The following is a 130,612-nucleotide window of genomic DNA, read 5'->3' as shown; positions in this document are numbered from 1 at the left end:
ATTCAGTGCTAGGACTGTTATACAGGTACACATTACCCTATGTACGGCTCTGCAGACCACTTGTGGCGCCCTATAAAATGAAATATTAATAATAAACTGAGCTTAAAAGGAACATCACAGACCTCCTAGTGTCTTTAAAATAGCTAAAGCCCTGCGTTTCCTGACTGATTTGCAACATACTACAGATATCATCATACAGTATGAATCTAATAATATAGGGGATGTCTATACCAGTACTCTCAACAACCAGCACTTGATTATCACTTAATATAAGCATTGTGGTGATTCAAATAACCTATGATTTTTAGCTACATTGTGTATCATTGTATCACTGATCAGCATCGATTGGTTATTTTTTATTATATATTGTATTTTTTATGTGTTTCATTGGCCAATGATGTTTGATATATTGTATTTCATGTATTTTTACAATTAAATAGATTTAGTGTCCACTGACATAGCTCATTCCATTAGTTTCATTTTCTATTAAACTTATTCTTTCATTATTGATAATTTTACATAGTCTTCAGGTATATCTCAGCGCTGTTCTCACCAGTGGCGTAACTTCATCCCAGGTGCCCGGAGGCAAGATAAATGTTGGTGCCCCCCCCAAACTAAAATGTACCACCCCCCAGCACCTATGCCAGCCCCAGCTGCCGCCGCCCCCCTTATGCAGTTCCTTTTATATAATGCCCCCAGTAGTGGTCCGCCTATGTAGTGCTCCCCAGTAATGGTCCCCCTATGCAGTACATCCAGTAGTGAGCCTCCGGTAGTTGTCCCCAGTAGTGAGGCCCCTTGTAGTTGCCCCCAGTAGTGAGCCCCCGGTAGTTGCCCCTAGTAGTGAGGCCCCATGTAGTTGCCCCCAGTAGTGAGGCCCCTGCAGTTGCCCCCAGTAGTGAGGCCCCAGTAGTTGCCCCCAGTAGTGAGGCCCCTGTAGTTGCCCAAGTAGTGAGCACCCTGTAGTTGCCCCCAGTAGTGAGGCTCCTGTAGTGAGGCCCCTGTAGTTGCCCCCAGTAGTGAGGCCCCTGAAGTGAGGCCCCTGTAGTTGTCCAAGTAGTGAGCACCCTGTAGTTACCCCCAGTAGTGAGGCCTCTGTAGTTACCCCCAGTAGTGAGGCCCCTGTAGTTGGCCCCAGTAGTGAGCCCTGTAGTTGCCCCCAGTAGTAGGCCCCTGTAGTTGCCCCCAGTAGTGAGCCCCTGTAGTTGCCCCCAGTAGTGAGCCCCTGTAGTTACCCCCAGGAGTGAGGCCCCTGTAGTTGCCCCCAGTAGTGAGCCCCTGTAGTTGCCCCCAGTAGTGAGCCCCTGTAGTTACCCCCAGTAGTGAGGCCCCTTTAGTTGCCCCCAGTAGTGAGCTCCTGTAGTTGCCCCCAGTAGTGAGCCCCTGTAGTTGCCCCCAGTAGTGATGGACCCCACCGCGCACGCGCACACACAAAAAAAACAAATACTTACCTTTATCCCCGCTCCATTGCTGCTGCCTTCCATCCCTGGTGTCTGCTCCTCGGCACTATGGGAGTGACGTCATTACGTCACTCCCATAGTGCACTGCGGGACCCGGAAGACGGAGCTCACTCCTGAGCTCCGTCTCCGGCGTCCGCTCCTCTGCACTATGGGAGTGACGTTATGACGTCAGTCCCATAGTACACTGCGGGACCCGGAAGACGGAGGGAGCTCCGTCCTTCGGCTAAAGCCAGGAGGATAGGAGCCGGGCGCCCGCTGGTAACACTCAGCGGGCGCCCGGCAAATGGAGGGTGCAGGGGTGCGACCACACCCCTTGCACCCTCCGTAGTTATGCCAATGGAGGTGGAGCGCCGATCAGCGGCGCTCCTTCTCCATGCAGCTCCCGGGGACAATGGAGCCAGGTGCCCTCTTCAGGGCTGACGCCCGGTGGCAAATGACTCCATTGTCTCCGGGAGTTCCGCCACTGGTTCTCACTCTTTCTCTTGTTTCTCTATGGTCAGCAGCCAAAACAGCAGCTTGATATACCTGACAAAACACTAAATTAGTACATTCGTATCTTGTGGTCCTCTTTTGCAGCGCCATTTGGCATTGATCAGCGTTACCCTGAAATACTAGAGATTTCCATGGACTCTTTAGCATTTGGCAAAATGAAGTACTGAAGGATTGTAGGTATTTAGAGTAGAATAAAATTCAGGTCTAATTGTGACAAATGATTCTTGTAATGACATGTAACTTGAATGAACGACCCTGGGGCAGCTCTTCCTGTTTATACTGTACAGAGAAAATGTTGGTAGCGAAAGGTGCAATTTAGGCTCATTAATAGTTTAGATTTTTATTTTATCCCCATTCCCAACCTACCCTCAATGACTATAATTAAAAAGAGCATTACCAACTATAGATAACCATTGTTTTACTGCTCTGTTTAGCACTTAATGCATTTATAGCTTAGCAAAAGAGAAGACAGGTCTTTACCAATCATTTTAGTTTTGGTTTTGACTTTTCCCTAAGATTTGTCAATCTGTAAACTACATAACTTCCCATAAGAAAAATAAAATAAAGGCCAAAATACACAGCTAAAAGATATATGTAGAAGGACACAAAATAAGCAGACTAGAAGGTGTAAAGAACGGAAGTACAGGAAGTGACGCCAAAACTGCACTCATGATAACTGATGGGCAAGTTACACATGCTAGTTTCTTCATGTTTTCAGTAACAGGTCCTTTCATTATTAGAGGCCTGACTGGGCCGCCTATTATTCAGTAAACTCTGAAAAATGAAAGTTTTTGGAGTTTGCCTGCGGGAACCTATGTAATCTTCAGATGGATTGGTTCCTGGAGCCCCGCTCCTTCCTATGGAAAGGAGGTCCTTGTTGCTATCGGATTCCTCTGCTTCCTCTGACCTTGCATCCCCTACTGCAGTGCGCAAATGTGAACCCAGGTCACTGCCCAGTCAGTCCCGCCAGTGTAAAAGTCAGTCGCTACTAATTAGCGGTAGAATCATCTGTGATAAGTATTGTGGGAGGGCTGCTTTTCGAAATTGAATTGCACCCGTATTTCAGTATTCATGCCACAACTTGCGGTGAGTTGGAATACGTATACATGTGTAGAATGTCGACAGATTGCATGGCTACATCACAGTGTTGACATTGACATAATGCTGACATTTTCTGAATGTCGACAGTACTATTTTAGTCTAAATCTAGCCTTAACCCTAATTGTAGCCTAACCCTAACTGAAAGCTAACACTAACCCTAATTGTAGCCTAACCCTAACTGCAGCCTAACGCTAACTGTAACTGTAGCCTAATTATAAATCTAATTGTAGCCTAATACTAACTGCAACCTAACCCTAACTGTAACTGTAGCCGAGCCCTAACTCTCACTGTAGTCTAACACTATCTGCGGCCTAACCCTAACTGTAACTGTAGCCTAATCCTAAATCTAATTGTAGCCTAATACTAACTGCAACCTAACGCTAACTGTAACTGTAGCCTAATCCTAAATCTAATTGTAGCCTAACACTAACTGCAACCTAACGCTAACTGTAACTGTAGCCGAGCCCTAACTCTCACTGTAGTCTAACACTAACTGCGGCTTAACCCTAACTGTAACTGTAGCCAAACCCTAACTCTCACGGTAGTCTAACACTAACTGCGGCCTAACCCTAACTGTAGCCTAATCTAAATCTAATTGTAGTCTAACACTAACTGCAGCCTAACCCTAACTGTAACTATAGCCGAGCCCTGACTCTCACTGTAGTCTAACACTAACTGCAGCCTATCCCTAACTCTAATTGCAGCCTAACCCTAACTCTAATTGTAGCCTAACCCTAACTCTAATTGTAGCCTAACCCTAAATCTAAACCTAATTGCAGCCTAACCCTAACCCTAATGGTAGCCTAATAGTAACCCTAAACCTAATCCTAATTGCATGTGTGGACATTGTTACTGTTGACCTTCAGAATGCTGACATTTTAAACCTGTTGACATCCCGATTGTTGACATTCATAACATGTCGACATTTTGATTGTTGACATTCTTCAAATATTGTCTGGAACCCCGAATGAACACTACGGTATCCATCATTAGACATCACTGCATATCATAGTGATACCTAATGATGTACTTTTGCAATTTAATGCCATAGCAGGAGGATATTATCTAGTGGCAAAAAAACCCATTGCTTTGGGGGCAGTGGTATGGGCCGGTAAATGGGTTAGGGCTGGAGAAATAAAATCACTGCAGTAAAGAAGCCTTTTACCTGGAAAATTGGACCTACGCTTCTTCATAAATAGAACCCTATATATGTAGGGAAGACTATAGGCACTCAGACACTCCTATACATTTATCCTTCAGTAAAAAGAAAACCTGGTTGGCCATTGATCACAGAGTCTGGAGTTATCACTTAACCACAATGATTAAAGTTGTTTGTTGGGAGGACGTTCTGCCACACAACCAAATGGCCAGATCTGTGCAACCTTTACCTTCCTATGTTTTGCTGAGTTAACAGGATCCCCTCCAATCCTGTCCTGCGTGTATCATTGCTCTGCATGGGGCCACATAGATGGTACTGACACAGAGTTAAAATGATCTCTAACTGCGCTCTCTGTCTTGAGATTTTCTTGTATTGCGTTGCAGTTTGTGTTAAGTTATGCACAAAACATGTGTAAGCATTTATAAATACAAGGTAGAGAATGTAATTAATTTTTAACAACTTAATTTTTCTCTCTGATTCACTATTAATGAGAAAGCACTCGCCCATGACACCCACTTTCTGAACCACCTTTAATGTTTTACAATCCAAATGATGTTTAACAGCATTCTGTGATTAAGGCTAAACAGTCACCCAATGATCAGCACCAGCAGAGCTGGAAAAAAAACTTGGCCGAGCTTTGCTCATAGAGAAGTGTATTAACCTGTGATACACCTGACTGTTGTGTCCTTTTGATAGGAATTTATTATACATTATATTAATAAAATTGTTACATATAACAGAGTTGCAATGGTTATCATATAAAGTGGAACTATTGCTATATATTGTGTACAATTCTGGCAATTCTCATTCTTAAAAAGAAAACAAATACTGTTTATTTTACATATTAAATATTTAATGCTCAAATAAAACAAACAAATATAATGGGATAAAGCACTTATTACTGTAATATGTCAGGACATTAATATGAGGCCACAGGCTTATATCCAGGTCACATAACTACTTCGGTACTACTAATATGTTTTCCATATTGTATTAGAGACTTATATTACCCATTGTCTTATTTATTTATTATTTATTAACAGTTATATAGTGCAGCAAATTCCGTTGTGCTTTACAATTTTAATTAACATTAACATTTTACTGGGTTGTAAAAGACATACATACATCCATAAAAGACATACGTAAAAGACATACATAAAGGTAAGAGGGCCCTGCTTACAATCTATAGGGCAAGCTTACAATCTACAGGTCTTATACATGTTTCAATTTGAAGTATTATTATTATTATTATTATTATTATTATTATTATTATTTCTTCCTGTTTCCGAAACTAATTATTAAGAATTAAAAACGATACCAAAAAAAGTGCCAATAATGCATCTTGTTAAGTTCTATCAGAAAAAATCGCTAATTATTATTTTATTATTCTCCTTTATATACAGGACATCAGAAAGTATCGACAGCGCCTTACAAAATGCATATAAATGTAAAGTATGAATATAAGTGATGATGAATGCACCTCATAGTGCACACAAAAGTACAGTGCAAACATAACAGGACAAAAACATAACATACATGGCAACAATAACCTATTCACAAATATAGTCACTATAAATAGAATAGAGGCACTGGTTTAACCTGAATCACTGATTGTACATTCTATAGAAATAAATCACGATCACCATGTAGGAGGTGATCGTCATGTCCAGGTGTATTGACACAAGTGACATCACAATTCTCTTAACACAATTATACATTTTACATATATTCATGCCACTTGTGTAATGTACCCTTTTTATAGTAAGTGCACAAAACATGTCAAAATAAAAATATCAAATCTAAAATGTTAAGAACTTGTAATAAGGATAATTTACTTTGTTTAACAGAAAATTCACCAGTCGCTAGTGATATATGTAATAAATTCTTAATTACCATAAAGTGCATTTCTTACAAATGTCTTTAGATCGTAAATTCTTACAAGTAGGGCCATATTCCCTCATATGCTTTTCCCTCCTTCATTTATACCATCATCTCCTCCCCATTACTAACAAAGGCACCAAACACTTGGGTTCAGTCAGCGCCGTAACATGGCTGATTAGCGCCCTGTGCTGGCCATACCCCCTGAGCACATAACATCATGCGGCCAGCACCGGTAAGAACAGCACTACCTGGAGCATCCTCAGGATGCTCCGGAGGCTCTCTATGCTACAGTCTGCATTTCTGGAGCATCCAAAGCACACTCTGGGAGGGACTGCAGCAGTAATTCTGGCTGCTGGGTGCCATTCTAGGCACCCTGTTAGGCAGATGAAGGTGCAATGGGGCAGCGATGGTGACCCCCACAGGGCTCTGTTCTCTGTACGGCGGCACCATGTCGGAAGTCAAAGTACTGACAGCAGCATCCCAACAGTCAGTATCCCGACCCAACTAGGTAAGTACCCTAACCCTCCCCCTCCCGCAGCCTAACTCTAACCCTCACCCCTGCAGCCTAACCCTCCCCCTGCAGCCCAACCCTAACCCAGTATTCTGACTGCCAGCATCCCGACTGCCGGGATGCAACCTACATCCCGCTCACACGCCCCTGGGTTCAAGCAGTGCTACTTTTGTGGGTATTATCACTGCATGGAAATAAAGGATATTATTATTATTATTATTATTATTATTAATAATAATAATAATAATAATAATCATTATAATTATAAGTCTTATAAGGAACTTGAAATCCTTATTTTTGTATCCAAAATAAAAGAGGTGAAACATTTGTCACTAGGTGGCACTCTTGCTTCATCGGGAACAACTCAATCCTTTGTGGAAAGTCCCAGGACACTGTTTAAATCATTGTTCAGCTTGCAGCTCGCCACATGAAAGTAGGAAGGACTTTAAATTGCCACTTTCTGCACCGCAAACACTGTTAACAACCAAATTCATTAACAGAGCCATCCATTTTTCACTGACAATTGCACTGTGCTTGCAGAGCTGCCTGGAGTCATGCATATTGGTTCTTTCATGGAGATTATTCCTTAAATACTTCCAGCACATTGTACTAGGGAAATAATCACACTGCAACATTTTTACATTTTAATCTAAATGAAGCAATAGCTCTTCCCCGGAAATTCTGCATTACAGTATGCAAACAGGGCAATGGGTTATAGATTTCAGCAGCAATATTGGCTAAATAATCAGCCAATGACCCTCTGGTCAATACCAGCTTTGGTATTGCTCATTAATATTGCCTATATTGCATGTTAATACAGCAGCACTCTCTAAAGACCTACTGGAAGTGACTGAGAATGTAAAATCACTCTCTACACTACATGTAAATCTGTCATATTGTAATAGTCTCTGCAAATTATATAGACAGGTTCCCATTTATTTTATGGTCCTGAAAGATACATTTACATGAACAGGCACAAAATGATCTTCAAAACGTCATTTCCACACACTTGTTATTGTCTTAGACCATGATTGATTATAGATGTAGTACAAGTTCCAGCATTTCCTGTCAGATTTTGATAGGCAGGTTATACTGGGACTTGTAGTTCAACATTTTTGAGGGTGTTGCAGACTATCACTATGCTATATGGAGATAATGAGATTGCCAATTCCTATATATGCCAGTACCCCAGCCCACATGGTACTGCTCTGCAAATCGTCAGCGTTTTCTGCATTGCCTTCCTGTAGCTTGTACAGATGCAGGGAAAGTTATTTATTACAGAAGTCTGTTCACCGATAGAAAAATACATTGTATGTGGACCCAGTATCACACCTCAGCCAGCAGCTTCTGTACAGCCATGGATCCAAAAGGCAAATCCAAATTTAAATAACAAGTTAATTAAATGTGTGTTTATTAGGTAGGTTATAGCTTTATCATACTTTTAACAATAAAATAATTACATGTACTTTACACAAACAGATGTGAATCATCCCTCTTTTTGTTTTTATAGGCATTTAATTTAAATTACCTTAATTACTTCATCCACTTTTGCAATTTTAATAAGAGAGGTGAACTGTTTTCCTGTTTCCACAGAATCCTAATTATAGTGCTGCAAACTGGGCATCTCCTAGTCCAATGGTGACGAGACTGACCGAAACTTTTTGAATGATTATTGGATGCAGAAATGCCCTTATTCCAGACTAGACTACCTATAATATATCCCTAGTGAAGGTGGAGTTTGTGATTCAGACAGATCTATAATAATAATAATAATAATAATAATAATAATAATAATAATAATAATAATAATAATATTCTTCTTTCACTCTCCTAACAGGAAGATCTGGCCTTTAAAACATTTTTATTCTCACAAGCAGGTAGTTGTATAACTGTTGCTTGTAGTAGTTGTTTATGGTAGTAGTTGTATTATAATATTTTTACTTAAATTGTGCTTTTCACTAAAGGCACTTGTAGACCTGTTTTCTTCTTCAGCTGTGAGCAGAATTTGTTTGAAAACAAACCAAAAACAAGCGCCCCTCTAATAGGAAATAAAGGCAGCTATATATCTGTCCTCCGTATGGCACCGATTTCTGGGATTTGCAAGAGAAATGACAGTGAAGAGTTAACGTTCTCGATGGTGCATTGCATTCTCCTTCCTAGATGACACAGACTGAGATCCGAGGGGGATTATAATTTAATAGCAAAATGATTGCTCTCAGCAATGGCAGATCTGATGCCACAGAGGAGGGAAGGCAGGGGCAGGAACCCAGAGGTCAGCAGCAGCAGGCTGAGTGATAATATAGATTGGGGAGTGGGGGGCAGAATGAAGCAGCAGGCTGAGTAATAGAACAGATTGGTGGGTACAGTGCAGCAGCAGGCTGAGTAATAGTACAGATTGGGTGGTAGAATGCAGAAGCAGGCTGAGTCATAGGGATTGGGTGGTAGAATGCAGTAGAAGGCTGAGTAATAGTAGAGATTGGGTGGTAGAATGCAGTAGCAGGCTGAGTAATAGTACAGATTGGGTGGTAGAATGCAGTAGAAGGCTGAGTAATAGTAGAGATTGGGTGGTAGAATGCAGTAGCAGGCTGAGTAATAGTACAGATTGGGTGGTAGAATGCAGCAGCAGGCTGAGTAATAGAGATTGGGTGGTAGAATGCAGTAGCAGGCTGAGTAATAGAGGTTGTATGGTAGAATGCAATACTTGGCTGAGTAATAGTACAGATTGGGCGGTAGAATGTGGTATGATCAGCTGATTAGACAAGGTAAATTATGCATGTTTATGCAGAGAAGGAGAAATTACAGTACTTGTGTAATATGCTTATGGCAAACCATGGAGAAGGATATATATATATATATATATATATATATCTATATCTATATATATATATCTATATTTATATATATATATATATATATATATCTATATCTATATATATATATATAGATATATATATATAGAGAGATATATATATATATATATATATATATCTATATATCTATATCTATATCTATATCTATCTATCTATATATATATATATATATATATATATATATATATATATATATATATATATATATATATATATATATATCAGTACTGGGAACTTTCTACAGCGTGATGCAAATACTATTTATCTAACATGGCCCTGTTCCGGGTTTCTACACAGTAACAAAAAACTGATGCTGATTGCACTGTAACAATATTCCAATATGCACTGAGTCCTGCAATGGTCACACAGTTATATATCCAGAGGTCTCTGGGTTAAGGAGAAACAGAGCTGTCACACAGTCACACGTCTCTTTGAGCAGATCTCTCTCTCTCGGGCCAGTCCAGGTAAGTGGGGCGTGGCGTCGTCACCACTCCCACAAACCCCGCCTCCGTCGCCCTGTGATTGGTGTGTGGGTGGCTGAGTGACGGGGAGAAGGAGCGCTGAGGCTCCGCCTCCCTGGCAATGTCTTGCAGCTGCACTGAAACTTCAGGCATTGATTCCACTGGGATAGTGACTAGTGCGGGGACCCGGAGCCGGCATAGTGCGGGCAGCAGTCACCATCCTCATCCTAACACCGCTACCCCCTACAGCGGCCGCCATGGCCGGGATTGTACATTGCATTGTGTCCTCTCTGCTCTTTGGGGTCTGTGCAGCAGTCACAGGATCCAGGATTTACCCGGCCAGCGAAGGTAAGGCTCGGACCCTGCTGCTCCAGTCCTGCTTGGAATCTCATGGCTGTGGGTTGTTTAGCTCCTCTGGTCCGGGGGCTGGATAGGTGACCCCGGCTTCTGACATGCACCAAAGGTGGATCTATGGATGGTTTTACAGGATTGAGCTACGAAAGTTTCTTCCTGGACCCGTCCCTCTGCAGAGGACGCTTTATTGCTGGCTACCTGGGGATGGAAACGAAGTTGGATGTCGCTCCGGATACTTCTGCATGTAGTCACGACGGTGCCCTGGCAGCGCTGCCCGGTGTATAGGATAGTGCCCGGTGCACTGGCAGCGCTGCCCGGAGTGTAGTATGGAGCCTGGTGCTCTGGCAGCGCTGCCCAGTGTATAGAATGGAGCTCAAGTTGCCCTGGCAGTGCTGCCTGGAGTGTAGGATAGTGCCCGGTGTATAGGATGGTGCCCTGGCAGCGCTGCCTGGTGTATATGATGACCCTGGATAGTGCTATGTGTATGGGGAGTGCAGGCAGGTAACAGGCTGTGTTTATACACCGGGGAGCACTGCTGAGCCCTTCTACATACTGTGGCAACTTTGACCCATGGCTCTCATTTCTATTTCATCTTCCTTATTAGCCTATACAACAACTGCGCTGGAACATTAACAGCAGTCACTGCGTGATGCGACTCTGCGCCTGTATGAGAGACAGAGATCTATACAGCGCTGTGTACACGTATCTGCGCCTGTATGAGAGACAGAGATCTATATAGAGCTGTGTACACGGTATCTGCGCCTGTCTCTCTGCCGGGAGCGGCGCTCACTGCTGCCCTGGTACCTCTTACCTATATGGCTATAGCCGTCTGTGCCATCTTCACTGGAGAGACATTTTTGTATTCTATCTATCTATCTATCTATCTATCTATCTATCTATCTATCTATGGCGTGTGTATGTGATTCTAATATATTATAAGGATGCATAGTCTTATTGCAGACTTTTTATGCACCCACTACACTATGTACCCGGTATATCTGCATTTGTGTATGTAATGGATGCAGTGAGTGTAGATGCTGAGCTGTTACTGCCTCTCTGTGCGTTGATTCAGATGTGTACATTTATGTCTCTGACATAAAGTTCCCCTAGACGCTCAGTATTACACACACAGAGAAGGAGTTATGCGGTTTGGATGCTGATCACGTCCTTCTCCCTCTCTCCCCTTATTCCGTTTTGTATAATTTGAACCCTATTGTTCTCTTTGTATCTCCAGTCTACCTTATAAGAACCTAGATGGATGTAGATTGTGGCGCTATAGTCTGGGTTCTGGGAAGGTTTTCCTTGGAATAAAGAGAAATTGGGAATTGGTACAATATTCAGTATAGTGGAATAATGTCACCCAGGAGTTTCATCGTTATCCTCCAGAAGTCAGTGAGGTCACTTATCACATATAAAAGACCCACATTCTGCAAACACAGATTTGTTAACTAGTATAAAATATAAATAAAATAAATGTGTGTTATTTAAAAGTATTCAAAAAAGAACAATAATACCTTTATCTATCTATTTATCTATCTAATCTATCTATCTCAATGATGAATATTAAATAAAAGGAACAGGCATGGTACAATATTGGATGTAGCAGTGTATTACTGCAGCCGTAGGGATGACTGATGGAATGTGAATATATTCTATGTACTACCATATGGTAAATTGCAATTGAGTTTTCCTGCAATGTTCTATTACAAGTGAGATTGTTAACCAGGAGAGTTAGTTAAGCTCCCTTTACTTGATGGTTAGCGAGGCTCCCTGCTGTTACTGCAGGGGTGTGCATACAAGTGACATAACATGATGGATTCAAAAGAGTGCACAAATGCATTGTGTATGGTGTACAGATCAACACCAGTAGTTGGCTAACATGTCTGCATATATTTGTATACTAATGTTTGACAATGTTCGGAATTCATAACACTGTCGAATAGGACAGTATATGTGATTTAGACTTGTATGTTGATTTGAGCAATGCATATTATAGCATGAGTGATACAGGATTTGCTATATACAGTTCTATCTAGCATTCCAAGATGGGGCACATAGACTATGGTGTAGCATTCCCCATACATGTCACTCACAGGTATACACGCTCTTCTCTTTTCAGTTACCCTCTTGGATTCCAGGTCTGTACAAGGAGAACTTGGCTGGATAGCCAGTCCTTTAGAAGGAGGGGTAAGTTCTTGATTTTGCACAATTAGGAGACTGTAATGGGATGATTGGCTCTTTATGCCGATTCAGAGAGGCTCATTTTTGGTTGATTGTGCGGAGTGGCTTATTACCTCTACAGTTCCCCCTATCAGTTACCTTTTGTGGGGCTGAAACTCTATATTTTAGCGAGGTAACCATCACTGACTGACTAATGACTAGAAAGGAAAAAAAAATTAGTTTTTGTCCTTTTGTAAAAATAAGGTAGTATTTAAATGCTTACCTGAAATCCGAAACATTATACAGTGGCTAGGGGATGGTAATTTGTAAGGTATTTAGAATAGAACTGTGGGAAATAAGTGAATATTTGATGTCACCATATTTTTGGGGTGGATTAGGGAGCGCTAATAATCTGTTGTTGCTGAATTCTTCATTTTAAATTCAGCAATATAACTCTCTAAATACATAAAGGATCTAATACTTTGTTAGGCGCAATTTGCAGAATTATCTGGTGAAAGATATCTCTTCAAATCTAAGCCCGGTATTTAATCTTTGTATCATTGAACAGGACAAAATGTAATAATGATAAGTAACTACAGTAACGTGGTATTTTAAGAGCTCCTACACTGTGTAAAGGACACAAGAAGACTGGGACGTACTCTTTTCTTTCATATATATGTCATAACAATGGGATATATTTATTATGTACAAATATTGTCATTGTTTGATGTTAGAATTACACATGAGCATTGCCAAAATATGACAGAGAAGAATGAATTACTCTATATGTAAATACCGATATAAGGATTTCGCTGCAATAACAGGAAAGACTTTAGGTAGATCAGAATTGCATTATTGTAAAGTAACAATTTGCTTATGAACAATAGGAGACACTAAAGTACCTCATCTCACTCCGAACGTGCATTGTTCTTCCCAGTGGTGCATACATTACCTGGCACAGGCGAGAATGGAAAACAGACTCATAAAGGACTCGGTGGTGCATATCACTGCAATAGGCCTATTGCATATTAGAAAACATCTTACAGAACTAAGGGACAAAACAATAACAGACTTCAGTGTCAGAACTGCTCACCCATTGATTCTGAGCTCATCTGTAGGCTAGTGGATGTATATATTGTAGGCTTCTAGCAGATATCAGCAGCATATAATTCAGATGGCTGTCAGGAAAGCTGACAGTATATATTCTGTAGCTTATATTTGCCCCTTGATTGTAGCTATAGAATGATAGTGTACATCACATTTTTGTGGCTTATGGGGTGTTTTATGCAGACACAGCTTGCCCTACAGCCTGTCCTACCCGAATGCACAAGAGACAACACATTAGGGAGAAGGTAAATGTCCAATTGGAGGTAGCTCAGTGTGACCTTCAGGAACATGATATGATACATGGCAAAATTGGTTCACGTATGATGCAGTATGAATATAATGGTGATGATTTTTGCAGAAGCAAATATGTGCAGTAAACCATAGCAACCAATCGGTAAAAAGCTTTAAATGGCCCAGTGCACGGTGGAATAACGATAGCAAATGTCTTTATAGGTTGCTATGGGCTACAGCAGTTTTTAATTACTTTAGTACATTTTATTATATTTCTTTTTGTATGAATAAAGTGACCATCATTTTATAGAAACAAAAAAATCTCCAGATCTATTTTGTATTTAAATTCTATGTTTATTTGCTTCATGGGAAAAACTGTGTTTTATGCATTTTTCCATACATTGTTTTTTAATTCTATGCAGGTATTAGTCCAATTTAAATGACTTATAACAGCATTTTTTAGGCGAGCGTTTGTATGTCCCAAATGTCTGTTACCTAAGATATATATATATATATATATATATATATATATATATATATATATAACCGTCCAAGAGTTGGAGAATTTATTGCTGTAAAGCTGTTTGCAATAGACATATAAGTTTGACATTGAATTATAAGTTGACATAATATTAATGTCTTGTGTTATTGGTAATATCTAGACTGTCAGGGCTGCAGTCATACTTAAGTGATGCTGATTTCTGTTGCCACTTTGCTGTCTCCCTGCGGACGTGACAGTTTTCTGCAAACCCTACATACGTGTGCAGGCTATTTTTATACTTCTAGTGAAAAATTTAATAGTACACAGTCAGTCAGAAAAATCCTCAGTTGGTAGCACTGGCTTGTGTTCATCAGGTTCTCCTATTAGAGATGCAAAGTGATTTTTGCTGAAGTTATGCTGCTGTGAATAAAATATATTTTAGCTAATAGAAGGGTGGACAGCCTGCAATGATATTTCATTGATTTGGTGTCTGCAAATTTTAGGATGCATAGTTTAATTCTCCTGTACTAGTATTGCAGGTTGGGTGTTAATAGAAGACTCTGAGTTGGTTAATATGAACATATGACATTTATAGAATTTAGTCGATTACCTTTGGCATGTCTCATCCACTTGGTGGCCAACAGGAGGCGCTAGAAAATAATTTTATTAGATGAGTTAATATCTGTTTTTGTCGTGAGTTATTATGCTTAGGGAATATAACAGAGGTAGTTGTTCAATTGTGCTCGGACAGTGCCTTGTTTTATGACAATTGCTAAGGGACTGGTGTGAATGGCCAAATATTCTCTCTGTAAAGCGCTGCGGAATATGTGTGCGCTATATAAATAACTGGTAATAATAACTGGTAAAATGCTGCTCTGTAACTGAATGCTAGTCTTCATTTATTTCAGTAGCACCGAATTTCCCATTTCAGCCTAACACTGATTATTGCTACTTAATGGTTATTCTGACAAGCCCAGGCCTTCTTAAGAAAACACCATTCTGAAGCCTGTCCCGTGCACTATAGGCATTATGTGACCTGTATAGGACTGTGTTGAGTCAAGTATAGGATTTTAGTGATACTAATATGGCTAAAATGTTAATGATTCATTTCATTGCAGTGGGAAGAGGTAAGCATTATGGATGAAAAGAACACTCCTATTAGAACCTATCAAGTCTGCAATGTAATGGAATCAAGCCAGAACAACTGGTTAAGGACTGACTGGATCCCACGAAGTGGGGCGCAAAGGGTATATGTTGAGATTAAATTCACTCTAAGGGACTGTAACAGCTTGCCCGGAGTGATGGGCACATGCAAGGAGACATTCAATCTGTACTACTATGAATCCAACAATGACAAAGAACGTTACATACGTGAAACCCAGTTTGTTAAAATTGACACAATCGCAGCTGATGAGAGTTTCACACAGGTAGACATTGGAGACCGAATTATGAAGCTCAACACTGAGGTCAGAGATGTAGGGCCACTCAGCAAGAAGGGTTTCTACTTGGCGTTTCAGGATGTGGGCGCTTGTATTGCTCTTGTGTCTGTTCGGGTTTTCTATAAGAAGTGTCCACTGACTGTCCGAAACCTGGCTCAGTTCCCTGACACCATTACAGGATCTGATACCTCTTCGTTGGTGGAAGTTCGAGGTTCTTGCGTCAATAACTCAGAGGAGAAAGATGTGCCTAAGATGTACTGCGGAGCTGATGGCGAGTGGTTGGTTCCGATCGGGAACTGTCTGTGTAATGCTGGATACGAAGAGCGCAATGGGGGGTGTCAAGGTAAGAATACCAAGTATATGTTTCCATATGGTATGAAGTTGTGTAATTGAATCTGCCATAAGATGAATACAACAAGCCATTAATTACCAGATCCCTTGAGAGGGCTGTTGACAGAAGGGTTGCACACATAAGGCCAAGAGGTCCAGGTGGCAGGGCTGGCACAGGGGGTAACTTGAACAAATGGCATGGCAGAAGGCAGGGAGACATATTCAAATACTGGCTCTGTACAGATGACTATGAATTAACCATACTCATATGCACTAAGGAAAAAACAAAGCAAGATGCTCTAGGTCCTATTTATCACTTTGGACACATCATTATAATGACTATGATACCCCTCTCTTAGGAACAGGCACAGTATTACACTTATTATCCAATGCATTAAACAATTCTGTTTCTCGTACCCATGACACTGATGGCTTTACTGATTAATGACAATGATTTTAAGTATCTGATCTAGAACATCACCATAGACCACTAGCTCCGCAATAATTGAGATTATGTGATCAGTATTTGATTTACTGATTTCCATACTAATGTAGGCAACCTGCACATATGTGTAGAAAAATGACAAACACATACAACTAAAAAGAAGAGTGGTACATACTGACTTTGACATCAACATGAGCGTGCAAGTATTTGACGTTTTGTGTTGAGCACAGTAGCAGCCTGTGTGTGAGACACCTGAAAGAGGCCTTGTCTTCTGTTCAATGTAATATGTATCTTGGCTCCAGGGTTACCGTAGACCAGAGTCTAGACTCTTACACAAGGGCTTATTTTATGGCAACGTATTGGACCTGGGAGAGAACAATCTATTTTCTTCTTGTTCCCTGTAGGAAAGGAGGATGCAGTCTGTGGCACACTAATTGGCAGAGATCACTGGTAGTGGTAGTTGTCACTAGAGACAGACCTAACTATGGCTTGTGGTGTTAGGGAAAAAAAAAGTCTAACACAGAGATAAATCCTACTTTTGGCAAATATAATGTCTGGCTAATACTATGGTGCTTTCTAAGAAGCAACAGGTTGCCCGTGATCCGTTTAATTGAAAGGACTGTGCTTTGCTTTTATGTCTTGCCACTCTTTTGTGGCCCAGAGCACCATAATCCCTGGACAGGTCTTTCAGCAAATTACTTAGGGTTCAGCTCCTCTGTGAAGCATTTATGGCACCATTCTCAAATTGATCTGTGCTGCAAAACCCTTTGTTAGATGATGTTCTGTAGAATCTGCTGATTAAGAAGAGCTAATTAGTAGCCTTATGAATAAAATAGACCAGACACACATCTCTAGATGGAGAGAGTAATTTCACACTTACGCTCCTTGGTAGCAACCAATGTAGAAAAATAAAGATGATTATGTCAGGAGGGACTGCTTATAACAGCAATTGTGTTAGTTTCTTTCTCTTTTTTTTGGTTGGCCTCTAGTATTAGTCTTTTTTTTTATTAATAAAGTGCCTACAAGTGCGCTGAGTTCCTAATGATTTATTCACTTTTTTTTTTTTTTACTAGAGATTTGTTGTTGAAATGTTGTCTCAAGGGACCAGCATCTGGCTCACCATTTGGTTGGCCATGCTTTATGTTTCTCCTAACTTGTACACTCCTTCTTGTCAGGGCCACTCTGCTTGATATTAAATTATTTGCATTCATGGAATCTCTTGGGATTCCATCTTCAGTGTCCAGGTTGGTCTTAGATCTTATAAAGATAAAGGCCATGGGCAAAGATTTGGTGAAAATGAATTGTCCCAGTGAAAGGATAAGAAAGATACACCAGTCTAGAGGTTGTGACCCCTGCTAGCAGGTTGTTCCTCGATTGTCCACAGGAGGTTGGACCCAAGCAGACTGAACACAAGGAGGAGGTCCTGGGGTCATTTAATCCCTCATCTATCTTCCTCCTGTCATTCCATAGACACAGCCAAAGATTGATTAAGATCTTCAGTTTGACAAAGGCCTGCTGGGTCTCAGTGGACAAGGGTCAGGGCCAGGGAATCTCAAACCTGAAGGCCTTTGAAAGTCACTCTGTTGGCATAGGGGCTCAAGCAATACATAAGCAAGCTACCTTGGCCACAATGATCTAATTGGAAAGCTATCCTTTTGTGTTGTGTATTACCACAAGCCATACATATTAATAATATGAACAAAATGCATATAGAATACATAACTGACATTAACGTGCAGAAATTCATGTGTATGTATGTACGTGTGTGTGTGTATATATATATATATATTTGATGATAAGTGATGTCTTCATTTATGATTGGTGCTTAGTAGGGATGAGCGGGTTCGGTTCCCTGAGAACCGAACCCACCCGAACTTCGGGGATCCGGGGCGATCCGAGCCCAAGCTCGGATCTCCCTGTCTGCCCCGGATCCCTCTCCCGAGGCAAAACCTCGAGATCTGCTGTCGGATCTCGAGGTTTTGCCTCGAGCGGCCATTTAAAAAAAAATGCATTTGCCTTTAATGGGCAAAGTGCTGATTGGCTGACAGAGCCGTCTGTCACGGCTCTCAGCCAATCAGCATTATGGTGCTCATTTGCATGTAGCACGGACTCGTGAGATCCGTGCTACATGCATCTGTGTGATTGACAGTGACACAGAGCACAGATGGGTCAGTGAGACCCGTCTGTGCTGCTGTGTATTTCAATGACACAGATGCACGCACGGACCAGGAGATCCGTGCTACTTGCATCTGTGTCATTGACACAGAGCACTAACGGGTCCGTGAGACCCGTCTGTGCTGCTGTGGTAAATAAAAAAAAAAAAACCTGTGTAAAAAGAGAAAAAAATGGCGTGCCCCCCCCCCAAAAAAAGAGCAACCAGCCCCGGGCATTAGTGACCCAGTGCTGGGTGTGCTTAAATACAGGGGACAAACGACATAGGGGTCCCCTGTACTTAAACACAACCAGCACCGGGCTAGTCAGAACCAGAGCTGGTTGCCAAAATACGGGGGACAAACGACGTAGGGGTCCCCCGTATTCTGCGCAACCAGCTCTGGGCTCTGATCCGGTCCTGGTTCTGGAAATACAGGGGAAAAAAATGAGTAGGGTTCCCCTGTATGTTCCAGAACCAGCACTGGACTTTTTCTAGCGGGGGGCTGATGCCACAGCCAGGGGAGCCCTTTCACCGGGCCCCCCAGCCGCAGCATCAGCCCTGACCGCTAGTCAGCCCAGGCCGGGGATCCCTGGAGAGCTGGGGACCCCCCCAATAAAGGGGTCACCCTCTCCAGGGCACCCCAGGCCCAGGCTGATAGCCCGGGGCTATCCCCGCCACCCCTGGTGGCGGTGGGTGGCGGGTTGATTGTGTGGTGTGGTGTAAATAAAGAATATCAAACATTGTCTTTACAAGTAGAACTGCAAGTCCCAGCAAGCCTGCCCCGCATGCTGGTACTTGGAGAACCACAAGTACCAGCATGCAGGGCATTAAGGGCCCACTAGTACCTGTAGTTCACCTGTAAAAAAATGTTTAAAAAAAACACAGGACACACACACCGTGACAGTATAAGTTTATTAAACATACATACACACACACACACACACACACATGTACACATACTCACCTATGTAACCCTGTAGCATCGGTCCACTTGTCCGGTAAAGTATCCATAGGGGACCTGTGAAAAAAAACATACTCACCATCTCCTATGCGAGGTTCTGTCCTCTTCGTTCCAAAGTAGGCATCCCCGGACTTGGCAAAAAAAAAAAAACGAAAACGCGATCCACGAACTTAGTACCGTTCTATAGAACGGTACTTCCCGAATGAGAGCTTAGCGGCGGGGTATCACCATGGAAACCCCGCTGCTAAGCGTTCATTGGCTGAGAGAGGCCATCTCCCGTCTCTCTCAGCCAATGAACGGCTCCCTCCATTGTAGTCAATGCTGGGAGCCGCAAGGTTATTAAAGTTTACCCTGCGGTTCCCACCATTGACTACAATGGAGGGAGCCGTTCATTGGCTGAGAGACGGGAGATGACCTCTCTCAGCCAATGAACGCTTAGCAGCGGGGTTTCCATGGTGATACCCCGCCGCTAAGCTCTCATTCGGGAAGTACCGTTCTATAGAACGGTACTAAGTTCGTGGATCGCGTTTTCGTTTTTTTTTTTTGCCAAGTCCGGGGATGCCTACTTTGGAACGAAGAGGACAGAACCTCGCATAGGAGATGGTGAGTATGTTTTTTTTCACAGGTCCCCTATGGATACTTTACCGGACAAGTGGACCGATGCTACAGGTTACATAGGTGAGTATGTGTACATGTGTGTGTGTGTATGTATGTTTAATAAACTTATACTGTCACGGTGTGTGTGTCCTGTGTTTTTTTAAACATTTTTTTTACAGGTGAACTACAGGTACTAGTGGGCCCTTAATGCCCTGCATGCTGGTACTTGTGGTTCTCCAAGTACCAGCATGCGGGGCAGGCTAGCTGGGACTTGCAGTTCTACTTGTAAAGACAATGTTTGATATTCTTTATTTACACCACACCACACAATCAACCCGCCACCCACCGCCACCAGGGGTGGCGGGGATAGCCCCGGGCTATCAGCCTGGGCCTGGGGTGCCCTGGAGAGGGTGACCCCTTTATTGGGGGGGTCCCCAGCTCTCCAGGGATCCCCGGCCTGGGCTGACTAGCGGTCAGGGTTGATGCTGCGGCTGGGGGGCCCGGTGAAAGGGCTCCCCTGGCTGTGGCATCAGCCCCCCGCTAGAAAAAGTCCAGTGCTGGTTCTGGAACATACAGGGGAACCCTACTCATTTTTTGTCCCCTATATTTCCAGAACCAGGACCGGATCAGAGCCCAGAGCTGGTTGCGCAGAATACAGGGGACCCCTACGTCGTTTGTCCCCCGTATTTTGGCAACCAGCGCTGGTTCTGACTAGCCCGGTGCTGGTTGTGCTTAAGTACAGGGGACCCCTACGTCATTTGTCCCCTGTATTTAAGCACACCCAGCACTGGGTTACTAATGCCCGGGGCTGGTTGCTCTTTTTTGGGGGGGTGCACGCCATTTTTTTCTTTTTTTACACAGGTTTTTTTTTTTTTTTTTACCACAGCAGCACAGACGGGTCTCACGGACCTGTCATTGCTCTGTGCCAATCACACAGATGCATGTAGCACGGATCTCCCGGGTTCGTGCTACATGCAAATGGGCACCATAACGCTGATTGGCTTCCTGTCTGCCACTGCAGTGCCACTCCTAGATGGGCCACGTGTTTGTGCCGCCCCCTTGTGTCGCTTAGCATAGTCATCCAGCTTCCTCGGTACAACCTTTTGGCCTAAAAACAATATTGTGAGGTGTGAGGTGTTCAGAATAGAGTGGAAATGAGTGGAAATTAATGTTATTGGGGTTATTAATAGCGTAGGAACAAAAAAAGGCCCATTTATGTGATTTTAGCGTTTTTTTTTTATTTTTTAAGAAAAAATCCAGATCCAAAACACAAAACCCAGAACCCAAAACACGGAAGGGTGGTTTTGGCAAAACCAATCCAGATCCAAAACACGAAGAAAGATCCAGATCCAAAACCAAAACACAAAACACGAAAAGTGTCCGGTGCACACCCCTAGTGCTTAGTGATGTCATGTATAAATGTCAAGTGAAGTCAGAGTATTACTTGATGTAAGGATCACTTAATAGAAGCATATTGTTTTATTCTAAACTGGAACTTAATGTACCTCCAGTTGTAAAATAGATTTTAGAGGCTACAGGGGGTTTGCGAATGAAATACTCTAACTTTGTGGTTATTGAAGTCCTCATTTCACTTCTAATATACTTTTACTTTAAGGAAGCGTGTCCACTAATTAATGTGTTTAAAATAGTTATTAGAAAAATAAACTATGCTGTCTGAGTACTTTATAACTGGGATTCCTGTTTTTCAGTGTTTACTTTGGGTGGAACTCGGCATTTAGTATTGCACATTTCAGGGTTATTTTAAAATTCCAGAGCTAATGACCTAAATGTTACATAATAAAATGAAAGTCCATATACTTAGATGCCAATATTTATTTTTTTATTTTCAGGAAAGACAGGAGAGGGCACCAGGGATAAAATCCCAGGAGGGGGAACAGTGTGCAAGACGAGATAATAAATGTTCTCAGGGTAGAGGGAACCAGATAAGGGGTGAATGTGTCATGAGAAAGGGGGCATAGAGCCAGGAGAAAGAGACCAGATGATGGGACAATGTGACAGGGTAAGAGGGCAGGGTGCCAGGAGAGGGGACATAGTGCTAGGGAAGACAAGACGGGTCCCAGAAGAGAAGAAGCCAGATGATAGGACAAGATGTCAGGGTAAAGGGCAGGGTGCCAGGAGAGGCAACACAGTGCCAGGGAAGGCAGGAAGAGACCCTGGAGAGAAGGAAGCAGATGATGGTTTAGTGTGTCAGGGTAAAGGGGGCAGAGTTCCTGGAGAGGGGACGTAGTACCAGAGAAGAGAGGAAGGGAGAAAGGGAATCAGTGAGAGAGTGTTTGGGGAGAGAGTGTGCCAGTGGAGAGGGGACTGGGTTCCAGGAGAGGGGATGTAGTGTTAAAGAAGAGAGGGGAGGCTCCATGGAGAGATGGAAACAGATGAAGGAAGAGTATGTCAGGGGAAAGGGGACAGATCCTAAAAGAAGGGATATAGTGTTAGGGAAGATAGCAAAGGAGAGAGGGAATTAATGTGCCAGGAAAGCAGGGGTCACCTCGAATAGACAAGACACTCAGTGTCATGAAGGTTCTGTAGAAACTTTAGCATCATAATGAAATTGATTACTATTCAATGAATAGACCCTAATGAAATTACTCCTGGTTATGTATGCTCTTAAATAACAAAATGTAGTCTACAGTATATGAGTAGCCAACTGACCCCTGCCTTGTACACAACTTCAAATGAGCAGCAGGTAAACAATATTCAAATTTCCAAACAGTAATTTGCATAACTACATACACACACCATGAATATTCACGAATGTCATCTCCCCACGCTCTATGCTGCCTGGGAAACCGTGTCTGCTCATTGCTAGGATGTATCTCCACACGCTTCCCACTCTCCCACTCTCTGCGGCCTAGAGAATGAAGATTCTCAGCTGTCTATGGCGCTACTCCTATTCTTCCATTGCATGACATGGACTTACCATTTGCATATTATGTATGATTCTTTGTGCATAATACACATTACCCCCTCCTACCACACCACTGCTTAACACAAACATTTCACAAAGGCGTTTCGGCCCAAACCTCTTTCTGTACTTTATTGAAGGCCTATCAGTTTGTGATCAAATGCAAATATATTCCATTCAGCCATATCTTTTATTGTTTTGCAAGTTCAAGACGATGTAGAGTGAGGAAGCGAAGGTTTGTCTTTATCTCCATCTTCCACCTCCTGAGATTTATTTCAATGGAGCCTCCCCAGTGGTGCCCTCTTTATAAATATAAATATATATATATATATTTTACAGATCAGCTAGCCTTTGGTAGGGAGGATTGTGTGCTGGAAAGAGGGAGGTTTGTGGGGGTTTTATTTATTCACTTTTTAATAAGAGGCTAACTGCAGGATAAACAGTAATTAGGACGCCAAACAGACTCACTAAGCTGATCTAAGTTTTTTATTCCTACCAGCATGAAGTCCTGGCTGTTAGTTGCAGAGCAGTTCATTGGTAGAAGTATGGGCAGAAAAAGGGTTGATGCATCTGTGCCACAAGGGGACTCTATGTTCTGTAACTTTAAATTGTTTGATAGTGCAGTCATGGTCTAAATAACAGCATGATAATGCTCCATCAAGATCTAACTTTTTAATTTTGCTTACATAACTTTCACAACTGTTAAGCTTATAGTCAAAGTATTTTATTAGGTATTTATTAACACATATACATATTTTGTAGAGTTATTAGCACAAGGGCCTCATAGGCCTTGAATATGTATGTGTGATCATTGTAGTGAGGGATAGCAGAACCCCTGGGCTATGTTTCTCATATCAACATAGCCTGTTTAACAAAAGCTAATGCAGCAACATAAATCATCTGAGTTTATGTACACACTAACATTAAAATTCTGCATAAGATGTGCTAATGAAAGCTAGTCGCATACAAACGGATGTGAAAGTAAAAGTCATTGTATCACTTGAGACAGTAATATATGTAATTGCATGATTCAGTCTGTCATTGAGCTAGAAAATGGACATTAATTGCAATGAAAAAGCATTGTAAACTAATTGAGATGCGATTAACAAGCACTATCACGTCACATGACTTGAACCAGGTAACAATTTAGGACCTGGTGTAGAGTTATGGGGAGATCGGGCATATGCGCTCCTGCATTGCGTGCACAGAATAAAACGCTGAGGTCTATGCCTCTTTCTGTACGCCCGGCCCCTATCGGGGGAGGGGTGGGTGGAGGCGGGGATCAGGACGATTGCTCCTGTAACACGCACTCCTTCATATTCAGGCAGGCGTGTCCTTATTGCTCTCCTCCCTGGGACTGAGCTCTCAGTGTCAATCGCCCCCAATCGCCCCTTGCATTCGCCACTGGAATTGTGACAAGGAGGCGCCCGGACAGCCCACTTCACTTTGTAGTGGGCGGCTGTGAGGGGGTTTTGGGAGACTTTTCTGGGCATCCAGGAGAGACACTCAAGACAAGGGAGTTTCCCGAACGTTCTGGGAAATAAAGACAAGTATGATGCACCAGCCCTATACTAATTATAAAAGGTAAGTCTGGAAACAGGTGTATATATAATTACGTCTAGCTCTGAACAGCCTGACGTTCCGTTGACACATCCTCACTTTGCCTATGATAGAACACCCAGCTACAGCCTAAAATGCTTCACAAACTCAGTGTTATTAATATTTGTGTTTTAACATGCAACAAAAAAACACATTGCAAACAAGTGTAAGTAGCATTATAGATTTGAATTTTTATATAGTGCATCATTCTTCTAGTGAGTAAATCATGAGTACCCTTAGCAATAGAAGTACCACCATTATATTTATCTTCATTTCCACAGTTCCACTGCTCGTGGAAACAAATATCATCTATTACCAGCTGCTATTCAACTTTAGAAATAAAATGGGCATTTTTTACGTTTTTGGGAAAAATAATAATGATATTTAGTGTATACAAACGTGATTTAGTCATATGTACCCTAACTAGATAGTATATAGTACAGTAGACACAAAACTGCGATTTTCCTGCAATCTACTCTACTAACTTGGTGGCTTTGTTTCCACTTGCATCATAAGCAGCGTATACCTGATTATAGCAAGGCGGACACACATTATCAGAACAGTGTTACAGCGCTGTAGATTGGGTGGTGCTGCTAGCCTAATGATTATACCAAGGCTGACACACATTATCAGAACAGTGTTACTGCGCTGCGGATTGGGTGGTGCTGCTAGCCTAATGATTATACCAAGGCGGACACACATTATCAGAACAGTGTTACTGCGCTGTAGATTGGGTGGTGCTGCTAGCCTAATGATTATACCAAGGCAGACACACGTTATTAGAACAGTGTTACTGCTGTGTAGATTGGGTGGTGCTGCTAGCCTAATGATTATACCAAGGCGGACACACGTTATTAGAACAGTGTTACTGCGCTGTGGATTAGGTGGTGCTGCTAGCCTAATGATTATACCAAGGCGGACACACGTTATTAGAACAGTGTTACTGCGCTGTGGATTGGGTGGTGCTGCTAGCCTAATGATTATACCAAGGCGGACACACATTATCAGAACAGTGTTACTGCGCTGTAGATTGGGTGGTGCTGCTAGCCTAATGATTATACCAAGGCTGACACACATTATCAGAACAGTGTTACTGCGCTGTAGATTGGGTGGTGCTGCTAGCCTAATGATTATACCAAGGCGGACACACATTATCAGAACAGTGTTACTGCGCTGTAGATTGGGTGGTGCTGCTAGCCTAATGATTATACCAAGGCTGACACACATTATCAGAACAGTGTTACTGCGCTGTGGATTAGGTGCTGCTGCTAGCCTAATGATTATACCAAGGCTGACACACATTATCAGAACAATGTTACTGCGCTGTAGATTGGGTGGTGCTGCTAGCCTAATGAATTTTCCAACAGGTTAAAAAAATCTAGACTAGCGTAATGTCCAGAAATCATAAAAGAGGAATTATGTTACCAGCTTTCAGCAGTTTTGCTTTGTGGCTGCTTTAGAAGGGATTTTCCAGTTTCCCGTGGGTGCCCCCCAGACTAGTCCGCCCCTCCTCATACAATTTGCTTCCCGTTGAAGTCTACCCCGAGCCCAAGTGGAGTAGGAAAAAAAAATATATAAACAAAATAACAGACTTTATGGACTATTGAAACCCCTTCTCCTTTTTGGAGAGTGCCAGCAACGGACCAAAACAAGAGCAGAACCATTGCAAATAAATTAGCATGTCAATGCTTCCCCTGAATCAATACTCTGACTGTTTTCCTCTGCCTATTTTTTTAATCATCCCATCTGCTTTCTGTTTCTTGGCTCTCTCGTCTCTTTGCCGTGCCACCTTCACCCCTTCTGCAGATTTTTGGCATTGGATCCTGGAAGAAATGGTCCAGATGATCCATTCGCTTGGAAAGAGGATGTTTTTTTTTATTCCCCTCCAAGTTTCCCAAGAAGCAAAGACCTAGTGAGTAACCAAGGGGCATTTCAGCATAAATATTTTCTGCCCTTGTGTATACAACTTGGAAATGTAAGTATCTGGCGATGAAAGGGTTATGTGTTATCCCCAGTATGGTTTGCTGCATTTCTGTGAATCGCTTTTAGGAACCGATAGGGTTGTAATTTATGTCTTACTAGACCCCAAGGGGCTGATTCCGAGTCAGGCTGCTCTCTGTGCATGAATGTCAACGGCGAGTTTTGATTACAGCGCATGCGCAGATGCAAATGTACGCATATTGGCATATGTCTGTCTGACGGAAATCAGCCGGATCTTTTCGTGAAAGTGGCCGTCTTGGGGTTGGTAACAATGCAAAAGCACAGATGCCCTGACTTGTGGGCATGTCAGGGCTGTGTGTCAGAAGCTCTGTGCGAGTCGTGTGTACGATGTGGGGAACCCTGTTTCTGGCAGAGCTCTTGCACCTAGAATGGGGCTGGTGTAAGTGCAGGTGCTAATGGTGGCGGTTGCAGCAGCTGGGATACAATCACTGGGCAGCACAGGTTTCCGCTTGCAGATGCACCAACCCCTACGGATTCTCACATCGGATGAGCAAGAAAATTGGTCTTCCATGCCTGCCCCCTGGTTGGGTATGGGATACCACGCTCGGGATCCCGGCAGTCAGAATCCTGATGCTGGCATCCTGACAGGCTTAAAGTACCGACAACGGCCGGTAAATACCCTAACCGTCCCTCCATGCACCCTAAACTTACCCCCCCCCTCCGATGCCCAAATCTAACCCTCCCTCCCTAGTGCCAAAACCTCCCCCCCCCAGTACCTAACCCTAGCCCTTCCCCTAGCCCCACTTCTTGTCAGGGTGCGAGCGGTTGGGATGCTGGCAGCGGGATTCTGACTGGTGTTGGGATTCCGGTGCTGGCATTATGAGTGCCGGTAGCCCGACAGCCGGCATTTCAACTACTTCCCTTGCCCACAACTACAGCCACTTTGTGAGCAACTCATCAGTCCCAAAATAATCTATTTAAGGGTGACAATTTTAAGTGCTAGTAAAGCTTATAATCTCATTTGTAGCCTTATTTTTTCCAGCATTAAGTTGAGAGCAATAAAACACATCCGGTTGTGTACCTCCAGTTTCCTTCTGAGGAATGTTCTGTATAGTCAGGAGCCATAGCCACTCTATCTAGTATTATGTGGGGTGTCCGGTGATTCACAGCCTAGAATCCTGGGTGGAGGGCAGAACAGAAGGGTGGACCTGTGCTGCGCCACCTTTGATGCTGAACTAAGCTTGTTTTGTTGAACCTTTCTGTGCTCTCATTCTGTAAGCTAAGTACGTGGTTTGTGTTGTAGAAAAAACAAAAGCTACTCCCTTCCTCTGTGTTTGTGTTGCTCTTCCTATTACTGCTACTTGCTGATAAGCGTTCCTTGCTGTTTTCCACCTTTCAACTCCCCAAGGTAGCGCTAGTCATTTCTTGCATATCTGCTTGCATGTTAAAGATGATCATGGGAACAAAATGCTAGGTTAGAAAGAATGCAGCATTTGTTCTGCAATGATTAGTATCAGTATCGGCCATGCACAAACAGACTCCTATGAATTTGCACAGTGTGAATGCTAAAAACAGCACGCATACAACATGCGTGTGAGCTAACAGTACTGCAAACAGACTGTTATGGCATTTCGGAATTAAATATACAGATTTTTTTCACTTTTCTTCTACCCAAATGTACATGCCTTTGTGCTTTTCTCTTTGGTGTCTGGTTGCAGTAAACAAAATCCCCCCCCCCCCCCATCCCAAGTGCAAAGTGTCTGATTCTCAGCTGTTGATGTGTTTTATAAACAGAACACCACAACATTCTAACTCCTCCCACTTCCCCACTCTGCCTGCCACTGCACAGGTGGGGGCAATTACAGCGTAGAATAGGCAATTTCCTGTTCATTGCTGTCTGATTGATAGATTCTTTTGTTTCTGCTGAATCTAAATAACTTAAAATAAATTTTACATAATAGGTAACATTTTCATCTACATAAGAAATTATATACTATGTTAATTCAGGGGTGTAGGCGATATTCTTTAGGATACACAGAAGTACAAATGTTTATTGTGATTGAAATGAGTGAGATGCATTCTGGTGTCACACTGCAGGACAGCCACAGCTCTTAGGAAGGAAGCTATATGAGCTTCAGCATGGACATGCCTGATGTCCAGTTTGCATTGGAATACCTGAATATTTGAGCTCTGACACAGATCTGATCTCTAGGAATGGGAGTGTTAGTGACAAATATATTGGGCAGTGAAATAGTTGCTTATTTAAAACAATAAATCAATAAGAAAAGACAAATTGCTAGAAAGAAATACATTATGGAGCCAATGGGAAGGCCAAGCCTTCATAATAATACGCAGAAAACCTGTTTTCCAATCTCAGTCCCCCATCATTGTTTCTTTCGCATTTGTGGTAGTTTTTGATGCCCATTAATCATATCACGTATAGGTAGGGAACCTTACCCGGCTGTTGTGTAGAGGACATGTCACCAGGCCGGTGAATGGTATTTACTTTGTTGTGATAGACAGTGTTAAGCGGTGCTGTTGGATGTTCCGGGTTTGCGTTGATCTCTGAATTGTGTTGTAGTTCATTGCACCTCATACTGGGGCAGCACAGATGGTGTAATGGTAGCATTACTGCCTCACAGCACTGAGGTCATGGGTTCAATTGCCACCATGGCCCTACCTGTGTGGAGTTTGTATATTCTCCCTGTGCTTGCGTGGGTTTCCTCCGGGTACTCCGGTTTCCTCCCACACTCCAAAAATATATTGGTAGGTTAATTATTTCCCAACACAAATTAACCCTAGTGTGTATGTGTGTGTGCATGTGATAGGGAATATAGATTGTAAGCTCCACTGAGGCAGGGACTGATGTGAGTGGCCAAAATATTCTCTGTAAAGCGCTGCGGAATATGTGTGCGCTATATAAATAACTGGTAATAAATAATCTTAGGACCCCCACGGGAGATCTGGGAGGGGACGTCTAAGGGGCAAGTGCTGTGATTGCCAGCATCACACCTAGGGGGAGCAGGGTCCACTTATCGGTGATGATTTGATTTGCAGTGAATTATATCATCGCCAGGGAGTTGGCTGGATTCAGGAGGCTGGTCTGCTCTCCCAGGAGTCTTGGTGGAGATTCTGCCTAAATGTATGAGTCTGCCTGAGTTCCGGGACAGTAGGTAAGTACACAGCACATAGTGCTTTGATATTAGACAGCTTTCCTTTACTAGAATAAAATTTGTAGATACAATGGGCGAGATGTATCATGCATTGAATATTGTATGTGATACATCCCACCACTCATCGCATGCATAACGGCATTTATTACGCCATGTGAATAAATACGAATAAAAATGCAAAGGACAGCTCTTCCGATAAACTGTCCTTTTTGTTTTAAGGACTTCCAGGTATTTCACCTGGGAGTCCTACTGCACATATGCCGGCTGTGCATGTGCAAGCTACTGGGAGGTCAGAAGGGAGAGGAATCTTTCAGATCCCTCTCAAGGGAATTGTGTGGAAAGGTGACTGTAGGCTTCTATAGGCAACACCATCTATAGGAGTGTGTTGCCTCGTGGGCACAGCCTCCAGAAAGTTTTGCATTCTGGAGCTTGGTGCATACTGGCACATTGCAGCCCCATAGAATCCTATGGGGACTGCAGTGATGGTGAGTCGCAGCGGAGATCGGAGACATCCACTGCACACCACTTTAATGCATGTGGGGATTGCGACAAACCTCCAATAGAAGCAGTTTTCGGAGGTTTGACTGTATTTTTAGGGTTAATACATCCTGCGCAAAGACAGAAAGCTATTGAGATTCACAGAAGCGCTTACGAAAAGAAATAAAATGTAAAAAAAATAAAAACATTTCTTGGGCAAATATTTGTTTTATCACATATTATTTTAAAGATGGAATTATCCTTCAAGAGGGGATTGTGAAGACATCACATGCGTTTAACTATTCATTGGCCTCATTGTGTAATATGGCATCTGATGCCGAGGATTGGAGCTGGTCGCTGATGTCCTTGGAGAGATTGCAACATGAAATCCTCCCAGGGTTCGCTGGCCCCTTGTAACACGCCTGAGAAACTGCTGCCTCATTATCTGCTTGGCTGTGCAAAGGTTGATTTATAAGACACCCAACACTGAAGGGGACACTGAGGTCGTTAATAACGCAGTGAATGGAGCGATAACATCTCCTAGCCTCTCTGCACATAAGAGATGAGCTTGCAAGGATTCAGCCATTCACCTACTGTATGTGCTGTCCTGGCAGGAGAGGAAATCCCTTTCCAAGCACCACTATATACTGCACTGACAGGAGAGCAATCCATGCTGATGCTGGAGTCCCTCATATCTTAATGTACTATGAGATGTATAATCAATACTTAGCAGTGTCAGCTAAAATGACTGCGTGTTCAGATGTACAGTGCAGCACCAGATGAGTTTTCACAGTGTCTAATTTTTTTTATGCTGAATATGATCCACATTCATTTAGGGAAGTCGCATTAAACATAAGGGGCCTCATTCATAGTTGCCCACAGGGTTGGCCACAGTTGCGGTTGCAGTGCGTGCCCATAAATGATTGAGGACTCACAGTTGGATACCTCTATATATCCGCTGGCAAAAGTAGCCCTCATCATTTGCATTTGCACCAGCCGTATACCTGGTGCAAGAGATGCGTCTGATAGCAGACAAACCTCAGCATACGCACAACTCTACATATTGCGCCTAAAGGCCCATGACTTGCCATCAGAACATTTATTCCATGTTGGATTGCCCAGTTGCTTACTGGTTACACCAACCACAAGTGGAGATGCGGCTGAAGTATGTACAACTCTAAATTGCCCGTAAATGTGCAAAGTTGTGGATGCTTGGCTACGAGCATATGCAGTGCGATAATATAAAGATCATCCGCAAAATGGATTTGTGTGCTGCACCAAGATCAGGGACGGACTTGGACTGTAGAACAGCCTCTGCACGGAAAAGGGGCGTGGCCACACATCATGCGGGCATGGCCACACATCATGGGGGCATGGCACGAGTCATGGGGGCGTGGCCTTGCAGCACATCGCCGTCTCTCTGCCTGCTGCGAGCAGAGTGTCGGAAGGCGGAGCTGCTCAGCCAGGCTTTCGGGGATTTGCCAGATGGCCAGTCCGCACCTGACCAAGATAATTTCAGATTCACAGAATATTTTTTTCAATGAAATATGTGGATCAAGTGACTCAATGAAAGTAGAACGTCCGTGGATACAGCATCATACAATATATCACGTGTTAACTGTGCGTTAGTACTTTTCCTGTCCACTATATCTAGGAAATATTGAACCAGTCATATGTCTCTTAGATGACATTAGTCATGTTGTATGACCTAACTTTAATAAGTGGTTTTGGTGCATTAATCCAGTGCTTCTCAAATCCAGTCCTCAGGTTAGACTAAGCGCAGGTACACATCATGCAATATTTTGGATAATAAATTGTTCTGACATGGATCGGAATGATATATCGTCCATATTGCTCTGTGTGTACCCTCATGTACTTCGTAAGAGACGTTATCCATCTGATGTGCTGCACATCAGATGGGACAACGTCGCTGACGATAACATGCAGGTGAATGCAGGATGGAATGCTATATCGCTCTGCCATCCCCCGGATTGTGCAGTGTGTACAGCCGCCCGATATGCCCTTCCATTGGGTGGCGGCTTGGCTGGGATACACGTCGTTCTGATCTGTACACGGCCCAACAGTGCATGTTTTCCATATCTCCTGAAGCACAGTGACTGACACATTTTAAAAGATCCACAGGTGGTCTTAAGTTTTTCCACTTGTGATTCTGTGGGGAGACCATGCACTGTTAGTGTGTCCCGAGTACTGGATATGAGAAGCACTGCATAAACCTGATGGGATAATGGAAGTCAATTAGAGGAATAATAAATAATCCATCTATAGGGAAACATATACTTCTCATCAGTTTATCTGCATGTTTCTAATTTGTATATGTGATTGCAAAATGAACTGTCTGCACTGAAAGCCCTGCTCTGATCTCCATGGTACAGGCCACTGCAGGCAGCATTCCCATTAGTATGCTTCTGCACCATTGAATGATGTTAAGGTTACTAAGGGTAGATTTTTGTAATGGACTTTAATTTGTGGCCACTCTTTTGATTGAAAAAAAGTAATTTCATTGTCAAGAGTCAAACATTATTTATTGCATTTTCCCGAGTTTCCCGAGCAAAAGACATATAACCTGCATAGGGCTTTCTGTAGTATGTTTTAGATCTGCTCCATAAACATAGATGGCCTGTAGTAAAACACTTTGATAATTTGTAAGAACCGACTTTTATTGAAAACCTATACAACACCACATACTATTCAAGAGTAGATTTGTCCTCTACACAAAGTGCATCTGTAAGGAAATATACTTACAGACTTCAACAAGAATATTAAAAAGTAAAAGGTCAGGCAGCCATTTGTAGACTGTGTCTAAATTTCTGGAATCAGATCACTGGGTACTAGTAGCATTACGGCGGCATCTTATTAGTGTCGGGTTCTAGTCAGTTGATAGATCTAATTCTCATAATTGTTGGTTCAATCCACAAAGTGTCTGTCTCCGATGAATTGAAGCACCAGATGCTCCTTAACCTTAACAATAAATATTTTGTATCATTAAGAAAAACTTTTAGAAATACATATTTTTGATGGTTGCTAAGGTAGCTGGTGTTTTATTGGCAGATCCTTGCAGACAACATGTGAGTTACTGTGGAATCGCAGCAGCCTGGATGGAGTTTTTCATCTAGCAAAGCTGTGAATTTTAGTTTTCTATGTAATGTCTGATTTTGTGTCATTGTTTTGTCAGGTCTTTATGTTTTTGCCTATTCTTTTGTACATTGTGACTGTCACTTTTGGCAAATGACTTGTAGGGCCTTGTAGTTTAACGCCAGCTAAGGAGCCACAGGTTCCAGTCACCCTCTAAGGCATTTCACTGTGTGCCTTACAAACAGAAGAGGATAGAAGGAGGTTATATAGAGGCTGCAGTTCCAGGAGTAAAGCCCTGCTAGAACAAATGGTTGAGGTATTTCACGGTCTCCATAAAAATGTCAGCAGGAGTCACAACCCCTTGAAATTGCCCTGAATTTTTTATTCTTTTCTTATTGTGAGAGACCACCCATTTGGGCCAGTCCAAGCATTGGGTGTGCAGGGTACGTTCTAATCCATCATGGCTACCATGTCTCTCTATGTAAAGCATAAAGCATAGAGAAAAATACTGAGGGAACTATGGGTAGTAAGGGATGAAGAGGTCAGTGCTCTAACATGGACACAAAACATCATATTGGACCACAGGGAACGTTAACTACCTCTCCTAAATAAAATATACAATGCTCATAACAAAAGTGTCACAGCTTCCCTTTCGATTTTTTTTTTTCCCCATAGAGGTCTATTGGAGGCTGGAGGGAACATGTAACTTTTTAGTTATGATAAAGTTTATCAAGCAACCTTACAGTGGAGTTAGTACAAGTCTTATTTGTGCTTATAAAGTCTTAAGTTGGGTACACACTATGCGATCTGTCTTACGATATACTGTATCATTCTGACGCGGATCGGAATTATATATCGTGTAGATCGTATAGGGTATAGAACCCGATTGCGTGTGCACGGTGGTCGTTCATCGCATTGTCCCATCTACTGTGCTGCACTGCAGATGGGACGATGTAATGAACGACTCCATGCTGCTAAATGCAGCATGGAATGATATATCGCGAGGTCGTACACAGAATCGTGTAGTGTGTACGGCCGGCGAGATATATATTGTTCCATCGCATAGTGCCATCGCTGGGTACACACATCGTATAGTGCAGAAGTTCCTAAAGTCGGTCCTCAAGGCGCCCTAACAGTCCAGGTTTTAAGGATATTCATGCTTGACCACAGATGATTTGATTAGTACCTCAGTCAATTTGATTGTTCAACCATGGTTATCTCTAAAACCTGAACTGTTGGGGTGCCTTGAGGACTGCGTCTGGGAACCTCTGGTATATTATGTGCCCAGCTTTAGAAAGCTACTCAAGCCGATTCATTGAATTGGTTAAAAAAATTACACTTTTGATTAGGTAAGATAATTAAATTCAATTTCAGAAGGTTTAGCAGGTTTGACCATGTCTGTATATCACGGGTGATCCAGTTTTCACATATGAACACATTTGAGCTTAAACTGATACATGTTAATGGCTTCTCAATGTATATTTTGAATACCGTAGAGTTTGCAGTTTTTCTCTAAAAACATATATATATATATATATATATATATATATATATATATATATAAAATGTTATTTCAATAGTGTTTAGAAACAAATATATGTAGAGACACAAATTTTAGCACAAATAGTGAACATTGAATTGAAAGTTAGTAAACCTCATCCGTTATGCATAAATGATTAGTACAGGCCAAATAATCATGGGGGATCTTTTTAAGCAGTATAGAAACCGTACAACTCCCAGTGTGTTCTATTGGCTTCATCACCTGCAAGTAGTTTAGCTATTTTCACTAATAAATATCTCTTATATAAACACAAGAGAACTGAGATGGAGAATTCAGAGGTACTGAACCTGGAGAGGTTATCCAGGTTTGATCTGCCAACGCTTCACTAACAATAGGTCATATGCACAGCATTTCGTCAACAGATTGCTAAACGATGGACATTCACTTTGTTGCTTCTAAACTGTGCAGATCTGAAGTAACATCTTTACTGAAGGACTACATTGTGCACAGGATAGAACTACTTAAACAAATCACTATACAGAATGAATGTTGATAGCTAACTAATAGCCTGCAGGGCAGGTTTTCTGGTTCCCATTTTAATGCTAAAATGATGTACCATGTTTACATACTGTTTTTCCATCAATAGTATAGGTAAACTTTTGTTTCAGATAGTCATTGCTTCTTTTATGATACAGCACACCTTGTATTCTTCAAGGATGAGGTACAGCCAGTTATAGGAAAATCATAGGATACATATAAATCATATTATGTACTGATCAGACAAGACAGACATCTTGTACCTCTCCCCAGGGGTGGAAATATATGGGAAGGGCTGTAGATAACAGGATTAGCACTTGTCACTCAGCAGTTAACCAATTAATTAGCTTGAAGCACGGGCAACCAGGCGACTGGCACTGTTATATTTTTTCTTTTTGCAAACAGGACCCCCTTAAACACTTCATAATGAGCTCTTCAACCTTCTTACTAAACAAATACCATTCTAGCAGTTACTCGGTTTGTCATTTCCAATTTCTCAGTCATGGTGATAATTTTTTTTTCTTGGTGGTTTGGTAAAATATTGTCACAAACCAGTTCCGTGACTTTCCATGACTCCAGCTTATTAAACATGTGTATTTTAAATGTATGCTTTTAACTTCTAGAAATCAAAGCGTGCAAAAAACATAGGTTCTATATTGCGGTATTATAAGTTTCCATGTTTCTTGAGTCATTAATATATAATATTTGTCATTGTAGTGATGGAAGCATCATCCTCGTCTGTGTTGTATCATTTGGTACAATAGTGGGAAATACTAAGATAACCGATTTAAAAGGCAACACTTGGGAGACTCTCTGGTTATGAGAAAATTCATGTTCACACTCCAAAACATGCTGGGACTTGTAGTTGCAGTAGTGATTCTTAGTTCTCCAAATTTGTGTGTTATTATTAATAATATGAGATTTTAGCACGCTAACTTTAAGCACCAGGTAAATATGTGACTTTTCAAAAACCTGAATCTGTCTTTGTCAGTTGTTAAGTATACATCAGCTGTTGTAAATGACAAAACAATTATACACATATATATATAATGCAAGGACTTGTTATAGTTCCTATGGGGATTGAAAAGTAATTTTATGTTGGTGGAGGTGTGCATGTGCATTTCGATTAGGCTGATCTATAGGGACAGGACTGTGTGTTCTAGAATCCTTCTGTTGTGTTTAAAGTTCTTTTTCTCACCAGTCTTGATCCTAGACCTTAACCCGCTGGTGTTGCTATGTCATCTCGGTTGTGGATCTGCTTTTGTTAGGTGATGAAAAAGAGGGGATGAAAACTCATCAAAGCCATGCCACAGATATTGAATTTGGGGCTTGTATTGAACATGTGAACTAAGCTGGGGACAAAGAGGATGGACCTAAAGCTCTGCAATAACCTTTTTCCTCCTCCTCATTCCCCCACAATCTTACCCAGCAAATCCTCAGCAGAAAAGCCAAGGGACAAAACAGGACAGCATTAAGCACGCACCAAAGACTTTAATTTGGGGCACAGAGAATAGGGATTTTGTGTGAGAATGTATTAACAGGACACAATGAGGCAGACAATAGCATCGCACACATAGTTAATGAGTGTCCCTGTCACACAGGCTCATAGCAAGCAAGTTCCGTAGGGATGGGTTTGCATAGATTGGGAATAGCCTTCACAAGTTACGAAAATACATTCAGAAAAGTCTGTCTGGGCTTCCGTAGATAATGCAAAATGAAGCCCATGCCATGAGTCTTCTAACCAGGTGACCAGATCGCTAAATGTGTATTTGTTTCCAAGCGACTCTGCCACCAAGGGGGATTTATTTAGGCTGTCGCAGTGTAAGTGAAATAAAGTTTGATTAATTTGATGCCAGTTTCTTGACCTTTGTTTACACATATTTGACCGACTCTGAGGGCATTGAGGGTAATGTCATTATTCTCTGCACTGTACAGAAAAGTAAAGGACAATTGTGTGATTGCATAGCAATAATATTGTTGGGAGTCCGTTGTAGGCTCTATGGACCTAGGATATGTCACGAAGTCTCCCTGCATTCCAGGCACCTAAAGCTAGAATATAACTCACTGTAATATTGTATGCCCTACAGTAATATGTTAAATAAGTTGATATATATAATTTTCATTCTACCTAGACATCACATGGAGTTTTTTAAATGCTACATTTTTTTCTTCAATAGACTTAAAAGAACATAATTTACTATAAGCTGCTACTTTACCTTTTATTACCTTCACAAGGCCCAATTTCTCTGGAAGGAGGCGGTGCTGAGCCGTGCTCTAAAATCCAGCATATTCATTTTACGGGGAGCATTTTGTTTCTCCTGAACATGCAACACAGCGGTACATGCACAGAGGCTGACTGTGTTCATTCAGCCGTATTTAAAATGTTGTCAAGTCCAAAGGAGAAAAGTGAGGCCTTCTTGCATACAGTCACTGGCTGTACACAAGCTGTCTTTGTTTATCTGTGACGGCTGAGTGACAGGTAGTTTCCAGTGGGTTTGCATTCTGTGCGCAGGGGGATGAGGCTGGGTTTGATGTGGGGATAGGGCCCTGACCTGAGCATATCTGTCTGCCAAGCTGTGGTTAGTGATTCTTATCAATTTCTCCCCGGAGCCTGTTTTCCACTGAAGCTAATCAAACACCTAGCTAGCAAGTCCTCAGCTCATTGCGAGGCACTAAGCAAAGTTCAGTAACTGTTCTGGGATAAATAATAGATGCTGCCAATAAGCAGTCACTTGTTACAGAGTCCGAATTCACCCTAAATGACCAATAGATCAATATTCTGTGATGCTGCTGTAACCAGAGACAGAATGAGGTAGACCCATCACCTAAGCACAATAGAGGCTGCCATTTAGAGCCTCCACATGGCTGCGTCCACTCAGGGCAAGTGACAGGTCTATTTGAACAAACTTTCGTGATAAGTTTACCTGAGATCAGTGTCGTTATGTATCATTGGTTTCGATTTGTGACACGTGCTGCATAATCTCATTGTTTTGCAATATTCTCTCTTCCGCAGCCTGCAAAGTTGGATATTACAAGGCGGTCTCGTCAGATCTCGTGTGCTCCAAGTGTCCTCCTCACAGCTTTGCACTTCGAGAAGGCTCAACAGCCTGCACCTGCGATCGCGGATATTTCCGAGCGGACACTGACCCGGCCTCCATGCCCTGCACACGTAAGTCTCTGACTGATTCCTTCTTATGTATGTACTGGTAAAATGGGCACAAATCCATGAAAACTAACATGTGCCTTAGCTGCATTGCAGTCACGTGGTTTTAATGCTCTTTCCGCATGTTGCACTTTTTGGCAAATACCATTAGTGTAACGTATGATTGCACCGTTCGTTCTTATTTTACCTCGTTTTTCATGAGCTTTTCCTGCGTTTATTTAATAAGCTCGAAAGCCAAATATTTGTGAATGAGCCCTCGGTGACAGTGAGGATAAAATTGTTCATCTGACATCACCCTGTACATCATTATCTTTGTCCTTTTGCTATGTGTCTCTTGTCTCCTGTTGTACTGTACGATCATCATACACACCAAAGGAAAATATAGCAGATACTTGACAGCAGCTGTCACCGGTAAAGGGGCATGGAGGTGCCACCCATTGTGCTGCTTGGGTTATGTTGCACTAAAATGAGCACAGCTCAATGGTTCCCACAGTCCTGTGACCTCTCTGCCAGGGCTCGCTATAAGGAGACTCATTGTCAACTAGAATTATATGTGATCACACATCAGCTGTTTCACAGTCTCCTGTAGCAAATGCCATTGATTTATCCATATATTAGCTTGATTCCTAGGAGGTATTTTGTACTCAGCAAATATGATCATGCCTGAAGCTCGCAGCTGATTTGTATCATAGTCCAAACCTTGTCTTCCTGGTGTCTGGGAATGCCTAGCACTGGCCTGATATAACATGCAACGTTTACATCTTCTTGTCTTTTTAACTGTATATACATTGGATGTACCATTCTCCATATGTAACATGTGTCCCAAGGGAAGGTTTCCTATGTTTAGACACAGAAATCTGGAGTCTGCCATAGTGACCTCATGCCGAGAGCCAAACAGTTGTATAATAATATAAAAGTATTTAGCTTTATTTATTTTTTTTCAAGACTGTTGTTTAAACAAGTAAAGGATGTAGAAATTGGTTGCAGAATGAATTGTTGGTAGTAGATCATTTTATTTATTGATGTGGGATAGATGTTGGCAGCAATATAGCAGTGTGCACTGAGCAACTTGTGAACTTCCTCTCTCTAACTTTTCTCTTTCGCTTGTCACTTTTTACTGTGCTGTAACCAGTAAGTAATTTGGATTATCACTATCTGACAGATAGTGCTCTCTATGGCCTAGGTAGCCCCTATGCTAAATACATGACTAGGGACAAGTCCTGACTGCAGTGCAGAAATATTGGAAAGACAAAGTGTACAAAGCATAGAGCTAAAACAGCTTTAGTCTTGCAGTACGGCCCAGCACACAGTTTTTGGCACAGAGGACGGAACTGGGTAGAAGCAGAGATTTGCACAGGCTGAGTGTATTAATTGTGCAGTAACTTACTAAGGATGCGGGCATATTTTGGGAGCAGTACAAAAATTAGATTCCTTTTGTCATGCCACATTATTGAAACAGCATAAAGTGGTGGAACGTGCCCATTTTTAGGGATGTTTTTCGCTGTGTGCGGGAAGAATAGTCACTTTTCAAATATACCTGAATGTTGCATCAGACTTGGGCTGCTTGTCTTTGGGTATTGCCCGATGTGTTTAATGGGAAACCTAATGCACAGAGAAATAAATGTTCTAATAACTAGTGCTATAAAAAAAGCAATGTTTATAAAAAGATTCACATACACATATAGTTAGTATGTATCCCTAGTCTCATCCTTAATTTCAGCTGTTTTTAGGGTAAACTGAGCAGTGGTTACATTGTATTTTGATCTGACGTTTATATTTCTGCACAGTACACCTTCTATCATCTACCTCTCTGCACACCTAAGCCCCATTCTAGGCTTCACCTTAGAACAGAGAGAGTAGGCACTCATCTGGGGGTACCCTTAGGCAGGGTCGGACTGGTCCTCAAAGGGTACAGGGGAAACCTCTGGTGGGCCCCTCTGCCTGAGGGCCCACTCCCTCTTCAAGGATACAGGTTCCAGACTGTGCACTTGAATTATATATTATGCATTATATTATACATTATACATATGTTACATTATACTGCACAGGACTATGGTGTATTTTCTACAATGCATTGCTGTTATTAATCTGGTACACTATCATGCATGCACTAGCAGTATTTACTATATATATTTTTTTAGAGGGGCCACAACCATGCACTCTCTAATGTTTATGGCTAGCCACACCCCTAAATATGGGCCCCTATCACTGCTTTCCCCCGGTGGGCCCTTCATGCCCCAGTCCGATACTGCCCTTAGGCACTCATCTGGAGGTACACTGTCTGGACCACCAAGTGTTCCAGTGCGTTTTGTAAATTATTCAACCTCTCTTTGTTGGTTTCAAATCAACAAAGCAGAGACGCTGATTACAGAACACTTACATTCAAATGTACAAAACACCCAAAACATTTTTGACTCTTTCCCTTTAATTTGCACAGTAAAAGCCATGTGCTTACAGGCAATAGATTCTTTGTTTTGTATTGAAGACTTGGTCAGGAAATTCCTACCCTCCAGGCTTCCACCAGCACACAATTTTTTTTTATTTTTTATTTTTTTTAAATAATCAGCTTTGCTGCTTTGGCTGGTAAGTCCTCAAGAAGCTATATTGTTTTTAAATGGCCATTGCAGCCCTATTAATCTTGGATGCTTCCTCTAATGCATCTTGACAGTTATCTGCGTAATGAACCCTAATGAAATGACTGGTGGAACCTGCCTGTGAATTCTATTTCTGCCGCCGGGATCTGGCTTGTTGAAATGTAAGGGCAGATTGAGAAGCATCGGCCAACCTTCACTTGTTCCCAAGGTCAAGGATAAAAACGTAGCATATCTTCACTGGATTGTGCATAGTGAACATCTCTCAGTGGGGTTTATTCATGCAGAGTATGTATTCTTCACTGCTGGAAGTATCTGCAGTGCAGGATTTTGGTTTCCCAGTGTTATCCTAAACTGTTGTTCCCTCCTATTCCTGCCGGGTTTAACCTTCATCTGAATTTCTCTTTAACTGTCTTCTAAGCATGTACAGAACTGCAGAAAAGCAATTATCAGTGAATCTGCAGTGCCTAGGAATTTCTCCAGGGGTGCTGGCATAACTGATTCCGAGAACGCTGCAGCAAAATCCTAGGCAAGGATGATGGTTAGCTGTGAGAGATTACTGAGTGTTGTGCTGTATGGGAATCAGGCAGCAGTGTGTAATTACATGTGAAGCATTATGTTTGTGCATTATTATATATGTCTTTACACAGCATAACGAGACAAAAGGGAGCCCTTAAAAGAAGAGAAACTATGTACTAGAAATGATAAATGAAAGAGTGATTATTGAAACAATATATCTGTATTTGATAGGGATGTGTTAACGGCATCTATCCCTTTATTAACTGTGTTCAGTGACGTTTCTTATTTTTTTGTGGTTTAATTGTAGCTGTGAGCGTTTGTAACACGCGGGTACAGAGGCACGAGGCTGCCTGTCTGTCTGTCTGTCTGTCTCGACGTGATTATTAGTAGAAATCCACCACAGTAGCGATTTATCCATCATCACCATGAGTACACCCCATCAGCACTTGAGCGGATGGACACAATTAATTAGCCTGGCAGAGTACTGGTGGCACATCTGTCGTAAGTTCCCTGCTTTCCCAAGACACAAGCAATACAGCGTAATTTAAGCCAAAAGAACCAGCTGCTTCTTTGTGAGCCATTCTGACCTTAAGGGAGTTTATAGTGTCATTGGTTAAATAGGAATCCCCTTTGTAAAAGTTTAGACTCAAGCAATTGTATTGGGAATGGCACTTCAGTGTTCTAGAGAACTCGGCTAGCCTCTAGGGAGTAGCGGATTAATTACAGGTTGAAATGTCTTCCACCACATACCAATGCTTCATAAATTATCGGTACAGGGTCTCGGAAGCCTTCACAAAATCTACTCCATTTTCTGTTATTCATGTGGACTCTATACTACTCCCTGTATTCTGTATTGTGTTCATTATGTTTTGTTGCGCAGTCATTGTTCTCTAGAGAAAAATAAAATAATAAGGAAAATACATAGATTTCTTTCTGGTTCCAAAGCATACTCTCATATGTAAATGAAGGGGGCAGTAGAAATGAAGTAATGTACTTTCTTTCCACTCGCTGGAGGTAAATAGGGGAGATGAGGAACCATTCATTGTATGTTAGAATTTATTAACCGTTATTTATATAGTGCGCTCATTTTACACATCGCTTTACAGAGCACTTTCAGTCAGTCGCAGCAGTCCCTGCCCCAGTGGAGCTTACAATCCATGGGGGAGATTTAATAAAGCTTGGAGAGAGATAAATTGGAGATAAATAGCAGCAACCAATCAGCTCCTAACTGTCATGTTACAGGCTGTGTTTGAAAAGTGACAGTTAGGAGCTGATTGGTTGGTGCTATCTATCTCCAATTTTATCTCTCTCCAAGCTTTATTAAATCTCCCCCATATTCCCTATCACATGGACACACATACTAGAGTTCATTCTTTTCTGAATCCAATTAATCAACTAGTGTGTTTTTGGATAATGGGAGCAAAGAAAAACAGTGTATCAGGAGAAACCCATACAATCATAGGGAGAACATACAAACTCCACACTGATAAAGCCCTAGTTGGAACAGGGTCAGATTAACAATGAGGCAGATGGGACTACAGCCCCAAACCTCTGCATAAAAATAAGACCATCGTCATGGATGAATGTTGATGACCAGCCACCCACCATGATCTGTCATAAATATATTAAAACTTTTCTATTTTCCTCACAAAATTATTAAATTTTTCAATTTTACATAATTAGGCAAACATTGAGGTTTATAGTGTAGAGGGTGTCCACGGCCACATAGCACTGGCCACGGCACCCAGCACTGGTGACAACTCCTCTACTTCTCACAATGGGCGCCACTTATCAGGTTTATATCGGTGGTAATAATGGCGGTATGTACCTAGATATGCAATTACATATACAAAAGAAAAGCTGTTCCGAATAGAGCTGTCCTTTGCGAAGAGGGGACTTCCGGGTTTATGACCCAGAAGTCCCTCTGTGCTTGCATTGTATGTTGCATGCGCCGAGGGAGATGCTGCGAGGGATCTGATTGGATCTTTCTCACAGCACAATGTGAAAAGAAGCCTATAGGCTCCTATTAGGCAATGCCATCTGCACATGGCGTGGCCCACTGGGTCCAAGCTCCAGATTGTATCACATTCCTGGAGCTCGATACGTATGAGAAATGTGGTCAGAACTCAGAAAATGGGGGTTTTCTGAGTTTTGAACGCATTTCAGCCTGGCTTAGTACATCCGCTCAATATGCACTTGGCCCAGAGGCCACAACGCTATCCATTGTGCCACTGTGCTTCCCCAAGCTACTTATTAAAATGTCTTGATCTGCCTGTCATGTTTATGAAGCAATCATATATCTGTTTAGAGCCTGGATTGGTCCTGGATTGGTCCAGCCCTATAGAAAGAGTTTGTAAACAGCATTTGTACATGAATAAACCTTGTGTTAGATAACTGAAGCTGTAGGTTGCACCTTGATGTCTTCTGTATTTACAACAGGCAGCCATTCTCCACAGTCTACCATGTAGGGTCATCATTCACTCCCTATGCTTGGGACATTCCGGCTGGGGTTATTATCTGAAGACGAAGGAGAGCAGGGATCTTGTTTTTACAACTGTCACAGGCTGCTACTTTATTTATCAATCGCCAACTACTTTCCTGACTGTCTTGGCAAGCTTTGAAACCAAAGACAGAAAGTTGTCTCAACACTGCTCATTGCTGGCTACACTGAGCTATGACTCCTTCCCAGTCACCCATGTCGAAATGTTAATTTACCAGCTTGTAAATCTTACTTGGATAATTTAAAGTGTTTTATCCACACCCCAGGTTGTCCTGAGACTCATAAACAATTTCCATTCAGTGCACATTACTATTGACATTATCTGGGCTAGTGAGACTGCTGCCCTATAGTACAGTAATACCCTTTGCACTTCAGAATACCTTCTAAGTTGTATTGTTTTTTTTTTTTTTTTTTTATGTTCGTGCTTTCCTGTAAGCAAGCTAGCTGATAATGTCTTTTTATAATGACCTTACATAATTATACATAGCCCAGCTCATCCTTTTTCCATAGGCTGCAAATGCAAATCGCTGTAATCTTCAAACCCTAAAGAGCTTGTTCTGTTTTGTACTCATTACACGTTATTTTGAACAAGAAAATAATTATTTTGCTCAGGGCATCTCCTAGCTGCTGAATGACAAACCTTTGCAATCAAAGGAGAGAACAAAATAATAATAATAATAATAATAATAATACACAACTCCATGCTAAGCTTCACTTGCGACTAATCCGAGCCCACGACACACACCCTCTCCAGTCTTAACTTGCCCAGCCATGTAACAGAAAACCGTCATTTAAACGGCCGCCACAGAGACTTCTGAGCAAAGTTTCCCAGCTAAATGAAAACAATATTTGAAATTAGGATTGACTGTAAACAATGTTTGGCTACAAATGCAGTGGATCATATAGATAAATTCAGGACGCTCAGGCACTACCCATGTGATGCTGAAATTCTCATTGAACAATAACTAAGCATTCAAGGTTACTGGATGAAAAATGAGAAGGTCAGTGGAGGTCTTGGTGTGATTAGTGTGAGAATAGAAATCTAAGGGGTCTGGAAAGCCACGGACCTGGGGTCTGTTTTAATGAGCCTCGGCAACGTTTTGGATGGTCTTTAGCATTAAATAGGTTGATTTCAACTAATGTATTTTTTTTTTTTTTTAAAAACACTAAGGGGTATGTTTACTAAATTGAGAGTTTTTGGAAGTGGAGATGTTGCCCATAGCAACCAATCAGATTCTACTTAGTATTTATCTAGCTAATTCTAGAAGATAATAGCTAGAATCTGATTGGTTGCTATGGCCAACATCTCCACTTCTAAAAACCGTACTATAGTAAATATACCCCTACTACTAGCTGGGTGCAACCTAACTATAGTAAATATGGGCAAGGCTAATACATGTGGTAAATACAGATACAGGTTGAGTCTCCCATATCCAAATATTCCGAAATACGGAATATTTTTAGCATGACTGAGAAAGTGAAACCTTCACTTTCTGATGGTTCAATGTACACAAACTTTGTTTAGAAGCACAAAATTATTAAAATACGGTATAAAATAACCTTCAGGCTGTGTGTTAAGGGTGTATATGAAACAAATGAATTTCATGTATGTGCACAAACTTTTTTTGATGCACAAAATTATTAAAAATATTGTATAAAATTACCTGCAGGCTGTCTGTATAAGGTGTATATACAGGTTGAGTCTCCCATATCCAAAATGCTTGGGTCCAGGGGTATTTTGGATATCGGAATATTCCGTATTTTGGAATATTTGCATACTATAATGAAATATCTTGGGTATAGGACCCAAAACTAAACACAGAATGCATTTATGTTCTATATACCCCTTATACACACAGCCTGCAGGTCATTTTATACAATATTTTTAATAATTTTGAGCATCAAAAAAAGTTTGTGCACATACATGAAATTCATTTATGTTTCATATACACCTTATACACACAGCCTGAAGGTTATTGTATACTGTATTTTAATGATTTTGTGCTTTAAAAAAAGTTTGTGTACATTGAACCCTCAGAAAGCAAAGGTTTCACATTCTCAGTCATACTAGAAATATTCCGTAATTCGGAATATTCCGTATTTCGGAATATTTGGATATGGGAGACTCAACCTGTAGAACATAAATGCATTCTGTGTTTAGATTTGGGTCCCATTCTCAAGGCATTTCATTATGGTATGCAATTATTCCAAAATACGGAATATTCCGTTATCCAAAATACCCTGGTCCCAAGCATTTTGGATATGGGAGACTCAACCTGTACTATTACAGACAAATAGTAGCTTGGCCACAGAGTTCTATTGCTCATTCTAGTTTTCTGAATATAGCTGCAAAGGATTCTGGGAGTAAGCATTTAAAAAAAATGAATTGTGCACATCTTAATACTCATTACCATGATCAGTGAAATGAATATCGAAACCCAACCGGTTTATATGTGGACAGTAAGATTTCCGTCTTCTGCTTCCTGACTCTATTAAGTGAGGTTTAGAAATGACTTTGCTTGAAAAACACACAAATGTGGAAAAGATCTCATCTCCGCAGATTGATTGAAACCCACCTGCCACCTGTACATCCGCTCATTCTCACTGATAACGTCAGCAGACATTTGCCTGTCTCCTCCAAGATGTGCTGTTCAACTGTCACCCCCTCCTCTCCATATACTGTCTCTATTCCTATTAGGAGGGGGATCTTCCTGACCCATCGCTCTCCTCAGACCTGCCAGCATCTGCGTGCCTAGTTTTCTGCTTGACTGCCCCAGTGTTCAGAAGCTGCCTGGGCTTCGTCCCACATACCAATTACTGACTTCTTGCTTTCTGCGGATCTTGATTCAATGTGGCACATTTTCCCACGTGAAAGTGGACATAACAGTTTGGAAAGGTGCCCTCCCGAGCACTGTGTTGTGGAGAATGGGAAGCAGCACAATGGTGTTAGAAACCACACGTTACTGAGTTTTAACCCTACCCAGACTATTCCATGCACAACTCTGTATACATATTGCTCCAGGACTCTTTGTCCCTCACCCTGCTGTGTGTAGATCTCATTGTTCCTTACTACTTAGATGATCTTCCTCTAGAGAAAATGATCTGCTTTAGACTTTGCTTCTCTGTTAAACATCTACACTTTTGTTCAACAGGACCCCCATCAGCACCTCAAAACCTGATATCCAATGTCAATGAGACATCAGTGAATTTGGAGTGGACTGCGCCCCAGAATACAGGAGGAAGGTCTGATGTCTCCTACAATGTGGTCTGCAAGAGGTGTGGGGCTGATCTGACTCGCTGCCGGCCGTGCGGGAGTGGAGTTCATTACACACCCCTGCAGAATGGCCTGAAGACAAACAGAGTCTCCATCACTGACCTGCAGGCTCACACCAACTACACGTTCGAGATCTGGGCTGTGAATGGAGTGTCCAAACAGAACCCTGGCCAAGACCAAGCCGTGTCAGTTACCGTGACCACTAACCAAGCTGGTAAGAGATGCTGCTCTTTAAATAAATATAAACTATATAATTAGCATTTTCCCAGAGCTGACTGTTAATGGCAGAGGTGTGGTAACACTTATCCAGCACAAGTGTAATGGCCTGGGCCACATACTCTCCCTGTGTCAGTGAATGTCTTGCTGCTGGGAAGCTGGACCATCTAGCATTCAGCAGCTTGAGCTGTGTGAAAACCTCCTGCCACGTATTATATTAATAAGCAAGAGGAGCGGGCTCATTTGAATATGCAAATTTTATCATTCATCGTTTTGTTTATTATCCATGGGTAGCTCCTTTACCCATCAGCAGAGTTATTTTTCTTGCTCAAATTATGACAGAGTTTCAAAGTCTGAATGGTGCCGCACTGTGACAGGCGCTCCACGGGGAAGGGGCAACACAGGGAGATAGCAGAGCCCCTCAAACACCCCCTCAGTACAGTTACTGAAAAGCCAATTTATCTACAGCATGGGAACTCTTATTACAGTTCAGCAATGAAAGATGTTTCAAAAGAGAAGTTTATTCTGCTCACATTTATTCCAATATATTATAAACCAGTGTGAATCCGTGGGGCTGAAAGTAACATATGCCTTTTATTGTATATATGTAGTTTTTTATAATTGAATCCATCATCACTGAGACCTGGAAAATGATTATCCCAATATAGAAAGTTGATTTAATAACCAATTATATTGTATTTGCATATTTAGACTCTGTACTGTGTTATAACTGTGCAGCATGTGGTCATTATTCACATGTGCGGAAACTGCTGTGTGTATATAGAATAATTGTGCATAATGATTGTTTATATAGTTTTATGTTGAACATAAATACCGCGACATAAGGTGCAAACGCTGCATGGGCTTTAAAACGCACATTGAATGGGCAGAAGTGCTTTCATAGGTGTCAAAGATATATGTATGATGTTCTATCTGTGGTTTAAACTTGGTTCATGAGAATGAGGAGGACAGTTTAGCGCTAGTGTTTGGCAGGAGCCCTCTACCACATATGAGAGAAAGCCTAGCATGTTTAATAATATTACAATTACAAGTTAAGCTATCCATTTCCAAAAAGTTGATTTGTATGTTTAGAGAGGGCTGGGGAGCATATGTGCACTAATAGTGGAGTGAAATAGTGGATTGTAATCACAATCCATCACCCATGAAATGTAAAAAAGTAAACTAGCTGAGGGCTGGAAAGAAAGACTCTCTGTTGGTCCTCTGGTTCCCCTCCGTTTACATGGGGGAGGCCTCTCTACTCTTCCCCACACATTTAGGGTCTTTTTTTAATTTTTTTTTTTTAAGGACTCTACAGTCTTGGTTTTGCCAACAGACATAAACAAAACACGTTTGGGATCAGTTACCCAAACGAGTCCCCTCTTGGTCTTGCCCTCCATCACATCACAGCTTGCTGGACACAGGATACACCAATTAGCACTGAAAGTGTGTAAATAAATTGAACAAGCCTTTTCCCTAAGAGAGGCGACGGATAGTTTTAAACAGCTGTTGGCTGTTCAAAGTGAGGCCTCTTTAGAAATAAGCCAAGCACACTGATCATAGCATTGTGTCCTTTGGTGCCTGATGAAAATATAAAACTGCATACAGACAATTGCCTCCCTAATTACCTGCCCTTTACACATTGCACCCACTGGTGTGTTTTGATTGGTGCATGACCCCATACAGCTATTGCAGTGATGACGTAATATCCTCCTACAGGTTTTAGAAGTAGATGAGTTTATTATAGACCAAGTTTTGCAGTATCCTCGCTGCTACATTTTCTTACTGTTAATTACACTTGAAATGTTGGTTCTTTTATAGGGAGTTCAGTTGGTTTATTTACATTAATTTCCCTTATTTGTTAGACTGGTTTTATCTGGTTAATGTTGCTGTTTAATCTCTGCCAGGATGAAAAAAGCAGCTTGATAATAGTCTGGGTGGAGTTATTTGCCCGGAAGGCTGAACTGTCTGTCCATGCTCATTGTTTACCAACAGTGCAGTGTTGTGGGTCCTGTACTAAAAATGGGATCATTGGATGCTGCTTCTCCAGCTCTGGCTCATCCTGATCTCTACAGTTTGCAAGTAGTGAAGTTTGTATTTGCAGGTTTGAGAGCCAGATAATGCTTCAGTTAATTATAACCTCTGCCTGTATCATCTTACTTTTGTAGTCAACACCAGTCACTAGTGGAATTTGTAGATTGTTTTGTAGACTTCATGGTCATTCTCAGAGCGAAGCTTTAATTGCATTGTTTCAGTTTTTTGATCTGTGACTCATATATACTCTATGAAGAGCTATGGATAGCACTGTACCCTTACATCTAAAGCTGGGCAGATAAAATGCCCGTCAGACCGACAGACATTTTATCTGGCAGCCTGCCAGTCGCAGATGTCCGCGGCATACACTGTGAGATTTCTCACAGTGTATCAGCCCGACATCTGCGCTCCACCCCCTGGGGAGGAGACATTTCCCTGTTCCTTCAATGGGAATGAAACACAGGAAATGTCTGTCTGTCTGTCTGTAGGCCACGGCTGGGCATACACTGCCCGATGCGGCCGACAGTTTACCCGCTAAATATCGCATCGGATGGGCATGCTGGACAATCCGACATGCTTGACCAAGCAATATTTAACACTCGGTCACCCGCACACACGCTACAATTATCGGGGCGATCCGCGGATATCGGGCGGATCGCCCCGATAATTGTAGCGTGTATGGTCAGCTTAAGTAATCAAATGGATGTTCTTTAACCAGGCTACCATTGTGTGATTGAGAAAGTAATATTATCACCTGCTCCTTTCAAAGAAAAGAGAGTTTTGTTAGGCAGGACAGATAGCCCTGACCCCTTGCTGTTTGAGAGTCTCTGAAGTGACTACTTCAATATTTTGGGCTACGGAATTGGCAAGTGGCAGCTGTTTCTCCCCATGCGTCCTTGGTGTAACAAGAGGCAGCTTGAGTGTTTGAGGGAACACCAGTGAGTGAGGGGTGGGGGTCTAAAATAATTAGCAGAAAGTTTTGGGATGACCCAGGTTTCAGAATAGACAATTATTAATTAACTCTTCTAGCAGATATTATGGTTCCCAGATCCAATTAACAATAGAAGGCATGGGAGTGAATACACATCATGATTATTATCCCTCATTTATGAAGAATTAGTATAAGAAACAATACAATAAATTGACTGGACATCCTGGAGGATGTATTTCAGATACAGCCCACGTCCCCTGATTCCTGTCACTTAAGAGCCCTTTAACGAGCCCTGTTGCAGTGCTTAACACAGCCTTTAACTCTTGTGGTTTCCCAATGTGCAGTTGTGAACGGCTTCTTTTCACCCTCCAGAAATGTACTTTCTCTTCCCCGGAGACAGATTCCTACTTCTGATGCCACATGATTGATTGGGGAAACAGAAGGGCCACAGAGCTGGTGTTTGAGTAATGTTAAAAAATCAGGAGGACACAAGACTAATCAAACACACAGTCAAGGCTTGTGTTTTAACAAGATGATGGATTGCACTTCTGTGTGTTTTCCTGTCTTGCTCTGAACATCTACTTTAGTTTAATAACTTTTATTTGAAGGGCTAGGCTGCAATGTGTTGCTATTCCCTCGCCATTAATTAATTGCTTCCTCTTGCGCAGCTTAAAAACCAGCACCTCAGATTTATGTGGACATGATACAAAGAGAGGCATTTACAGAGTGTTAAATCTCCATTTACATTATTGAAATCCGCAGCCAGCATTTCATCCTGTGTCATTGTGGTTTTCAATGTGTTATGAGGCGGCTCGAGAGTAAAAGACACTTTAAAGGAAACTTGTTTTGTGGAAATGTTGTTGGAAGTCCAGAAAAACAAAACAGAACTAGCAGTGACTATACAAGCAAACTTTGTGGAATGTGCTTATAGATCTCAGCTATAGCTCCCTGTGAAATAGAGAGTGAAGCTGCTTAGGAAAGGATTACACAATGTGGCTCAGGCATGTACACACATTAGCAAAGACAGCAATACAGACATAGGTGGCTCCTAGTACGTAGGGATGTGTGTTTAGTTACGGATTTCTCCTTTCTATTATAAAATAATGAAAAAACCTAGTCTGGGCAGACTTAAGATTCACCTGAATTGATAAAAAGGAAAGCCTCATTGTTACTGGGAAATTCCATGGCAATTACAGTGTCTAATCACTGTTTTTTTTTTGTTTTATTATTATTATTATTATTATTATTATTATTATTATTATTATTATTATTATTGTTGTTATACATGTTCCCCTTAACATAAGGGACAATAATGTATTACAGTATTGTATTTATGCTGCAGTTCTCTAAAATGTTTAATTTTGTTTGTTTTATCAGATTTTCTCTTGTATGTTAGTTAAGTAGAATGTTTTGTTTAGTTTATTAGATTTTATTTTGAGTGCTGCAGTTATGTTGAATGTGTTGTTTATTTGTTGTCTTAGATTTTGTTTTGCATGTTACAGTTCTGTAAAATGCTGTTTTGTTTGTATATTTTCTTAGATTTTGTTTTGCATGTTACAGTTCTGTAAAATGCTGTTTTGTTTGTTTATTTTCTTAGATTTTGTTTTGTATGTCACAGTTATGTAGAATGTTTTCTTTGTTTGCGCTCTTTGTCGCAGTTGTGCTTGTAGTTAGGACTAGAGGGCAGATAATTATCAGATACCTACTCTGCCAAGTATAGTCAACGTGATAAGCTGGAATTTTGCTTAAGGTTATTGATTGGAGAGGTAATGTATTATTTTACCTGATAATGCCATCGCTGGTTTTGGAATCAGTCACCTGAGGCTGCTGTGCGTGAAAGCCGTTTTGCTGTATAGGAAGCATTTTCTCCACAAAATGAGATAAACCGAATTGGCAAATGCTAACTGATTCTGAGTATTTTGGCATTGTTGATCAAACATGCCACATGTATAAAGTTGTTTGGTTTGAACTCACAGGGAACTTGATGCTTTGCAAGTCCAGGTCAGGTTACAGGTTCTTGTGCACAAAGACTTGTTTCTCTTGTAATTGCCTAGAGCTGGGGAACTTTAATTGCAGCTGTTTATTTCCTCCCTAGCATCTCTTGTCTTCATTTGAGACTTCAGCCCAGGGCCCAGGCCTGTTCTGCTTAACTGCAATCTGTGCTCAGGAAACACGTTTTATAACACCTGGGAGCGAGGGAAGCAGAGCTTTGTAGCTGGCCCTGTATTGCCAGTGGGTATGTTGTCGAGCACATTGATGGTACCAGTAAAACTAGTGGTAGGTGTTTAACAGCCGGGCTGCGGAAGTGAACGTCAGATCTGGACCTGCTCACTCTGAGACACTAACCTCTGAGCTTTGAACTCTTTCATTTATGTTTAGTTCACATCAGACCTGCAGCCCCTAAACATTTACTTCAGGGTAAACTGCTCAACAGCTGAATTGCCCCAATAAAACCAGCAGGCAGGACAATTGCAGGTTCTTCCATCAGTCTGGGATTGTCTCACCTTTAGAAGTTTCTTCTGAAAATTAGTTATCTGAAAATGATCTACAGGATACAATTTGTTTTATCTCAACTTTTTAATGGTGGACATTAAGATTATCATTATAACAAGGTGTTATATTATAGTTAGTGCAATGTAGGTGTTTTATACACCAGAGGAGGGAATGGGAAAGTGCTACATTATAATACTTTATAAATACAAAATCACAGTAACTTTATACAATGAACAATGTAATAGATATAATTTATAATATTAAATATGTTTACATGGTAAATTATGAAATGTTCACTTATGTATGGAGATTACAGAACTACATTAACAGAATGTGCTCTGTTCTCCTGTATTAAAGTAGAGATGAGCGGTTTGGTTTTGGCTCGGTAAAGTTCAGATCTTGAAACCAAATCATATTGGCTATACGGCTTTTGTATGCTTTGGATAGCCAATAAGATAAATCTGAACTGCGATAATTTGACTAAAAGAACCGAGTAGAACCAAACTGCTCATCTCTAATTTAAAGGAATTAAAAGAGTGGCTAGTGAATGGGAGGTGCTGTATAGCTGGTCTTGAAAGTCATTAAGTCTTAATAGTAAAATTGTATGAATGATTAATTGGTCAAACCCAGTCTTATTTCTCTGTCCTCTGTTCTCAAACAAATGGCTCATCACAAATAATAGCCTAATTTGTCATGGACAGTGACCTATTGTTATACTATAAGCAGCGCTGTGTGCTGGGATTGTCATTGCTACATAAGAACGTTATTACAATAACATGCTCTGTCACTAGAAGCTGTCATTACTTTGTGTGAGCACCAAGGCTTATATCTTCTTATTTACTAGCACAGTACTGAAGTCACCTGGGTGTCAGGATTAGCCTCTGATCCAGGAGACATTGTTCCTAATGAGCCAGCGTTAGTGTGATGTACCCGGCCTTGTTCTTCAGTCTTTATTGAAACATGTTGAGTTATTAAAAAAAAAAACCCTCCCCTAATTCCCAAATTAAAGGTGTTTCTCAGATCCCAAAATGGTATTTTACATAGGTGCAAATTAAATTGGAGACTGGACACATCCTTAGTTTCACAAGCCATCAGGGAGGCGCCCTGTGATTGCAGGAGGTGAAAGGTTTTAGCTTTCCTAATTAATTTAATACCTCTATTATTACTATAAATCTGCATTGCTGTTTTCAGCAACAAGGAAGCACAATGATAGTTGTGTTACAGCAACGGGTGAAGTGGTTATGGACTTGTTTGCTGCCTTATAATATATCAGCCTGGTTTAGTCAGTCCATTGTGTTCAATTAAAATTATAAATGCAAATGATAACTTTGATACTTGTTCTCTTCAGCTCCATCTACTGTGACCCAGCTTCAGCCAAAGGAGATCACCAGACACAGCGTCTCTTTAATCTGGCCAGAGCCTGACCGGGCCAATGGCGTCATCTTAGAGTATGAAGTCAAATATTATGAGAAGGTAATATATGCAAATGTATCATTCCCCACAGAACACAGAAACTTCTATCATTCAGATGTCACATGTTACACTTGTTTCCACATCATGCTTTTTATTTACTATAGGGGCTATTCAATGACATGCGAGATTCCCCAGTAGCCTCACAGGTTGTGTTTCCGCATGATGTTTTAGTAAATGATCGTCAGTCATTTTTGCATCACTGTAATCACCGTTCGTGTACACAAACATAATGTATAAGGCTACTATGGAGGCTGATGGCTAATTGTGTCGCTGCCTAGTTGTCTAGTGTTTTGGTTTTAAAATGAATAGGTATATGTGATTGCTGCACTAATATAGAGTAACATTTAAAAAATATATATTTTTTGTTTTTCCACCCACAGGACCAAAATGAGCGTAGTTATCGCATTGTAAAGACTGGCTCGCGCAGTGCTGATATTAAGGGCCTTAATCCCCTCACCGCCTATGTGTTCCATGTCCGTGCCCGGACTGCAGCAGGATACGGCGATTTCAGTGGACCCTTCGAATTCACTACAAATACTGGTGAGATCTTTGTCCTACAGTGTCTCCTATTCGTTCTTTTGAGAAAAAAAAATGTTTCCATTACTCGGAAGTACCCAGGAGGAGTGCAGTTTTCCTTTGCTTGCATTATTACATATATACATAATATAGATTTTCTGTAAGACCAGTATATCTATCTGTACTGCCCTTTTAAAGATAATTGTTGTCCATCTCCGAATGAAGGCTCTGCAAGCCACAGGGTGATTTCGTCTGTGTGACATTAATGTAGGACCTTCTCTCTGCCATGTGTAGTGCCTTCTCCCATGATCGGTGAGGGAGCCAGCCCTACTGTGCTGTTGGTGTCCGTGGCAGGAAGCATTGTCCTCGTGGTCATTCTCATCGCAGCCTTTGTCATAAGCAGAAGGTATGTGGCCCACCTCGCCGATTTCAGCCTTTAAAATGAATAGTAGCGTTTTAAACCACTGCTAAATTATTCACACGTTGCTCTGTTGGGAAAATCTTTCGAGATTGTGATGAAAACAGCAAGTCACAAAACTACAACAAAACCATCTTATGCTGCATTTTTTATTCTGTTTGCTTTCCAAGTGAAAACAACATTATTTTTTAAAATCTTAACTCCCTTCACACATAGATATAGATTAGAATAGATAATAACCTGCACCCCATGAGAGCTGCCGGTAACAAAGAGCAATTAGGCCAACAACTAAAGGAGTATAAATAAGATAATTATGAGCTCCACAACGGCTGCCAATAGACGCTTGGTAATATTATAATCTATTATTATAATTTAGTAGCCAAACTAGTTGGACCGGAATATACATTTTTTACTTTGCTTTAAAAAGGTCTTATTTTTGGAGGGTTAAGAAGTTTTTGAGAAACTATTTTTTTTTTAGGATAGCAAGAATGCTTACTAGAGTTTTCGCCTCTCCCACTATCTTTAGTACCTTCCTCTCTTGGATAAAGTTCAAACCTGAAACAAAGAGAAATTCTCCGATTAGCATCTAAACACAGCATTCACAGTACAAACCCCAACCAAGATCTTTCTTCTCCCCAGCACGAAGGCATCAGTAGAAGCAGACTGCCATTTAACACGATGTCTGCAGCTGGAAACCAGCTTCAGATGGAAAATAAATTCTAATAATCCCTAAGCGTCCTATTTTATGAAATTTCTGCATCCACTCTCTGCAGTGTGTAAAGATAGGGATGTGTATGAGGCACGTTTGAATGGGCTTCGTAAGCAGGACGTCTATTACAGCCAGAAAACATAATATAACACCGCTCTCAAGGTCACTCTTGCTATGTGAGATTGTAACTTCTCATATGTGGATCAACACTTGCCCAATTTATTAATGTAGGACATCGTCAGTACGTCTTGATCTCCAGCTAACAAAGGATTGGGCCTCAGCGAATCACTTTATCTAAAAATAAATCGGCAACCATTTGGGCTTTTCTTCTTTAGTGTCAACCATAAAGCTGGCACAGCGAGCACAGCCAGGGACCGTGTAGATGGCAGACTCGTAGCTCCTAATGCGGATTCAAACGGATCTTCCTCTTCAGATTAATATACAGAGAATATTCCATATTGTGTGTGTTCACTATGTGGAAATGCCTTCCGTTCATTATCTCAAACCGCTTTAGGCAAAGTTAAACCAATTCTCCAGGGCTACAGCATTAAATATATCATCCATATTGTTAAATGTTAGAACATATAAAGAAATGGCAATTCCTGATTCTAATCTGCAGGTCATGTTGTGATTGTCAGGTTACTGGAATGTCTGTCTGAAAGGATGAAACACATTCCAGCAACATTCATGGCACAATGTATGGAGGACATTCCGCTGAGTGTGCAGCCTGCTGGGGTGCATTATAAATCTATACATAGTACCCTTTCTCTCATAGTGAGCTCACAATCTGCTGTAAGACTTTTGCATACCAAATGAAGTATACATAACACTTGTCTGCTTTTCCGAGCATCTGTTTTCTCTTTTATTTGAATTTTTTTGCAATCCTTTTCAAAAACACTGCCCCATAGAATAATATACAGCGACGTCAGTATAAATGGATGTTATATTGGTCAGGGGCCTTGTTATAAGTTAGGTTGGTTTGTTCCAGAATCCAGGTTCCAGTTGCTCGCACTGTGTCATTACCCAGCTGGACATTTCTAAGCATTTATTCCTGTTCACTTTAACGAGGTTATGTAAGCGGCTGACAGAGAAGAAGGCAGATGGCGTCTCGTGGCAGCTTGCGCCATGGTACACGGCTTCCTTCTCTGTATTTCCCAAGCTGCTGTCTTAAGGGCGTTTTTTTGGATGCGGTTTTCGTCAAACAGACTGGCATTAAAGGGTGGAAGTTTCTTGCCTTATATTAACTTTTTGTATGCCAGGCCTGTGCTCACGTACATTGTAGTAAGTGGTGCAGTACTGCGGTAAAAAGAGTTTTTCAAACTAATTACAGTCAAAGTTTGTTTTATTTGAAGAAGCAGTATTGTGACATCGAAGGCTCATTACTCCGCTGGATGCAAAGATGCTCGCATGCTATTTAATGTAAGCAACGGAAATCCTCCTGGGCTGCATATGAAATGTCTCAGTGGGGTGTGGAAATATCTTTTTCTTTTCTTTTTTTTTTTGGTATTGTTTAATTTCCTAATAGACAACACTAGAAGGGAGTAGTTCTGAGTATCAGGTGAGCCCCTGTTCTACACTTTGTCATCTATCAAGCTCACTGCTGGGCTGATCACAGCTGACCTGGCTGATACATGCACCTTCTTTCACCGTGTACATGTATGATGCATGAGGAAGACGTCTCACACAAGGCTGCGATTTCACAATACAGACACATACCAGGCTCTTGTTTATAGAACAGTCCTGTGGGAAAAGTTACCTCTCCTTTGACCCTCTCACCTGTAGACTTTTATGTGGAGGAGGGTGAAGCTCTGCAGCTCTCTTAGCATTTTCTAGTTAAGGCTCTGGCATGCAGAGGCTCCCCAGCAGTTGCTGAACTTGAAATGCTACTATCTCTTTTCACTATAACACATTCAATTGCATGATGGAAGCCGCAGGTTACCTACATCTCAATTCATTTATTCCTATTCCTCAAATCACTTTCGGCCGATGAGCACTGCCATTATGAACCTTAATTATGAGATAAACTGGTCGGATCTCAGTAGCAGTTTTCCCTCTGGATTGCACTAATCCCTAATGAAGAGCCCACAACACTGAGAATGGGCAATGGCAGCTGGCAGTGTCCCTAACACAGCCTATAAAGGGTCACACAGGTGGCTAGATGTGCATTTAGAAGCTATCATTAAATGCTCAGAGCCTTCAATTACTGTTTTATCAGTAACCTTGTGTTCTTCAGACAAAGCCCCTTAGATGCAGTATAATTACCGACTTCAATTCAGTCCAAACCTTGTTCTGTTGAAACTCCTAAATGTTGTTAGACTCTGTACAAGTCGAAACATTCCTTGAAAAAAGAAGATTAAAACGAAAAGCCTATTTGAGAACATTGGGAACACATGTATTTTCTTAACCTACGTTGCTGGTTTCTGTCTTGAAATATTTGTAACATTTGGTATGAGGAAGCAACGGTTACAAAATGTTATTATATTTTACGCTTGTAATCACAACAGCTCCCAGTCACTTTAATGGAAGAAAACAGAGTTTCCTTAATGATGGCTTGTAATTTGCAGCAACAAAGTTATGTATATGGTTCTGAGTGCTTTGTCTTTCCCTCCTTCAGGCGGAGCAAGTACAGCAAAGCAAAACAGGAGGCTGACGAGGAGAAGCATTTAAATCAAGGTAATGATTTTTATATCTCAGCAGTATGAAAACATTCCCGAAAAAATAAGTGACATGATTTTAATCTTATTATACACTCATGAAGGATCCTTTAACCTAGGATGAAAATTGATGTAATTTATAATCTTTAAGTTGAAATATGTAATTACATTTCAAATCCGCCAATGAGTATTGGTATTGGTGACTTATGCCACATTATTTTTTGTCTTATTCTCTTTAGGAGTGAAGACATACGTTGACCCATTTACGTACGAAGATCCTAACCAGGCAGTCCGCGAATTTGCAAAGGAAATTGATGCTTCTTGTATCAAGATTGAGAAAGTAATTGGCGTAGGTAAGTGGCAGAACCAGGAAATGACAAGTTCTGATTCAATTATTGTCACCACTGTGAAGACCATAAAACTCTCTTTCTGGCATCGTAAATTACAATCAACTTTCTGTTTATCAGGTGAGTTTGGAGAAGTGTGCAGTGGGCGTCTCAAGGTTCCTGCAAAAAGGGAGATTTATGTGGCTATCAAGACACTGAAAGCTGGTTACACGGATAAACAAAGGAGGGACTTCCTCAGCGAGGCCAGTATAATGGGCCAGTTTGATCACCCAAATATCATCCATCTGGAAGGCGTTGTCACTAAATGTAAGTATTGTGAACCCTCTTGTGTGTTTGTGTACCTGTAAGTGTTGTTCTTTATCTATGCAGTACATGGATATGTGTGCATGTTTGTTTGTGCAGTCATACATAATTGCCACTTTGCACTTTGCTATTCTCATATGAAGCCATCTGCCACCTGTCTATGGTCTGCAGTGCATGCCGTTAGTTTGTAGCAGTCGGCGGGCTTTTAGACCATCACATGATCCTAGTGAGTGCTGTCTTATTTCCCCAGGTATCACTGCAGAGAACGATGTATTACATCAAACTGACGTGCAGTTCTTTTCTGCAATATTTATAGTTGTCTGTCCTGTAGAGCCTCCTTCGGTTTCCTGTGTATATTCAGAAGCATAATAGATCATCCCGTCACAGATACAAAATCTCTATGTGAAATGATAGATGGAACAGCTACAGTTATACCTAGAGGAGAGGGAGCTTGGCATAGACCAAGCCATCCATCTTGATGTCAGAGGGAAATGGCTTTGGTGACTCTCACTGATACCCTCTTCCTAGGCGAGGGTGTTGCGGGTCTTTGAGAGAAGTGAGCAGAGCAGCCTTTCTGCATGGGGACATATTACAGGGCTGTGTGAGACTGAGCTATAGGCTTGAAACAGATGGCAGCAACTCCTCTCTTTTTTTGGACAGAAGGAAAACATGGTCTGAAGCTTAACCTTCACTGGCACGTTTTTCCGTAGCATGGGACTCACAAGTGGCAACGGATGGCACATATTGGTCGAGGCAGCTTTCATTAAATCTCATTTGCAGTCATCTGCTATGGCAGAAGCTCGTGGAATGGCACAGTACAGCTGACAAATACTTACCGTGCACTATGTTTTCCTTCCCCTTGTTAATTTTCAGTCTTTATGTGAGACACTGCTCTCCAGTTCTCCTTAGCAGCTAATGAATTCCACTTTTTTTATGATTCCATCTGCTTAAATATTTTCAGCATTCCCTTAACCCTCATGTTGGTTGACTGCGGCAGCATGGCAATGAGTTGCGGGTGGGGACATGGATACCGGGCTCCGTGGCTAATTTTAGTACTGTTCATTGGGAGGTGGGAATGATGTGTGCGGTAAAATGCTGGTCCTATTTTTTTTCCTATACGTTCCAAGCTCCTGATTTAGATTCCAGCAGTGTCTTATTACCATCTCGGTGACTTATGAAAGCATAAAATCTGAATAAAGCCCTCACATGCATGGCATTAAAATATGCTGCTGCTCTAATAGCAGCAAAGAGAAGTGGAAAAAGTGTGTTGCATGAAAAATAGAGCTCTAAGACAGAAAAGTGCTTACATTTCCATACACATTTAGATTGTAATTATGCAAAGAAACAGACACCCACTATGAACTAGTCAAGAGATCCATATTTCATATGCTAGGCCAGAAATGCACTAAAATGGTAATTTTAGTATAAGGGGAAAATAAAACAGTTTAAAGGCAATAATTCAAACCCAGGTAGCGTGCAATTTTTAGCATACATAAGATGTTTATTGGTAACTGTTGTATAAACATATTACCTGTTATTAATGGTGGTGCAATCTTGTCTTTAAACAATAGGTAAGCCAGTCATGATTATCACGGAATACATGGAAAATGGCTCCCTGGATGCGTTCCTTCGGGTGAGTTGACTGTCCTGTTGCACATTGCATAGCCTACACAGACAAGGATTCCCTTGGCATGCCTGTATGCCCCTTGTTTTATGCCAACTGCTGACCTAAGTGCAGTCGTTTATACTATGTAGCCATCATGCCACAGGCCATATGCGTTAGTGTGCTGTTACATGACTACATTTAGGATTATGCAGCATCTGTGACTGAACTAAGGCTGCATACTTTATTTAACTATGTTTAGTTAATAGCTACACAAACCAGACAAATTTTATGGCACATTCTGGTAAAAGCAATTATGGTTTATGGTCCTGTGTCCTGACGTGTTACAACCTGCCTACACTTGGCCTAAGCTGACCTACTTGAAAACACCTTGAGAAGGAAGAGACACTGGTTGCAGGTCAGCATTGAATTAATAACAGCGAAGCAACAAGCGTGTGATTAAAGCCCCATTATACAGTCTGCTATACAAATAGTTACTCCTCGTAAAGCTTTTAACACGTGAATTATCTTCAAAGGGAAGCTGTCATGTAGACTAATGGGGTATTCAAAAGAGGTGGCAGCACCATAATGCCTCCTTTGTTCATTTCACTCTGCCACATCATGAGGGTGGTAGTATGGTTGATTTAATAAATTAAATTTAAATAAAATAAAATTTGAAAGTGTGGTTACCCCCCATTACTGGGACAGAACTGAGGTCCTGCCATATAAGCTTTAGTCTACTGAATTAGTGAGAATCTATGTCTCTTCCTGCATATCTGATCTATCAGAGAGCAGTAGCCCCTGGACCCACCCATATGTTACTGTGTTCTACTGTATGTGTCATATGACTAATTACGGGCTTTTCTTTCAGAAGAACGACGGCAGGTTCACCGTGATCCAACTGGTGGGAATGCTGCGTGGTATTGGATCTGGCATGAAATATCTCTCCGACATGAGCTATGTACACCGGGACCTGGCTGCTCGTAATATACTGGTCAATAGCAATCTGGTGTGTAAAGTCTCTGACTTTGGCATGTCCCGTGTTCTGGAGGATGATCCTGAGGCGGCCTATACAACCAGGGTAAGCAGGAACAACTGGTGTAATTACATTGCACAGCATCACCCATGGTTATTGGACTGCAAACCACATAGCTCTCAACTGCGGCCACTGTTGTATGCATAGTGTGATGCTCATATTTTATATCCAGTATATGATATATTATAAAATTTTTAAATCTCCTTTTTGGTCTTAATTAATTTAGTACTCAACATTACTCAGTGTATAAACCTAGAATAGGTTCACATGTAGGTGGCTCGTCCTACACGATCACGAAATTTGGTGGATGCCGGCACTGGTGGTACAATTAGCATTGGCTGAGTTTCGTGCAAATCTGCATCACTTGCCACTAAGGTGGGGGCAAAGATCTGTGCGTATAATCATTGGCAAGGCATCTGGCCTCATATAGCACAATTGCAACGCCTTGTTTCGCTGCCGCATTCCACAGTCTCCACGGCATACAGTTTACATAAACAGCTCTAACCTTGAACAAAAAAAGTACTCAAGAGAGGGAGGGGGAAGGTGCGGGAAGGGAACACACTTTGTGCATTACCACAACAATTAGGTGTATCAGTGGCAGGATCTCAGCCAAGTGAATCGAGCAGAGATACAAATCAAGGAGTTCCTTTACAAAGTTAACCAGGCACTGAGGTCTGCTACGGAAGCCAAGCCCTTGTTGGCTTCTCCAATAATTGAAGGCATACCAGCACGGATCTTGTTGCAGATGATCTGTAACACCTTCACTGCTGGAGTGTAACATAAATCACCGCTACTGTGGTACTTTGTCCCTTCACTTGGCTTAAGTTATATAATATATTCTGTTCATAAATTTGCGAAGTGACAGCTTGACCACAGGCCATATCTGTCACCTTCCTGTAAGATAGACTAGATGAGCAATTGATTAGGACCACAGCTGTCAGTATGTGTTGAGGTGAGAAATACACTGCAGACATGTATATCTTCATTGCATAGACCATGCTGAAAGGAAGAACATTTTTATAGTGTACCAGGGATAGTTCTGTACCAACCGGGTTGGCTTTATACGGGTCTAATATAGATTGACAGGTAGTCTAGGTTTTCTACCAATGAGCTGTGTGTACTGAAATACTGAGAAAGGAACAAGATGTACTTCTTGTTTACCCCAAATCCTGGCTCTTTGCAGCATAACACATCTAAGCCGATTTTCCCTACTTTCTGCATTTATATTTCTGCTTCCAAGACAAGAATCAGAACCAGGGAATCAGGACAGTGATGCTGCATTTACACAGTCTAACATGGGGAACCCATAGATTACATGAAATTATTTTTTCTCTAAACCATGCAATCTGTAATTTACTTCTCCACCATGTATCCAATTTCTGTATGTTGCTTATGCTGCCCATGTCCCATGCAGTGCGCCCAAGATGGCTCCCTCACCCAGTGTGGGTAGGATGATAAATATATGGGACTGATGGTGTCGGTATCTGATGTGTACTCAGTATTTCTACAAGAAGTTGTCATATTTTTACGTATAGCTAATCCCACTACTTGAACCACATAGTGCTCCCAAGATGGCTGCCTTACCTATTGTAGATTGGATGAATGCCGTGGGGAACTGATGATGATCTTGTTTTGTAATTTGTTTTGCTCCTTGTTACCTCTATAATTGTACTGTGTATTTCCTCACTGTAACTATTGTAGTGCTGCCTCAGCTTCATTGTTTTACATGTTATTACACTAAAATGTAAAGCACCATGAGTCCAGAAAAGCGCAACAAATAAAATCATCATTATTATTATTATACAGGATATCTAAATTGCGGAGTAATGGATCATGGCTATGTAGTTAGGTTACAAAAATTTTGCAAAGTGGGATTTGAAAAGGAAGAGGGATGAAGTTAATGTCCATGTGATATAAATGTGTAAGTCAAGTAGGGCCATTGGCAGGCTGATCTCAGATGCCCAATTGTGGTTTCCAATGAGCCTTTTGTGCATTTTGTAGGGAGGTAAGATTCCAATTCGATGGACTGCACCGGAGGCGATCGCATATAGGAAATTCACATCATCCAGTGATGTATGGAGCTACGGAATTGTCATGTGGGAGGTCATGTCATACGGAGAGAGGCCTTACTGGGACATGTCCAATCAAGATGTAAGCATTTGTTTATTTGTCTATGCCAGATTGCAGTACAGTCTAAAAATAAAGATATTCTTTAACATTTACTAATTTTGTAGTTTGTTTAGGAACAAGAGACTTAGGGGGAGATGTATCGAGCCCTGGACAGAGATAAAGTGGAGAAGTTGCCCAAAGCAAGCAATTAGCTTCTAAAGCTGGGTACACACTGACAGATATATCTGTCCAATCTGTCTGGTGGGAAGGAAAATCTGGTAATGTATGGGAGCAAATACCAATAGAAATTTGCTCCAAAACCCTGGAAGACAGACCAGATTTTCCTTTCCACCAGACAGATTGGACAGATATATCTGTCATTTGTATAGCCTAGTCCTTGAAATGACAGACGCTGATTGGTTGCTTGGGCAACTGGTCCACTTGAGCTATCTCCAATAAAATAGCAGCTGTTTTATGTGTGTGAAACGCTGATTGGAGATTTTAGATTTAATTGGATTTTCTGCTGGTGGTGTCACAGCAGGGATCCCGATGACTTGACAATATGACATCATTGCATAAAACCTGAGCTATAGACCAGATAAATAATATTGCGGCATTACGTGTTGTGTCATTAACACACTCACCACTGAGAAAAGCTGCATTGTAAAGCACAGCGAGCTTGGTGTAATTATCTCTTAAGCCAATAAAATGACTGTCCCTAGGGGACATTAAAAAAATAATTCACTAAATGGCCTTCCTTAAATTATGCATATCTTTTTTTTTTTTAAGTGTACCATCTGTATAGCCTCATAAGGGATCACATTCAGACAGCTGTCTCTGGGTGACCCACTGAAACCTAAGAATAGTTGCAAGGGAAATAGCTTGCATTGTGTTTTATACATGCACAATACCAAGGAAAAAGATGCAAGATATTTTTTCTCTCTTGGTTTCCTTGAGTATAACATTCAATGTGGGATCCCATAGTATATCTGGAATCTGTATTGTGTAAAGGTTTCCTCTGTCCTGGAAGGAACATCTGAGATATTTTTACCTCATTCTCTCATACTGAGAAGTCGTCAAGCGAGCAGACCCTATCCAGGTGCGTCTGGAAACACGATGCGTTCATGCCAGCTAAAAGGGGAGATAGCCAAGGATATATAATAAGGGGGTCAGCTGGTCCGGCACATCCTGAAACATAAGACAGAAAGTGATATTCCAGACAATTTGAGCTCTATCACTAGATAAATTAGTAACTGCACCCTTTTATTGCCATTTAAACTGATTATTGTTTTCTTATATAAAACTATAGTACTTCACTGAGCTATTCGTGCCGGGCACATGTAACAAGTTGTTGAATTACTAGTAGTATTTTACTAGAGAGCTTTGTACTCAGCTTTTTATTATATTTATAGCATATTTTATTATAATTTTTACGTTGTGGCCTTGAATTGTGTCTGCAGCACAGAATTTAGAAATGAACTTAAAGCACTGTAATCTGAGAAAATGGGATAATTCCCTACAGAATAGTACAGTAGAAATCTATGTATCTCATTTGCATCTTCCTTTCTCCAACTGCTCCTTCTTCAATATATAATAGAGGTGCACAATTATTTTGAGTATCTTTTGATCAATTTAGGGGGGTATTTATCAAAGCTCTGAGAGAGATAAAATTGTGAGAGATAAAGCATTAACCAATCAGCTCCTAACTGTCATTTTTCAAACACAGGGGTCTATTTACTAAGCAGTGTTAGGAGACAGAGTGAAAAGTGATAAGAAAGTTATAAGGTGCCAGCCAATCAGCTCCCTACTGCCATTTTTCAAACACAGCCTGTGAGATGGCAGTTAGGAGCTGATTGGCTGGTACCTTATAACTTTCTTATCACTTTTCACTCTGTCTCCTAACACTGCTTAGTAAATAGACCCCACAGTCTGTAAAATGTAAATTAGAAGCGGATTGGTTGGTACTGTACTTTTTCTAACAATTTTATCTTCCTCTAAGCTGTGATAAATACTCCCTTTTAATCTTTTGAATCTCGTCAGCGAGCTTGATGGCAAACGGAACACAGCCTGGTCAAAGTGCTGTCTAATCACGCGCTTAGACTTTCCCCATATTATATTGAACTTGCCCCAACATACTGTAGGTGCACAGGAAGGAGAATAAATACAGCTATATTGTAGAGATACAGCAGAACTCTGATTAATAATTGCTACACGTTAGAAAGGGGTTTATTTTCTACAAACCATCCATCATTGCAAAATATATAAATTAGGTAATCTTAACTATAATGCAGCTGCATATGTTATTTATTAATAGATCTGTATCTAGCACATACATATTACACAGCACTTTACAGAAAATATTTATTCATTTACATCAGTCCCTGTCCCAGTGGAGCTTACACTCTATGGGCCTGATTCAGAGCCGTTCGCTATTTGCGGTCGTTCGTTCAAAAACAAGGGGTGGCTATTCAAATGATCCGTTCGCAAATTGCAGTCTGTTCACACCTCTAAGTCTGAACGAGCGAGCAAAACATACGCTCGTTTATTTGATAAAAACGCCCCCTGGCCGCATGCACCATACGTCATGTCCGCTATTTATTAGATTAATCGAGTACATCGTACAGCGTATGAACTGCTCGCTATTCTTGTGGTTGGTGTTTTCAACCGCTATTTTGCGAGCAGTTCTGAGTTAAAAAAAAACCAAATGACGTGGTCAATGACGCTGCTGTATTAATTATGCACTCCCTTAAAACGCCCGTTTTGACCATTAAGCATGCCTGCGTTCGGATCTCCACTCCCCGTTTTCAAGCACCTTCCCCTGTTACCACCCACATACGCCTCATTCTGTCACTCAAAATAGCAGGCCCTCGCTATATTGCTTACCAACGATTTTCAGCCGCACTGACTGGTTCGCGCATGCGTACTAAAAACCGTACGCATGCGCAGATGTGCGAACATCGCTCGGAACGAGCGTACTGCCGCTAGCGAGTGGCTCTGAATGAGGGCCTATATTCCTTACCACTCAGAACCACTACAGCTAACAATGTGTCTTTGGAGTCTGGAAGGAAACCGGACCACTCTGAGGAAACACTTGCAAGCACTGGGAGAACATACAAACTCCACACATATAGTTATTTGTACCAACCTAATATATATTTGTAACTGCAATATATTTCTCAATCTTCTGTTTAAGGTAATCAAAGCCATAGAAGAAGGATATCGTCTTCCCCCTCCCATGGACTGTCCCATTGCCCTCCATCAGCTCATGTTGGATTGCTGGCAGAAGGAGCGCAGTGATAGGCCCAAGTTTGGACAGATTGTTAGCATGCTGGACAAGCTCATTCGAAACCCGAACAGTTTAAAGAAGACGGGATTAGAAGGCTCAAGGTTTGTATACAACAATTCTAGAGCTACCTGAAACTGTACTGTACTCAGAATATCAACAGCGTGGAAACTGGGCATACTAATTAATATGCACCGACCTCTGATGACACATTTTAGATTATAACTCCCAATGGGGAGATACCATCACACAGTCAATCAGCACTTTCGTTTGTTAAATTATTCATGTCGTAGTGAAGTATAACAGAAACTGTTTAATCTCCATTTCTCTTGACCCTGAATCAGTCTCTGATCAGTTTACATTTGTAACCACATTGAAACGACTTTTAAGTATCTGTGTTTATAGATATTGATTAGATACTTTAGGAGCAGGCAGATTCCCCTGGGCAGTCACAGAGGAGGCTCAGAGTGAACAAGTTATTGGGCCTATTCTATATAATGATACTGTCCCAAGCTGATGTGAAAGCTCCAGCTATGTCTGTGGCTCCAGACAAATATACTGCTTAGATAGGGGAAAAAAAAAGAGAACACTTTATATTCAGTAAAAGCATTTCCGAAACTTGATCCTTCGGTTAGATTGAGGTGTAAAACGGCTGATATCAGCGAGGTGTTCTCTGCTGGCCAGTGTGGTAGGACTTATTGATCCGAGATATTGAGAAGTTACTGCTTAAAATATGTACTAAACCTTGGAGAGTGATAAAGTGCAGAGAAATAACCAACCAATCAGCTCCTAACTGCCATGTTACAGGCTGTGTTTGAAAAATTACAGTTAGGAGCTGACTGGTTGGTACTTTATCTCTCTCCACTTTATCACTCTCCAAGGCTTGGCACATCTGCCCCATAGACACATGCACGCGTGACTGTTTCCTTCTTCCAGAATAATATGGGTTCTCCATTCACTGTGTTTCTAGGATGCACTTAAAAGAAAACCTGATTTCTTGCTCTGTATGAGTGAAAGCCCCACAGTAGTTGTCTGGCCTTTTTGCGCATCAACTACAGGATATGTTACTAATCATGGCAGTGAATCTGCTAAAGCAATTACCCCAAAGGTCCAAGCACAGAGGGAACGGAGGAGAATAACATTCCTCAAACCCAGCATCAAAGACCCCCTTATTCTAGCCAATTCCATCATACGGACTGTTCAGGAACATGTTGATTAAAGAGCGGATTATCTCCCCTGCAAGCTGGGCTTTGTCTGCTCTTAGAGAACTTGGCGAGGATCTAGTTGATTGGGCTGTTTCATTGCGAACGAGTTCAGTATAAGCTGTATAAGTGCAGGAAGACTGATTAGAACATAACTCATACACTGCATAATGGGAATGTGCAGAAGGCTCTGTGCGCACATGTCCGCGTAACATTTCTACGTTTGGAGTACATCCTCATGTCCACTCAATATCAATACCTGTATTTTTGAGACAGTATACATTACTCTCTATACATGGAATACAGGAATGCTCTATACAGGATTGCTATCACCTGTGGTGGAATGTTCACAAAACTCAAGCTGGGTACACACTGACAGATATATTGGCCGATCAATTGATCGGCCAATATATCTGCTGCCCATCGGCTACTGTGTACCAGCGATATGTCTGTGAACGACGTCACTCACGGACATATAGCGTCTGCTGTGCTGCAGAGCCGATGGCAGATATATCGTCAGACATATCTGGCCATCAAACAGTGTGTATGGGCGGTCTGCCGACCGCCTGTACACATGCAGCAGAGGCCGCGGGGAGGGGGACGGACACCCCCCCCGTCCTCTGGGACCCATGGCCAGAAGCAGATGATGACCATTCAGTGTGTATGAACGACCATCATCTGCAGATTTATCTGTATAGTGTGTAACCAGCATTAGTTGATAGGATGAAAAAAGTTTGTCAGTGAGGTCAAAGAAAAAGACAAAAAAAATTAGCCACTATGTACCGATGTTATGTTTTAGCACATACTACCCCGCAATTACATTAATTCAAACCGCTCATTTTTCTCACACCTCAAAAATGAATGAAGAACATTATCTATACATCACACGGACAGATAACAAGTGATGCAACTACCGGAACCTCAGGGATAGTTGAATTGGGCACCCTAAAGTTGAAATATTTTAATGTGTGAACCAGACTGAGCATTACAATAGGTAGAGATTTGCAGGTCGCCTGTGGCAGTGAGAGATGGATATAAATGGCAGCCATGTTCTCTGTGGTAGTCATGTGATCTGCGTATTGATAACAGCCGCACATTATGCATGTAATATATTTGCTGTATTTAACAACCATTTTTATGTCTCCTGCAAGAACAAACACTGCTCTTCTGGACCCAAGTTCGCCTGAATGGTCCCAGGTGGTCTCTGTGGTGGACTGGCTGCAGGCCATTAAAATGGAGAGATACCAAGATAACTTCACAGCAGCTGGGTACACCAACTTGGAAGCAGTCGTCCTTGTGAACCAAGAGTGAGTAATCACACTGGACTTTGAGGATAAAATTACAGGATGGACCTCTGGTGGGATATGTTGGGATTCATGCTTTATTATTGGTGGCCTATAATAGCGTGCAGGCCTTTTTCATAACTTTAAAACAAAAGGTTATGTACCCCTGCGCAACATAAGAAACTTTTTAAGATATAATGATATAATATGTAGTCTTTATTACCACTGCAGTACAGCACACTGTCTGGTGTTTTAACCCATAGACACAATAAGAATATCATATTAATTATTACAACAAACAATTTGTATGCATTAGCAGCATATAAATTCAATACACACAAGGTTAGCTGTAGGGTATCACCACAAAGGTGAAAAAGTATTTTTGGACTTTTTAATAACTTGTTCCTTTTTATGCTCTGTTTAGTGACCTAACCCGGATTGGTATCACTTCCCCTGCACATCAGAACAAGATCCTGAGCAACGTCCAGGGAATGAGGACCCAGATGCAACAGATTCAGGGCAGAATGGTTCCTGTTTGAAGTAACAGGACAAAGTTACACACTCAGAACTCTTGAAAAAAAAATTAGTTTACCTCATCCATGCACTTTAATTGATGAACTGCACTTTTTTTTATTAGCCTCACCCCATTGGACAGAGACTTTAATTATCAAAGGAGTGAGGTGAAACCCATTCAACACAGAAATAAATTTAGTCATTTGTGCCACACTTACAGTAGACCATGCATCAGGAGGATACAGGCATCTATTGATAAAGAACTGGGCGATCATGTTGCTGGATTTATATGATGTACAAGACTTCAGTCATCTCATTGTGGATTGTTTTTGCATGTCACATGGACATCTTTTTTGGAATGGATGCAAACATCACTCCATAGGTGCGGGCAAATGAAATAACCATGTCTTCTATTGCTGGAGCTACAGACAATTGTTGTGGGCAGAATGAACCATTGGAAGCTGTATCCTGCGTGTCTTTGGCAGATTTAAGGATCATGTGGTCACATGCTGACTTGGAAAATCATATTAGGAATGCCCTTGGTTCTGATGGATGTGTGTTTCTACTACCCAATGGCATCAATGCAGAAAAGCATATACAGGTGCGTAGTTATTTCTAGCGGTATAACAGCCACAAGCGACATAGCTTTTCTGTGGGGTCAATTGAAAGCAACATCGTGCTCTAGGGTTCAGTATTCAAACAACAAAGCCAGTCCACAGCGTTCGCACAAGTTTTCCATCGTTAGGGAGGACTTTTATTTGATCAGAATAATCAATCAACCCAGTTGATGGTAGATAATATAAATGATTGAATAGTAGTTTGATGATTTTTTTTTTTATAGATTGCTTGGTTAGTCATAGTTGAATTAAGCAGAGAACCCTTTTTGGAATGCAGAAATATTGTATATGTTTTGTGGTGCTGTAAATGATAGATATCTGAAGATTGTCCTTCTTTCCTCCCTCAGAGAGCCACACTCCACTTCCATCACTGATCCACGGTGAGCTCACGGTCCAGAGACACAACTGAACTGAAGCCAAAATTGGGTTTTTATCCCCCGAACTTCAGAGAGGCCTCCACAGACTTCCCATGTCATAGACACAGCTGCTATTTCTCCAGCAAGAAAAAAAGAGTTCCAGCAGATCTCCCTGTGTACTTCATGCCCATCGAGAGCCTGCCTCGTAGGAGGCCAGAGTATGACGACAATGGAAGTCATTTCATGTTTACTATTGATGCCATGTTTTCAGGCCAGGATATTGTATTTGCCTTCAGTAAATGGCGTTACTGAGGCCACGCATTTTCCATTTTATTTTCTTCAATAAAAGGGAATAATGGCACTTCAGATGCTGACCCAAGACGAACGTTTCTTTTGTTACACTGAACACTAAAGATCAACAGGACAATGGGTGGAGCAGTGTTTTGCAGACTAGAGGCAGATCACTAAGGAATTAATGTATGCCAAACTAACCAGGGGGACAATTTGTCTTTATGGTCCATCCATAAGGTAACGAAGGATGATGCACTCCAATCACGGCCTGGTCCTCATCTGTAATGGTCTCTAATGTAATATGACATTCCTTTCAAGATAAAAAAAATGATATATATATATATATATGCAATGTATCCTTTTTCAGCATCTTACTGGTAACAGTGACAACCAGACAGAGCTGCAAATTAAGTTTATATATATATATGGAAGCAAAGATCTATTTTATATATAAACTTATGTTTTTGTGATTTACCCTTTGTGTTTGTCTGACCTCCTTCACCTCTGTGCTGTGCAGACTGACCACAGTGAGGGTATATGAACATTAGGAAGCCTTGTTGCCAGCAAGACCACTTTAGTGAGTTTTATCACCAGAGCCTATTGCCCTCCCTATAGAGAGTCTGTTCCTCCACATGTCAGCTCTTAAAACCAGTGATGCTAAGAATGTTGTCTACAATGATGGTAACAAAGAAATTGCTGCCAGCAGTAATGGATTTTGATGGATGTATATATAGGCAAGGGTAGAGAGCAGATCACAAAATCAGACCAGGTTTCTTCCATTCTGTAACACAGACGAAGAAAAGTCTTGTAACTTATGTCAGATCAGTAGTTGTTCTTTACGCCAGAACATTGAGATAGATTGCAAGCACAATGTGCTCCCTCCAGGTGAATGAGGGCATTATGGATAAAATACTGTAATAGGATTGCAGTCTCTGCAGTAGTCCCTCACATCTTCTAAGATAGTCCAACGTGCTTTAGAAAATTACTTACAAGCTGCAGACAAAGAGTGATGAGCATATTAATCAGTATTGATGTGTTACTGCCAAAAAGTCTTTATAATTGCAAGCATTGTATACCTAGCAATACCCGAATTCCGATTGGATCCAGTCATTTCATGCTTATAACTGAGCCTTAAGATGTCTCGGGCACAGTTATGAGCGGAAATGTTATTGAATGATATAGTTCAGCATTAGCAGTATTTTTCACTTGCTAACTTGTACCTAATCCTACCAAATGTTAGCCAGAGAAATAAAAACAAAAGGGACATTTATATTTTTTTGTGTCACTGCAAATGAGGAATTTTAATTTAGCTTATACTAAAAAAAAAAAAAAAATTAAAACAAAAATCGTTCTAACAGAGCATTTCTTTTCTTGGTTGATACCTTGTTTAGACTTTGTTTTTCTATTTTGTTTTATTTGTAATTTTTTTTTCTCTTTTTGGCATTGGGGAAGAGTAACTGGTTCCTCTTCCCCGGAACTTAGGTACACATAACTTATCTCCTTTATTTATGGTCTTTTTATACCTAGTTTGTAAAATTGTAAAATAGCAAAGGTAATGCAAAATGTTTGCATTCTGGACAAAATAAAACAAACAAACAAAAAAAATTAAAATAAAGTAGTTACTGAATTCGTGAGTGGAGCGTTGTGTTTTTCCTAGTAAATCAGTACATCTATATTTCTTAGTAGCATGTTACATTTTTATAATTATAGCGCAGTAGGGAATGGCCATTTATAGTATATGTCACTAGCTAAGTGGAGCTGTACCTGTCTATGAATAATGTGCCCTAATGAGGCAAAGCAATACTACCACTACCTCTCTTATTCATAAATGCAGATATATTCCGAGAAAATACATTCAATGCTCAATACTTAAGTGATGAGTGATATAGTCTTGGAATGCAAGTGGGGCATTGTTTCTATGAAGTATTCTCTTCGTTTTAATTTTCTCCTCTCAAGGAAAGTTCATTTGTACATATTAAAAGTATTGCAAAACTAAAAGCAGCACAGCACACAATACATAAGCAGCGTGGCTGGGATGGTGCAGGGAATTATGGGCCGATAAGAGTGCACAGGAATTGTTAGCCTCACTCCTTTTAAGTTGATCATTGTTAAATACAACAACATTCTCTAACTGGGCATTATAACAAGCTTTGGTCAAACCATAGTTCCCTATTCTCCCGGACTCCCATGAATGTAGACAAGCCTCCAAGATCCATCCACTGCCCCAGTAGAGTGGGTAGCCGGGTACTTCATGTATCACGTTAACCTTGCTCCACTGGCCCATTGCTGCAAAATCACAGCTCGATGATTCGATTCAGCACGCCACAAACCCAAACATCTTCCATCTGTGTTTGCTCTCTGGGAACTCCTGGAGGGCATTGCTAAAATGTTGATATTTAGGAGTCAAACCCCTTTAAGTGACTATTAATTGGTTATGGTAGTTTACATTTGCCTCTAACATGCACTGTGTTTGCATTGAAAGCAAGAGTTTTTCATAGGGAAAATTGACTTTCAGATACGAGTAAGGCTGCAAAACAAACACATTCAGAACGCTCAGCAGCACAATTATTTTTTCAAAATATTGTAGAACTGCATAAAATAGTGAATCAATAAAAAGTATAAGTATATATAACTGTATACATATATATAGAGTAAGGTATTCATTCAAATATAAACAAAAATTGGGGGTGAGGCTGGCAGCACAATTTTGATTCTTCACATAGATGAGGCAAGTCCAATACATACTGTAAAGCTGGGTACACATTTAACAATGTGTATCCAGCATGATCTCGTAAGTGGCGAGACCAGCGGGGGTCCCGGCATTGGCAAGTGCATACACACTTGCCAATGTCGGGAGCGACATCGCGACGGCGGACACGGCCCCCACTGATGATGTCGCCCGATGGACCTGCATGCGGGTCCGACGGGCGATGTTGCAGATGATGCACAGGAGCGTGCATCGTCAGCAAACATTGAGTGTACACACTAGATTGCCAACATAACGTCTGATCTGGCCGTAAGTTCGGACGATATATCGTCTAGTGTGTCCCGGCCATAAGAGTTTGTTTTTGCCACACCCATGTCACCCACTGTAAAATTATTATACTTTATTAATATTTCCCCAGCATATTATGCATCACTTTACAGAGAACATTAATTGACTGCATCAGTCCCTGCCCCTGTTGAGCTTACAATGTGCTTTTAGACTACGAGGAACCTCACAAAAATATGACAAGGTCATAAAAGCGTCATTTGGATTGTGCCACACTCTTAGCATTTCTAAGTAGACTAGTCAGTTGGGCTTATGTAATAGGTTGCGACTTGCGGCCGTTGCGGGACCTCCTGCGAGCCTTCTTGTATTTTTAAAGCGGCAATCATTTTAAAGGCAAAACCGAGGTGGATTTGCCTTTAAAATGATTGCCGCTTTAAAAATACGGAAAAACTAGCAAGTGTTCCCGCAACGGCTGCAAGTCGCAACCTATTACATATGCCCCAGTGTCTGCAATGTAAATGGAGCATGACACATGCAGAGTATTACTGCACAGATGCATATAAGATAAGTTATCCAAATGATCTCTTAGATTAGGAATTAGAAACTGATGAAATGGCATCCAACCTGTTCTCTTCAGCCATTGTGGCACTGCAAGTTCCAGCATGACCTGCTAGAAGCTAGCTAAGCATAGTGGCAAAAAAAATGGCACTGCTGTAGTTATTGAGACATGGTGCTAGATTTGCATATGAACAAGCATTAGAGTAATCCTTCTGACTTCAATGTGCAGAATCTGTTATCTTTTACTTAATACTACAATATTGTTTAATATTAAATCTCCTTTAATCCTATTGAAGATAAAACATTTAGCTGGCAATGCCTGTTTAGTAGATGCCCATATGGTGCACAGCAGTTTATATTATTAGAATAATATAAACGCTACATAAACATGCTGTACAATAAAAAAAAAAACATTGCATCAAACATTATTACTTTGTGTCTCATTAAAGAGTTTACAGACTACTGAGGAAATCATGTAAATGGGAAAAAGAGATTCCAATCCATACCAACCCTTGATAAAGTACATGCAGGAAATTATGTCTGAGGTTGATATTTGGGAGAGCTATTTTTCATTTATTGTGCATTGAATTATAGAGAATACAGAAAAATAATAATGCAATTTGTTTAATTCTCTGCCTCTGTCTGAGCATAGCTCAGCCTGAGTCTTGCTGTGCCGGGAATGAGTTTTGGAGGAGGGGGTTAAACACTCTTAATAACTAAAGAAGCTTGAAGAATAAAATGAGGACAATAGATCGTTGATGCACAGTCATTTTCCCTTATTATGTGGAGTGTGTAGTGTACATTCTTTTCATAGAACAATATAGCTATTTTATGCAGACACTACAAACTGAATCAGGAACACGACTACAGTAACATAATGGCATAATAATGATTTCGCAAACCCTATATAACCATGACAAGAAATATATTTTTGCTAATCTTTCCCCTTTTTTTAACAAGCTGACCCAAAATGCTAATTATGGTTCTGGTCTTGTTTGAGAAGAATGCAGCTACTTATATCACAGGTTAGAGGTGCTGGATGTGTCAGTGAAATATATATAAATTGCTTAGTTCATTTAGTTCAAAAGAAATAGAACCTTTACAAGGAGGAGACATGCAGGAAAAAGCCTTGTACAGTTATTGAATACACCCGCCAGTAGGACTGTGAGAGGCAAAGGCCAACCGCCAAGCCAAAGTCAAATGCTATTTACAGTATTATTACCAGTTATTTATGTAGCGCACGCAAATTCCGCAGCGCTTTACAGAGAATATTTGGCCATTAACATCAGTCCCTGCCCCAGTGTAGCTTACAATCTATGGCCCTCATTCAGAGCCGTACGCTCTGAGCAGAGCGCACGCTCTGAATGAGGGCCGGGCTCCATTTTCATGGAGCGTCCTCCTGGACGCTCGTATAGCTGTGGGTCACCACCCACAGGCTATACGAGCGTGCTTTGTGATGGCCGCGATGGTCGAGACCATCGCGACCATCGAATTTGCGAGCCGGAGCCTGCGGTTGAGGTTTTCAACCGCAAGCTCCGGAGTGATTTTGGCTCTATCAGAGCCAAAATCACTCCCACTGACATCACTAGTGATGTCAGTGGGCCGGCTTCTGACGGGAGGCGTTCCCGTGGGAACGCCCCCGTCAGGGAGGCACGCCCCCGGCACGCCCACCAAAGGGGGCGTGCTGTCAATCAACATTGACAGCACGCCCCCTTTGATCGGACACAACGAGCGAAGGACTTTCCTTCGCTCGTCGCGTCTGGCGCATGCGCACGACGGAGCTCCCTCCGTCGTGCGCATGCTCAGTGCATAACATCGACCCACTTGCGAGCGGACAGCCGCTCGCGAGTGGGTCTGAATCAGGCCCTATATTCCCTATCACATGCTCACACACATACACACAAGGGTAAATTTTTGTAGGGAGTCCATTAACCTACCAGTATATTTTTGGAGTGTGGGAGGAAAACGGAGTACCTGGAGGAAACTCACGCAAGCACAGGGAGAATATACAAACTCCGCACAGGTAGGGCCGTGGTGAGAATCGAACTCACGAACTCAGTGCTGTGAGGCAGTAATGCTAACCATTACGCCGTGCAGTATGAAAAAGAGTTAGGAGAAAATAGATTTTCAAGTGCTACAGATGTGTTCACATACAGTACATCTACAGTATCTTCCATGCGCTACAAGTTGCGCCACACACAATGCGGGAGATCTGTGTGCCTCGGTAGCGCCGAGCGTCTTTCGTGCACCTTTTTACCTTCAAATGCGTCGTATTCACACAGTGATGCAAATAGCTAGCACAAACAGCTTCTGCTGATTAAAATGATATGCAGCATGCCTATGTTCCCTGTGCGTCTGCAGGTGTATCTTCATGTGAAACACTACGTTAAAGTGTAAGCGTCTGTAACACTGTAACGTAGCATTTTGCATGCAGATACACCCGCAGACACAGAGAGAACATAGGCATGCTGCATATCATTTTAATCAATAGAACCTTATTGTGCTAGCTATTCACATCACTGTGAATAAGATGCATATGAAGGTAAAAAGTCGCACGAAAGACACTCGGTGCTAACGAGTCAAGCCGCGTCATGGTGCGATTAGAAGGGCTGTTTAACACGCAAGGAGGCTAGATGTATGTGGACACATCTGTATTCCATGGGCCAGGCAGTCTTAATAGGTCTTAAATATAGGTAAAAAAAATTACACTGCTATAATTGTGCTACAATTTAGAAAATGAAAGCAAATATCTGACTTATTGATAGGGGTACAGCATTATATGTTTCCATTGCATTGCATAGAATACCCTATGACTTAAATTATAAGATATAATTGTAAACCCTTTTTTAAATGAAATAAATCACAGTAAAATTCATAACTAGCATTGCTACAAAAGTTATATTAAAGTATTTAGAGACCAATATATTCAAACAGCAATATTTTATTTTATTAAAATATGTTATTTGCATTTCGGGTGCATTTAGAGACCAAGACAAACCACAATTTGCTTTACATAATGTGTCTGATTGAGAAAAGTATTTTATAAAATGTTATAGGAAAAACATTTTCAGTTACATATTAATGTTAGTAAAACTCCCCTAGACTTTTATAGACTAGAATAACTCTGTAAAGCTGGTCTCACACACACACCCAGCAATATCTACATATTACCCCAAGCATGAAAGCTAGTGCAGTGCACAGATATATTATTATTATTATTATCCTTTATTTATATGGCGCCACAAGTGTTCCGCAGCGCCTTACATAGTACATAGAACTAATAGGTGAACAGGAAACAAGTAACTTACAAGACAATACAGTACAGGATAAGGACATATATATCTGCAATCGGCTGTGCAGCACAACCAACGTGATATGTCTGTGAACGACATATCGCTGGTACACACTGGCCGACGGGCACCAGATATATTGGCAGATCAATTGATCGGCCAATATATCTGTCAGTGTGTACCCAGCTTTAAGCAATCAGGTCATTTACTGGCATATCTGTAATTCAGTTATCAGATGACCATGATCGCAGATCATTAGATTACCGCAGTGAGTGAGTGTATGGTCCTGCAGAATGGCGTGGAAATTGAGACGCTGGAGCATATTCCTTGCATACGGGATCGTAGTTGCAGGATGTGACGCTTCCGATACAGTTGCGACACGCCTGCGTTCTTTGCTGCCCCTCCCCATTACCTCCTCAAAATATTCCCTGACAATTGCACTGTGAATAAATAGTTACTGCGAGTGACTATGGTAATGGTCCTTGATGCATGCGCGGATTACTGATAATCGCTCAACTCTGTACACATCGGAATATATAAAACTATGAATCACACCCCATGATCATTCCTTGCTCTTTGTTTTGTTTTTTTAACCATCTACAGTGTAATGGCCATAAGCTGAGGCATGCCTCAGTGACTTTGTAACCTTTGCAATAAAAATGACATACTTACAACCAGAGCCGTAACTGGACTTTCTGGTGCCCTGTGCCAGAGAGCATTGTCTCCTCCCCCATTTTATAAATAGGGACATAAGATAGAGTACCTGAAAAAGAGGCATAGCTTCATGGGGAAGGGCCAGGGAAGAGATAGAGGAGGCCAGGAGATGCTGGGGATAAAAGAAGAGGAAGCTACAAGTGAGAATGATAATAAACAGGACAAATGACAGGTCTAAACAGCGCCCCCTGCCCTGCGGTGCCCTGTGCCATGGCAATGGTCGCACATCCCTAGTTATGGTCCTGCTTACAACTTACAAGGCCTTAGTTGTCAATGTTCAGATCCAGTTTGCTAGTGGTTTGGTACATATCAATATTATACTTTGTCAGATCTCTTTTTCCAGAATGAGAAAAATGTACAGTCACTGACCTTATTAAATCCTCCTGTACACCTGCTTGTTAATGGTAAACTTATAATAAACTAATCATAAATGCATGAACACCACTGCCCGGAGCATCCCAAGGTCGCTCTAAGTGGCTACACAGACTGCAGGGTACCTGCCAAGAAGGTCCAAAGGACGCTATGGGCGGCACTGCAACAGCGATACTGGGTGCCGTTCCAGGCACCCTGCTAGCTAGCAGCAAGTGCCATGGGGCAGCAACACAGTGTCGGCACCGTAGGGCTATGTGGATGGCAACGGTGCCGTCCACACAGCCCTACACTCTTTGCGACAGCACCAGTCTCACATCTTTAGTTACCACCCTGGCCACACGCAATGTCAATATATATAGAGTTGTGCTATTTGTTTGCTACTGCGCATGTGTACAAACCCCTAAAACCTCTTACAGGGCATGCGTTACACAGAGTGTAGGCACAAAGGCGCTGTTGTGATTGAGGTGCACTGTAACAGAAATGTCTTGGAGAAGTGCAAGGCGATGACAGTGAGTTGGCTAGCTAGTAGGATTCCTGGAACGGCCCACTGCAGCCAGTATGGCTGTTGCAGTCCACCCGGTGTTTTAAAGTAGCAGTCTTTTAGTAGGCAAAGCCAGGATGATTTTGCCTACTAAAAGTCTCCTACTTTAAAACATCGGGCAGTCTCTAATACCTAGTGTCTATTTCCAGCAGGATAATGCGCCATGTCACAAAGCACACATCATCTCAGGCTTGTTTTCTAAACATGACAATGAGTCCTGGGTATTCCAGTGGCTCAACAGTCACCTGATCTCAGTCCAATAGAGCACCCTTGGGAGGTGGTGAAATGGGAGATTCATAACATTAATGTGCCGCCAACAAATCTGCAGCAACTGCGTCATGCTATCATGTCACCATGGACCAGAATCTTTAAGGAATCTTTCCAGCACCTTGTTGAATCCATACCATGAAGATTGCAGGTTGTTCTGGGGGGTGTAGTCAGGATCCCACTGGTCAGGATGGTCAGAATCTGGGCCATAATGAGGGGGCATGGCCTAAGGAGGCATGGCTGTACCCCTTAGAGAAAAACAGGGAAAAAAAACCTATTTGTAGCACTGCACGCTGGGGAGGGGGGCTCTGTAGACCCCTCAGCCCGGTGCAAATCCAGGGGGGGCGAGATCAGTGTGCTCGCTCCCCCCCACAGGCAGAGGAGTCTCCCTGGTCTCACTGCAGCCCAGCACACAGCAGCATGTGCTGGGCTGCTGACAGGTAAGAGGGAGGGGCGATGGCACCGGACCCAGGTATATTTATAATGAATTATGTCACCCAAGTGACATCACTAAGGACATGATATCACTGTGCTCCAAATATAAGTGGTGACATAACTACTAACTAAAAATGAGGATATTTTATACATTTTGATATTCTAAATTTGTTAATGGATATGTTTTGAGCCTGAACAGTAACTTTAATTTCAGAATATTGCACAGGTATTGTGGTAATGAAATAATGAAAACTAAAATAATTTTGCACAGTAAGCATCGAATCACTGCCACGATACCAAAAGAAAAAAAATGTATACAGTTCAGGAAGGCCACAAAACCTGAGTATGACAGTATGAAGTACTAATCAACTCTGTGCTAAGCTGGAACTGGTATTGCAAAGTGGAGATGATTAACCGCAAGAGAAGATTCTCCATAGAAAAGCCAGGATAAATTATTTATGTTTTGACAACTTTATATATCTCGGACTAAGCGTTCCGCTACCCCATGTCCCCAGCTGTAGCTGATCCCACCACCCGACCATGTAATTACATTAACCTTTCGACACGACAAGCTGAGATTTCCCTGTGAACTGCAATCAATAGTCCAGAGATGCCATCTATTTAATGGCACACACTTCATTTCAAGACATAATTAGCTCCTCCAGTCCTGTGGGGTTTGTGCCTGCCCCTTCTCCTTTCCCAAGGACCTGCAAAGATATTCAATGTTGTATTATTCACTGAGCAACAGCCATCTTGTTTACAGAGCGATTATCTGTGTCTTAAGCACTGCAATAAATGGCCCTTGCTAATTATACAATGGTGCATTAAAACGTACAGTACTAGGCCTGCTAAAACTTAAGCAATCCAGATTTTGCTGTTTAAAGATGCAGTCGAAAATACTTATACTGTACCGTACATACATATATACATTTTTAAAAATTAAGTTTTGTACCTGTTTAGGATTAATGTGATCTAATTTTCTGGGATGTACTCAAGTCACTCGGTCTTCCCCTTGCAAATCTCTCTACTGAGGAGACTCACTTTAATGTCAGTACTTAAGACGATTCCTGATGAGAGAGTCATCTTATAATTAGGGGTGAGCGGGTTCGGATTTCTGAAATCCGAACCCCCCCGAGCCCCCCCGATCCGAGTCCGATCCGAGTCAGGCTCGACTTTTCCCGCCTGACTCGGATCTGAAATCGAGGCAAAACGTCATCATCCCGCCTTCCGAGTCTCGCGGGTTTTGGATCCTATATAAGGTACCCGCGTCGGCGCCATTTTCTCACTCGGCTGTGGACAGTGAAGAGGGAGGGTGGGAGTTAGGGCTGTGTAGTGTAGTGTAGTGTAGTGCTGCTGTTGTCCACTACTTCAAAGTCCATAGGGGCTGGCTGTGTTGTGCTGCTGTTGTTAATAGGGGCTGTGTCCACTACTTCAAAGTCCATAGGGGCTGGCTGGACTGTGTTGTGCAGTCAGTTCTCCATAGGGGCTGTGTCCACTCCAAAGTCCTGTGCAGTGTCCCAGTCCTAAAGGAGTGCTGTAGTGTTGTCCAGGGGGTGCTCTGTCCATCAGGGGTGCTCCCCCCAAGTGCTAAAAAAATAATATATTTTCTGTGTTTGTGAATTGTGTGCGCAGTAGCCGCACGTGCATCAACAAAGTAGTGCCAAGCGTGCGCCTGTGTCATAAGTAAAGGGCCGGCTGGCTTGACCGTTAAAGGGTGCTGTAACCCCCGAAAGTACACTCCAGTCCAAACCAAAAAAAAATTATTTTCTGTGTTTGTGAATTGTGTGCGCAGTAGCCGCACGTGCATCAACAAAGTAGTGCCAAGCGTGCGCCTGTGTCATAAGTAAAGGGCCGGCTGGCTTGACTGTTAAGGGTGCTGTAACCCCCGAAAGTACACTCCAGTCCAAACCAAAAAAAAAATTATTTTCTGTGTTTGTGAATTGTGTGCGCAGTAGCCGCACGTGCATCAACAAAGTAGTGCCAAGCGTGCGCCTGTGTCATAAGTAAAGGGCCGGCTGGCTTGACCGTTAAGGGTGCTGTAACCCCCGAAAGTACACTCCAGTCCAAACCAAAAAAAAAATTATTTTCTGTGTTTGTGAATTGTGTGCGCAGTAGCCGCACGTGCATCAACAAAGTAGTGCCAAGCGTGCACCTGTGTCATAAGTAAAGGGCCGGCTGGCTTGACCGTTAAGGGTGCTGTAACCCCCGAAAGTACACTCCAGTCCAAACCAAAAAAAAAATTATTTTCTGTGTTTGTGAATTGTGTGCGCAGTAGCCGCACGTGCATCAACAAAGTAGTGCCAAGCGTGCGCCTGTGTCATAAATAAAGGGCCGGCTGGCTGGACCGTTAAAGGGTGCTGTAACCCCCGAAAGTACACTCCAGTCCAAACCAAAAAAAAATTATTTTCTGTGTTTGTGAATTGTGTGCGCAGTAGCCGCACGTGCATCAACAAAGTAGTGCCAAGCGTGCGCCTGTGTCATAAGTAAAGGGCCGGCTGGCTTGACCGTTAAGGGTGCTGTAACCCCCGAAAGTACACTCCAGTCCAAACCAAAAAAAAAATTATTTTCTGTGTTTGTGAATTGTGTGCGCAGTAGCCGCACGTGCATCAACAAAGTAGTGCCAAGCGTGCGCCTGTGTCATAAGTAAAGGGCCGGCTGGCTTGACCATTAAAGGGTGCTGTAACCCCCAAAGTACACTCCAGTCCAAACCAAAAAAAAAATTATTTTCTGTGTTTGTGAATTGTGTGCGCAGTAGCCGCACGTGCATCAACAAAGTAGTGCCAAGCGTGCGCCTGTGTCATAAGTAAAGGGCCGGCTGGCTTGACCGTTAAAGGGTGCTGTAACCCCCGAAAGTACACTCCAGTCCAAACCAAAAAAAAATTATTTTCTGTGTTTGTGAATTGTGTGCGCAGTAGCCGCACGTGCATCAACAAAGTAGTGCCAAGCGTGCGCCTGTGTCATAAGTAAAGGGCCGGCTGGCTTGACCGTTAAAGGGTGCTGTAACCCCCGAAAGTACACTCCAGTCCAAACCAAAAAAAAATTATTTTCTGTGTTTGTGAATTGTGTGCGCAGTAGCCGCACGTGCATCAACAAAGTAGTGCCAAGCGTGCGCCTGTGTCATAAGTAAAGGGCCGGCTGGCTTGACCGTTAAAGGGTGCTGTAACCCCCGAAAGTACACTCCAGTCCAAACCCCAAAAAAATTATTTTCTGTGTTTGTGAATTGTGTGCGCAGTAGCCGCACGTGCATCAACAAAGTAGTGCCAAGCGTGCGCCTGTGTCATAAGTAAAGGGCCGGCTGGCTTGACCGTTAAAGGGTGCTGTAACCCCCTAAGTACACTACAGTCCAAACCAAAAAAAAAATTATTTTCTGTGTTTGTGAATTGTGTGCGCAGTAGCCGCACGTGCATCAACAAAGTAGTGCCAAGCGTGCGCCTGTGTCATAAGTAAAGGGCCGGCTGGCTTGACCGTTAAAGGGTGCTGTAACCCCCGAAAGTACACTCCAGTCCAAACCAAAAAAAAATTATTTTCTGTGTTTGTGAATTGTGTGCGCAGTAGCCGCACGTGCATCAACAAAGTAGTGCCAAGCGTGCGCCTGTGTCATAAGTAAAGGGCCGGCTGGCTTGACCGTTAAAGGGTGCTGTAACCCCCGAAAGTACACTCCAGTCCAAACCAAAAAAAAATTATTTTCTGTGTTTGTGAATTGTGTGCGCAGTAGCCGCACGTGCATCAACAAAGTAGTGCCAAGCGTGCGCCCGTGTCATAAGTAAAGGGCCGGCTGGCTTGACCGTTAAAGGGTGCTGTAACCCCCGAAAGTACACTCCAGTCCAAACCAAAAAAAAATTATTTTCTGTGTTTGTGAATTGTGTGCGCAGTAGCCGCACGTGCATCAACAAAGTAGTGCCAAGCGTGCGCCTGTGTCATAAGTAAAGGGCCGGCTGGCTTGACCGTTAAAGGGTGCTGTAACCCCCGAAAGTACACTCCAGTCCAAACCAAAAAAAAATTATTTTCTGTGTTTGTGAATTGTGTGCGCAGTAGCCGCACGTGCATCAACAAAGTAGTGCCAAGCGTGCGCCTGTGTCATAAGTAAAGGGCCGGCTGGCTTGACCGTTAAGGGTGCTGTAACCCCCGAAAGTACACTCCAGTCCAAACCAAAAAAAAATTATTTTCTGTGTTTGTGAATTGTGTGCGCAGTAGCCGCACGTGCATCAACAAAGTAGTGCCAAGAGTGCGCCTGTGTCATAAGTAAAGGGCCGGCTGGCTTGACCGTTAAAGGGTGCTGTAACCCCCGAAAGTACATTCCAGTCCAAACCCAAAAAAAATTATTTTCTGTGTTTGTGAATTGTGTGCGCAGTAGCCGCACGTGCATCAACAAAGTAGTGCCAAGCGTGCGCCTGTGTCATAAGTAAAGGGCCGGCTGGCTTGACCGTTAAAGGGTGCTGTAACCCCCTAAGTACACTCCAGTCCAAACCAAAAAAAAAATTATTTTCTGTGTTTGTGAATTGTGTGCGCAGTAGCCGCACGTGCATCAACAAAGTAGTGCCAAGCGTGCGCCTGTGTCATAAGTAAAGGGCCGGCTGGCTTGACCGTTAAAGGGTGCTGTAACCCCCGAAAGTACACTCCAGTCCAAACCAAAAAAAAATTATTTTCTGTGTTTGTGAATTGTGTGCGCAGTAGCCGCACGTGCATCAACAAAGTAGTGCCAAGCGTGCGCCCGTGTCATAAGTAAAGGGCCGGCTGGCTTGACCGTTAAAGGGTGCTGTAACCCCCGAAAGTACACTCCAGTCCAAACCAAAAAAAAATTATTTTCTGTGTTTGTGAATTGTGTGCGCAGTAGCCGCACGTGCATCAACAAAGTAGTGCCAAGCGTGCGCCTGTGTCATAAGTAAAGGGCCGGCTGGCTTGACCGTTAAAGGGTGCTGTAACCCCCGAAAGTACACTCCAGTCCAAACCAAAAAAAAATTATTTTCTGTGTTTGTGAATTGTGTGCGCAGTAGCCGCACGTGCATCAACAAAGTAGTGCCAAGCGTGCGCCTGTGTCATAAGTAAAGGGCCGGCTGGCTTGACCGTTAAGGGTGCTGTAACCCCCGAAAGTACACTCCAGTCCAAACCAAAAAAAAATTATTTTCTGTGTTTGTGAATTGTGTGCGCAGTAGCCGCACGTGCATCAACAAAGTAGTGCCAAGAGTGCGCCTGTGTCATAAGTAAAGGGCCGGCTGGCTTGACCGTTAAAGGGTGCTGTAACCCACAAAGTACACTCCAGTCCAAACCAAAAAAAAAATTATTTTCTGTGTTTAGCCGCACGTATATATCAAATCGATATAACATAAATGGAGGACCAAACTTTCTCCGATAAAAATAAAATAGAGAAAGATCAAGAACCACTTCCTCCTAGTGCTGAAGCTGCTGCCACTAGTCATGACATAGACGATAACATGCCATCAACGTCGTCTGCCAAGGCCGATGCCCAATGTCATAGTAGAGGGCACATACAATCCCAAATGGCAAAGTTCAGGAAAATGACCTTGAAAAAGACATTTAAATCAGCTGAAGAGAAACGTAAACTTGCCAATATGCCATTTACGACACGGAGTGGCAAGGAACGGCTAAGGTCGATCCCTAGTATGTTCATGACTAGTGGTTCAGCTTCACATGACGATGGAAGCCCTCCTCCCACTAAAAAAATCAAAAGAGTTAAGCTGGCAAAAGCACAGCGAAGAACTGTGCTTTCTAAGAAGATATCACAAATCCCCAAGGAGAGTCCAAGTGTGGTGGTGGTTGCGATGCCTGACCTTCCCAGCACTGGACGGGAAGAGGTGGCTCTTTCCACCATTTGCACGCCCCCTGCAAGTGCTGAAAGGAGCACCCACAGTCCACTTGCTGATATGCAAATTGAAGATGTCACTGTTGAAGTACAACAGGATGAGGATACTGGTGTAGCTGGCGCTGAGGAGGAAGTTGGCGAGGAGGATTCTGATGGTGATGTGGTTTGTTTAAATCAGGCTCCGGGGGAGACAGTTGTTGTCCGTGGGATGAAAAAGCCCATCACGGTCATGCCTGGGCAGAAGACCAAACATTCCACCTCTTTGGTCTGGCAATATTTCTATCCAAATCCGGACAACAACTGTCTTGCCATATGTACCATATGTAAAGGTGAAATAAGTAGGGGTAGGGACGTCAACCACCTAGGAACATCCTCCCTTATACGGCACCTGCAGCGCGTTCATAAAAAGTTACTGTCAAGTTCAGAAACTTTGGCTAAGACCGTAAGCAGTCCAGGGACACCTAAATCCCGTTGTCCTGTTGTATCCAAGCGCCTGCAAACCACACCATCAACTCCCTCCTCGTCAATTTCCTCCTTAGTCAGGAATGGAAGTAGTCCTGCAGGCCATGTCACTGGCATGACTGACTCTCCTATCCGGGATTCCTCTGGAGGATCCTGCATTGCTACGCCTACTGCTGCCGCTGCTGCTGTTGCTGCTGCTGGGAGTCGTTCATCATCCCAGAGAGGAAGTAGGAACACCACTACTTTTACTAAACAATTGACCCTCCAACAGTCCTTAGCGAGGAGGATGAAGTACGACAGCAGTCATCCTGAAGCAAAACGTATAACTGAGGCCTTGACTGCTATGTTGGTGTTAGACGTGCGTCCGGTATCCGCCATTAGTGCAGTGGGATTTAGACAATTGATGGAGGTAGTGTGTCCCCGGTTCCAAATCCCGTCTAGATTCCACTTCACTAGGCAGGCGATACCGAGACTGTACAGAAACGTCAGAAAAAGTGTCCTCAGTGTCCTGAAAAATGCCGTTGTACACAATGTCCACTTAACCACGGACATGTGGACAAGTGGAACAGGGCAGACTAAGGACTATATGACTGTGACAGCCCACTGGGTAGATGTATCACCTTACGCAGCAACAGCAGCAGCGTCACCAGTAGCAGCATCTCAGAAACGCCAGCTCGTTACAAGGCAGGCTACGCTGTGTATCACCGGTTTCAGTAAGAGGCACACCGCCGACAACCTCTTAGAGAAACTGAGGGAAATCATCGCCCAGTGGCTTACCCCACTTAGACTCTCCTGGGGATTTGTGATATCTGACAACGCCACCAATATTGTGCGGGCATTACATCTGGGCAAATTCCAGCACGTCCCATGTTTTGCTCACACAATAAACTTGGTGGTGCAGAATTTTCTGAAAAGCGACAGGGGCGTGCAGGAGACGCTTTGGGTGGCCCGAAAAATTTCTGGCCACTTTCGCCATTCAGCGACTGCGTGCCGAAGACTGGAGCGCCAGCAAACACTCTTGAACCTGCCCCGCCATCACCTGAAGCAAGAGGTTGTGACGCGGTGGAACTCAACCCTCTATATGCTTCAGAGGATGGAGGAGCAGCAAAAGGCCATACAAGCCTATACATCCACCTATGACATAGGCAAAGGAGGGGGTATGCACCTGACTCAAGCGCAGTGGAGAATGATTTCCGTGTTGTGCAAGGTTCTCCAGCCCTTCGAACTTGCCACACGTGAAGTCAGTTCAGACACAGCCAGCTTGAGTCAGGTCATTCCCCTCATCAGGCTTTTGCAGAAGCAGCTGGAGAAAGTGAAGGAGGAGCTAAGACGGAGCGATTCCGCTCGGCATGTGGGACTTGTGGATGAAGCCCTTCATTCGCTTTGCCAGGATTCCAGGGTGGTCAATCTGTTGAAATCAGACCACTACATTTTGGCCACCGTGCTTGATCCTAGGTTTAAAGCCTATGTGGTGTCTCTCTTTCCGGCCGACACAAGCCTGCAGAGGTGCAAAGACCTGCTGGTGAACACACTGTCAGCTGAAGCGGAACGTGACACGTCAACGGCTCCTTCTTCATTTTCTCCCGCAACTGGGGCTGCCAGGAAAAAACTTAGGTATCCTAAGCAACCCGCTGGCGGTGATGCAGGGCAGGCAGGACCAAGTTTGGACATCTGGTCTGGACTGAAGGACCTGGCAACAATTTCTGACATGTCTACTGTCACTGCATATGATACTGTCACCATTGACAGAATGGTGGAGGATTACATCGGTGACAGCATCCAAGTAGGCATGTCAGACAGTCCATACCTGTACTGGCAGGAAAAAGAGGCAATTTGGAGGCCCCTGTACAAGCTGGCTCTATTTTACCTGAGTTGCCCCCCCTCCAGTGTGTACTCCGAAAGAGTGTTTAGTGCAGCCGGGAACCTTGTCAGCGAAAGGCGTAGGAGGTTGCTTCCACAGAATGTGGAGAAGATGATGTTCATCAAAATGAATTATCAGCTCTTCCAGGGAGACCAGCCTCCAGAAGGTACAGAGGGACCTGTGGTGGTGGATTCAAGTGGGGACGAGTTAATACTTTGTGAGGATGAGGATGTACACACTGAAGAGGGTGAGGAATCGGTGGATGAGGAGGATGAGGATGACATCTTGCCTCCGTAGAGCCAGTTTGTGCAGGGACACATTAATTTCCAGCTTGTTTTGTGGGGGCCCAAACGAACCAATCATTTCAGCCACAGTTGTCTGGCAGACCCTGGCGCTGAAATGATTGATTTGTTAAAGTGTGCATGTCCTGTTTATACAACATAAGGGTGGGTGGGAGGGCCCAAGGACAATTCCATCTTGCACTTCTTTTTTTTCTTTGCATTATGTACAGTTTGGGGCCTAGTTTTTCTAACTGCCATCCTGTCTGCCACTGCAGTGTCACTCCTAGATGGGTCACGTGTTTGTGCCGCCCACTCGTGTCGCTTAGCATAGTCATCCAGCTACCTCGGTGCAACCTTTTGGACATGAAAACACTATTGTGAGGTGTGAGGTGTTCAGAATAGACTGGAAATGAGTGGAAATTAAGGTTATTGAGGTTAATAATAGCATAGGAGCAGAGAAACCAACAAATTCTGTGATTTTAGCTGTTTTTATGCTTTTTAAAAAAAAAATACAGATCCAAAACACAAAACCCAGAACCCAAAACACGGAAGGGTGGTTTTGGCAAAACCAATCCAGATCCAAAACACGAAGAAAGATCCAGATCCAAAACCAAAACACAAAACACGAAAAGTGGCCGGTGCACACCCCTACTTATAATATCTAAGTCAGATCCCATCCTCCATGAATCAGGTGTTGGACGCGAAAGGGACCATGGGCATTGTGTTGTGAACCAGCTTGCTGAGAAGAGGGGGTTCCAAAAGCTCTCTGCATAATATGTTATGACAGAGGTGCTGTGGGTTGGGGGAGCGGAGAGTACAAAAGTAAGGGGAAATTCTTTATTGTAAAGTTATACAACATTAACCGAGTTTGTTTAATCTTTGTTGAATGGAGTAGAGCAGGGGTGGGCCACAGGCTGTCTGGGCCCCACTTGTGGTGCTCATAATTGGCAAGTTAAAGCCCTCCTGGCTTGAATAAAGTCACCTCTTTGGGTCTCTTTGTGGATCTGGGGTTAAAACAAGCACAGTGCATGTGCTCAGTCTATGTAGCAGATTAATCTGTGATTGTTTGGTGTTGTCATAGTACATTGAGGAGACAACTAAATCCTACACTACCTTTTGGACTTTGCCAAAACTTTTTGGCGATGTGATTTCATAATGAGATAAAATGCTTAGCTACATTCAAATGTGTTGCTCTTGTGGTAGTGGGGGCTGCAAAGTTGTCTGTGTGAAGCACGAAGAGACGACTGAGCACTGCAGACTCCCCCAATAGCTGGCGCCTGTTATGCTAATAGAAAGTATCATCTGCTTCAAAAACAAAGTTGTTGAGAACCCTGCACGATTCTGACTTTATCAAATCCCACTGGGGTCTGGATGCAAACTGTCTGCCCAGGCTGCAGATGACTGAAACGTTGGGAGGATGTGTCAATCCATAACTGAAATTGAGTCACAATTGGGAATTCAGTAACGCATTCTAGACCTCATTCAGAGTCCCTCGCAAGCGGCCGCACACTTGTACACGGCCGATGTTAACAGACCATGCATGCGTGCGCTTTGTTGTGCGCATGTGCGTACGAGTCCTTGCGATCACAAAATCCGTTGCTTGTACAGCTTGCGAGCTGAAAGTGACTCCCGATTGTTGATTGACAGGAAAGGCCGTTTGTGGGTGGTAACAGGGGAAGGTGCTTGTGAATGGGGGAGTGGTTGTGCGAACGCAGGCGTGTCAAGCCACCAAAACGCTGTTTAAAGGGCGTGCATAATTTACAAAGTAGCATTATGGTACACGTCACCTGAATGTATTTCAGCCAGCACTGATTGCAGTGCTTGCGGCAGGCTAAAGCAACCCCAAGGGCTGCAAGCAGCTCTGATGGCTCTCGATGGTCCCGATTAATCCTTCATTTCCAGGAGATGACGTCTGTTGCGAGTGGCAAGGGGCGTCTTTAGACACTTGCGAGCACACTTTGCCGTAGCTCGCTTAAACATAGTGGGCATCCTTACGAGACGCAGTGCAAGCACTTCATTACAATATCCGGCCCCTTTTTGCCAGCGAGCGATCGCATCTTGTGAGAGACTCTGAATGAGGTCCTCTGTACTGTACTGCTCACAATCTGTAGTTTAAGCTTAGGTTTGGTGGCAGGGATGATGGTGTGGGTGTGCCTTGAGAGGAAGTGTTGTGCAGGAGAAGGAAGTCCATCTTGCCTATTAAATTAAGGAGTGTCATAAATATGCCAGACCCATCTCTGAAACATTTTTCCAACAAATGCTTTGCAGAAAGGACTGTTCTGTCAGCCAATCCATTGGATTGTGGATAGCGAGTAATGTTGGCGGTGTGTGCAATGTTCTGATGGTTTGTGAAGGTCTGGAGCTCACTACTCATACAGTACATGGCACTGTATGTGAGGATCTGTCATGGTATTCCATGCACAGAGAAGTGACTTTTTCATCTGGTTGATGACTGTGGCGATTCTGAGGTTGAGAAGATAATCCATCTCGAACGAGCCTGAGTATGAGTCAGCTATCATCATATGCTCCTTCCCCTCCAATCAAAAATGTCAGTGGCTACTAAGGACCAAGGAAGACCAGGCACATCATGCAGAGTCAGGGATTCCTTGGCATGGTGAGTCCAAGGAGCACTGCGGGGAGCACAAGCAACAACAACCTGCTCAATGTTAGCAAACATCAAGGGCCAGAACAGGGCATCCTTAGCCCTGCACTTGATGACTTCACACCCAAGGTGCCTTTGATGAACTTGATTTGCATAGAAGTTCTCGAATCACAAACTGCTGATCTCGCTGGAGAATATGATCAGAGAAGGTGAGTTTATCACTCATCGTTTCAGGTCATGAGGAAACTCCTTGGACATGGAAGGCCAGCCAGTGAGGATGTTATGACACAGATGTTGTCACAGGTCATCTTTGAGAGTGGGGTCACAGAGTTCCTCCAAATGTCTGGATGACAAAACATCAAACTCCATAACATTGAGATCATCATCACATCGGTAACATCAGATTAAGGGAGGTTACATGGGACAGGGTGTCAGGAGCATGGAGTTCCTTGCCAAAATTGTACACCATGTCTAGGTGGTACTGGTGGAGCATAAGCATGAAACGCCGGATCCAAGCAGAAGCAGAGAGTAGGGTTTTACGCAGAATTGTGATTTAAGGCTAATGGTCCGTGTGTATGTGTGTGTGTGTGTGTGTGTATGAAAAGTGTCAGTGAGTTTATGAGAGAAAGGAAAAGTTGCATGTAGATTTCATTATATTTGTGTCTTTAGCCCTAAAATGGTGACAGTATAAAATATATTCTTCTTCAACATTTTTATTTTCAAGTGTATACAATGATACAAAATCAAAGACCAAATGGAAACATCCATAACAAGGATAAAGAACCGCCACATATCAGTGAGCTATAAACTAAGTCAGTTGCCTATAAAAGTACCGATTGGTTGTCTCAAATAACTTGAATATAGCAGATTGTTGTTGAGAGTCCATCTTATCAATGAAGAAACTAAATTTTTTGTAAAACTTAATGACTCCACTTTCAATAGTGGGCAAGGTGGCTCTCCTGTCATAATATGATAATTGTAAAAGTAAACACTTAACAGAGCCTAGAAGGGGGGGAGTCTTTACTGTCCAGTTCTGCATAATAACCTTTTTTTTGCCACTGTCACAATAGTAGTAAGAGAAGAATCTCCCATTTATCGACACCTAAAGACCAGTTGTCAATATTGGAACATAGCAATGCCACGGGGTCGGCATGTAGTTATAGAGATAATGTACGTGTTTTTCTGTGACACTGTAGTGTGGTGGGTATTGTTTGAGATGTACCTGTTATCTACTGGGTTTTCTACACTCACAGCAGGGAGACAGAGGGTCCCCAATCCCAACACGGTAAAGTGACACAATAAATAATACAATGCTTTTTATTATACAGGAACGCTTCACACTTGCAGAATTCCTTCGAATACATATTAGTAAGCAAATTTCATATTACAATGCAGGCTCGTATTCAATTTGGAGCGAAAAGTCTGTTGCCGGACTTTTCACCTTCATCGGTTGTTTTTTAAGGGGCGAAAAAGTATCATGCGCGTGCCTGGCGAAACTCAAACAGGCGAAAAAGTCATGTCGTTTTTGGTGAAATCAGCCTGACACCCCCCAAGAGATGCTCTGACATGGGGGTTCACTATGGGTACCCCCGATTATCCCTGCTGAAGGTATTTGGGGTCTTTGAATGCTCTCAATAGGCGCTATTTAGCGTCTTTGGGACAGTGGTGAAGAATAGCATTTAGCCATTTTTTGGTGGGAAAATAAGTAGTCCCATCAAATTTGGGGTACATGGAAATGGGTGCAAGCACATTTTAAAGTTGCTAAAGTCAACCATTAAAAAGCGCCAACTTCAGCAAGCACCTGCAATCCAAAAAAAACCTCCCCCATACTTCCAGACACCCCCAAATGCAATTTTGCTAGTTTTTGATTTTGTACCCCCACTTTGATTTTTTTTTTACCTATTTTTCAAAGTGCTTTTTTGGGGTGTCCTTTGTGGGGTTTTTTGCATTTTTTGATGCAATTAGCGTCAAGGGGGGTGTAAAAAGGGTTTAGGGAGGTTGCCGCAATTTTGCACCCCAAAATCCCAATTCTGCACTTTTTTCTGCCGGGTATCCATTGGTGATACTTTTCCGCTAGTTACAAGGCACAAAAAGTCGGACAAATTGAATACGGGGATAAATGGAATCGTCGAAAATGGCGTTGTCGGCGAAAAAGTTTTGCCGAAAACGGATTTTCGTTCCAAATTGAATACAGCCCACAGTATACAACTGATAACCGATTTAATAATATTATTACGTCAGTATCATAGTAGAAATAATTGAAATTGAACTTGGTATATCTGCACTGTCCTAGACTAAACAGTCTACCGCAGTTACTTATTAAACCCGCGCGAGATCAGGTGAGTATAGTATCTTTGTTGCAGGTACTCCCATTGGAATCTACGGGGACAAGTGGACAGAAACATCTAGTAGAAGGTATGTGTGATTGAGGCATGTATGTAATAAACTTTTATTAAATATGGTGTGTGTACTGTCTTTGTTTAACTATTTATTTTGCAGTGGGGGTACGGGTGCTGGCTGCCTGCTGGCACTTGTAGTTCCACAAATGCCAAAGGGCAGGCATGCTGGCACCTGTAGTTCCACTGTAAAATACAATAGTTTAATACTATTTTACACTTTATTAGCCCAGTACCCACCGCTCCTGGGATGCGGGGAAGAGCCCTGGGCTTCAGTCCAAGCCTGGGGTTCAGGAGAGGGGGGACACCTTTTTTAGGGGGTCCCCACCTCCCCTGAGATCTCCGGCTTGCCTGACTGACTTGGGGTGAGAATACTTTGGCCCAGGATACCCGGTAATAGGGTCTCCGGGCTGTGGCATTACACTCCGGTCATTTTGGGTCTGGTGCTGGTTTAAATATAGGGGGAACCCTATGCATTTCTTTCCCCTATATTTAAAACCAGGACAGGCCCTGCAACCTGGTGCTGGTTCTTAAATTATGGTGGAACCCTACTCATTTTGTTCCCCATAATTTTAGGAACCAGGACTGGCTGACCAGTCTGGGGCTGGTTATGCTTTTGGGGGGAACCCTACATCATTTTAAAAAAAAAAATAACCCTTACGACACACTTTCCTTTCATAAACATACACAAATCACACTGATTTGTGTATGTTGGATTGCAACTTGCAGCTCTGGAGATGGTGCATTTAAAACTTCTATTGAGTCCCCGATTTTAGTGTAAAACGAATAATGGTAAATTCCCGATATAGGGCAGTATTCAGTTTGAGGCAAAAAGTCGTTACCGGCGATAAATTATCGGCGATGATGTAATTTTTGCCTATTGTCATTATCCCCGTATTCAATTACTTGACTTTTCACCGATGCGAAAAGTCAATGTAAAAAAAACGGGGATAATTTTTCGCCAGCCTTTAGCAGGCGAAAAAAAAAGCAGAATTAGGGTTTAGGGGTGCAGGCTTAAAAAAAATAGCCTGCACCCCTGGGAATGGTCCTTAAAAATGATCTGTGTTAAAAAAGGTAAAAAAAAAAATAGGGACACCCCAAAAAATAAGTTACATTTTTGGGTTAGAAAGAAAAAAATGTGGAACAAGTTTTAAACTAACAAAATAAATTCTGGAGGGGTTCCCAAGTATGCGGCAGGTGTTTTAAAGAATGACGGTGGTATCGGCAGGTGCATTTTGAATAATTATAAAAATGAACCTTAGGGACTTAAAAATATGCTTGCACCCATTTTTTTCATGTATCCCAAATTTGATGCACTTAGCTTTTTTTTTTTGTAAACTATGTGCTCTTCTTCACCCCTTCTTCCCAGGCGGAAAAAACACCTGCCGCGTCTATTTAAAAACCATACTTACCTTCCGTAGGCCAAAACGGGGGTACCCATAGTGATCCCCCATGTCAGGACATCATTAGGGAGGTCCCTGGATGATTTCCCGAAAATTCTTGACATTTTTCCAATGCTTACCTTTCCGCCGGGTCCCGTTTTCGCTGCTTTCTAATTGAATGCGGGGATAAAGCGGACGCACGCCCAAAACTTTATCCCGGCAAAACCTCTGTGCTGAACTTTTCGCTCCCATATTGAATACCCCCTTATTCAGAAATGAATGAAAAGTACTTCGCCTCCGGTCTGCCTCCCTTCCTCAAAACACAAGGAAGCCCTTTGACTCACTCTGCTCTGCCCAGCCACTGTGACGGGCTCCACCTCTCCCAGCTTCGGGGCTGGCTCATGGACACTGCTGCTGCTCGATTGGTCTGCGGCCTTCCCTGCTGTCTCCCACAACCCTCCGGTACTCTCCTTGGCAAGACGCGGTTAACAGCAGCGGCGGCTCCTCCGCTCTGATGGCTGATCAACAGCGCAGCTCCGATCTTCTCCAGGCTCTCCCAACTGACATCCAATGACCGTCAGTCCTCTCTTTAGCCCCTCCTGTTGGGTGCCCGAATGTTCAACTGCTGCGAGTCCCTGATAACTGATGCGCGGGCTCCAGTCTCTCTAACCGTATGCCAGCTCCTGAAGCCTGCTACAGTTCCCCCCACTGGCATCAATATACTATACTGAAGTCTGAGAAGGGGGGCACTTTTATGGGGCATCACATTTCCACACTCTTAAAGGTTATGAAAAACTGTAGCGGAGGCAAAGCGGCACTTGGGACATTGACCCAATTATTCTGCACGCATATGTCTCCTTTGAGCTTGTGAAATATAATTTTGGTGACGTACCTTAACATGTGTCTCTTGTAATGAGGCATTGTAATATTTAATAAGGGGGATATGATTTTTTAAGGATGGTATTACAGAATTCCAGCTATCAACTAGAATACAATATATTCTTAAAAAATAAATGGGATTGTATATTATTTGTTAATTATGTCCAAAATGTTTTTTTAAGCATTATATTTTTAATCTTAAAATGTCCATTTAATGTAAAAGTACATTTGACATAAACACAAAGACAGAATAGATACAGGAAGATGGGAAATGATGCATATTAATGTATATTAAAATATATGCAATGAAATGTATCTGTTACACTCCGAGTAATGCATAAATGTTCTTTCTATAAACAAAACAGCAAACACCTGTGTCCAGCAAAGTGTTTTGCATTATGCTGTGTACATATCCTGGACATAGAGCATTTGTATAATACACAGGATGCTGTGTTTATTTTATGCCCAGTAACATGTATTTGTAGCATATGCAAAACGATATGCATTAGCTTTGATTGTTTACACTCGTGATGGAACTATGCAAAATTACTCCAAAACTGACCAAAAAACAGGCAAACAAATCTAAGCTACACAGGTAATTGTTCTTTAAAAAATATTATTGCGCAGTACATATTTAAATGAATAGTAATACAAATAACTTTTAAATGTTAATATTTCATACAATTTAAAGCAGTTTTGCGCTAATACGGGCTGTTTTGCAGAGGTGCAGAGTTCCAGCTATACAATTCTGCTTTTACTTTGGCAGTTGGCAAAATGCTGTTCTGCACTGTAAATTTATGAATTCACATTTTGCAGAATTAATAGTTTAGGAATAGAGCTGGGACAACAATGGTCAGTTCATTCTGCTGTGTGTTATGGTTGGGGAAGGAAGTCAGGGGAAACGCAGGATTTCTAGATGGGGGTTTCCAAAAACTTGATTTTAGAGCCTGTATGGACAGCTCATGAAGGGGGCATACTTAGCACTTAACAATACTTCAGACATTTATAGTGCCAGTAATCATGGTAAACCGCTAGATGCGGCAGTAGCACCAGCTCACCTGATCTGAATGTTTTTTTCCCCAGATGTGGGCACCATTTCACAATCCATATCCCCTGCACTGCAGAGCATTAGAGCGAGTCTGGGAATCTTGAAATGAGGCAGAAAAACGCACTGTGAATATGTGTTTTCAATAAAGCATATAAATAAACAAAATGCATTTAATGACATCAACATTGCAGTTTGTCCAAGGGCACGCAAGGTTATAAAGATGAAGACTTCAAATGTTTAATTCAGAAGCCACCGTTTAAATGGCATATATAACAGTAAGAATCCAGATTCCTGATTCCTTGGTCTCAAACTGGTTTTTTTATCAAATGCTCAAATTTCCAAATCACTATTTGTATAAAATTATATATTTAACATGAAACCTAACAGAACAAAACTGTGTTATTAACTGTGTCAATACCTGTGTTATTGGGGATGGGGTGGCAACGACCAGCATTACAGAAAACGGGCGTGTCGGCTTCGTTATTCTGGGCAAGCCGAAGCCAGTGGCTGTGACCTTGTACACAGCTTCACTGGCCCCAGCAGAGTGAAAACACGTTCATCCTAAGTAACCTAGGTAGTCTTCAGATGCAGCAGCGGATCACAAAAGCATGTAATGCGCGTCTTTCTACTACAGACCTCCTGCTGCTTTTACAGATTTGCGCACAGCAGCTGCTCCCAAAGACGCAACTGCTGTGTGACCTGCGTCTCTCTCTGAAACAGGCCCACAGATCTTAGATGGTAAGCTATACGGGTCAGAGTCTCATGCTCCTATAAGTCCTGCACATTTACAGCTAAAGGACAACAACGTCTGGCGATTCCATCTAGAATGAAAATGTAGAACTAGATTAAAGCACCTAGTAAAGAAATAACTCACAGATTGGGCATTCAGTGAGGGCTATTTACTCAATCTTTTCAATGCACACAATGAATGTTTGGGAAAGGATTTATGCAAATGACAGTATCAGGCTAATATTGAGAAAGAGGAAGAATGCATTCCTCTCCGTTCATTCACAATTATTTAATAAAGTGTCTTTTGTGCCGGACTAGAATAGCAGAATTGTCACCTTATGTAATAAAGAGAGCAATGTGCTTAGACTAAATTAAAAAAAAATCTTGTTCATTAAAACAAAAATAAATAAAGATGGCTTACTAATGTACTCCCTGCCTGTCCTACTCACATGACCGAAAGCCGTGCTGCTGTACATACATGACAACACAAACCGATGACCAGCTCAGGTCTGTTACCAAGGCCAGGAACATTGCTAGGTGGCCCCTGACTATCATACGTGTCCAGTGATTTATTCCCTATTGCAAATGCAGTAGTGAGGATCTTCACACAGAGCATACAGACAGGGGTGTATCTAGGGGTCCGAGCGCCTCTGGCATAGTAAAGGACTAGCGCCCCCCATGTCACTCCAGGCCAACCCTGTGTCACTCCTGTGGGTATATAGAGTGAGCCCGAGCACATACATCTGGGTGTATAGAGTGAGCCCGAGCACATACATCTGGGTGTATAGAGTGAGCCCGAGCACATACATCTGGGTGTATAGAGTGAGCCCGAGCACATACATCTGGGTGTATAGAGTGAGCCCGAGCACATACATCTGGGTGTATAGAGTGAGCCCGAGCACATACATCTGGGTGTATAGAGTGAGTCCAAGCACATACATCTGGGTGTATAGAGTGAGCCCGAGCACATACATCTGGGTGTATAGAGTGAGCCCGAGCACATACATCTGGGTGTATAGAGTGAGCCCAAGCACATACATCTGGGTGTATAGAGTGAGCCCGAGCACATACATCTGGGTGTATAGAGTGAGCCCGAGCACATACATCTGGGTGTATAGAGTGAGCCCGAGCACATACATCTGGGTGTATAGAGTGAGCCCGAGCACATACATCTGGGTGTATAGAGTGAGCCCGAGCACATACATCTGGGTGTATAGAGTGAGCCCGAGCACATACATCTGGGTGTATAGAGTGAGTCCGAGCACATACATCTGGGTGTATAGAGTGAGCCCATCTGGGTACATCTGGGTGTATACTGTACATCTAGGTCTATAAAGTGAAACTGAGCACCTCCCACACATCCAGCCTCCGTGTGTTACAGGCCTATGCATGGCTGCCGAGCAGTGTGAATATTCCTGGCCAGCCTCAGTCACAGCACAGAATACACTGTAAGCACCTCTCTCTTCTTGAAGGCCTCCAGGATGCCGCTGATCAGAGGTCTCCCCAGGAGCCACTTCCCGATGCCCCCCCCCCGTCAGCAAGGTGGCCACCCACGGGACCCCATCCATCCTGCGTCCGCCTGGCAGTGCCGTGCTGCACGCCGATCCCCAGTCTGGGCTCTGCACCTCCAGTCTGGGGCCCGGTGTGGGTCCCGCACCTCTACATGAGTGCACTCCTATAGCTAAATGTCAAATACAGAATAAAACATAACTTTTATTGCCAAAAAAGGGAAATATTAAAATAGACTTACATGGCTATCAGAGATATCCAGGAAGGGTGAAGAAATGGTGCAGAAAGATAATCTCGATTATAATAACCCAGATTTAAAGAGAAGGCGAAATATTGAAAAAAACATGTACGTTACAATAAGGAACAAGATCCTGCACATTGTCTCTGCTGCCCATTCTCATACTAGACGTAGAGGAGAAGGAGTGAGAGATCTGTTAGTGCAGTGGTCCCCGTCATCAACCCTGATTTCTGCTGTTAATTGTCTTGCCTATTGGTATCGGACAATGAATGAGAGAATCAATAGGTTGGTATGAGAGCCACTGGGAGAGTACAGATAAAGCACATGAGGGTAATATATTTCCAAAATGATGTAATCTGTGGATGCAGTAGATCACCTCACATATAAATAAATATCATATAGCTGTAAAGATAACAGTAGTCCAAAGGGAATCGGTATGTAATGCCGCCAGATTTGATCCCGGCGGACGTAATATCGATGCCGGAAGCCCGAACAGTGGAGATCCCGACTGGGGCTGGAAAGTACCCTAACCCTCCCCTCTCCCCCCAACCCTAACCCTCCCTTAGTGATGCCTAACCAAAACCTCCCCCCCTGGTGGTGCCTAACCCTAACTCCCCCATCCCATGCTCTAAACCTAACCCTCCCCGGGGCGTGCCTAACCCTCCCCGGGGCGTGCCTAACCCTAAGTACCCCCATGGGTGCCTAAAACTACCCCCCCCTGCGGCGTCTGGCTAGACACCTATCTGTAGTACCAGGTCGGACTTCCAGCGTCGGGATTCCGACGGCCGGCATTCCGGGCGGCGGTAAGTTAACTGCATCACGTCCAAAGTTAGCCAATACTCGCATAAATCAATAATCATGGAAAATGGATACATAACATTCCAATACTAGTGTTACCATGACAAAACATATTTATATCTGCAGTTGTGAGATAACCATCCAGTACTCAAATCTCCCTGACTGTAGGAACAGTCTAGATCTATTAAAGTGCAAAATGCTTGAATGATTTCAGTAAAAAATATATTTTGCAAAGGTTAAGTATAGTGTACTAGAAAGCAATATATTCCTGCATAGGTAAATTCACTCTCAGCACTATAGGATCCAGATTCTAGCTTCTCAGACCAAAGATTTCTCTACATGTGCCAGTTCTGCGCTGCTCTCTCTAGCTGTCATCTGGCAGTCAGTCGTACATGTACCCAGTCACTACTGGCCACAGAATATGCCTCTTGCTCTTGCACCAGATTCCCCCAGATAACTGTTACCCTGGCCACCACCAATCTGCTGCCAGTAACAACTTCTGCTGCAATCTGACTCTTGAGGATCATAAAAATGAGAGCCATTTAAATACTAGACTAGGAACACTATAACTATACTAGGTACAAAAAAAAAGATACCCAACAAGATTATTTTTCTAGTGAAACTCAGTGTTTAAAGTAAAATATCAAACCTTGTAGGCAATCGTATATGCAGAACCAGATTTGCATTATTAATAATAATTAATTCCGTCACCCCCAGTTAGCGTTTTGCACACCATTCATCCTCTTCCTCTTACCACTGATTCGTATTTTTAAAATTAGCTTTAAACTGTAAGAAGACATATCAGAGATGACTACAAGGATCAGGATGCCCACTTCATTTACGACCTATATTATTTAAATTCATCATTACTTTCTTTGTAGTGGTATCTTGAATATGTGAAGCCTTATTACAACAGCTTGCCATTAATGAATAGACAGAGAAAGACTTAATAATGTGCGCCCCCTGACAATCTCCTTGAATGGAGATTAGAGGTGAAAACACAAAGTTGGCCTCTAATTGTAAAAACATATGTACTAGGTTGAGTAGAAACTAAATAAAATTATGCTAATGTCTCACAGCTAGTAAATCTTTTGTAAGACATCCCCTTATTGTCCTGCACACTGACGATCTCCCCAGCATACAAAGGATTATGTGAATTTGTGTTGGAAAACCATGACAGCCCTTAAACCAGAATATGTCCCGTACATGGGAGGTCCCAGGGAATACTCCCTTTCCCCCCAACGCAGTAGATCGTGAAGACGGAATCTTGTATTACCTTGGCAAGCATATTATTGTTTTTGTCTTCTTCCTATGAGAGAATGTGAGGACTGCTGTCTTTACAAGTCAGATTTTGTCTCTCAATCCCCTGAAAGGATTCCATTAATTCTTCTAATCATAAAAGAAGCCTAGCCGGAGTTTTAACCACTTGTCCTTTTGTGTTCATGCAGCCAAAATCCTCAAGGCGTTATTAAGTCTGGCTAGGACTGGTGCAAGGATTTGTTTTTTTGTTATTTTTTATTTTTTTCACTTTAAAAATTGGTTTTGGCAGATAGCAACACAGCTGTGCCATGACGTATTTAGAGGACGCTTAACTGTTTCAGTGCCAGAGGTGAGAGCTACGTAAATATGAGTTGCTTCCGGAATGCACAGTCTTAGGGGTATATTTATTTACTAAAGTGAGAGTTTTAGAAGTGGAGATATTGCCCATAGCAACCAATCAGATTCTATTTAACATTTAACTAGCACCTTCTAGAAGATAATAGCTAGAATTTGATTGGTTGCTATGGGCAAGATCTCCACTTCTAAAAACTCTCACTTTAGTAAATTTACCCCTTATTGTTTAAGACAGGCAATATTAGTTTGTCAGCATAATGAGAAATTAAAATAATAGAGCTAACACTTAAACAAAAAAAAATGGAATATTTTAGGATATCGTTATGTAATTTATGGCCAGTCTGCACTTTTAATGAGCAATTCAGCCTTGCAGATAATGAGTACTTTGTTGAACTAAAGGAAAACTGTACACAGGAATTAAAATTAAAAATAAGGAATGGCTTCATTAACTTTTACCTTGATTATTGTAACCCTTTACTTGCCAATCTACCAACAATAGGGTATTATATATAGTCTCACTTACTCGCAGCAGCAAGTAACTCGCATGTAATTAAATCAACTCCAATTAGTTTAAAATTCAATTTTCACATTCAAATCCCTTAATACTACAGTATATAGGGTACTATGCAGTCATAATGTTGACTTTCTGAATGTTGGACCAGAATGTCGATAAGGTGTGAATGTAGATATGGACAAAATGTATGAGGGTTAGACTCTGGTAAGTGTAAGGCTGTGGTGAGGACTTAAACTGTCTGTCAGGAATCGTACTCACCTTCAGGGTCATGCTGCACTGTGGCATGGGTCCCGGCCTGGGGTCTCGCGGAGAGGGCTGCCAGCGGGTCCCCAGCGTGGCGGTGGTCTCAGGGGACCAGAGCTTTAGGCACAGTGCGCAGTCTTGGCGGATCTTGTCCGGCTAGGTGCATCTCTGGAGGATACTCAGTGTGCCAGTGGTCTCAGGGGGCTCGGGGTTCTGGCGTCATTCCCGCCGGCCCCGGACACTGGGCGCCGCCATGTTAATTCTTGTCAGCTGACTGCTAAGTCTCCAATGGGTATCTAGGTCGGCGGTAACAGCCTATACCAGCATTCAGTGCCTGAACTTCGTCTCTGCCACATGCTCTGTTTCTAGCTCCCATCATAGTTGAGCTAGTCTCTCTGATGACTCCAGCTCCAGTATATTCTTCAAGTCTGATTCCACTCCAAAAACAGTATAGTCTTCAAGTCTGGTTATACTCCAACCCAAGTGTATTGTCCAAGTCTGGTCTCACTCTAACACCAGTCTATCCTCAAGTCAGGATCCAATCCGATTGCAATCCAGTGTCTACCATAAATTTTGCTCTCAGTCCTTGCTATCTGATAACACCCACGTGTATTGCCATGTTGCTTATTCCATCTATGAGGAGGACATATATACGACCATCTCTATTGCAAACCTCCTGTACCATCAGTGAGCAAGTACCTGAGTCTCTACTGAGCAGTCCCCAGTCCTGACAATGTCAACATTCTGGCAATGTTGACATTTGACATGTTGACATAACATCCCTGTCGACATTCTGAATGTGAACATTCAGACCATGTTGACATTCTGATGTGAAAATGTATGTGCTGCTAACCACCTCTGGAACTCTCTCCCTCTCCCCATCAGACTCTCCATCTCTCTACACATCTTCAAATGGGCTCTCAAGACCCATTACTTCATCATAACACGCTTCTCCATCCTCACTGTCTACCCCATCTGTATCACTCCTGTTTGTCTGCCCTTCCCCATTAGAATGTAAGATCTCACAAGCAGGACCCTTTACCCTCTTGTGCTTCTCCTTACTTATACTTTCATCTACTCCTTACTCCCCACTCGGGCACCTAACACCTGGCTGCTTACGCTCTGTTGATTATTTGAGTGTTATGATCACTAATGCAGCAAGGTATATAAACCTTGTACTTGTCCTGTATTGTATTGTACTGTAAGTCACTGGTTTCTTGTTAATTTATGTACGTTGCAAGGCGCTGCGGAACACTTGTAGCACATATAAATAAAGGATCATAATAATAATAATAATAACATTCTGAATGCTGATATTTTGTACTACACCCTTCTATAGTTGCCTTTTTTTCCTCCACCTGTTTCCTCATATTCCCCTATCAATATTTGACAAAGATTTTTGGCCTTTCCTCTAGTTCTTCAATTTAACATTACAGTGAACATAACTGAAATAAGGAGAACTAATGTAGGTCACAGCTGACACGAGCCCTCAGAAAACAGTCTGTGACTCAGCACTACACCCAGCTCACCGTAGGAGGAACACATCTCCTGACATTCACTTTCACAACATGAACCACACAACAACTGTTATCCACTATCATTGGTGGCTGTTCTCTTATAATAACCTAAAAACGCAATAATCGAGATAAATACGCATAGATTACATTTAAAGGAAAATTGAACTGAAAACGTCCTTATGATTTAAACAAAGCAAAAAATACAGCAAAGTTATTCAGAAAACAACAGTATTTTGGGTTTAGTAGGCCAAAAATTCAGCTGAACACAAAACAGATTTTGTATGAAAGATGCTGGGTGTGCTTTGTCTTGTTGCGCTGAGTCCTTTTCGATTGTGCTGCTGTTGCCGGTTTTTCACAGCCAATCTTTTGCGTTGTCTGTGAGAGCACTGAACACTATACCTCTCAATTTATTCATCTTCTGCAGAGTAATATTGAGCCGCAGGAGCTTAAAGTTGTTTTTTATTCTATTATAGTAGTAATACCAAACTTCAATAAATTATTTAATTTCTGCCACTTTTTTTTAAACGCATAAAATATTGCACAGCTCCCAGAAATATTATTAAAAAGAAAGTAGATTTAACTGTTATGCTGCGCCTGCCTGCTGCGATAACCATTATTATGTTAAATAAAGACCTAAATAGTGAAAGCCATGCCATTAAACAAATGTATTATTAGCATTGAGGGGCCTATTCATCATTGGGGGCTGTATGGCCCCCGATGGTGAAGTATTCACCTCGCCACAGGGCATACCTGAGGTCACGCATGCGGAAAGCCGCTGGGTAGTCAGTGAGGAGGTGGTGGCGGAGAGATCTTCTCAGATCCCTCTTCGCATTCCCGGAACTTCCTTCCCATAGGAAGTAGCGGAATGGGTATGATATACCGCTGGCCGCCAGCTCCTCTGTCCTCCCACTCTGCACGATGGGAGAGACGTCATGACTTCTCCCCCATCAGCCACTGCAGGAGCAGGAAGGCGGAGCTCATGAGTGAGCTCCAGCCCGGCTCCCTCCGTGGACGCTGCAGCCAATGAGAGTGGCTGCTATAACAAACACACTGTTGCCGCTCTCACTGCGCTCCGCACTACACTTTAATACTGTGGGGCCTGGGGACACTGGTGGCGGGAGCAGCGGCGCTGTTGGATGCAGGCGGCTATGGGCCCCTGCACCACAGTGGGTCCCGGTGCATAGCACCGGCTGCACCGCCGCTAGTTCTGCCACTGAAGGGGAGCTCACTTCTAAATGCGGCAAGATGACCACTGGACTGCCATTCTTTCCCTATCCAATGTACAGCCGATAAAACCAAGACACAAAAAGGAAGGAGGGAAACCTGCAGAGAGGAGGCAGTATTACGTATTAACTAACAACTCTGCATACAAATAGACAAAGTCTCCCCAAAACCCCCTTTGTTATAATAGGTTAACAGTACAAACTCAAAGAGCAAACTAAAAAAAATGACATGGCCTAAGGGTTTAATATCTGTCTGTCTTATCCAGTGACCTCTGTTGTACTTCTCTGATTTATTTTGATTATATTTAATAAACTATAATACAAATGATAGCGTTTGCATGTCACATATTCGGTATAAGTTCCTGCAATTCTCCACATTAATGTTGACGCTGTTCCCAGCTTATCACCACCTTCTGGGGAGCAAACGGTTTTAGGCTAGTTTTAGTCTGTGAATGCTTGAAATACTGCAAATAAAGATTAATTTAATTTTATGAGACAGAAACAAAAATGAATTTGCCACTTTACAGTTAATTTTGTATATTTAACCCTCTCTCCACAAAAATTGTCATCAAAAGTGAATATTTTTGGGGGGTGATAGGGGAAGATGAAAATAGAACTATAACATTAATAAATAATGAACAACTTCAAAATAAATCAGATTAACTGTATTTAAAATAGATCGTTTTCATTATTGTCTACTGTGACTTTGCAGATGCTGCAATATTACATCTAATGTTTATCTTGTTCATACAATCAAAGTAATATGCACAGATAACAAGAGGTCAAGTGAACCCTCCAGTTCCAAGATGGCCGACGTTTCAGTCGTCACCTGGTGGTTTCATGCTGAGAGGCAGGCATCCAAATGTTTTTGACAAGGCCAAACCGAATATTTATCTCTTTCCCTTGGGAATGGAGTTTCATGGTTTCTGGATCCTTTTCATTCCTCCCCCATTTCTAAGTTGTGGAAACATCTGGTTCAGCCTTTGAGAGGCATATTTTGCAGCTTCCCCATCGGGATTAAATTACAGCCACTGAAACATTAATGGCTGCCATATTGTACCGATAGATCCTATCTGCACTCTCTTATGCCCATGAACTGAATCTGACAAATGGAGCTGTTTAAGGCAGCAAACATACATTTGAACTGGATTTAATTCACATATTCAATTACTTTAACCTGTACTGTACAAATCTCAGTCCTTTGTTATCCAAAACCTAAACAGCAAAACAAAAATATTTCTTTAATTTTACCCCTCTGGAGCCTCCTTACTTCTGTACTGTAAATACATGCTGTTATGAAGACCATTTTGTTTTCTTGTTATCTACTTCCACTCCAGCACTGGGCAATATTCTATACATCTGTTCTTTAAAAAATTCAAATGATGATTTGTCACAAAATACATGAATTTATTCTGCAGAAGGAGTATATAAAGGGCATCTCTTTGGCTCCTATGATTGGAATATAACGCCCAACACAATTCAGATGGCCAAAGGAAGACAATTTAATGCTATATTTTTTTGAGGTCACAGTATGCTACTTACGAACTTTTAAAACAGATGCTTTCAGTAACACAAATTTGATTAAGCAAAATAATTCATAATAATATAGAGGGTTAAATAAATTGAAAGTAGGTGCACAGTAGTCACAGTAGTACACCTCTCTGTTATAAACGCCACAAAAAGAGAATTTAAAGAATTTAAACTTAAAGAATGTAAGCTCTTTCGAGCAAGACCCTCTATCCTCTTGTGCTTCTCCCTACTGTAATTTCGTTTATCTCTTACTCCCCACTAGGGGAACTCAAACTTGGCTGCTTATGTGGGTGTAAAGGTCGCTAATATAACAATGTTTATTATCCATGTCCGTGTCCTGCTTTGTATTGTATTGTAAGTTGCTGGTTGCTAATTTGTTTATGTACTTTGTAAGGCGCTGCGGAACACTTGTGGTGCCATATACATAAATGATAATAATAATAATAATAATGATAATAATAATTTAGAATAGAAAAGGAACTGTTCTTTAAATAGGAGCTATATTTGGTAGGTACAGGTACATTATGTTAATCACAGTCTTACATTTAGGGGATTATGTAATAGGATGCGAGCTGGCGCCGTTGCGCGAATGTTCCCGTATTATTAAAGTGGCAATCATTTTAAAAGCAAAACGAAGCTGATTTGGCCTTTAAAATAATTGCCGCTTTAAAAATATGGGAACATTGGCAAAAATTCCCACAATGGCACCAGCTCGCGCCCTATTACATAAGCCATATAGGGGTCTGTTTATTAAGCAGTGAAAAGCGTGGAGTAGTGGACCAGTGGAGAAGTTGCCCATAGCAACCAATCAGCTCCTGCCTATTATTGACTGTACTTGATAAATGCTACTTCAAAGCTAATTGGTTGCTATGGGCAACTTCTCCACTTCTCCACATTTTCCACTGCATGATAAATAGACCCCATAGTCTCTAGTGACAGGGTCAGGGGAAAATGCAGGATTTTTAAGGGGGTGCTTTCTCCCTCTCCTACTGCACAGCTTAACCCCTCTTGCTCCTCCTCCTTTCCTCACAGAGGAGACTTCAGCATGCTAAACCATCTCCAAACCAGAGAACCCAAGCATGGCCTGTATACCAAGCAAAGCTTGGACCTCTGGTGGCTAAACGCTGCCTCAATTAGTCATGACCACAGTCAAATAACACCTTATGTCCTGTCTAAGCATGTTGACTGAGCAGAGCGCCAGGAGGCAGAGCTGTTTGCTAGGTCTCCAGACAACCAGACCAGACCATCAGACCATCATAGTCTGTGGGGTCTATTTACTAAGCCTTGGATGGAGATAAAGTGAACAGAGATAAAGTACCAACCAACCAGCTCCTAACTGTCATTTCTCAAACTCAGCCTGTGAAATGGCAGTTAGGAGCTGGTTGGCTGGTACTTTATCTCTGTTCACTTTATCTCCATCCAAGGCTTAGTAAATAGACCCCTGTATATGTTATAATGTGGTTGTAATGTTGAATGTCTTTCTAATGCAGTGGTCAGTAAGCACGTCTTCACAGTAAGGTCGCCATATACAGTATGGTGAAAGGAAAACACCTCAGCACTTAGGGTAACAATAGCTAACAAAGGAATAACAAGAGAACACCATGCTGAAACTTGGGGAGGCCCATATAAGCCACACCATTGCTTTGCTGCTCTGCGAAAATTACACTAACCCACCATGATTCGCTCATTGCAAAAGAATACCTATATCCCCAATCAGACACAGTAACTACAGACATAGGGCCTGATTCAGAGCCGGACGCTATTTGCGCTCGCTTGTTCAGAAAAAGGGTCCGGCTATTTAAATTGAGTGCTCGCTCTTTGCGGTCTGTTGACGCCTCTATGTCTGAGCGAGCGAACGAAACATGCGCTCGCTATTTTGTAAAGACGACCCCTGGCCGCTCGCATCATACGTCATCTCCGCTATTTATTAGATTAATCGAGTACATCTAAAGGCGTCTGAACTGCTCACAGTGCTTGTGGTTGGATTTTCCTACCGCAATCATGCGAACAGTTCAGGCTAAGAAACAAGCAAGTGACGTGGTCGATGACGCTGCTTTGTTAATTATGCACACCCTTAAAACGCCCGTTTTGACCGTTTGGCACGCCTGCGTTCGGATCTCCACTCCCCGTTTTCAAGCACCTTCCCCTGTTACCACCCACAAACGCCTCATCCTGTCACTCAAATTAGCAGGCACTCGCAATTTTGCGAACACACGATTTCCGACTGCACTGACTGGTTGGCGCATGCGCATTACGACCCATACGCATGCGCAGATGTGCGAACATCGCTCTGAGCGAACGAGCGGCCTCTTACGAGCGGCTCTGAATCAGGCCCATATTTCTTTCATCCTCAGCAGCTATTTTGTACTTACAAACAGGGGTTAAATAATCTTGTGTTAATCTTCTCCCTGACTACCTTTACTGTGGAGAAGCGAACTGCATAGCCAACTGCTGACTACAGATCCCTGCTGTCAGCGTGCTAACCTTACTAGCAGCTACAAGACAGGTAACAGCTCCTATTCCCGCTGTTGAACTTGAATTCACTATCGACCAGCCACATGAGTAACACACCCCATTAAAACTGGCTGGCCTGTGCCATAAGGAACAGAGGTCTAATAGACTCCATGGAGAATGACAAATTAGTTTTAACATAAACTCGCTCGGCAGTACTGCTGCCAACAGAATCAACACAGAAAAGAAATGTTTTGCTCAGTATATATGCCATAATAGTGCATTTAATGATAATGTCCATTAAAAGAGTTACAGCCATTCATAGCTTTAACTAATGCATTTTATCCATAGTCACCTCATGTATCACTATGAGTCATCTACTAAAAACACTGTTTTAAAGTAAAACAACATTACAGGGCATATCTGCTATCCCTCCCCAAAAATAAAACATACTATCCTACTGTGACTGTTTAGCAGGTATTTCTGGTACACGTTAAACGTAGTTGCGCACGCTGTACCTCCTCTAGCCTAGGCAAGCTATACACTCTGTACCTCCTCTAACCTAGGCAAGCTATACACTCTGTACCTCCTCTAACCTAGGCAAGCTATACACTCTGTACCTCCTCTAACCTAGGCAAGCTATACACTCTATACCTCCTCTAACCTAGGCAAGCTATACACTCTATACCTCCTCTAACCTAGGCAAGCTATACACTCTGTACCTCCTCTAGCCTAGGCAAGCTGTGCACGCTGTACCTCCTCTAGCCTAGGCAAGCTATACACTCTGTACCTCCTCTAGCCTAGGCAAGCTGTGCACGCTGTACCTCCTCTAGCCTAGGCAAGCTGTGTATGCTGTACCTCCTCTAACCTAGACAAGCTGTGCACGCTGTACCTCCTCTAGCCTAGGCAAGCTGTGCACGCTGTACCTCCTCTAGCCTAGGCAAGCTGTGTATGCTGTACCTCCTCTAACCTAGACAAGCTGTGCACGCTGTACCTCCTCTAACCTAGGCAAGCTGTGCATGCTGTACCTCCTCTAACCTAGACAAGCTGTGCACGCTGTACCTCCTCTAGCCTACGCAAGCTGTATACTCTGTACCTCCTCTAGCCTAGGCAAGCTATACACTCTATACCTCCTCTAGCCTAGGCAAGCTGTACACGCTGTACCTCCTCTAGCCTAGGCAAGCTGTACACGCTGTACCTCCTCTAGCCTAGGCAAGCTGTGCACGCTGTACCTCCTCTAGCCTAGACAAGCTGTGCACGCTGTACCTCCTCTACCCTAGACAAGTTGTGCACGCTGTACCTCCTCTAGCCTAGGCAAGCTGTGTATGCTGTACCTCCTCTAGCCTAGGCAAGCTATACACTCTGTACCTCCTCTAGCCTAGTCAAGCTGTGCACGCTGTACCTCCTCTAGCCTGTGCACGCTTTACCTCCTCCAGCCTAGAAAAGCTGTACAAGCTGTGCCTCCTCTAGCCTAAGCTGATTGGCTGGAAGTTGATGCAACTGCGTGCCACAAACTCCTGTCTCTGAAATAAATTGATCAGGACTTCCCTTAGGTGCCAGCCAATCACAAATAGTCAGCGTGGGCAGATTATGAGAGGAAGCAGAACACCATGTATTTCTTTTGTATAGAGGTACTTTTTGACAGTCTCCAAACAAGGCTGAATTACTAAAAAGTGTAATAGTGGGCCCTCTATCCTACTGGGCCCATGACAAATGCCTCACTTGCCCCTTACTTAGTATTGCCCTGTGGACTTTTCTATATTTTTGCTTCAATCTAATGCTGGCCATACATTAGTGCTGCAATTCCTCGACCCCCTGATGCCGATCCGCCAATCAAAACCGCTGATCGGATTGCATCGATGATCAGCGATCCGCTAAGGAATCAGGAAAATTCTGAATGTTAAATATTCCCAATTCACCGATCCCGATTATTTTTCTACTTCAGGGTCCATAGGGTATCCAGACGTCAGTCATTGGGCACCATAGAGTTAAGCTTTCAGCCTCCCAGGATGCACTAGGGTTCCCCTCCTATACCCCGCCCCCGAGCCAAGGCACCTCAGTTTAGTTTGGTGCCCGGCCGGAGTCGGGTGCACCTGTTGGAGTGGGGGCTAAGAAGAGCCCCTGAAGTTTTCCTGCATGCAGCTGTGGCTGCACATCTGGATGTACAGCATGGACAGTCAGTCCTGACGTTCATGCTGTCTTCCCTACACCCCCGCCGGTACCAGAACGCCGGTACCGATCCGGGGATGCTGGTGAGCATCTGGGGTCACAGCTAGCGGTGACCCCAGATGTTCCGGACCATGGCCGGAATCAAGGGGGACAGCAAGGTAAGCAGCGGGGTCCCGCGGTGGATCCCCGCTGTTACATGGTCCAGAGTCCCCAGGCAGGGGGCTCCCTGGGGACTGGCTGCAGCGTGGAGCCAGGTATGTAACCTGCGCTTCCACTACCCCCCTGGACAGCGGACCGCAGCAGAGCGGTAGCGCTGCAGCGTTCCGGGGGTTAAATGCATGCCAGGGGAGCGCGCCTTCCCTGTCTCACAGCCAGCGCCTCCCCCGCTGCACACAGCCCTCTCTGCACATTGCCGACTGGCCCTGTGGCAGCGCTCCTCCCCCAGGCCAGCCTCCTCGGCGGCCATCTTCCTGAAGCATCGTGGACGCATGGTGAACGCTGCTGGAAGCCTGGACAGAGGCATCGTGGTCTGGGTCCCCCCGCATACCTCTCCTCCGCTGTGGTCAGGTCTGTGTATGCAGCGCTGTGTCCTACCAGACTCTGTGTCTGCGTAGTTGATTGATCAGCGCTGGTTAGTGCAGGAATTGATTTTCTTTGCATTGTATGTGACTGTGCTAGCGCTGCTGCCTGTATCTTCTATTCTGACTGTCAGCTTTATTACTGTCCCTGTTCTTTCTGCTAAGCCCTTGCGGTGCAGTGCTGCAGGGTGGTCTCTCGCCTCTTTTAAATACAATTGGTGAGAGGGGTCACATACTTTGTACCATCATGTCTGAAAGTGATTTTCCTCTCCGGCTATAGTGTACTACGTGTAAAGTACCTTTAGCGGAGGGGGAGGGTAGCGCGGAGGGCCTCTGCCGGCAGTGTTTGTCAATGGCGCGGCCTATTACGGTTACAGCACCGGTACAGGAGCCGGCCTGGGCTTGTTTCGCTCAGGCGCTTACAACCTTAGTGGGCCAGTTAGCTCCGCAGCCCGCGTTTATGCAGATGGGTTTGTCCCAGCAGTCAGTGGTGTCGTCACCCATGCAGGGTTTCCCAAGACAATTGGTGGTACCCCGCAGTCTCCCTATTTCCCCTCTCCCGGTTTCTCAGGAGCCGGCGTGGGTTAACTCCCTGACGAGTTCTGTACAGCACTTGTCGGATGTGTTGCAGGGGGAGGCTGTGATGCGGCCACATAAACGGCCGGTGGCGTCTCTGTCGGCTCCTTATGAGGATGACGAAGGGACGTCTGATGATGGGGAGATTCTGGATCCTTACAATCAGGAACCTCTCCATACTAAGGACGCTGACGCTAGGTCCAAGGTGTATATTCCTGGACTTATTCGGGCAGTCCGCACAGCCTTGGTGATTGAGGACGAAGTTCCCCCAGCTGCTAAATCCAAGTATGCCTTTTTTAAGGATGTGAAGGGTGACGCCACAGTCTTCCCTCTTTCGGGTCAGTTAGTGGACCATTTAGAGGAGGCGTGGAAACAGCCTGGCAAGCGATACCAGCCGCAGAGGCGCCTGGCGGTGGCTTATCCGTTCGCGGATAATTATTTTGCTAAGTGGGAATCCCCTCCACAGGTGGATTCTCACGTGACCTGTCTTGTCCGTAGTGGCACATTGCCGATGCCATCCATGTCCTCCCTTAAGGATGCTACGGACCGCAAGGTGGAGATCTGCCTGAAGTCCGCTTATTCCCTTGCGGGGGGGGCAGCGCGGCCGGCTATGGCCATTTGCTGGGTTGCCAGAGCGATGGAGCGCTGGGCGGATTCATTAGAGGCGTCTTTTGATTCCGACTGTCCGGCCGCTCAGGCGGAGTTGATTGATAATCTCCGTGATTCGGCCACTTATATCAACGAGGCGGCCTTAGACATTAGTACCCTGGTGTCTCGAATTTCTTCAGCAGCGGTGGCTGCTCGTCGCACCTTGTGGTTGCAATCCTGGAAGGCGGACGGTGATTTCAAAAAGGGTTTGGAGGCATTGCCCTTTAATGGAGAAGTTCTCTTCGGTCCAGATCTGGACAAGATTGTGGCCACGCTGGCGGCAGCCAAATCGGCATGTCTCCCGTCGGCCGCTGCTCCTTCTGGTTCAGGACCATCGTCCTTTCGGTCTTATAGGGCCCAGGGCAGGCCCAAACCACAGTCTTTTCCCCGACAGGCTGGTCCCAAGAAATCGGCCAAGCCCCGGAAGCAGGCATGGAGTACCAGACGTCCGGCCCCTAAGCCAGATGACAAGCCTGCGGCCTGACGGCCCGGGCCTCCCTTTGGGGGATCCCAAAGTGGGAGGCCGTCTGCTGCAGTTCGCCCAGTGTTGGTCGGTCACCACGACAGACACTTGGGTTCTCGAGGTGGTCTCTCACGGGTACGCCCTCTCTTTCCGGCACAGACCTCCGGCTCGATTTTTCACCACGGGTCTACCTTCAGACCGGAACAAGGCCACGGAGCTGCGGAAGGTCTTGCACACTATGCTCCAGGCTGGAGTTATAGTGCCTGTTCCATTCTCCCAGAGGGGCCAGGGTTTCTATTCCAATCTCTTTTTGGTGCAGAAACCCAATGGGTCGTATCGTCCGATTCTCAACCTCAAAGCTCTCAACAAGTCTTTGCGGGTGCCGAGGTTTCGGATGGAGACCCTACGGTCCATCATTCTGGCTCTGGAACCTGGGGACTACATGGTGTCATTGGACATACAGGATGCTTACCTGCATGTCCCAATTCTTTTGCGCCATCAACAGTTCCTCAGGTTTGCAATCCGCAGCGACCACTTTCAGTTTCGGGCGTTGCCTTTTGGCCTGGTGACAGCACCACGTGTGTTCACCAAGGTGATGGCGGTCATGGCGGCTTCTCTGCGGCTGCAGGGAGTCCACATGTTGCTGTACTTGGACGACCTTTTATTAGTGGCAGGATCTCCGGAGCTCCTTCTGCGCCACTTGGACCTGACCATTGCGCTACTGCAACGGCACGGCTGGTTAATAAACTGGCAGAAGTCCACTCTGATCCCGTCTCGGCGGATTCTGCACCTCGGAGCCTTATTGGACTCGGGACAGCAAAGGATCTTTGTGACGTGGGAAAAGATCTCTGCTTTACAGTCGAGGGTGCGCAGCTGTCTGCACAGCCGCCGGGTGTCTCTACACTCGGCGATGAGGTTTCTGGGCTCCATGGTGTCGGTGTTCGACATGGTGGAATATGCCCAGTTTCACTCCAGACCTCTGCAGCACCTGATCCTGTCCAAGTGAAACGGGCTGCCTCAGTCTCTAAAGTCCCAGACGATAGTGCTCACCCCGGAGGTTCGCCTGTCCCTTGCCTGGTGGTTGCAGACGACCCATCTCAACAAGGGACGTCCGTTCTGGGTACCAAATTGGGTCCTGTTGACAACGGACGCCAGTCTTCGGGACTGGGGAGCAGTTTCGGGTCCACACTTGTTCCAGGGCAGGTGGACTCCGACAGAAGCGGAACTTCCAATAAATATCTTGGAACTCCGTGCGGTCTTCAATGCTCTCCAGCAGGAACATCGGGTTCTCCAGGGTCGCCCAGTGCAGGTCCAGTCGGACAACGCTACCACCGTGGCCTACTTAAACCGGCAAGGTGGAACCCGAAGTCGGGCGGCTCTCGTAGAGGTGTCTCGGATCCTGGTATGGGCGGAGCGTAATCTGCCGGCCATATCAGCTGTCTTCATCCCGGGAGTGCTAAATTGGGAGGCGGACTTTCTAAGTCGCCAGGACGTTCATCCGGGGGAATGGTCCCTGCACCCGGACGTTTTTCAACTGCTGGTGGACAAGTGGGGTCTTCCAGAGATCGACCTCATGGCGTCCCGGCACAACAACAAGTTGCCGGTGTACGGGTCTCGCACAAGAGCTGAAGAGGCGTCTCTGGTGGATGCTCTGTCCGTCCGGTGGAAGTTCTGGTTCGCTTACCTGTTTCCTCCGGTTTCCCTTCTTCCACGGGTAATCCGGAAATTCAAACAGGAAGGAGGGACGTTCCTGTTGATAGCTCCCGCGTGGCCCAGACGGCACTGGTTCTCAGACCTTCAGGGTCTGTCCGTGGACAGTCCTCTGCGGTTGCCGCTACGACCGGACCTTCTGTCGCAAGGTCCTTGTCTTCACCCGGACCTGACTCGGCTGTCTTTGACGGCGTGGCTGTTGAGACAGCCATGTTGAGGTCCAGGGGTTTTTCCAGCTCTGTAGTGCGTACCATGTTACGAGCTCGGAAACCGTCTTCAGCGAGGATATACCATCGCGTGTGGCATACGTTCTTCCAGTGGTGTCGACCGAGAGGTTATGCACCACGGGAGTTTTGTCTGTCTCGGATACTCGCCTTCCTACAAGCGGGACTAGATCATGGGCTTCGCCTTGCTTCTTTGAAATTACAGGTTTCGGCCCTGTCTGTCTGGTTTCACCGTAGGATTGCTACTAGAGATGAGCGGTTCGGATTCTGTGGAATCCGAACCGCTCCGAACATTGGGGATCCGAGTCCACCCGAACCCTGTTCGGGTGTTCACCGCCTGACTCGGATCCCCGTTCGGGGCCGAACGGCGGCCGCCTGATGTCGGATTCTCACTAGAGAATCCGACATCAGGTCTCCTCGCGTGTAGGGCAGAGCGCAGTGATAGCGCTCTGCCCTACACAGACACAGACACACAGCCGCCAGTGGCAGCTGTGTGTTTGTTACAGCAGCCAATGAGAGTCACACAGACTCTCATTGGCTGCTGCACGGAGGGAGCCGGCTGGAGCTCACACATGAGCTCCGTCTTCCGGCTCCCTCCTCAGCGTGTGACAGAGCGGACGGCGCGGGAGCGGGGATACAGGTAAGTTTTATTTTTTTTATTTTTTTACTTGTCAAAGGTCCGGGGGCGCTACTGGGGGGGGGGTCTGCACTACTGGGGGGGTCTGCTACTGGGGGGGGGCTATACTACTGGGGGGGCCATACTACAGAGGGGCCTGCTACTGGGGGGGCTATACTACTGGGGGGGGGTCTGCACTACTGGGGGGGGGTCTGCTACTGGGGGAGGCAATACTACTGGGGGGGCCATACTACAGAGGGGCCTGCTACTGGGGGGGGCTATACTACTGGGGGGGGTCTGCTACTGGGGGGGCCATACTACTGGGGGGGATCTGCACTATTGGGGGGCCATACTACAGAGGGGCCTGCTACTGGGGGGTGGGCTATACTACTGGGGGGGTCTGCACTACTGGGGGGGGTCTGCTACTGGGCAGGGCTATACTACTGGGGGGGCCATACTACAGAGGGGCCTGCTACTGGGGGGGGCTATACTACTGGGGGGGGTCTGCTACTGGGGGGGCCATACTACTGAGGGGCCTGCTACTGGGGGGGCCATACTACTGGGGGGACCTACTACAGGGGGGGCCATACTACAGGGGGGGCCCATACTACAGGGGGGGCTACTACTGGAGCAGCCTACTACTGGGGGGGCCTGCTACTGGGGCAGCCTACTACTGGGGTAGCCATACTACTGGGGGGGCATACTACTGGGTGGCATGCTAATGGGGGGCATACTACTGGGGGGGCCTGCTAATGGGGGACATACTACTGGGGGGGCCTGCTAATGGGGGGCATACTACTGGGGAGCATTCAACTGGGGGCACTGCATAGTGGACCGTACTACTAAGGGGACTGCATAGGGGGCACCACTGCTGGGGGACATTGTGTAAGGGACACCGCTACTGTGGGCATTGTGTAAAAGGGTCACTACTGTGGGCATTGTGTAAAAGGGGCACTACTGTGTGTCGTAACATAAATAAGAGACACTACTTTATGGTGTAATGTGAATCAGGCCCTATGTGCGGTGTAATGCTAATAAGATTGTGCACTGTGACTCCTAGGGCCGTAGCCCACTTTGTAAACAAGTACTGTGACTCTGCTGGCCGTACCCCACTGGGTGGGTGCACTACTTTTCATTTCTGCCACTGCTGTGTGGCAATGTGTCATAGATGTGCTTTACACTGTGGTGTCTGTGTCGTTGTGCCGCTGCTTTGTCGCTTAGTAACCAGTCAGCTCACTGCAACCTTTGGCCAATAATGTTGAAAACAATATTATAAGCTGTGATATGGTCTAAATTGACTGGAAATTAATGTTATTGAGGTTAATAATACTCTAGGAAGAAAAAAAAGACCAATTTATGTGATTTTAGCTTTTTTTGTCAATTTTTGTAAAAAAATCCAAATCCAAATCCAAATCCAAAGCCAGTCACCGCAGTTTGGCAAATCCAAATCCAAATCCAAAGCCGGACGACGAATTAGAACCAAATCCAAATCCGGCAAAAATGGTCCGGCGCACATCCCTAATTGCTACAATCCCGGATGTGCGCACATTTATGCAAGGTGTTCTCCGCATTCAGCCGCCCTTTGTTCCACCTGTGGCGCCTTGGGATTTGGCTGTGGTCCTGAGGGCTCTCCATGGACCGCCTTTTGAACCACTGGGCTCAGTGGATCTTAAATGGCTAACAGCTAAGACTGTTTTCCTTTTGGCCATAGCTTCGGCCAGACGTGTTTCTGATTTAGGGGCTCTTTCTTGTAGACCCCCTTTCTTAATTTTTCATGGGAACAGGGCAGTGCTCCGCACTCGGCCTGAATTTCTTCCCAAAGTTGTTTCCCAGTTTCATGTTAACGAGGAAATAGTTGTTCCGGCCTTTAACTCACCTGGTCTTTCAGTGGGTGAGGCCACTTTGGATGTTGTTCGGGCCTTAAGGACTTATGTTGACCGCACTTCTTCGTTTAGGAAGTCGGACGCCTTGTTTGTCCTCTATGGCTTCCGTAAAAAGGGTTGGCCTGCTTCAAAGCAAACTTTGGCAGCCTGGATCCGTATGGCTATTTCTGAAGCTTATCTTCATGAAGGCCTGCCGGTTCCTCCTTCTGTGAAGGCTCATTCCACTAGGTCTGTGGGTCCTTCGTGGGCAGCTCGACGTGGTGCCTCTGCAGTCCAGATCTGCAAGGCTGCTACGTGGTCCTCTGTCCATACCTTCGTGAGGTATTACAGTTTTTGACACCTTCGCCTCTCAGGATGCTTCCTTCGGGCGGCGGAGTCTCATTTCAGCACAGGAACATCCCCACCCTTAAAGGATACTGCTTTGGGATATCCCCAAGGTATCCTATGGATACCCTATGAACCCTGAAGTAGAAAATATGAGATATGGTAAGAACTTACCTTTGTTATCTCTATTTCTACGAAGTCCATAGGGTTCCACAGGACTCCCGCCCTGTCGCACCTGTGCTGTAGATGGGCTTTGTTCTGGTCACCGGTTTTTCCGTCTCCCTCTGGTGAGAGTGTGATTCTTGTGTGTATCCAGATCTTCTTTCTCTCTCTTCCTTCTCCTCCTCCGGCCTATGGCTTGGTAACTAACTGAGGTGCCTTGGCTCGGGGGCGGGGTATAGGAGGGGGACCCTAGTGCATCCTGGGAGGCTGAAAGCTTAACTCTATGGTGCCCGATGACTGACGTCACACCTATACCCCAAGGTATCCTGTGGAACCCTATGGACTTCGTAGAAGTAGAGATAACAAAGGTAAGTTCTTACCATATCTCATATTTTTGATCGGGATGGGCATATCAGGGAAATCCAGCATGTCAGGGTATCGGGGAATTGCAGCATGTCAGGGGATCGGGGAATTGCAGCAGTCAGTCGCTGATGTATGGACCCCTTATGTTGTACATCTCTATGCATTAAATAGCACTAATGATAATTTCTGAAATATTTTATTGTTATTTCTGTATTGTATAATTTTCCCCCTCATTAAATTTTTATTAAAACTTGGTTTCAAAATATATGGAAGATTATACAAAAAACATGGGCTGTATTTAATTATTTGTTGCATACTTTAGGAGGATGTCACCATATGTACATATAGCCAAATGGTATATATTGTGCATTGTTTAAATACTCACATTTGAATATAATTTATGTATTACAGATCAGCAGGGTCTTAGATGGGAGTCTCACAGGATGTGTGCATTTATCAAAATCGTGTCAACCTTGTTATATACCAGCGAGGTTGGATTTCAATCAATAAATAGCCATAAACCATTTAGTCACTGATGAAGTATGCAGGAGCAATTTATTACACAAAGACAGTATTCCTTTAGTTAGCTATTTATTGAAAAGTTTGAACCCTGCTTAGATGATGAGTGATCCAAAAATGTGCAGTCAATCACCAAGCACTCAGCCTTTTGCAAAAATATATTTACATCCTACAATTTTTAAGGATGTCTCTGGTTGTTCCATACAAAATGGGAAAATCTTGGGACAAAACTTATGGACTCTGGGCCTGATTCATTACAGATCGTAACTGCAACAGCTTACGCAGATCGGCTGATGGAGCTTACTGCGCATGCACCGGCCAGTATTGTGATCGCACTACTATCACGTACGCAGATACAAAGTCAACGCAGAGTGAGTGACTGGACATCAGCATTTGGGAGTGCTGACGGAGGATTGGTCGGAAAAAAGCAAGGGAGCCTGTCTGTTTGAACGACGTTGCATGGGCGTGTATAAATTAGCCACTACGAAGGCATATGCAGTTTGTGTACTCACTGTGTGCGTCGAGAGTTGCAATTTCTGAGACAGGTCAGAGCTGCTGTAATTCTGCATGAGGGTCCGATGTTACTCGATGTTACCGATGTATATGCAGGGTTGCGGGATCTTACGGATGTGAGAAAGTGGTAATGGGCGTCTCTATGCTGGCTGAGCAGTTGCAAACATTAGCATTTTTCTGCAACAGAACTGGGTGGGTAATCGCAGCTGCGATCGCAATATCGATCCATAATGAATCAGGCCCTCTATGGGCGGGATGCATGACGCATCAGATTATGAATGTGATGCATCCTGCCACTCATTGTAAGCGTAATGGTGTTTACTAGCGCCGTATGCGTGAAGACAATCACAAAGACAGTTCTCCTGGTAACAGTGTCCTTTGCTATAGAATGATTTCCGGGTTTAGGACCCGGGAGTCCTTATGCGCATGCGTCGAGTGATGCATGCGCCGTGAAGGGTGCTTCTATTGGGTAACACGATCTAAAGATGGCATTGCCCACCGCATCCAATCTCTGGAATGTATTGCATTCCGGAGCTGGTGCGTATGCAGTAAGCGGCTAAACCTCCGAAAACGTCATTTTCGGAGGTTTGACCGCAAAATATGCTTTGATGCATCCCGCCCTATATGAGGCTATACATATAACATCTGCTTAACACTTTAATCTGTATTTCTTAACTTAAGTACTGACACACCGTCTACAGCTTATGACTTTGTACCCTGAGTTGGGTCACTAATTATCCTACCTGTTATCAAATACAGGGAATGGGATTGAAATGCCGGTGGTTCAAATCCCGACAGTGGCTGCCCGACAGGATGAAAATCCCAACAGAGGCAGGTAAGTATGCTAACCCTAACCCTCCCTTAGTGGTGCCTAACCTTAACCTTTCCCCTAGTACCTAACCCTAACCTCCCCCTGGGGTGCATTACCCTAACCCCCCCCTTACTGCTCCCTAAACCTAACCCTCTGGAGGGGGGGCTGCCTAACCCTAACCTCTCCCTGGGGGTATAAACAATGTATGTGCACACATATATAAACACGTATATGAGTATATGTGTGCAAGATCATCGGCGTGCCCACCCTCGTGTGGGTATATGTAAATTAGTACACGAGCACACTCTTGATAAGTATGGCTTTACACAGTAAGTAGTTAGGACACCTAATATGTATAGCCTTATGATGTTAATGAAATGATGGCTGTAAATGGGTATTTATTAGGGGTGAGCGGGTTCGGATTTCTGAAATCCGAACCCCCCCGAGCCCCCCCGATCCGAGTCCGATCCGAATCAGGCTCGACTTTTCCCGCCTGACTCGGATCTGAAATCGAGGCAAAACGTCATCATCCCGCCTTCCGAGTCTCGCGGGTTTTGGATCCTATATAAGGTACCCGCGTCTGCGCCATTTTCTCACTCGGCTGTGGACAGTGAAGAGGGAGGGTGGGAGTTAGGGCTGTGTAGTGTAGTGTAGTGTAGTGTAGTGCTGCTGTTGTCCACTACTTCAAAGTCCATAGGGGCTGGCTGTGTTGTGCTGTGCTGCTGTTGTTAATAGGGGCTGTGTCCACTACTTCAAAGTCCATAGGGGCTGGCTGGACTGTGTTGTGCAGTCAGTTCACCATAGGGGCTGTGTCCACTCCAAAGTCCTGTGCAGTGTCCCAGTCCTAAAGGGGTGCTGTAGTGTTGTCCAGGGGGTGCTCTGTCCATCAGGGGTGCTCCCCCCAAGTGCTAAAAAAATAATATATTTTCTGTGTTTGTGAATTGTGTGCGCTGTAGCCGCACGTGCATCAACAAAGTAGTGCCAAGCGTGCGCCTGTGTCATAAGTAAAGGGCCGGCTGGCTTGACCGTTAAAGGGTGCTGTAACCCCCGAAAGTACACTCCAGTCAAAAACAAAAAAAAATTTATTTTCTGTGTTTGTGAATTGTGTGCGCAGTAGCCGCACGTGCATCAACAAAGTAGTGCCAAGCGTGCGCCTGTGTCATAAGTAAAGGGCCGGCTGGCTTGACCGTTAAGGGTGCTGTAACCCCCGAAAGTACACTCCAGTCCAAACCAAAAAAAAAATTATTTTCTGTGTTTGTGAATTGTGTGCGCAGTAGCCGCACGTGCATCAACAAAGTAGTGCCAAGCGTGCGCCTGTGTCATAAGTAAAGGGCCGGCTGGCTTGACCGTTAAGGGTGCTGTAACCCCCGAAAGTACACTCCAGTCCAAACCAAAAAAAAATTATTTTCTGTGTTTGTGAATTGTGTGCGCAGTAGCCGCACGTGCATCAACAAAGTAGTGCCAAGCGTGCGCCTGTGTCATAAGTAAAGGGCCGGCTGGCTTGACCGTTAAGGGTGCTGTAACCCCCGAAAGTACACTCCAGTCCAAACCAAAAAAAAATTATTTTCTGTGTTTGTGAATTGTGTGCGCAGTAGCCGCACGTGCATCAATAAAGTAGTGCCAAGCGTGCGCCTGTGTCATAAGTAAAGGGCCGGCTGGCTTGACCGTTAAAGGGTGCTGTAACCCCCAAAGTACACTCCAGTCCAAACCAAAAAAAAAATTATTTTCTGTGTTTGTGAATTGTGTGCGCAGTAGCCGCATGTGCATCAACAAAGTAGTGCCAAGCGTGCGCCTGTGTCATAAGTAAAGGGCCGGCTGGCTTGACCGTTAAGGGTGCTGTAACCCCCGAAAGTACACTCCAGTCCAAACCAAAAAAAAATTATTTTCTGTGTTTGTGAATTGTGTGCGCAGTAGCCGCACGTGCATCAATAAAGTAGTGCCAAGCGTGCGCCTGTGTCATAAGTAAAGGGCCGGCTGGCTTGACCGTTAAAGGGTGCTGTAACCCCCAAAGTACACTCCAGTCCAAACCAAAAAAAAAATTATTTTCTGTGTTTGTGAATTGTGTGCGCAGTAGCCGCACGTGCATCAACAAAGTAGTGCCAAGCGTGCGCCTGTGTCATAAGTAAAGGGCCGGCTGGCTTGACCGTTAAGGGTGCTGTAACCCCCGAAAGTACACTCCAGTCCAAACCAAAAAAAAAATTATTTTCTGTGTTTGTGAATTGTGTGCGCAGTAGCCGCACGTGCATCAACAAAGTAGTGCCAAGCGTGCGCCTGTGTCATAAGTAAAGGGCCGGCTGGCTTGACCGTTAAGGGTGCTGTAACCCCCGAAAGTACACTCCAGTCCAAACCAAAAAAAAAATTATTTTCTGTGTTTGTGAATTGTGTGCGCAGTAGCCGCACGTGCATCAACAAAGTAGTGCCAAGCGTGCGCCTGTGTCATAAGTAAAGGGCCGGCTGGCTTGACCGTTAAAGGGTGCTGTAACCCCCAAAGTACACTCCAGTCCAAACCAAAAAAAAAATTATTTTCTGTGTTTGTGAATTGTGTGCGCAGTAGCAGCACGTGCATCAACAAAGTAGTGCCAAGTGTGCGCCTGTGTCATAAGTAAAGGGCCGGCTGGCTTGACCGTTAAGGGTGCTGTATCCCCCGAAAGAACACTCCAGTCCAAACCCAAAAAAAAATTATTTTCTGTGTTTGTGAATTGTGTGCGCAGTAGCCGCACGTGCATCAACAAAGTAGTGCCAAGCGTGCGCCTGTGTCATAAGTAAAGGGCCGGCTGGCTTGACCGTTAAAGGGTGCTGTAACCCCCAAAGTACACTCCAGTCCAAACCAAAAAAAAAATTATTTTCTGTGTTTGTGAATTGTGTGCGCAGTAGCTGCACGTGCATCAACAAAGTAGTGCCAAGCGTGCGCCTGTGTCATAAGTAAAGGGCCGGCTGGCTAGACCGTTAAAGGGTGCTGTAACCCCCGAAAGTACACTCCAGTCCAAACCAAAAAAAAAATTATTTTCTGTGTTTGTGAATTGTGTGCGCAGTAACCGCACGTGCATCAACAAAGTAGTGCCAAGCGTGCGCCTGTGTCATAAGTAAAGGGCCGGCTGGCTTGACCGTTAAAGGGTGCTGTAACCCCCAAAGTACACTCCAGTCCAAACCAAAAAAAAAATTATTTTCTGTGTTTGTGAATTGTGTGCGCAGTAGCCGCACGTGCATCAACAAAGTAGTGCCAAGTGTGCGCCTGTGTCATAAGTAAAGGGCCGGCTGGCTTGACCGTTAAAGGGTTCTGTAACCCCCAAAGTACACTCCAAACCAAAAAAAATATATTTTCTGTGTTTGTGACTTGTGTGCACTGTGGCTGCACGTGCATCAACAAAGGAGCAGCGCCAAGCGTGCGCCTGTGTCCCATAAGTAAAGAGCCGGATGGCTCATTTCTTAAAGGGTGGTGTAACCCACAAAGTGCACTACTCTCCAGCAAAAATAAAAAAATATTTTCTGTGTTTGTGTGCGCTTTAGCCGCACGTATATATATCAATATAACATAAATGGAGGACCAAACTTTCTCCGATAAAAATAAAATAGGGAAAGATCAAGAACCACTTCCTCCTAGAGCTGTTGCTGCTGCTGGGAGTTGTTCATCATCCCAGAGAGGAAGTAGGAACATCACTACTTTTACTAAACAATTGACCCTCCAACAGTCCCTAGCGATGAGGATGAAGTACGACAGCAGTCATCCTGAAGCAAAACGTATAACTGAGGCCTTGACTGCTATGTTGGTGTTAGACGTGCGTCCGGTATCCGACATTAGTGCTGTGGGATTTAGACAATTGATGGAGGTAGTGTGTCCTCGGTTCCAAATCCCATCTAGATTCCACCTGCATCCTCAAAGCAGCAGCGACAAGCGTGCGTCTGTCTGTTAAAGGATGGTGACACCCTCAAAGTGTGCTACACAAACAATTAAAATATTGTTCTTTTTTTTTCTGTCTTTGTGAAATGTGTGGGCTGTAGCCGCACCTGCATCCTTAAAGCAGCAGCGACAAGCGTGCGTCTGTCTGTTAAAGGGTGGTGACACCCTCAAAGTGTGCTACACAAACAATTAAAATATTGTTCTTTTTTTTTCTGTCTTTGTGAATTGTGTGGGCTGTAGCCGCACTTGCATCCTCAAAGCAGCAGCGACAAGCGTGCGTCTGTCTGTTAAAGGGTGTTGTAACTCTCAAAGTGCTCCAAAAAATCAAAAATATTTTTTTAATGTGTTTGTGACTTGTGTGCGATGTAGCCACACTTGCATCCTCAAAGCAGCAGCGACAAGCGTGCGTCTGTCTGTTAAAGGGTGGTGACACCCTCAAAGTGTGCTACACAAACAATAAAAATATTCTTCTTCTTTTTTCTGTCTTTGTGAATTGTGTGGACTGTAGCCGCACCTGCATCCTTAAAGCAGCAGCGACAAGCGTGCGTCTGTCTGTTAAAGGGTGGTGACACCCTCACAGTGTGCTACACAAACAATTAAAATATTGTTCTTTTTTTTTCGGTCTTTGTGAAATGTGTGGGCTGTAGCCGCACCTGCATCCTTAAAGCAGCAGCGACAAGCGTGCGTCTGTCTGTTAAAGGGTGGTGACACCCTCAAAGTGTTCTACACAAACAATTAAAATATTGTTCTTTTTTTTTCGGTCTTTGTGAAATGTGTGGGCTGTAGCTGCACCTGCATCCTTAAAGCAGCAGCGACAAGCGTGCGTCTGTCTGTTAAAGGGTGGTGTAACTCTCAAAGTGCTCCAAAAAATAAAAAACTATTTTTTTAATGTGTTTGTGACTTGTGTGCGATGTAGCCGCACTTGCATCCTCAAAGCAGCAGCGACAAGCGTGCGTCTGTCTGTTAAAGGGTGGTGACACCCTCAAAGTGTGCTACACAAACAATAAAAATATTCTTTTTTCTGTCTTTGTGAATTGTGTGGGCTGTAGCCACACCTGCATCCTTAAAGCAGCAGCGACAAGCGTGCGTCTGTCTGTTAAAGGGTGGTGACACCCTCAAAGTGTGCTACACAAACAATAAAAATATTCTTCTTCTTTTTTCTGTCTTTGTGAATTGTGTGGGCTGTAGCCGCACTTGCATCCTCAAAGCAGCAGCGACAAGCGTGCGTCTGTCTGTTAAAGGGTGGTGTAACCCTCAAAGTGTGCTCCACAAACAATAAAAATATTCTTTTTTTTTTTCTGTCTTTGTGAATTGTGTGGGCTGTAGCCGCACTTGAATCCTCAAAGCAGCAGCGACAAGTGTGCGTCTGTCTGTTAAAGGATTACATCGGTGACAGCATGCAAGTAGGCATGTCAGACAGTCCGTACCTGTACTGGCAGGAAAAAGAAGCAATTTGGAGGTCCCTGTACAAACTGGCTCTATTTTACCTGAGTTGCCCCCCCTCCAGTGTGTACTCCGAAAGAGTGTTTAGTGCAGCCAGGAACCTTGTCAGCGAATGGCGTAGGAGGTTGCTTCCACAAAATGTGGAGAAGATGATGTTCATAAAATGAATTATCAACTCTTCCAGGGAGACCAGCCTCCAGAACGTACAGAGGGACCTGTGGTTCCAGCAGGGACGAATTAATACTCTGTGAGGATGAGGATGTACACACTGAAGAGGGTGAGGAATCGGTGGATGAGGAGGATGAGGATGACATCTTGCCTCCGTAGAGCCAGTTTGTGCAGGGACAGATTAATTGCCAGCTTGTTTTGTGGGGGCCCAAACGAACCAATCATTTCAGCCACAGTTGTGTGGCAGACCCTGGCGCTGAAATGATTGGTTTGTTAAAGTGTGCATGTCCTGTTTATACAACATAAGGGTGGGTGGGAGGGCCCAAGGACAATTCCATCTTGCACCTCTTTTTTTTCTTTGCATTATGTACAGTTTGGGGCCTAGTTTTTCAATGCCATCCTGTCTGCCACTGCAGTTTCACGCCTAGATGGGTCACGTGTTTGTGCCGCCCACTCGTGTCGCTTAGCATAGTCATCCAGCTACCTCGGTGCAACCTTTTGGACATAAAAACACTATTGTGAGGTGTTAGGTATTCAGAATAGACTGGAAATGAGTGGAAATTAAGGTTATTGAGGTTAATTATAGCATAGGAGCAGAAAAACCTACAAATTCTGTGATTTTAGCTGTTTTTATGCTTTTTTTCAAAAAAATACAGATCCAAAACACAAAACCCAGAACCCAAAACACGGAAGGGTGGTTTTGGCAAAACCAATCCAGATCCAAAACACGAAGAAAGATCCAGATCCAAAACCAAAACACAAAACACGAAAAGTGGCCGGTGCACACCCCTAGTATTTATAAAATGGTAAATAATGTGCACTTTAGTAAACTTTACAGAATGAAGTCACAATGCTCCTGTCTCATGTGCTCTGAGGCACATTAAAAATTATATAGTATATATTTGGGGTGAACAAATAATTCTGTATGCACATGGAATGAGAAAGATGGATGGAGGGGATTGAATGAAGTCAATATAACCTGTGTTGCTCAGTCTGTGATGTTGATGATACACAAGGTGTGTGGGTCGTGTCTGGTGGGGCGGCGTCCCGTATCCCCCAGGTGCACTAGACTCACCCTCTCCCTCAAATTTGGACATATTCAATCATTAGTCTCCTATTACTATCTACCACCCACTATCCAGCAGGTAAGAGCCAGCGGTCACTAGGACCCACCGAGCTCTTCAGGATGTCTGACCGCGCATGTTTCTTCTTCAGCGACCTGCATGTTAGGATGCACTCCGAGACTCTCCTCCATTACAGCGCCATACAGACCCCCATGGTGTGTCCAATACCCTGTATCACCACCACCACTTACATCAAGGAGCATACCACTATACAACATTAGGGTATATGGCGCACTAGAATGCTCATCATCCCCCTATATGCTCCAAGCTGCATCTACCACTATAACTTTGTACCTGCTTAACCCTGTGTCTAAAGCCACCTGTTTATACCTGGTTAATAAACCTGAGACCTGGTTAAGTTGCCTGTTGTGTGAACTAACAGCCACTTGCACACCCACTGTGCACCTGATATATCATCATACACAAACCAGCATACTTCCATTCAGAACTCTGCTAACTCTGCTAAAAGGTTATGGGTCCAGCAACGTACAAATATGTTCTGAACCTAGGCTGCCATTGTTCATGAATAATTTAACTAGCATGTCCAGACACCTCTGTGTGAAGACAACTGATAATGAGAATACAGGCCGCAGTGACATAGTATAAGAGGATCTGAGTGAGTATGGAAAATCTCTTATTTACAAGAGATGTGCGCGGACCCCCGTGTTTTGGTTTTGGCAAATCCACCCTCAAGTATTTTGGTTTGGTTTTGGATTTCTTTATAATTGATAAAGACAGTTAAAATCATGCAATTTGGACCTGTTTAAATGCAATTAAAAACCCGAGATCCGTTTTTTAGAGCTGAGTTACAAACTTACGAGAGACCCAAGCCAGGACTCGATTATACTTGGAAATGTGATCCAAGCCGCTCATCTCTATTATTAACCAGTATGAGAATGTACAGTGCAGTGATCAGCATGAGCTTTGAAAAGCTGACAGGTTCAGAGATTTAAGCCATGGAAATTTGCCATGAAGATGCACTTAAAGCGGGAACAGCTATTGAAGGTTACTAGCACCCTGGTGATAATCCAAACTCAGAGTAGACAGAGCTGTGGGGACAATAGATCTAGCTGTGGAACAACATGTACAGTATATTCCATTATCCATGGGAAGACAACTGCACATGATATATGGTGGACTTTGCAAATGGCTTATGAAGATAAAGAGCTAATGAGAAGATTTAACTTGAAGCATATGTTATGCTACGAAGATTGTTATCCATCTCTCAGCAATTGGCTTCAGTGGGCGTCATAATCGTTGACAAGGAGATTGCAAAAGTGATGCTGCAAAACCTTACGCCAGAGTATGACTTCTTAGTAGTGGCTTTAGAGTCTAGTGCTGTGAAGCTATCAACAGAGATTGTAAGAGCTAAGTTACTGCAGTTTCAATAGCTCATACCTGTAGAAACAAATGCTGAAAACTCTTTTGTCAAAAAGCACAAAAATCCAAAATACAGATGTTTCAAATGTCACAACTTGGGACACAAGGCCTCAGAGTGCAGATCAAGTGTCACCTCATCATCTAAACTTGACAACAGGAATGAGTCAGATTAAATATAGCAGACAGCTACTACAAGGACTGCTGGTACAATGACTCAGGAGCCATAAGACACTTTAGCCATAATGAAAGTTGGTTCAAATTGTTGTAGCTGTGTAAGTCAATAAATATCAGATGATCGAAAATAAAGGGGTTTATGTACTAAGCCTTGGAGAGAAATAAAGTGGATGGAGATAAAGTACCAACTAATCAGCTCCTAACTGTCACTTTACAGACTGTGTTTGAAAAATGACAGTTGAGAGCTAATTGGTTGGTACTTTGGGAAATATTTACAGAGTTTCAGGATGTAAAACTCAACATTTCTGTTCGTGTTTATGTCTGATAAGAGCAGTGTTTTTACTAGCCATGTTTCGCTAGTAAAAGCACTGCCCTTTTAATTATTGGGTAGAAACACAAACAGAAGTGTCAGGTTTTACAACAGTTGCCTTACCTACTATCAAGGCAAAGTGTAATATTTTCACAGAAAAAGCCAAAAAGAGTCATTATGGCTGAAAGAGACAGACTAAGTGATATATTTATTCAGCGGCGATTTTGGTGTCAGTTAGAAAAGGCCTGAAAGTGCCGTCATTTGATGGCAGTTTCTATGTCTAATTGATAGCAAGGTCTGTTTTGATGTCTAAACTGAAACACCCATCGATCCCCAGCGGTTTCTAAATGACAACCCACCATGGCGTGTTCTATTCCATACAATAGGAGCTAAAGCTCTGGGCACAATACATTCATATGGGGATA

General features: G+C 43.3%; 1 protein-coding gene across 2 annotated transcripts; it reads left to right on the top strand.

The window, feature by feature from the left end:
* The first annotated feature begins 10,101 nt into the window (after positions 1–10,101).
* Positions 10,102–73,477, top strand: EPHA4 (EPH receptor A4). Of its 2 annotated transcripts, none has more exons than XM_088472070.1 (18): positions 10,102–10,280; positions 12,406–12,473; positions 15,384–16,047; positions 38,447–38,602; positions 47,359–47,694; positions 54,500–54,624; positions 55,005–55,164; positions 55,435–55,546; positions 58,882–58,940; positions 59,161–59,274; positions 59,389–59,574; positions 61,143–61,204; positions 62,049–62,255; positions 64,212–64,361; positions 67,513–67,706; positions 69,956–70,111; positions 70,512–71,201; positions 71,565–73,477. In XM_088472070.1, exons 1-17 carry the CDS (start codon positions 10,190–10,192, stop codon positions 70,624–70,626), a joined length of 2,955 nt encoding a protein of 984 aa, XP_088328196.1. In that variant the 5' UTR covers positions 10,102–10,189; the 3' UTR covers positions 70,627–71,201; positions 71,565–73,477. The 2 variants fall into 2 exon arrangements, with proteins under 2 accessions (XP_088328196.1, XP_088328195.1); XM_088472069.1 differs by having other exon boundaries at positions 62,046–62,255.
* The last annotated feature ends 57,135 nt before the right edge of the window (positions 73,478–130,612 follow it).

The sequence above is a fragment of the Taudactylus pleione genome, unplaced genomic scaffold, assembly GCF_031769625.1.
Source record: "Taudactylus pleione unplaced genomic scaffold, aTauple2 ptg000120l, whole genome shotgun sequence".
NCBI classification, from domain to species: Eukaryota; Metazoa; Chordata; class Amphibia; order Anura; family Myobatrachidae; genus Taudactylus; species Taudactylus pleione.
Note: the sequence above shows the minus strand (reverse complement) of the source record. Positions and strands in the feature narration are given on the sequence as shown.

Coding starts and splice junctions, on each gene's coding strand:
- EPHA4 (XM_088472069.1), top strand. CDS start 10,190: ATGGCCGGGATTGTACATTGCATTGTGTCCTCTCTGCTCTTTGGGGTC. Junction 10,281..12,405: donor GATTTACCCGGCCAGCGAAG/GTAAGGCTCGGA, acceptor TTCTCTTTTCAG/TTACCCTCTTGGATTCCAGG. Junction 58,941..59,160: donor GGAGAAGCATTTAAATCAAG/GTAATGATTTTT, acceptor TATTCTCTTTAG/GAGTGAAGACATACGTTGAC.